Genomic DNA, 144,179 nt, shown 5'->3' on the forward strand with positions numbered 1-144,179 from the left:
CATATAAAAATGTTAATTTTTTTAGGTTTTGGGTGGATTTTTCAATTTTTTGAGGGTGGTCACGAATTAAAGTCCTTTTCGCTCTAGGACGCATATTTCAGGAGATATGAACAAAAGAAGTTTTTCATATAAAAATTTCATTTTTTTTAGGTTTTGGGTGGATTTTTCAATTTTTTGAGGGTGGTCACGGATTAAAGTCCTTTTCACTCTAGGACGCATATTTAAGGAGATATGGGCAAAAGAAGTTTTTCATATAAAAATTTCAATTTTTCTTAGGTTTTGGGTGGATTTTTCAATTTTTTGGGGATGGTCACGAATTAAAGTCCTTTTCGCTCTAGGACGCATATTTAAGGAGATATGGACAAAAGAAGTTTTTCATATAAAAATTTCAATTTTTTTAGGTTTTGGGTGGATTTTTAAATTTTTTGGGGGTGGTCACGAATTAAAGTCCTTTTCGCTCTAGGACGCTTAGTTTAGGAGATATGGGCAAAAGAAGTTTTTCATATAAAAATTTAAATTTTTTTAGGTTTTGGGTGGATTTTTTCAATTTTTTGAGGGTGGTCACGAATTAAAGTCCTTTTCGCTCTAGGACGCATATTTAAGGAGATATGAACAAAAGAAGTTTTTCATATAAACATTTCAATTTTTTTAGGTTTTGGGTGGATTTTTCAATTTTTTTGGGGGTGGTCACGGACTAAAGTCCTTTTCACTCTAGGACGCATATTTAAGGAGATATGGGCAAAAGAAGTTTTTCATATAAAAATTTCAATTTTTTTTAGGTTTTGGGTGGATTTTTCAATTTTTTGGGGGTGGTCACGAATTAAAGTCCTTTTCGCTCTAGGACGCATATTTAAGGAGATATGGACAAAAGAAGTTTTTCATATAAAAATTTAAATTTTTTTTAGGTTTTGGGTGGATTTTTCAATTTTTTGGGGGTGGTCACGAATTAAAGTCCTTTTCGCTCTAGGACGCTTAGTTTAGGAGATATGGGCAAAAGAAGTTTTTCATATAAAAATTTTAATTTTTTTTAGGTTTTGGGTGGATTTTTAATTTTTTGAGGGTGGTCACGAATTTATGTCCTTTTCGCTCTAGGACGCATATTTAAGGAGATATGGACAAAAGAAGTTTTTCATATAAAAATTTCAATTTTTTAGGTTTTGGGTGGATTTTTCAATTTTTTGGGGGTGGTCACGAATTAAAGTCCTTTTCGCTCTAGGACGCTTAGTTTAGGAGATATGGGCAAAAGAAATTTTTCATATAAAAATTTCAATTTTTTTAGGTTTTGGGTGGATTTTTCAATTTTTTGAGGGTGGTCACGAATTAAAGTCCTTTTCGCTCTAGGACGCTTAGTTTAGGAGATATGGGCAAAAGAAGTTTTTCATATAAAAATTTTAATTTTTTTAGGTTTGGGTGGATTTTTCAATTTTTTGGGGTGGTCACGAATTAAAGTCCTTTTCGTTCTAGGACGCATATTTAAGGAGATATGGACAAAAGAAGTTTTTAATATAAAAATTTCATTTTTTTAGGTTTTAGGTGGATTTTTCAATTTTTTGGGGGTGGTCACGAATTAAAGTCCCTTTCGCTCTAGGACGCTTAGCTTAGGAGATATGGGCAAAAGAAGTTTTTCATATAAAAATTTCAATTTTTTTAGGTTTTGGGTGGATTTTTAGGTTTTTGGTGGACGCATATTTAAGGAGATATGGACAAAAGAAGTTTTTCATATAAAAATTTCATTTTTTTTAAATTTTGGGTGGATTTTTCAATTTTTTGGGGGTGGTCACGAATTAAAGTCCTTTTCGCTCTAGGACGCTTAGTTTAGGAGATATGGGCAAAAGAAGTTTTTCATATAAAAATTTAATTTTTTTTAGGTTTTGGGTGGATTTTTCAATTTTTTGGGGGTGGTCACGAATTAAAGTCCTTTTCGCTCTAGGACGCATATTTAAGGAGATATGAACAAAAGAAGTTTTTCATATAAAAATTTCAATTTTTTTTAGGTTTTGGGTGAATTTTTCAATTTTTTGGGGGTGGTCACGAATTAAAGTCCTTTTCGCTCTAGGACGCTTAGTTTAGGAGATATGGGAAAAAGAAGTTTTTCATATAAAAATTTTAATTTTTTTAGGTTTTGGGTGGATTTTTAATTTTTTGAGGGTGGTCACGAATTAAAGTCCTTTTCGCTCTAGGACGCATATTTAAGGAGATATGGACAAAAGAAGTTTTTCATATAAAAATTTCAATTTTTTTAGGTTTTGGGTGGATTTTTCCATTTTTTGGGGGTGGTCACGAATTAAAGTCTTTTTCGCTCTAGGACGCTTAGTTTAGGAGATATGGGCAAAAGAAGATTTTCATATAAAAATTTAAATTTTTTAGGTTTTGGGTGGATTTTTCAATTTTTTGAGGGTGGTCACGAATTAAAGTCCTTTTCGCTCTAGGACGCTTAGTTTAGGAGATATGGGCAAAAGAAGTTTTTCATATAAAAATTTTATTTTTTTTAGGTTTTGGGTGGATTTTTCATTTTTTTTTTGGGGTGGTCACGAATTAAAGTCCTTTTCACTCTAGGACGCTTAGTTTAGGAGATATGGGCAAAAGAAGTTTTTCATATAAAAATTTCAATTTTTTTAGGTTTTGGGTGGATTTTTCAATTTTTTGGGGGTGGTCACGAATTAAAGTCCTTTTCGCTCTAGGACGCTTAGTTTAGGAGATATGGGCAAAAGAAGTTTTTCATATAAAAATTTAAATTTTTTTAGGTTTTGGGTGCATTTTTAAAATTTTTGAGGGTGGCCACGAATTAAAGTCCTTTTCGCTCTAGAACGCATATTTAAGGAGATATGGACAAAAGAAGTTTTCCATATAAAAATTTCAATTTTTTTTAGGTAGATTTTTCAATTTTTTGGGGGGTTGTCACGAATTAAAGTCCTTTTCGCTCTAGGACGCATATTTAAGGAGATATGGGCAAAAGAAGTTTTTCATATAAAAATTTCATTTTTTTAGGTTTTGGGTGGATTTTTCAATTTTTTGGGGTGGTCACGAATTAAAGTCCTTTTCGCTCTAGGACGCATATTTAAGGAGATATGAACAAAAGAAGTTTTTCATATAAAAATTTCAATTTTTTTAGGTATTGGGTGGATTTTTCAATTTTTTGGGGGTGGTCACGAATTAAAGTCCTTTTCGCTCTAGGACGCTTAGTTTAGGAGATATGGGCAAAAGAAGTTTTTCATATAAAAATTTTAATTTTTTTAGGTTTTGGATGGATTTTTAATTTTTTGAGGGTGGTCACGAATTAATGTCCTTTTCGCTCTAGGACGCATATTTAAGGAGATATGGACAAAAGAAGTTTTTCATATAAAAATTTCAATTATTTTAGGTTTTGGGTGGATTTTTCAATTTTTTGGGGGGTGGTCACGAATTAAAGTCCTTTTCGCTCTAGGACGCTTAGTTTAGGAGATATGGGCAAAAGAAGTTTTTCATATAAAAATTTCATTTTTTTTAGGTTTTGGGTGGATTTTTAATTTTTTGAGGGTGGTCACGAATTAAAGTCCTTTTCGCTCTAGGACGCTTAGTTTAGGAGATATGGGCAAAAGAAGTTTTTCATATAAAAATTTCAATTTTTTTAGGTTTTGGGTGGATTTTTCAATTTTTTGGGGGTGGTCACGAATTAAAGTCCTTTTCGCTCTAGGACGCATATTTAAGGAGATTTGGACAAAAGAAGTTTTTCCTATAAAAATTTCAATTTTTTTAGGTTTTGGGTGAATTTTTCAATTTTTTGGGGGTGGTCACGAATTAAAGTCCTTTTGGCTCTAGGACGCTTAGTTTAGGAGATATGGGCAAAATAAGTTTTTCATATAAAAATTTTAATTTTTTTAGGTTTTGGGTGGATTTTTCAATTTTTTGAGGGTGGTCACGAATTAAAGTCCTTTTCGCTCTAGGACGCATATTTCAGGAGATATGAACAAAAGAAGTTTTTCATATAAACATTTCAATTTTTTTAGGTTTTGGGTGGATTTTTCAATTTTTTGGGGGTGGTCACGAATTAAAGTCCTTTTCGCTCTAGGACGCTTAGTTTAGGAGATATGGGCAAAAGAAATTTTTCATATAAAAATTTCAATTTTTTTAGGTTTTGGGTGGATTTTTCAATTTTTTGAGGGTGGTCACGAATTAAAGTCCTTTTCGTTCTAGGACGCATATTTAAGGAGATATGGACAAAAGAAGTTTTTAATACAAAAATTTCATTTTTTTAGGTTTTAGGTGGATTTTTCAATTTTTTGGGGGTGGTCACGAATTAAAGTCCTTTTCGCTCTAGGACGCTTAGTTTAGGAGATATGGGCAAAAGAAGTTTTTCATATAAAAATTTAAATTTTTTTAGGTTTTGGGTGGATTTTTCAATTTTTTGGGGGTGGTCACGAATTAAAGTCCTTTTCGCTCTATGACGCTTAGTTTAGGAGATATGGACAAAAGAAGTTTTTCATATAAAAATTTAAATTTTTTTAGGTTTTGGGTGGATTTTTCAATTTTTTGGGGGTGGTCACGAATTAAAGTCCTTTTCGCTCTAGGACGCTTAGTTTAGGAGATATGGGCAAAAGAAGTTTTTCATATAAAAATTTCAATTTTTTTAGGTTTTGGGTGGATTTTTCAATTTTTTGGGGGTGGTCACGAATTAAAGTCCTTTTCGCTCTAGGACGCATATTTAAAGAGATATGGACAAAAGAAGTTTTTCATATAAAAATTTCAATTTTTTTAAATTTTGGGTGGATTTTTCAATTTTTTGGGGGTGGTCACGAATTAAAGTCCTTTTCGCTCTAGGACGCTTAGTTTAGGAGATATGGGCAAAAGAAGTTTTTCATATAAAAATTTAATTTTTTTTAGGTTTTGGGTGGATTTTTCAATTTTTTGGGGGTGGTCACGAATTAAAGTCCTTTTCGCTCTAGGACGCATATTTAAAGAGATATGGACAAAAGAAGTTTTTCATATAAAAATTTCAATTTTTTTAGGTTTTGGGTGGATTTTTCAATTTTTTGAGGGTGGTCACGGATTAAAGTCCTTTTCACTCTAGGACGCATATTTAAGGAGATATGGGCAAAAGAAGTTTTTCATATAAAAATTTCAATTTTTCTTAGGTTTTGGGTGGATTTTTCAATTTTTTGGGGGTGGTCACGAATTAAAGTCCTTTTCGCTCTAGGACGCATATTTAAGGAGATATGAACAAAAGAAGTTTTTCATATAAACATTTCAATTTTTTTAGGTTTTGGGTGGATTTTTCAATTTTTTTGGGGGTGGTCACGGACTAAAGTCCTTTTCACTCTAGGACGCATATTTAAGGAGATATGGGCAAAAGAAGTTTTTCATATAAAAATTTCAATTTTTTTTAGGTTTTGGGTGGATTTTTCAATTTTTTGGGGGTGGTCACGAATTAAAGTCCTTTTCGCTCTAGGACGCATATTTAAGGAGATATGGACAAAAGAAGTTTTTCATATAAAAATTTAAATTTTTTTAGGTTTTGGGTGGATTTTTCAATTTTTTGGGGGTGGTCACGAATTAAAGTCCTTTTCGCTCTAGGACGCTTAGTTTAGGAGATATGGGCAAAAGAAGTTTTTCATATAAAAATTTTAATTTTTTTTAGGTTTTGGGTGGATTTTTAATTTTTTGAGGGTGGTCACGAATTTATGTCCTTTTCGCTCTAGGACGCATATTTAAGGAGATATGGACAAAAGAAGTTTTTCATATAAAAATTTCAATTTTTTAGGTTTTGGGTGGATTTTTCAATTTTTTGGGGGTGGTCACGAATTAAAGTCCTTTTCGCTCTAGGACGCTTAGTTTAGGAGATATGGGCAAAAGAAATTTTTCATATAAAAATTTCAATTTTTTTAGGTTTTGGGTGGATTTTTCAATTTTTTGAGGGTGGTCACGAATTAAAGTCCTTTTCGCTCTAGGACGCTTAGTTTAGGAGATATGGGCAAAAGAAGTTTTTCATATAAAAATTTTAATTTTTTTAGGTTTGGGTGGATTTTGCAATTTTTTGGGGTGGTCACGAATTAAAGTCCTTTTCGTTCTAGGACGCATATTTAAGGAGATATGGACAAAAGAAGTTTTTAATATAAAAATTTCATTTTTTTAGGTTTTAGGTGGATTTTTCAATTTTTTGGGGGTGGTCACGAATTAAAGTCCCTTTCGCTCTAGGACGCTTAGCTTAGGAGATATGGGCAAAAGAAGTTTTTCATATAAAAATTTCAATTTTTTTAGGTTTTGGGTGGATTTTTAGGTTTTTGGTGGACGCATATTTAAGGAGATATGGACAAAAGAAGTTTTTCATATAAAAATTTCATTTTTTTTAAATTTTGGGTGGATTTTTCAATTTTTTGGGGGTGGTCACGAATTAAAGTCCTTTTCGCTCTAGGACGCTTAGTTTAGGAGATATGGGCAAAAGAAGTTTTTCATATAAAAATTTAATTTTTTTTAGGTTTTGGGTGGATTTTTCAATTTTTTGGGGGTGGTCACGAATTAAAGTCCTTTTCGCTCTAGGACGCATATTTAAGGAGATATGAACAAAAGAAGTTTTTCATATAAAAATTTCAATTTTTTTTAGGTTTTGGGTGAATTTTTCAATTTTTTGGGGGTGGTCACGAATTAAAGTCCTTTTCGCTCTAGGACGCTTAGTTTAGGAGATATGGGAAAAAGAAGTTTTTCATATAAAAATTTTAATTTTTTTAGGTTTTGGGTGGATTTTTAATTTTTTGAGGGTGGTCACGAATTAAAGTCCTTTTCGCTCTAGGACGCATATTTAAGGAGATATGGACAAAAGAAGTTTTTCATATAAAAATTTCAATTTTTTTAGGTTTTGGGTGGATTTTTCCATTTTTTGGGGGTGGTCACGAATTAAAGTCTTTTTCGCTCTAGGACGCTTAGTTTAGGAGATATGGGCAAAAGAAGATTTTCATATAAAAATTTAAATTTTTTAGGTTTTGGGTGGATTTTTCAATTTTTTGAGGGTGGTCACGAATTAAAGTCCTTTTCGCTCTAGGACGCTTAGTTTAGGAGATATGGGCAAAAGAAGTTTTTCATATAAAAATTTTATTTTTTTTAGGTTTTGGGTGGATTTTTCATTTTTTTTTTGGGGTGGTCACGAATTAAAGTCCTTTTCACTCTAGGACGCTTAGTTTAGGAGATATGGGCAAAAGAAGTTTTTCATATAAAAATTTCAATTTTTTTAGGTTTTGGGTGGATTTTTCAATTTTTTGGGGGTGGTCACGAATTAAAGTCCTTTTCGCTCTAGGACGCTTAGTTTAGGAGATATGGGCAAAAGAAGTTTTTCATATAAAAATTTAAATTTTTTTAGGTTTTGGGTGCATTTTTAAAATTTTTGAGGGTGGCCACGAATTAAAGTCCTTTTCGCTCTAGAACGCATATTTAAGGAGATATGGACAAAAGAAGTTTTCCATATAAAAATTTCAATTTTTTTTAGGTAGATTTTTCAATTTTTTGGGGGGTTGTCACGAATTAAAGTCCTTTTCGCTCTAGGACGCATATTTAAGGAGATATGGGCAAAAGAAGTTTTTCATATAAAAATTTCATTTTTTTAGGTTTTGGGTGGATTTTTCAATTTTTTGGGGTGGTCACGAATTAAAGTCCTTTTCGCTCTAGGACGCATATTTAAGGAGATATGAACAAAAGAAGTTTTTCATATAAAAATTTCAATTTTTTTAGGTTTTGGGTGGATTTTTCAATTTTTTGGGGGTGGTCACGAATTAAAGTCCTTTTCGCTCTAGGACGCTTAGTTTAGGAGATATGGGCAAAAGAAGTTTTTCATATAAAAATTTTAATTTTTTTAGGTTTTGGATGGATTTTTAATTTTTTGAGGGTGGTCACGAATTAATGTCCTTTTCGCTCTAGGACGCATATTTAAGGAGATATGGACAAAAGAAGTTTTTCATATAAAAATTTCAATTATTTTAGGTTTTGGGTGGATTTTTCAATTTTTTGGGGGGTGGTCACGAATTAAAGTCCTTTTCGCTCTAGGACGCTTAGTTTAGGAGATATGGGCAAAAGAAGTTTTTCATATAAAAATTTCATTTTTTTTAGGTTTTGGGTGGATTTTTAATTTTTTGAGGGTGGTCACGAATTAAAGTCCTTTTCGCTCTAGGACGCTTAGTTTAGGAGATATGGGCAAAAGAAGTTTTTCATATAAAAATTTCAATTTTTTTAGGTTTTGGGTGGATTTTTCAATTTTTTGGGGGTGGTCACGAATTAAAGTCCTTTTCGCTCTAGGACGCATATTTAAGGAGATTTGGACAAAAGAAGTTTTTCATATAAAAATTTCAATTTTTTTAGGTTTTGGGTGAATTTTTCAATTTTTTGGGGGTGGTCACGAATTAAAGTCCTTTTGGCTCTAGGACGCTTAGTTTAGGAGATATGGGCAAAATAAGTTTTTCATATAAAAATTTTAATTTTTTTAGGTTTTGGGTGGATTTTTCAATTTTTTGAGGGTGGTCACGAATTAAAGTCCTTTTCGCTCTAGGACGCATATTTCAGGAGATATGAACAAAAGAAGTTTTTCATATAAACATTTCAATTTTTTTAGGTTTTGGGTGGATTTTTCAATTTTTTGGGGGTGGTCACGAATTAAAGTCCTTTTCGCTCTAGGACGCTTAGTTTAGGAGATATGGGCAAAAGAAATTTTTCATATAAAAATTTCAATTTTTTTAGGTTTTGGGTGGATTTTTCAATTTTTTGAGGGTGGTCACGAATTAAAGTCCTTTTCGTTCTAGGACGCATATTTAAGGAGATATGGACAAAAGAAGTTTTTAATACAAAAATTTCATTTTTTTAGGTTTTAGGTGGATTTTTCAATTTTTTGGGGGTGGTCACGAATTAAAGTCCTTTTCGCTCTAGGACGCTTAGTTTAGGAGATATGGGCAAAAGAAGTTTTTCATATAAAAATTTAAATTTTTTTAGGTTTTGGGTGGATTTTTCAATTTTTTGGGGGTGGTCACGAATTAAAGTCCTTTTCGCTCTATGACGCTTAGTTTAGGAGATATGGACAAAAGAAGTTTTTCATATAAAAATTTAAATTTTTTTAGGTTTTGGGTGGATTTTTCAATTTTTTGGGGGTGGTCACGAATTAAAGTCCTTTTCGCTCTAGGACGCTTAGTTTAGGAGATATGGGCAAAAGAAGTTTTTCATATAAAAATTTCAATTTTTTTAGGTTTTGGGTGGATTTTTCAATTTTTTGGGGGTGGTCACGAATTAAAGTCCTTTTCGCTCTAGGACGCATATTTAAAGAGATATGGACAAAAGAAGTTTTTCATATAAAAATTTCAATTTTTTTAAATTTTGGGTGGATTTTTCAATTTTTTGGGGGTGGTCACGAATTAAAGTCCTTTTCGCTCTAGGACGCTTAGTTTAGGAGATATGGGCAAAAGAAGTTTTTCATATAAAAATTTAATTTTTTTTAGGTTTTGGGTGGATTTTTCAATTTTTTGGGGGTGGTCACGAATTAAAGTCCTTTTCGCTCTAGGACGCATATTTAAAGAGATATGGACAAAAGAAGTTTTTCATATAAAAATTTCAATTTTTTTAGGTTTTGGGTGGATTTTTCAATTTTTTGGGGGTTGTCACGAATTAAAGTCCTTTTCGCACTAGGACGCTTAGTTTAGGAGATATGGGCAAAAGAAGTTTTTCATATAAAAATTTAATTTTTTTTAGGTTTTGGGTGGATTTTTCAATTTTTTGGGGGTGGTCACGAATTAAAGTCCTTTTCGCTCTATGACGCTTAGTTTAGGAGATATGGGCAAAAGAAGTTTTTCATATAAAAATTTAAATTTTTTTAGGTTTTGGGTGGATTTTTCAATTTTTGGGGGTGTCCACGAATTAAAGTCCTTTTCGCTCTAGGACGCTTAGTTTAGGAGATATGGGCAAAAGAAGTTTTTCATATAAAAATTTTAATTTTTTTAGGTTTTGGGTGGATTTTTAAATTTTTTGGGGGTGGTCACGAATTAAAGTCCTTTTCGCTCTAGGACGCTTAGTTTAGGAGATATGGGCAAAAGAAGTTTTTCATATAAAAATTTCAATTTTTTTAGGTTTTGGGTGGATTTTTCAATTTTTTGGGGGTGGTCACGAATTAAAGTCCTTTTCGCTCTAGGACGCTTAGTTTAGGAGATATGGGCAAAAGAAGTTTTTCATATAAAAATTTAATTTTTTTTAGGTTTTGGGTGGATTTTTCATTTTTTTGGGGGTGGTCACGAATTAAAGTCCTTTTCGCTCTATGACGCTTAGTTTAGGAGATATGGGCAAAAGAAGTTTTTCATATAAAAATTTAAATTTTTTTAGGTTTTGGGTGGATTTTTCAATTTTTTGGGGGTGTCCACGAATTAAAGTCCTTTTCGCTCTAGGACGCTTAGTTTAGGAGATATGGGCAAAAGAAGTTTTTCATATAAAAATTTTAATTTTTTTAGGTTTTGGGTGGATTTTTCAATTTTTTGGGGGTGGTCACGAATTAAAGTCCTTTTCGCTCTGGGACGCTTAGTTTAGGAGATATGGGCAAAAGAAGTTTTTCATATAAAAATTTCAATTTTTTTAGGTTTTGGGTGGATTTTTCAATTTTTTGAGGGTGGTCACGATTTAAAGTCCTTTTCGCTCTAGGACGCTTCGTTTAAGAGATATGGGCAAAAGAAGTTTCGCTCTAGGACGCTTAGTTTAGGAGATATGGGCAAAAGAAGTTTTTCATATAAAAATTTAATTTTTCATATAAAAATTTCAATTTTTTTAGGTTTTAGGTGGATTTTTCAATTTTTTGCGGGTGGTCACGAATTAAAGTCCTTTTCGCTCTAGGACGCTTAGTTTAGGAGATATGGGAAAAACAAGTTTTTCATATAAAAATTTTATTTTTTTTTAGGTTTCGGGTGGATTTTTCAATTTTTTGAGGGTGGTCACGAATTAAAATCCTTTTCGCTCGAGGACGCATATTTAGGAGATATGGACAAAATATGTTTTTCATATAAAAATTTCAATTTTTTTAGGTTTTGGGTGGATTTTTCAATTTTCTAGGACGCATATTTAAGGAGATATGGGCAAAAGAAGTTTTTCATATAAAAATTTCAATTTTTTTAGGTTTTGGGTGGATTTTTCAATTTTTTGGGGGTGGTCACGAATTAAAGTCCTTTTCGCTCTAGGACGCATATTTAAAGAGATATGGACAAAAGAAGTTTTTCATATAAAAATTTCAATTTTTTTAGGTTTTGGGTGGATTTTTCAATTTTTTGGGGGTGGTCACGAATTAAAGTCCTTTTCGCTCTAGGACGCTTAGTTTAGGAGATATGGGCAAAAGAAGTTTTTCATATAAAAATTTAATTTTTTTTAGGTTTTGGGTGGATTTTTCAATTTTTTGGGGGTGGTCACGAATTAAAGTCCTTTTCGCTCTATGACGCTTAGTTTAGGAGATATGGGAAAAAGAAGGTTTTCATATAAAAATTTAAATTTTTTTAGGTTTTGGGTGGATTTTTCATTTTTTTGGGGGTGGTCACGAATTAAAGTCCTTTTCGCTCTATGACGCTTAGTTTAGGAGATATGGGCAAAAGAAGTTTTTCATATAAAAATTTAAATTTTTTTAGGTTTTGGGTGGATTTTTCAATTTTTTGGGGGTGGTCACGAATTAAAGTCCTTTTCGCTCTAGGACCCTTAGTTTAGGAGATATGGGCAAAAGAAGTTTTTCATATAAAAATTTAATTTTTTTTAGGTTTTGGGTGGATTTTTCATTTTTTTGGGGGTGGTCACGAATTAAAGTCCTTTTCGCTCTATGACGCTTAGTTTAGGAGATATGGGCAAAAGAAGTTTTTCATATAAAAATTTTAACTTTTTAGGTTTTGGGTGGATTTTTCAATTTTTTGGGGGTGTCCACGAATTAAAGTCCTTTTCGCTCTAGGACGCTTAGTTGAGGAGATATGGGCAAAAGAAGTTTTTCATATAAAAATTTTAATTTTTTTTAGGTTTTGGGTGGATTTTTCATTTTTTTGGGGGTGGTCACGAATTAAAGTCCTTTTCGCTCTATGACGCTTAGTTTAGGAGATATGGGCAAAAGAAGTTTTTCATATAAAAATTTCAATTTTTTTAGGTTTTGGGTGGATTTTTCAATTTTTTGAGGGTGGTCACGATTTAAAGTCCTTTTCGCTCTAGGACGCTTCGTTTAAGAGATATGGGCAAAAGAAGTTTCGCTCTAGGACGCTTAGTTTAGGAGATATGGGCAAAAGAAGTTTTTCATATAAAAATTTAATTTTTCATATAAAAATTTCAATTTTTTTAGGTTTTGGGTGGATTTTTCAATTTTTTGCGGGTGGTCACGAATTAAAATCCTTTTCGCTCTAGGACGCTTAGTTTAGGAGATATGGGAAAAAGAAGTTTTTCATATAAAAATTTTATTTTTTTTAGGTTTCGGGTGGATTTTTCAATTTTTTGAGGGTGGTCACGAATTAAAATCCTTTTCGCTCGAGGACGCATATTTAGGAGATATGGACAAAATATGTTTTTCATATGAAAATTTCAATTTTTTTAGGTTTTGGGTGGATTTTTCAATATGTTGGGGGTGGTCACGAATTGAAGTCCTTTTCGCTCTAGGACGCATATTTAAGGAGATATGAACAAAAGCAGTTTTTCATATAAAAATTTCAATTTTTTTTAGGTTTTGGGTGGATTTTTCAATTTTTTGGGGGTGGTCACGAATTAAAGTCCTTTTCGCTCTAGGACGCTTAGTTTAGGAGATATGGGCAAAAGAAGTTTTTCATATAAAAATTTTAATTTTTTTAGGTTTGGGTGGATTTTTCAATTTTTTGGGGTGGTCACGAATTAAAGTCCTTTTCGTTCTAGGACGCATATTTAAGGAGATATGGACAAAAGAAGTTTTTAATATAAAAATTTCATTTTTTTAGGTTTTAGGTGGATTTTTCAATTTTTTGGGGGTGGTCACGAATTAAAGTCCCTTTCGCTCTAGGACGCTTAGCTTAGGAGATATGGGCAAAAGAAGTTTTTCATATAAAAATTTCAATTTTTTTAGGTTTTGGGTGGATTTTTAGGTTTTTGGTGGACGCATATTTAAGGAGATATGGACAAAAGAAGTTTTTCATATAAAAATTTCATTTTTTTTAAATTTTGGGTGGATTTTTCAATTTTTTGGGGGTGGTCACGAATTAAAGTCCTTTTCGCTCTAGGACGCTTAGTTTAGGAGATATGGGCAAAAGAAGTTTTTCATATAAAAATTTAATTTTTTTTAGGTTTTGGGTGGATTTTTCAATTTTTTGGGGGTGGTCACGAATTAAAGTCCTTTTCGCTCTAGGACGCATATTTAAGGAGATATGAACAAAAGAAGTTTTTCATATAAAAATTTCAATTTTTTTTAGGTTTTGGGTGAATTTTTCAATTTTTTGGGGGTGGTCACGAATTAAAGTCCTTTTCGCTCTAGGACGCTTAGTTTAGGAGATATGGGAAAAAGAAGTTTTTCATATAAAAATTTTAATTTTTTTAGGTTTTGGGTGGATTTTTAATTTTTTGAGGGTGGTCACGAATTAAAGTCCTTTTCGCTCTAGGACGCATATTTAAGGAGATATGGACAAAAGAAGTTTTTCATATAAAAATTTCAATTTTTTTAGGTTTTGGGTGGATTTTTCCATTTTTTGGGGGTGGTCACGAATTAAAGTCTTTTTCGCTCTAGGACGCTTAGTTTAGGAGATATGGGCAAAAGAAGATTTTCATATAAAAATTTAAATTTTTTAGGTTTTGGGTGGATTTTTCAATTTTTTGAGGGTGGTCACGAATTAAAGTCCTTTTCGCTCTAGGACGCTTAGTTTAGGAGATATGGGCAAAAGAAGTTTTTCATATAAAAATTTTATTTTTTTTAGGTTTTGGGTGGATTTTTCATTTTTTTTTTGGGGTGGTCACGAATTAAAGTCCTTTTCACTCTAGGACGCTTAGTTTAGGAGATATGGGCAAAAGAAGTTTTTCATATAAAAATTTAATTTTTCATATAAAAATTTCAATTTTTTTAGGTTTTGGGTGGATTTTTCAATTTTTTGCGGGTGGTCACGAATTAAAATCCTTTTCGCTCTAGGACGCTTAGTTTAGGAGATATGGGAAAAAGAAGTTTTTCATATAAAAATTTTATTTTTTTTAGGTTTCGGGTGGATTTTTCAATTTTTTGAGGGTGGTCACGAATTAAAATCCTTTTCGCTCGAGGACGCATATTTAGGAGATATGGACAAAATATGTTTTTCATATGAAAATTTCAATTTTTTTAGGTTTTGGGTGGATTTTTCAATATGTTGGGGGTGGTCACGAATTGAAGTCCTTTTCGCTCTAGGACGCATATTTAAGGAGATATGGACAAAAGAAGTTTTTCATATAAAAATTTCAATTTTTTTAGGTTTTGGGTGGATTTTTCAATATTTTAGGGGTGGTCACGAATTAAAGTCCTTTTCGCTTTAGGACGCTTAGTTTAGGAGATATGGGCAAAAGAAGTTTTTCATATAAAAATTTCATTTTTTTAGGTTTTGGGTCGAATTTTCAATTTTTGGGGGTGGTCACGAATTAAAGTCCTTTTCGCTCTAGGACGCATATTTAAGGAGATATGGGCAACAGAAGTTTTTCATATAAAAATTTCATTTTTTTAGGTTGTGGGTGGATTTTTCAATTTTTTGGGGGTGGTCACGAATTAAAGTCCTTTTCGCTCTAGGACGCTTAGTTAGGAGATATGGGCAAAAGAAGTTTTTCAAATAAAAATTTAATTTTTTTAGGTTTTGGGTGGATTTTTAAATTTTTTGGCAGTGGTCACGAATTAACGTCCTTTTCGCTCTAGGACGCTTAGTTTAGGAGATATGGGCAAAAGAAGTTTTTCATATAAAAATTTAAATTTTTTTAGGTTTAGGGTGGATTTTTAAAATTTTTGAGGGTGGTCACGAACTAAAGTCCTCTTCGCTCTAGGACGCATATTTAAGGAGATATGGACGAAAGAAGTTTTTCATATAAAAATTTCAATTTTTTAGGTTTTGGGTGGATTTTTCAATTTTTTGGGGGGTGGTCACGAATTAAAGTCCTTTTCGCTCTAGGACGATTAGTTTGGGAGATATGGGCAAAAGAAGTTTTTCATATAACAATTTCAATTTTTTTAGGTTTTGGGTGGATTTTTCAATCTTTTGGGGGTGGTCACGAATTAAAGTCCTTTTCGCTCTAGGACGCATATTTAAGGAGATATGGGCAAAAGAAGTTTTTCATATAAAAATTTCAATTTTTTTAGGTTTTGGGTGGATTTTTAAATTTTTTGGGGGTGGTCACGAATTAAAGTCCTTTTCGCTCTAAGACGCTTAGTTTAGGAGATATGGGCAAAAGAAGTTTTTCATATAAAAATTTAAATTTTTTTAGGATTTGGGTGGATTTTTCAATTTTTTGGGGGTGGTCACGAATTAAAGTCCTTTTCGCTCTAGGACGCTTAGTTTAGGAGATATGGGCAAAAGAAGTTTTTCATATAAAAATTTAAATTTTTTTAGGGTTTGGGTGGATTTTTCAATTTTTTGGGGGGTGGTCACGAATTAAAGTCCTTTTCGCTCTAGGACGATTAGTTTGGGAGATATGGGCAAAAGAAGTTTTTCATATAACAATTTCAATTTTTTTAGGTTTTGGGTGGATTTTTCAATCTTTTGGGGGTGGTCACGAATTAAAGTCCTTTTCGCTCTAGGACGCATATTTAAGGAGATATGGGCAAAAGAAGTTTTTCATATAAAAATTTCAATTTTTTTAGGTTTTGGGTGGATTTTTCAATTTTTTGGGGGTGGTCACGAATTAAAGTCTTTTCGCTCTAAGACGCTTAGTTTAGGAGATATGGGCAAAAGAAGTTTTTCCTATAAAAATTTCAATTTTTTTAGGTTTTGGGTGGATTTTTCAATTTTTTGGGGGTGGTCACGAATTAAAGTCCTTTTCGCTCTAGGACGCTTAGTTTAGGAGATATGGGCAAAAGAAGTTTTTAATATAAAAACTTAAATTTTTGTAGGTTTTGGGTGGATTTTTCAATCTTTTGCGGGTGGTCACGAATTAAAGTCCTTTTCGCTCTAGGACGCATATTTAAGGAGATATGGGCAAAAGAAGCTTTTCATATAAAAATTTCAATTTTTTTTTAGGTTTTGGGTGCATTTTTCAATTTTTTGAGGGTGGTCACGAATTAAAGTCCTTTTCGCTCTAGGACGCTTAGTTTAGGAGATATGGGCAAAAGAAGTTTTTCATATAAAAATTTCAATTTTTTTAGGTTTTGGGTGGATTTTTCAATTTTTTGGGGGTGGTCACGAATTAAAGTCCTTTTCGCTCTAGGACGTTTAGTTTAGGAGATATGGGCAAAAGAAGTTTTTCATATAAAAATTTAATTTTTTTTAGGTTTTGGGTGGATTTTTCACTTTTTTGGGGGTGGTCACGACTTAAAGTCCTTTTCACTCTAGGACGCATATTTAAGGAGATATGGGCAAAAGAAGTTTTTCATTTAAAAATTTCAATTTTTTTAGGTTTTGGGTGGATTTTTCAGTTTTTTGGGGGTGGTCACGAATTAAAGTCCTTTTCGCTCTAGGACGATTAGTTTAGGAGATATGGGCAAAAGAAGTTTTTCATATAAAAATTTCAATTTTTTTAGGTTTTGGGTGGATTTTTCAATTTTTTGGGGGTGGTCACGAATTAAAGTGCTTTTCGCTCTAGGACGCATATTTAAGGAGATCTGGACAAAAGAAGTTTTTCATATAAAAATTTAATTTTGTTTAGGTTTTGGGTGAATTTTTCAATTTTTTGGGGGTGGTCACGAATTAAAGTCCTTTTGGCTCTAGGACGCTTAGTTTAGGAGATATGGGCAAAAGAAGTTTTTCATATAAAAATTTTAATTTTTTTAGGTTTTGGGTGAATTTTGCAATTTTTTGGGGGTGGTCACGAATTAAAGTCCTTTTCGCTCTAGGACGCTTAGTTTAGGAGATATGGGCAAAAGAAGTTTTTCATATAAAAATTTAAATTTTTTTAGGTTTTGGGTGGATTTTTCAATTTTTTGGGGGTGGTCACGAATTAAAGTCCTTTTCGCTCTAGGACGATTAGTTTGGGAGATAGGGGCAAAAGAAGTTTTTCATATAAAAATTTTAATTTTTTTAGGTTTTGGGTGGATTTTTCACTTTTTTGGGGGTGGTCACGAATTAAAGTCCTTTTCGCTCTAGGACGCATATTTAAGGAGATATGGACAAAAGAAGTTTTTCATATAAAAATTTCAATTTTTTTAGGTTTTGGGTGGATTTTTCAATATTTTGGGGGTGGTCACGAATTAAAGTCCTTTTCACTCTAGGACGCATATTTAAGGAGATATGGGAAAAAAGTTTTTCATATAAAAATTTCAATTTTTTTAGGTTTTGGGTGGATTTTTCAATTTTTTGAGGGTGGTCACGAATTAAAGTCCTTTTCGCTCTAGGACGATTAGTTTGGGAGATAGGGGCAAAAGAAGTTTTTCATATAAAAATTTAAATTTTTTTAGGTTTTGGGTGGATTTTTCAATTTTTTGGGGGTGGTCACGAATTAAAGTCCTTTTCGCTCTAGGACGACTAGTTTGGGAGATAGGGGCAAAAGAAGTTTTTCATATAAAAATTTTAATTTTTTTAGGTTTTGGGTGGATTTTTCACTTTTTTGGGGGTGGTCACGAATTAAAGTCCTTTTCACTCTAGGACGCATATTTAAGGAGATATGGGAAAAAAGTTTTTCATATAAAAATTTCAATTTTTTTAGGTTTTGGGTGGATTTTTCAATTTTTTGGGGGTGGTCACGAATTAAAGTCCTTTTCGCTCTAGGAAGCTTAGTTTAGGAGATATGGGCAAAAGAAGTTTTTCATATAAAAATTTAAATTTTTTTAGGGTTTGGGTGGATTTTTCAATTTTTTGGGGGGTGGTCACGAATTAAAGTCCTTTTCGCTCTAGGACGATTAGTTTGGGAGATATGGGCAAAAGAAGTTTTTCATATAACAATTTCAATTTTTTTAGGTTTTGGGTGGATTTTTCAATCTTTTGGGGGTGGTCACGAATTAAAGTCCTTTTCGCTCTAGGACGCATATTTAAGGAGATATGGGCAAAAGAAGTTTTTCATATAAAAATTTCAATTTTTTAGGTTTTGGGTGGATTTTTCAATTTTTTGGGGGTGGTCACGAATTAAAGTCCTTTTCGCTCTAAGACGCTTAGTTTAGGAGATATGGGCAAAAGAAGTTTTTCCTATAAAAATTTCAATTTTTTTAGCTTTTGGGTGGATTTTTCAATTTTTTGGGGGTGGTCACGAATTAAAGTCCTTTTCGCTCTAGGACGCTTAGTTTAGGAGATATGGGCAAAAGAAGTTTTTAATATAAAAACTTAAATTTTTGTAGGTTTTGGGTGGATTTTTCAATCTTTTGCGGGTGGTCACGAATTAAAGTCCTTTTCGCTCTAGGACGCATAGAAGGGCAAAAGAAGTTTTTCATATAAAAATTTAAATTTTTTTAGGTTTTGGGTGGATTTTCCACTTTTTTAGAGTGGTCACGAATTAAAGTCCTTTTCGCTCTAGGACGCATATTTAAGGAGATATGGGCAAAAGAAGTTTTTCATATAAAAATTTCAATTTTTTTAGGTTTTGGGTGGATTTTTCAATATTTTGGGGGTGGTCACGAATTAAAGTCCTTTTCGCTCTAGGACGCTTAGCTTAGGAGATATGGGCAAAAGAAGTTTTTCATATAAAAATTTTAATTTTTTTAGGTTTTGGGTGCATTTTTAAAATTTTTGAGGGTGGCCACGAATTAAAGTCCTTTTCGCTCTAGGACGCATATTTAAGGAGATATGGACAAAAGAAGTTTCTCATATAAAAATTTCAATTTTTTTAGGTTTTGGGTGGATTTTTCAATATTTTGGGGGTGGTCACGAATTAAAGTCCTTTTCGCTCTAGGACGCTTAGCTTAGGAGATATGGGCAAAAGAAGTTTTTCATATAAAAATTTCATTTTTTTTAGGTTTTGGGTCGATTTTTCAATTTTTGGGGGTGGTCACGAATTAAAGTCCTTTTCGCTCTAGGACGCTTAGTTTAGGAGATATGGGCAAAAGAAGTTTTTCATATAAAAATTTTAATTTTTTTAGGTTATGGGTGGATTTTTCAATTCTTTGGGTGTGGTCACGAATTAAAGTCCTTTTCGCTCTAGGACGCATATTTAAGGAGATATGGGCAAAAGAAGCTTTTCATATAAAAATTTCAATTTTTTTTTAGGTTTTGGGTGCATTTTTCAATTTTTTGGGGATGGTCACGAATTAAAGTCCTTTTCGCTCTAGGACGCTTAGTTCAGGAGATATGGGCAAAAGAAGTTTTTCATATAAAAATTTAATTTTTTTTAGGTTTTGGGTGGATTTTTCAATTTTTTGGAGTGGTCACGAATTAAAGTCCTTTTCGCTCTAGGACGCATATTTAAGGAGATATGGGCAAAAGAAGTTTTTCATATAAAAATTTCTATTTTTTAGGTTTTGGGTGGATTTTTCAATTTTTTGAGGGTGGACACGAATTAAAGTCCTTTTCGCTCTTGGACGCATATTTAAGGAGATATGGACAAAAGAAGTTTTTCATATAAAACTTTCAATTTTTTTAGGTTTTGCGTGGATTTTTCAATTTTTTGGGGGTGGTCACGAATTAAAGTCCTTTTCGCTCTAGGACGATTAGTTTAGGAGATATGGGCAAAAGAAGTTTTTCATATAAAAATTTTAATTTTTTTAGGTTTTGGGTGGATTTTTCACTTTTTTGGGGGTGGTCACGACTTAAAGTCCTTTTCACTCTAGGACGCATATTTAAGGAGATATGAACAAAAGAGGTTTTTCATATAAAAATTTCAATTTTTTTAGGTTTTGGGTGGATTTTTCAATTTTTTGAGGGTGGTCACGGATTAAAGTCCTTTTCACTCTAGGACGCATATTTAAGGAGATATGGGCAAAAGAAGTTTTCCATATAAAAATTTCATTTTTTTTGGGGTGGTCACGAATTAAAGTCCTTTTCGCTCTAGGACGCATATTTAAGGAGATATGGACAAAAGAAGTTTTCCATATAAAAATTTCATTTTTTTAGGTTTTGGGTGGATTTTTCAATTTTTGGGGGTGGTCACGAATTAAAGTCCTTTTCGCTCTAGGACGCATATTTAAGGAGATATGGGCAAAAGAAGTTTTTCATATAAAAATTTCAATTTTTTTAGGTTTTGGGTGGATTTTTCAATTTTTTGGGGGTGGTCACGAATTAAAGTCCTTTTCGCTCTAAGACGCTTAGTTTAGGAGATATGGGCAAAAGAAGTTTTTCATATAAAAATTTAATTTTTTTTAGGTTTTGGGTGGATTTTTCACTTTTTTGGGGGTGGTCACGACTTAAAGTCCTTTTCACTCTAGGACGCATATTTAAGGAGATATGAACAAAAGAAGTTTTTCATATAAAAATTTCAATTTTTTTAGGTTTTGGGTGGATTTTTCAATTTTTTGAGGGTGGTCACGGATTAAAGTCCTTTTCACTCTAGGACGCATATTTAAGGAGATATGGGCAAAAGAAGTTTTCCATATAAAAATTTCATTTTTTTGGGGTGGTCACGAATTAAAGTCCTTTTCGCTCTAGGACGCATATTTAAGGAGATATGGGCAAAAGAAGTTTTTCATATAAAAATTTCAATTTTTTTAGGTTTTGGGTGGATTTTTCAGTTTTTTGGGGGTGGTCACGAATTAAAGTCCTTTTCGCTCTAGGACGATTAGTTTAGGAGATATGGGCAAAAGAAGTTTTTCATATAAAAATTTAAATTTTTTTAGGTTTTGGGTGGATTTTCCACTTTTTTGGGGGTGGTCACGAATTAAAGTTTTTTTTTTTTAGGTTTTGGGTGGATTTTTCAATTTTTGGGGGTGGTCACGAATTAAAGTCCTTTTCGCTCTAGGACGCATATTTAAGGAGATATGGGCAAAAGAAGTTTTTCATATAAAAATTTCAATTTTTTTAGGTTTTGGGTGGATTTTTCAATTTTTTGGGGTGGCCACGAATTAAAGTCCTTTTCGCTCTAGGACGCATATTTAAGGGGATATGGACAAAAGAAGTTTTCATATAAAAATTTAAATTTTTTTAGGTTTTGGGTGGATTTTTCAATTTTTTGGGGGTGGTCACGAATTAAAGTCCTTTTCGCTCTAGGACGATTAGTTTAGGAGATATGGGCAAAAGAAGTTTTCCATATAAAAATTTCATTTTTTTTGGGGTGGTCACGAATTAAAGTCCTTTTCGCTCTAGGACGCATATTTAAGGAGATATGGACAAAAGAAGTTTTCCATATAAAAATTTCATTTTTTTAGGTTTTGGGTGGATTTTTCAATTTTTGGGGGTGGTCACGAATTAAAGTCCTTTTCGCTCTAGGACGCATATTTAAGGAGATATGGGCAAAAGAAGTTTTTCATATAAAAATTTCAATTTTTTTAGGTTTTGGGTGGATTTTTCAATTTTTTGGGGGTGGTCACGAATTAAAGTCCTTTTCGCTCTAAGACGCTTAGTTTAGGAGATATGGGCAAAAGAAGTTTTTCATATAAAAATTTAATTTTTTTTAGGTTTTGGGTGGATTTTTCACTTTTTTGGGGGTGGTCACGACTTAAAGTCCTTTTCACTCTAGGACGCATATTTAAGGAGATATGAACAAAAGAAGTTTTTCATATAAAAATTTCAATTTTTTTAGGTTTTGGGTGGATTTTTCAATTTTTTGAGGGTGGTCACGGATTAAAGTCCTTTTCACTCTAGGACGCATATTTAAGGAGATATGGGCAAAAGAAGTTTTCCATATAAAAATTTCATTTTTTTGGGGTGGTCACGAATTAAAGTCCTTTTCGCTCTAGGACGCATATTTAAGGAGATATGGGCAAAAGAAGTTTTTCATATAAAAATTTCAATTTTTTTAGGTTTTGGGTGGATTTTTCAGTTTTTTGGGGGTGGTCACGAATTAAAGTCCTTTTCGCTCTAGGACGATTAGTTTAGGAGATATGGGCAAAAGAAGTTTTTCATATAAAAATTTAAATTTTTTTAGGTTTTGGGTGGATTTTCCACTTTTTTGGGGGTGGTCACGAATTAAAGTTTTTTTTTTTTAGGTTTTGGGTGGATTTTTCAATTTTTGGGGGTGGTCACGAATTAAAGTCCTTTTCGCTCTAGGACGCATATTTAAGGAGATATGGGCAAAAGAAGTTTTTCATATAAAAATTTCAATTTTTTTAGGTTTTGGGTGGATTTTTCAATTTTTTGGGGTGGCCACGAATTAAAGTCCTTTTCGCTCTAGGACGCATATTTAAGGGGATATGGACAAAAGAAGTTTTCATATAAAAATTTCAATTTTTTTAGGTTTTGGGTGGATTTTTCAATTTTTTGGGGGTGGTCACGAATTAAAGTCCTTTTCGCTCTAGGACGATTAGTTTAGGAGATATGGGCAAAAGAAGTTTTTCATATAAAAATTTAATTTTTTTTAGGTTTTGGGTGGATTTTTCACTTTTTTGGGGGTGGTCACGACTTAAAGTCCTTTTCACTCTAGGACGCATATTTAAGGAGATGTGGGCAAAAGAAGTTTTTCATATAAAAATTTCAATTTTTTTAGGTTTTGGGTGGATTTTTCAGTTTTTTGGGGGTGGTCACGAATTAAAGTCCTTTTCGCTCTAGGACGATTAGTTTAGGAGATATGGGCAAAAGAAGTTTTTCATATAAAAATTTAAATTTTTTTAGGTTTTGGGTGGATTTTCCACTTTTTTGGGGGTGGTCACGAATTAAAGTCCTTTTCACTCTAGGACGCATATTTAAGGAGATATGGGCAAAAGAAGTTTTTCATATAAAAATTTCAATTTTTTTAGGTTTTGGGTGGATTTTGCACTTTTTTGGGGGTAGCCACGAATTAAAGTCCTTTTCGCTCTAGGACGCATATTTAAGGAGATATGGACAAAAGAAGTTTTTCATATAAAAATTTAATTTTTTTTTAGGTTTTAGGTGGATTTTTCAATTGTTTTGGGGGTGGTCACGAATTAAAGTCCTTTTCGCTCTAGGACGCATATTTAAGGAGATATGGGCAAAAGAAGTTTTTCATATAAAAATTTCGATTTTTTTAGGTTTTGGGTGGATTTTTCAATTTTTTGAGGGTGGTCACGAATTAAAGTGCTTTTCGCTCTAGGTCGCATATTTAAGGAGATATGGACAAAAGAAGTTTTTCATATAAAAATTTCAATTTTTTTTTGATTTTGGGTGAATTTTTCAATTTTTTGGGGGTGGTCACGAATTAAAGTCCTTTTCGCTCTAGGACGCATATTTAAGGAGATATGAACAAAAGAAGTTTTTCATATAAAAATTTCAATTTTTTTAGGTTTTGGGTGGATTTTTCAATTTTTTGAGGGTGGTCACGGATTAAAGTCCTTTTCACTCTAGGACGCATATTTAAGGAGATATGGGCAAAAGAAGTTTTCCATATAAAAATTTCATTTTTTTTGGGGTGGTCACGAATTAAAGTCCTTTTCGCTCTAGGACGCATATTTAAGGAGATATGGACAAAAGAAGTTTTTCATATAAAAATTTCAATTTTTTTAGGTTTTGGGTGGATTTTTCAATTTTTTGAGGGTGGTCACGAATTAAAGTCCTTTTCGCTCTAGGACGCATATTTAAGGAGATATGAACAAAAGAAGTTTTTCATATAAAAATTTTATTTTTTTTAGGTTTTGGGTGGATTTTTTAATTTTTTGAGGGTGGTCACGAATTAAAGTCCTTTTCGCTCTAGGACGCATATTTAAGGAGATATGAACAAAAGAAGTTTTTCATATAAAAATTTCAATTTTTTTAGGTTTTGGGTGGATTTTTCAATTTTTTGAGGGTGGTCACGGATTAAAGTCCTTTTCACTCTAGGACGCATATTTAAGGAGATATGGGCAAAAGAAGTTTTCCATATAAAAATTTCATTTTTTTTGGGGTGGTCACGAATTAAAGTCCTTTTCGCTCTAGGACGCATATTTAAGGAGATATGGACAAAAGAAGTTTTCCATATAAAAATTTCATTTTTTTAGGTTTTGGGTGGATTTTTCAATTTTTTGGGGGTGGTCACGAATTAAAGTCCTTTTCGCTCTAGGACGCTTAGTTTAGGAGATATGGGCAAAAGAAGTTTTTCATATAAAAATTTCAATTTTTTTAGGTTTTGGGTGGATTTTTCATTTTTTTGAGGGTGGCCACGAATTAAAGTCCTTTTCGCTCTAGGACGCATATTTAAGGAGATGTGGACAAAAGAAGTTTTTCATATAAAAATTTCAATTTTTTTAGGTTTTGGGTGGATTTTTCAATTTTTTGGGGGTGGTCACGAATTAAAGTCCTTTTCGCTCTAGGACGCATATTTAAGGAGATATGGACAAAAGAAGTTTTTCATATAAAAATTTCAATTTTTTTAGGTTTTGGGTGGATTTTTCAATTTTTTGGGGGTGGTCACGAATTAAAGTCCTTTTCGCTCTAGGACGCTTAGTTTAGGAGATATGGGCAAAAGAAGTTTTTCATATAAAAATTTTAATTTTTTTAGGTTTTGGGTGGATTTTTAATTTTTTGAGGGTGGTCACGAATTAATGTCCTTTTCGGTCTAGGACGCATATTTAAGGAGATATGGACAAAAGAAGTTTTTCATATAAAAATTTCAATTTTTTTAGGTTTTGGGTGGATTTTTCAATTTTTTGGGGGTGGTCACGAATTAAAGTCCTTTTCGCTCTAGGACGCTTAGTTTAGGAGATATGGGCAAAAGAAGTTTTTCATATAAAAATTTCAATTTTTTTAGGTTTTGGGTGGATTTTTCAATTTTTTGAGGGTGGTCACGAATTAAAGTCCTTTTCATTCTAGGACGCATATTTAAGGAGATATGGACAAAACAAGTTTTTCATATAAAAATTTCATTTTTTTTAGGTTTAAGGTGGATTTTTCAATTTTTTGGGGGTGGTCACGAATTAAAGTCCTTTTCGCTCTAGGACGCTTAGTTTAGGAGATATGGGCAAAAGAAGTTTTTCATATAAAAATTTTAATTTTTTTAGGTTTTGAGTGGATTTTTCATTTTTTTGGGGGTGGTCACGAATTAAAGTCCTTTTCGCTCTAGGACGCTTAGTTTAGGAGATATGGGCAAAAGAAGTTTTTCATATAAAAATTTAAATTTTTTTTAGGTTTTGGGTGCATTTTTAAAATTTTTGAGGGTGGCCACGAATTAAAGTCCTTTTCGCTCTAGGACGCATATTTAAGGAGATATGGACAAAAGTAGTTTTTCATATAAAAATTTCAATTTTTTTAGGTTTTAGGTGGATTTTTCAATTTTTTTGGGGGTGGTCACGAATTAAAGTCCTTTTCGCTCTAGGACGCATATTTAAGGAGATATGAACAAAAGAAGTTTTTCATATAAAATTTTCAATTTTTTTAGGTTTTGGGTGGATTTTTCAATTTTTTGGGGGTGGTCACGGATTAAAGTCCTTTTCACTCTAGGACGCATATTTAAGGAGATATGGGCAAAAGAAGTTTTTCATATAAAAATTTCAATTTTTTTTAGGTTTTGGGTGGATTTTTCAATTTTTTGGGGGTGGTCACGAATTAAAGTCCTTTTTTCATATTTAAGGAGATATGGACAAAAGAAGTTTTTCATATAAAAATTTCAAATTTTTTAGGTTTTGGGTGAATTTTTCAATTTTTTGGGGGTGGTCACGAATTAAAGTACTTTTGGCTCTAGGACGCTTAGTTTAGGAGATATCTGCAAAAGAAGTTTTTCATATAAAAATTTTAAATTTTTAAGGTTTTGGGTGGATTTTTCAATTTTTTGAGGGTGGTCACGAATTAAAGTCCTTTTCGCTCTAGGCGCATATTTAAGGAGATATGAACAAAAGAAGTTTTTCATATAAAAATTTCAATTTTTTTAGGTTTTGGGTGGATTTTTCAATATTTTGGGGGTGGTCACGAATTAAAGTCCTTTTCGCTCTAGGACGCTTAGTTTAGGAGATATGGGCAAAAGAAGTTTTTCATATAAACATTTTAATTTTTTTAGGTTATGGGTGGATTTTTCAATTCTTTGGGTGTGGTCACGAATTAAAGTCCTTTTCGCTCTAGGACGCATATTTAAGGAGATATGGGCAACAGAAGTTTTTCATATAAAAATTTCAATTTTTTTAGGTTTTGGGAGGATTTTTCAATTTTTTGGGGGTGGTCACGAATTAAAGTCCTTTTCGCTCTAGGACGCATATTTAAGGAGATATGGACAAAAGAAGTCTTTCATATAAAAATTTCAATTTTTTTTTAGGTTTTAGGTGGATTTTTCAATTTTTTTTTGGGGGTGGTCACAAATTAAAGTCCTTTTCGCTCTAGGACGCATATTTAAGGAGATATGGGCAAAAGAAGTTTTTCATATAAAAATTTCAATTTTTTTAGGTTTTGGGTGGATTTTTCAATATTTTGGGGGTGGTCACGAATTAAAGTCCTTTTCGCTCTAGGACGCTTAGTTTAGGAGATATGGGCAAAAGAATCTTTTCATATAAAAATTTCAATTTTTTTTAGGTTTTGGGTGCATTTTTCAATTTTTTGGGGGTGGTCACGAATTAAAGTCCTTTTCGCTCTAGGACGCTTTGTTTAGGAGATATGGGCAAAAGAAGTTTTTCATATAAAAATTTAAATTTTTTTACGTTTTGGGTGGATTTTTCAATTTTTTGGAGTGGTCACGAATTAAAGTCCTTTTCGCTCTAGGACGCATATTTAAGGAGATATGAACAAAAGAAGTTTTTCATATAAAAATTTTAATTTTTTTAGGTTTGGGTGGATTTTTCAATTTTTTGAGGGTGGTCACGAATTAAAGTCCTTTTCGCTCTAGGACGCATATTTAAGGAGATATGGACAAAAGAAGTTTTTCATATAAAAATTTCAATTTTTTTAGGTTTTGGGTGGATTTTTCAATTTTTTGGGGGTGGTCACGAATTAAAGTCCTTTTCGCTCTAGGACGATTAGTTTAGGAGATATGGGCAAAAGAAGTTTTTCATATAAAAATTTAAATTTTTTTAGGTTTTGGGTGGATTTTTCACTTTTGGGGGTGGTCACGACTTAAAGTCCTTTTCACTCTAGGACGCATATTTAAGGAGATATGGGCAAAAGAAGTTTTTCATATAAAAATTTAAATTTTTTTAGGTTTTGGGTGGATTTTTCAGTTTTTTGGGGGTGGTCACGAATTAAAGTCCTTTTCGCTCTAGGACGATTAGTTTAGGAGATATGGGCAAAAGAAGTTTTTCATATAAAAATTTAAATTTTTTTAGGTTTTGGGTGGATTTTCCACTTTTTTGGGGGTGGTCACGAATTAAAGTCCTTTTCACTCTAGGACGCATATTTAAGGAGATATGGGCAAAAGAAGTTTTTCATATAAAAATTTCAATTTTTTTAGGTTTTGGGTGGATTTTTCACTTTTTTTGGGGTGGCCACGAATTAAAGTCCTTTTCGCTCTAGGACGCATATTTAAGGAGATATGGACAAAAGAAGTTTTTCATATAAAAATTTCAATTTTTTTTAGGTCTTAGGTGGATTTTTCAATTGTTTTGGGGGTGGTCACGAATTAAAGTCCTTTTCGCTCTAGGACGGATATTTAAGGATATATGGGCAAAAGAAGTTTTTCATATAAAAATTTCAATTTTTTTAGGTTTTGGGTGGATTTTTCAATTTTTTGGGGGTGGTCACGAATTAAAGTCCTTTTGGATCTAGGACGCTTAGTTTAGGAGATATGGGCAAAAGAAGTTTTTCATATAAAAATTTTAATTTTTTTATGTTTTGGGTGGATTTTTCAATTTTTTGAGGGTGGTCACGAATAAAAGTCCTTTTCGCTCTAGGTCGCATATTTAAGGAGATATGGACAAAAGAAGTTTTTCATATAAAAATTTCAATTTTTTTTAGGTTTTGGGTGGATTTTTCAATTTTTTGAGGGTGGTCACGGATTAAAGTCCTTTTCACTCTAGGACGCATATTTAAGGAGATATGGGCAAAAGAAGTTTTCCATATAAAAATTTCATTTTTTTTGGGGTGGTCACGAATTAAAGTCCTTTTCGCTCTAGGACTCATATTTAAGGAGATATGGACAAAAGAAGTTTTCCATATAAAAATTTCATTTTTTTAGGTTTTGGGTGGATTTGTCAATTTTTTGTGGGTGGTCACGAATTAAAGTCCTTTTCGCTCTAGGACGCTTAGTTTAGGAGATATGGGCAAAAGAAGTTTTTCATATAAAAATTTTAATTTTTTTAGGTTTTGGGTGGATTTTTCATTTTTTTGAGGGTGGCCACGAATTAAAGTCCTTTTCGCTCTAGGACGCATATTTAAGGAGATATGGACAAAAGAAGTCTTTCATATAAAAATTTCAATTTTTTTTTAGGTTTTGGGTGAATTTTTCAATTTTTTGGGGGTGGTCACGAATTAAAGTCCTTTTGGCTCTAGGACGCTTAGTTTAGGAGATATGGGCAAAAGAAGTTTTTCATATAAAAATTTTAATTTTTTTAGGTTTTGGGTGGATTTTTCAATATTTTGGGGGTGGTCACGAATTAAAGTCCTTTTCGCTCTAGGACGCTTAGTTTAGGAGATATGGGCAAAAGAAGTTTTTCATATAAAAATTTTAATTTTTTTAGGTTTTGGGTGGATTTTTCAATTTTTTGGGGGTGGTCACGAATTAAAGTCCTTTTCGCTCTAGGACGCATATTTAAGGAGATATGGACAAAAGAAGTTTTTCATATAAAAATATCAATTTTTTTAGGTTTTGGGTGGATTTTTAAATTTTTTGGGGGTGGTCACGAATTAAAGTCCTTTTCGCTCTAGGACGCTTAGTTTAGGAGATATGGGCAAAAGAAGTTTTTCATATAAAAATTTTAATTTTTTTAGGTTTTGGGTGGATTTTTAATTTTTTGAGGGTGGTCACGAATTAATGTCCTTTTCGCTCTAGGACGCATATTTAAGGAGATATGGACAAAAGAAGTTTTTCATATAAAAATTTCAATTTTTTTTAGGTTTTGGGTGGATTTTTCAATTTTTTGGGGGTGGTCACGAATTAAAGTCCTTTTCGCTCTAGGACGCTTAGTTTAGGAGATATGGGCAAAAGAAGTTTTTCATATAAAAATTTCAATTTTTTTAGGTTTTGGGTGGATTTTTCAATTTTTTGAGGGTGGTCACGAATTAAAGTCCTTTTCATTCTAGGACGCATATTTAAGGAGATATGGACAAAATAAGTTTTTCATATAAAAATTTCATTTTTTTTAGGTGGATTTTTCAATTTTTTGGGGGTGGTCACGAATTAAAGTCCTTTTCGCTCTAGGACGCTTAGTTTAGGAGATATGGGCAAAAGAAGTTTTTCATATAAAAATTTTAATTTTTTTAGGTTTTGAGTGGATTTTTCATTTTTTTTGGGGTGGTCACGAATTAAAGTCCTTTTCGCTCTAGGACGCTTAGTTTAGGAGATATGGGCAAAAGAAGTTTTTCATATAAAAATTTAAATTTTTTTAGGTTTTGGGTGCATTTTTAAATTTTTTGAGGGTGGCCACGAATTAAAGTCCTTTTCGCTCTAGGACGCATATTTAAGGAGATATGGACAAAAGTAGTTTTTCATATAAAAATTTCAATTTTTTTAGGTTTTGGGTGAATTTTTCAATTTTTTTGGGGGTGGTCACGAATTAAAGTACTTTTGGGTCTAGGACGCTTAGTTTAGGAGATATGGACAAAAGAAGTTTTTCATATAAAAATTTTAAATTTTTAAGGTTTTGGGTGGATTTTTCAATTTTTTGAGGGTGGTCACGAATTAAAGTCCTTTTCGCTCTAGGCGCATATTTAAGGAGATATGAACAAAAGAAGTTTTTCATATAAAAATTTCAATTTTTTTAGGTTTTGGGTGGATTTTTCAATTTTTTGAGGGTGGTCACGCACTAAAGTCCTTTTCACTCTAGGACGCTTAGTTTAGGAGATATGGGCAAAAGAAGTTTTTCATATAAAAATTTCAATTTTTTTTAGGTTTTGGGTGGATTTTTCAATTTTTTGGGGGTGGTCACGAATTAAAGTCCTTTTCGCTCTAGGACGCATATTTAAGGAGATATGGACAAAAGAAGTTTTTCATATAAAAATTTCTATTTTTTTAGGTTTTGGGTGGATTTTTCAATTTTTTGGAGTGGTCACGAATTAAAGTCCTTTTCGCTCTAGGACGCATATTTAAGGAGATATGAACAAAAGAAGTTTTTCATATAAAAATTTCAATTTTTTTAGGTTTTGGGTGGATTTTTCAATATTTTGGGGGTGGTCACGAATTAAAGTCCTTTTCGCTCTAGGACGCATATTTAAGGAGATATGGACAAAAGAAGTTTTTCATATAAAAATTTCTATTTTTTTAGGTTTTGGGTGGATTTTTCGCCCTAGACGCTTAGTTTAGGAGATATGGGCAAAAGAAGTTTTTCATATAAAAATTTAATTTTTTTTATGTTTTGAGTGGATTTTTAAATTTTTTGAGGGTGGTCACGAATTAAAGTCCTTTTCGCTCTAGGACGCATATTTAAGGAGATATGGACAAAAGAAGTTTTTCATATAAAAATTTCAACTTTTTTAGGTTTTGGGTGGATTTTTCAATTTTTTGGGGGTGGTCACGAATTAAAGTCCTTTTCGCTCTAGGACGATTAGTTTAGGAGATATGGGCAAAAGAAGTTTTTCATATAAAAATTTAAATTTTTTTAGGTTTTGGGTGGATTTTTCACTTTTGGGGGTGGTCACGACTTAAAGTCCTTTTCACTCTAGGACGCATATTTAAGGAGATATGGGCAAAAGAAGTTTTTCATATAAAAACTTAAATTTTTTTAGGTTTTGGGTGGATTTTTCAGTTTTTTGGGGGTGGTCACGAATTAAAGTCCTTTTCGCTCTAGGACGATTAGTTTAGGAGATATGGGCAAAAGAAGTTTTTCATATAAAAATTTAAATTTTTTTAGGTTTTGGGTGGATTTTCCACTTTTTTGGGGGTGGTCACGAATTAAAGTCCTTTTCACTCTAGGACGCATATTTAAGGAGATATGGGCAAAAGAAGTTTTTCATATAAAAATTTCAATTTTTTTAGGTTTTGGGTGGATTTTTCACTTTTTTTGGGGTGGCCACGAATTAAAGTCCTTTTCGCTCTAGGACGCATATTTAAGGAGATATGGACAAAAGAAGTTTTTCATATAAAAATTTCAATTTTTTTTAGGTCTTAGGTGGATTTTTCAATTGTTTTGGGGGTGGTCACGAATTAAAGTCCTTTTCGCTCTAGGACGGATATTTAAGGATATATGGGCAAAAGAAGTTTTTCATATAAAAATTTCAATTTTTTTAGGTTTTGGGTGGATTTTTCAATTTTTTGGGGGTGGTCACGAATTAAAGTCCTTTTCGCTCTAGGACGCTTAGTTTAGGAGATATGGGCAAAAGAAGTTTTTCATATAAAAATTTCAATTTTTTTAGGTTTTGGGTGGATTTTTCAATTTTTTGAGGGTGGTCACGAATTAAAGTCCTTTTCATTCTAGGACGCATATTTAAGGAGATATGGACAAAAGAAGTTTTTCATATAAAAATTTCATTTTTTTTTAGGTGGATTTTTCAATTTTTTGGGGGTGGTCACGAATTAAAGTCCTTTTCGCTCTAGGACGCTTAGTTTAGGAGATATGGGCAAACGAAGTTTTTCATATAAATATTTTAATTTTTTTAGGTTTTGAGCGGATTTTTCATTTTTTTTGGGGTGGTCACGAATTAAAGTCCTTTTCGCTCTAGGACGCTTAGTTTAGGAGATATGGGCAAAAGAAGTTTTTCATATAAAAATTTAAATTTTTTAGGTTTTGGGTGCATTTTTAAAATTTTTGAGGGTGGCCACGAATTAAAGTCCTTTTCGCTCTAGGACGCATATTTAAGGAGATATGGACAAAAGTAGTTTTTCATATAAAAATTTCAATTTTTTTAGGTTTTGGGTGAATTTTTCAATTTTTTTGGGGGTGGTCACGAATTAAAGTACTTTTGGGTCTAGGACGCTTAGTTTAGGAGATATGGACAAAAGAAGTTTTTCATATAAAAATTTTAAATTTTTAAGGTTTTGGGTGGATTTTTCAATTTTTTGAGGGTGGTCACGAATTAAAGTCCTTTTCGCTCTAGGCGCATATTTAAGGAGATATGAACAAAAGAAGTTTTTCATATAAAAATTTCAATTTTTTTAGGTTTTGGGTGGATTTTTCAATTTTTTGAGGGTGGTCACGCACTAAAGTCCTTTTCACTCTAGGACGCTTAGTTTAGGAGATATGGGCAAAAGAAGTTTTTCATATAAAAATTTCAATTTTTTTTAGGTTTTGGGTGGATTTTTCAATTTTTTGGGGGTGGTCACGAATTAAAGTCCTTTTCGCTCTAGGACGCATATTTAAGGAGATATGGACAAAAGAAGTTTTTCATATAAAAATTTCTATTTTTTTAGGTTTTCGGTGGATTTTTCAATTTTTTGGAGTGGTCACGAATTAAAGTCCTTTTCGCTCTAGGACGCATATTTAAGGAGATATGAACAAAAGAAGTTTTTCATATAAAAATTTCAATTTTTTTAGGTTTTGGGTGGATTTTTCAATATTTTGGGGGTGGTCACGAATTAAAGTCCTTTTCGCTCTAGGACGCATATTTAAGGAGATATGGACAAAAGAAGTTTTTCATATAAAAATTTCTATTTTTTTAGGTTTTGGGTGGATTTTTCGCCCTAGACGCTTAGTTTAGGAGATATGGGCAAAAGAAGTTTTTCATATAAAAATTTAATTTTTTTTATGTTTTGAGTGGATTTTTCAATTTTTTGAGGGTGGTCACGAATTAAAGTCCTTTTCGCTCTAGGACGCATATTTAAGGAGATATGGACAAAAGAAGTTTTTCATATAAAAATTTCAATTTTTTTAGGTTTTGGGTGGATTTTTCAATTTTTTGGGGGTGGTCACGAATTAAAGTCCTTTTCGCTCTAGGACGATTAGTTTAGGAGATATGGGCAAAAGAAGTTTTTCATATAAAAATTTAAATTTTTTTAGGTTTTGGGTGGATTTTTCACTTTTGGGGGTGGTCACGACTTAAAGTCCTTTTCACTCTAGGACGCATATTTAAGGAGATATGGGCAAAAGAAGTTTTTCATATAAAAACTTAAATTTTTTTAGGTTTTGGGTGGATTTTTCAGTTTTTTGGGGGTGGTCACGAATTAAAGTCCTTTTCGCTCTAGGACGATTAGTTTAGGAGATATGGGCAAAAGAAGTTTTTAAATAAAAATTTAAATTTTTTTAGGTTTTGGGTGGATTTTCCACTTTTTTGGGGGTGGTCACGAATTAAAGTCCTTTTCACTCTAGGACGCATATTTAAGGAGATATGGGCAAAAGAAGTTTTTCATATAAAAATTTCAATTTTTTTAGGTTTTGGGTGGATTTTTCACTTTTTTTGGGGTGGCCACGAATTAAAGTCCTTTTCGCTCTAGGACGCATATTTAAGGAGATATGGACAAAAGAAGTTTTTCATATAAAAATTTCAATTTTTTTAGGTCTTAGGTGGATTTTTCAATTGTTTTGGGGGTGGTCACGAATTAAAGTCCTTTTCGCTCTAGGACGGATATTTAAGGATATATGGGCAAAAGAAGTTTTTCATATAAAAATTTCAATTTTTTTAGGTTTTGGGTGGATTTTTCAATTTTTTGGGGGTGGTCACGAATTAAAGTCCTTTTGGATCTAGGACGCTTAGTTTAGGAGATATGGGCAAAAGAAGTTTTTCATATAAAAATTTTAATTTTTTTATGTTTTGGGTGGATTTTTCAATTTTTTGAGGGTGGTCACGAATAAAAGTCCTTTTCGCTCTAGGTCGCATATTTAAGGAGATATGGACAAAAGAAGTTTTTCATATAAAAATTTCAATTTTTTTTAGGTTTTGGGTGGATTTTTCAATTTTTTGAGGGTGGTCACGGATTAAAGTCCTTTTCACTCTAGGACGCATATTTAAGGAGATATGGGCAAAAGAAGTTTTCCATATAAAAATTTCATTTTTTTTGGGGTGGTCACGAATTAAAGTCCTTTTCGCTCTAGGACGCATATTTAAGGAGATATGGACAAAAGAAGTTTTCCATATAAAAATTTCATTTTTTTAGGTTTTGGGTGGATTTGTCAATTTTTTGTGGCTGGTCAGGAATTAAAGTCCTTTTCGCTCTAGGACGCTTAGTTTAGGAGATATGGGCAAAAGAAGTTTTTCATATAAAAATTTTAATTTTTTTAGGTTTTGGGTGGATTTTTCATTTTTTTGAGGGTGGCCACGAATTAAAGTCCTTTTCGCTCTAGGACGCATATTTAAGGAGATATGGACAAAAGAAGTTTTTCATATAAAAATTTAATTTTTTGTTAGGTTTTAGGTGGATTTTTCAATTTTTTTGGGGGTGGTCACAAATTAAAGTCCTTTTCGCTCTAGGACGCATATTTAAGGAGATATGGGCAAAAGAAGTTTTTCATATAAAAATTTCAATTTTTTTAGGTTTTGGGTGGATTTTTCAATTTTTTGGGGGTGGTCACGAATTAAAGTGCTTTTCGCTCTAGGACGCATATTTAAGGAGATCTGGACAAAAGAAGTTTTTCATATAAAAATTTAATTTTTTTTAGGTTTTGGGTGAATTTTTCAATTTTTTGGGGGTGGTCACGAATTAAAGTCCTTTTGGCTCTAGGACGCTTAGTTTAGGAGATATGGGCAAAAGAAGTTTTTCATATAAAAATTTTAATTTTTTTAGGTTTTGGGTGAATTTTGCAATTTTTTGGGGGTGGTCACGAATTAAAGTCCTTTTCGCTCTAGGACGCTTAGTTTAGGAGATATGGGCAAAAGAAGTTTTTCATATAAAAATTTAAATTTTTTTAGGTTTTGGGTGGATTTTTCAATTTTTTGGGGGTGGTCACGAATTAAAGTCCTTTTCGCTCTAGGACGCATATTTAAGGAGATATGGACAAAAGAAGTTTTTCATATAAAAATATCAATTTTTTTAGGTTTTGGGTGGATTTTTCAATTTTTTGGGGGTGGTCACGAATTAAAGTCCTTTTCGCTCTAGGACGCTTAGTTTAGGAGATATGGGCAAAAGAAGTTTTTCATATAAAAATTTTAATTTTTTTAGGTTTTGGGTGGATTTTTAATTTTTTGAGGGTGGTCACGAATTAATGTCCTTTTCGCTCTAGGACGCATATTTAAGGAGATATGGACAAAAGAAGTTTTTCATATAAAAATTTCAATTTTTTTAGGTTTTGGGTGGATTTTTCAATTTTTTGGGGGTGGTCACGAATTAAAGTCCTTTTCGCTCTAGGACGCTTAGTTTAGGAGATATGGGCAAAAGAAGTTTTTCATATAAAAATTTCAATTTTTTTAGGTTTTGGGTGGATTTTTCAATTTTTTGAGGGTGGTCACGAAGTCCTTTTCATTCTAGGACGCATATTTAAGGAGATATGGACAAAAGAAGTTTTTCATATAAAAATTTCATTTTTTTTAGGTTTTAGGTGGATTTTTCAATTTTTTGGGGGTGGTCACGAATTAAAGTCCTTTTCGCTCTAGGACGCTTAGTTTAGGAGATATGGGCAAAAGAAGTTTTTCATATAAAAATTTTAATTTTTTTAGGTTTTGAGTGGATTTTTCATTTTTTTTGGGGTGGTCACGAATTAAAGTCCTTTTCGCTCTAGGACGCATATTTAAGGAGATATGAACAAAAGAAGTTTTTCATATAAACATTTCAATTTTTTTAGGTTTTGGGTGGATTTTTCAATTTTTTGAGGGTGGTCACGGACTAAAGTCCTTTTCACTCTAGGACGCATATTTAAGGAGATATGGGCAAAAGTAGTTTTTCATATAAAAATTTCAATTTTTTTTAGGTGGTAGGTGGATTTTTCAATTTTTTTGGGGGTGGTCACGAATTAAAGTCCTTTTCGCTCTAGGACGCATATTTAAGGAGATATGGACAAAATAAGTTTTTCATATAAAAATTTCAATTTTTTTTAGGTGGTAGGTGGATTTTTCAATTTTTTTGGGGGTGGTCACGAATTAAAGTCCTTTTCGCTCTAGGACGCATATTTAAGGAGATTTGGACAAAAGAAGTTTTTCATATAAAAATTTCAATTTTTTTAGGTTTTGGGTGAATTTTTCAATTTTTTTGGGGGTGGTCACGAATTAAAGTACTTTTCGCTCTAGGACGCTTAGTTTAGGAGATATGGGCAAAAGAAGTTTTTCATATAAAAATTTAAATTTTTTTAGGTTTTGGGTGCATTTTTAAAATTTTTGAGGGTGGCCACGAATTAAAGTCCTTTTCGCTCTAGGACGCATATTTAAGGAGATATGGACAAAAGTAGTTTTTCATATAAAAATTTCAATTTTTTTTAGGTGGTAGGTGGATTTTTCAATTTTTTTGGGGGTGGTCACGAATTAAAGTCCTTTTCGCTCTAGGACGCATATTTAAGGAGATTTGGACAAAAGAAGTTTTTCATATAAAAATTTCAATTTTTTTAGGTTTTGGGTGAATTTTTCAATATTTTTGGGGGTGGTCACGAATTAAAGTACTTTTGGGTCTAGGACGCTTAGTTTAGGAGATATGGGCAAAAGAAGTTTTTCATATAAAAATTTTAATTTTTAAGGTTTTGGGTGGATTTTTCAATTTTTTGAGGGTGGTCACGAATTAAAGTCCTTTTCGCTCTAGGCGCATATTTAAGGAGATATGAACAAAAGAAGTTTTTCATATAAAAATTTCAATTTTTTTAGGTTTTGGGTGGATTTTTCAATTTTTTGAGGGTGGTCACGCACTAAAGTCCTTTTCACTCTAGGACGCTTAGTTTAGGAGATATGGGCAAAAGAAGTTTTTCATATAAAAATTTCAATTTTTTTTAGGTTTTGGGTGGATTTTTAAATTTTTTGGGGGTGGTCACGAATTAAAGTCCTTTTCGCTCTAGGACGCATATTTAAGGAGATATGGACAAAATAAGTTTTTCATATAAAAATTTTAATTTTTTTAGGTTTTGAGTGGATTTTTCATTTTTTTGGGGGTGGTCACGAATTAAAGTCCTTTTCGCTCTAGGACGCTTAGTTTAGGAGATATGGGCAAAAGAAGTTTTTCATATAAAAATTTCAATTTTTTTAGGTTTTGGGTGAATTTTTCAATTTTTTGGGGGTGGTCACGAATTAAAGTCCTTTTCGCTCTAGGACGCTTAGTTTAGGAGATATGGGCAAAAGAAGTTTTTCATATAAAAATTTCAATTTTTTTAGGTTTTGGGTGGATTTTTAATTTTTTGAGGGTGGTCACGAATTAAAGTCCTTTTGGCTCTAGGACGCTTAGTTTAGGAGATATGGACAAAAGTAGTTTTTCATATAAAAATTTCAATTTTTTTTTTAGGTTTTAGGTGGATTTTTCAATTTTTTTGGGGGTGGTCACGAATTAAAGTCCTTTTCGCTCTAGGACGCATATTTAAGGAGATATGGGCAAAAGAAGTTTTTCATATAAAAATTTCAATTTTTTTAGGTTTTGGGTGGATGTTTCACTTTTTTGGGGGTGGTCACGAATTAAAGTCCTTTTCGCTCTAGGACGCATATTTAAGGAGATTTGGACAAAAGAAGTTTTTCATATAAAAATTTCAATTTTTTTAGGTTTTGGGTGAATTTTTCAATTTTTTGGGGGTGGTCACGAATTAAAGTCATTTTGGCTCTAGGACGCTTAGTTTACGAGATATGGGCAAAAGAAATTTTTCATATAAAAATTTTAATTTTTTTTAGGTTTTGGGTGGATTTTTCAATTTTTTGAGGGTGGTCACGAATTAAAGTCCTTTTCGCTCTAGGACGCATATTTAAGGAGATATGAACAAAAGAAGTTTTTCATATAAAAATTTCAATTTTTTTAGGTTTTGGGTGGATTTTTCAATTTTTTGGGGGTGGTCACGAATTAAAGTCCTTTTTTCATATTTAAGGAGATATGGACAAAAGAAGTTTTTCGTATAAAAATTTCAATTTTTTTAGGTTTTGGGTGAATTTTTCAATTTTTTGGGGGTGGTCACGAATTGAAGTACTTTTGGCTCTAGGACGCTTAGTTTAGGAGATATGGGCAAAAGAAGTTTTTCATATAAAAATTTCTATTTTTTAGGTTTTGGGTGGATTTTTCGCAATAGACGCTTAGTTTAGGAGATATGGGCAAAAGAAGTTTTTCATATAAAAATTTAAATTTTTTTAGGTTTTGGGTGGATTTTTCAATTTTTTGGGGGTGGTCACGAATTAAAGTCTTTTTCGCTCTAGGACGCATATTTAAGGAGATATGGGCATAAGAAGTTTTTTATATAAAAATTTCAATTTTTTTAGGTTTTGGGTGGATTTTTCAATTTTTTGAGGGTGGTCACGAATTAAAGTCCTTTTCGCTCTAGGACGCTTAGTTTACGAGATATGGGCAAAAGAAGTTTTTCATATAAAAATTTTAATTTTTTTAGGTTTTGGGTGGACTTTTCAATTTTTTGGGGGTGGTCACGAATTAAAGTCCTTTTCGCTCTAGGACGATTAGTTTAGGAGACATGGGCAAAAGACGTTTTTCATATAAAAATTTAAATTTTTTTAGGTTTTAGGTGGATTTTTCACTTTTTTGGAGGTGGTCACGAATTAAAGTCCTTTTCACTCTAGGACGCATTTTTAAGGAGATATGGGCAAAAAAAGTTTTTCATATAAAAATTTCAATTTTTTTAGGTTTTAGGTGGATTTTTCAATTTTTTGGGGGTGGTCACGAATTAAAGTCCTTTTCGCTCTAGGACGCATATTTAAGGAGATATGGACAAAAGAAGTTTTTCATATAAAAATTTCAATTTTTTTAGGTTTTGGGTGGATTTTTCAATTTTTTGGGGGTGGTCACGAATTAAAGTCCTTTTCGCTCTAGGACGATTAGTTTAGGAGATATGGGCAAAAGAAGTTTTTCATATAAAAATTTAAATTTTTTTAGGTTTTGGGTGGATTTTTCACTTTTGGGGGTGGTCACGACTTAAAGTCCTTTTCACTCTAGGACGCATATTTAAGGAGATATGGGCAAAAGAAGTTTTTCATATAAAAACTTAAATTTTTTTAGGTTTTGGGTGGATTTTTCAGTTTTTTGGGGGTGGTCACGAATTAAAGTCCTTTTCGCTCTAGGACGATTAGTTTAGGAGATATGGGCAAAAGAAGTTTTTAAATAAAAATTTAAATTTTTTTAGGTTTTGGGTGGATTTTCCACTTTTTTGGGGGTGGTCACGAATTAAAGTCCTTTTCACTCTAGGACGCATATTTAAGGAGATATGGGCAAAAGAAGTTTTTCATATAAAAATTTCAATTTTTTTAGGTTTTGGGTGGATTTTTCACTTTTTTTGGGGTGGCCACGAATTAAAGTCCTTTTCGCTCTAGGACGCATATTTAAGGAGATATGGACAAAAGAAGTTTTTCATATAAAAATTTCAATTTTTTTAGGTCTTAGGTGGATTTTTCAATTGTTTTGGGGGTGGTCACGAATTAAAGTCCTTTTCGCTCTAGGACGGATATTTAAGGATATATGGGCAAAAGAAGTTTTTCATATAAAAATTTCAATTTTTTTAGGTTTTGGGTGGATTTTTCAATTTTTTGGGGGTGGTCACGAATTAAAGTCCTTTTGGATCTAGGACGCTTAGTTTAGGAGATATGGGCAAAAGAAGTTTTTCATATAAAAATTTTAATTTTTTTATGTTTTGGGTGGATTTTTCAATTTTTTGAGGGTGGTCACGAATAAAAGTCCTTTTCGCTCTAGGTCGCATATTTAAGGAGATATGGACAAAAGAAGTTTTTCATATAAAAATTTCAATTTTTTTTAGGTTTTGGGTGGATTTTTCAATTTTTTGAGGGTGGTCACGGATTAAAGTCCTTTTCACTCTAGGACGCATATTTAAGGAGATATGGGCAAAAGAAGTTTTCCATATAAAAATTTCATTTTTTTTGGGGTGGTCACGAATTAAAGTCCTTTTCGCTCTAGGACGCATATTTAAGGAGATATGGACAAAAGAAGTTTTCCATATAAAAATTTCATTTTTTTAGGTTTTGGGTGGATTTGTCAATTTTTTGTGGCTGGTCAGGAATTAAAGTCCTTTTCGCTCTAGGACGCTTAGTTTAGGAGATATGGGCAAAAGAAGTTTTTCATATAAAAATTTTAATTTTTTTAGGTTTTGGGTGAATTTTTCATTTTTTTGAGGGTGGCCACGAATTAAAGTCCTTTTCGCTCTAGGACGCATATTTAAGGAGATATGGACAAAAGAAGTCTTTCATATAAAAATTTCAATTTTTTGTTAGGTTTTAGGTGGATTTTTCAATTTTTTTGGGGGTGGTCACAAATTAAAGTCCTTTTCGCTCTAGGACGCATATTTAAGGAGATATGGGCAAAAGAAGTTTTTCATATAAAAATTTCAATTTTTTTAGGTTTTGGGTGGATTTTTCAATTTTTTGGGGGTGGTCACGAATTAAAGTGCTTTTCGCTCTAGGACGCATATTTAAGGAGATCTGGACAAAAGAAGTTTTTCATATAAAAATTTAATTTTTTTTAGGTTTTGGGTGAATTTTTCAATTTTTTGGGGGTGGTCACGAATTAAAGTCCTTTTGGCTCTAGGACGCTTAGTTTAGGAGATATGGGCAAAAGAAGTTTTTCATATAAAAATTTTAATTTTTTTAGGTTTTGGGTGAATTTTGCAATTTTTTGGGGGTGGTCACGAATTAAAGTCCTTTTCGCTCTAGGACGCTTAGTTTAGGAGATATGGGCAAAAGAAGTTTTTCATATAAAAATTTAAATTTTTTTAGGTTTTGGGTGGATTTTTCAATTTTTTGGGGGTGGTCACGAATTAAAGTCCTTTTCGCTCTAGGACGCATATTTAAGGAGATATGGACAAAAGAAGTTTTTCATATAAAAATATCAATTTTTTTAGGTTTTGGGTGGATTTTTCAATTTTTTGGGGGTGGTCACGAATTAAAGTCCTTTTCGCTCTAGGACGCTTAGTTTAGGAGATATGGGCAAAAGAAGTTTTTCATATAAAAATTTTAATTTTTTTAGGTTTTGGGTGGATTTTTAATTTTTTGAGGGTGGTCACGAATTAATGTCCTTTTCGCTCTAGGACGCATATTTAAGGAGATATGGACAAAAGAAGTTTTTCATATAAAAATTTCAATTTTTTTAGGTTTTGGGTGGATTTTTCAATTTTTTGGGGGTGGTCACGAATTAAAGTCCTTTTCGCTCTAGGACGCTTAGTTTAGGAGATATGGGCAAAAGAAGTTTTTCATATAAAAATTTCAATTTTTTTAGGTTTTGGGTGGATTTTTCAATTTTTTGAGGGTGGTCACGAATTAAAGTCCTTTTCATTCTAGGACGCATATTTAAGGAGATATGGACAAAAGAAGTTTTTCATATAAAAATTTCATTTTTTTTAGGTTTTAGGTGGATTTTTCAATTTTTTGGGGGTGGTCACGAATTAAAGTCCTTTTCGCTCTAGGACGCTTAGTTTAGGAGATATGGGCAAAAGAAGTTTTTCATATAAAAATTTTAATTTTTTTAGGTTTTGAGTGGATTTTTCATTTTTTTTGGGGTGGTCACGAATTAAAGTCCTTTTCGCTCTAGGACGCATATTTAAGGAGATATGAACAAAAGAAGTTTTTCATATAAACATTTCAATTTTTTTAGGTTTTGGGTGGATTTTTCAATTTTTTGAGGGTGGTCACGGACTAAAGTCCTTTTCACTCTAGGACGCATATTTAAGGAGATATGGGCAAAAGTAGTTTTTCATATAAAAATTTCAATTTTTTTTAGGTGGTAGGTGGATTTTTCAATTTTTTTGGGGGTGGTCACGAATTAAAGTCCTTTTCGCTCTAGGACGCATATTTAAGGAGATATGGACAAAATAAGTTTTTCATATAAAAATTTCAATTTTTTTTAGGTGGTAGGTGGATTTTTCAATTTTTTTGGGGGTGGTCACGAATTAAAGTCCTTTTCGCTCTAGGACGCATATTTAAGGAGATTTGGACAAAAGAAGTTTTTCATATAAAAATTTCAATTTTTTTAGGTTTTGGGTGAATTTTTCAATTTTTTTGGGGGTGGTCACGAATTAAAGTACTTTTCGCTCTAGGACGCTTAGTTTAGGAGATATGGGCAAAAGAAGTTTTTCATATAAAAATTTAAATTTTTTTAGGTTTTGGGTGCATTTTTAAAATTTTTGAGGGTGGCCACGAATTAAAGTCCTTTTCGCTCTAGGACGCATATTTAAGGAGATATGGACAAAAGTAGTTTTTCATATAAAAATTTCAATTTTTTTTAGGTGGTAGGTGGATTTTTCAATTTTTTTGGGGGTGGTCACGAATTAAAGTCCTTTTCGCTCTAGGACGCATATTTAAGGAGATTTGGACAAAAGAAGTTTTTCATATAAAAATTTCAATTTTTTTAGGTTTTGGGTGAATTTTTCAATATTTTTGGGGGTGGTCACGAATTAAAGTACTTTTGGGTCTAGGACGCTTAGTTTAGGAGATATGGGCAAAAGAAGTTTTTCATATAAAAATTTTAAATTTTTAAGGTTTTGGGTGGATTTTTCAATTTTTTGAGGGTGGTCACGAATTAAAGTCCTTTTCGCTCTAGGCGCATATTTAAGGAGATATGAACAAAAGAAGTTTTTCATATAAAAATTTCAATTTTTTTAGGTTTTGGGTGGATTTTTCAATTTTTTGGGGGTGGTCACGAATTAAAGTCCTTTTCACTCTAGGACGCTTAGTTTAGGAGATATGGGCAAAAGAAGTTTTTCATATAAAAATTTCAATTTTTTTTAGGTTTTGGGTGGATTTTTCAATTTTTTGGGGGTGGTCACGAATTAAAGTCCTTTTCGCTCTAGGACGCATATTTAAGGAGATATGGACAAAATAAGTTTTTCATATAAAAATTTTAATTTTTTTAGGTTTTGAGTGGATTTTTCATTTTTTTGGGGGTGGTCACGAATTAAAGTCCTTTTCGCTCTAGGACGCTTAGTTTAGGAGATATGGGCAAAAGAAGTTTTTCATATAAAAATTTCAATTTTTTTAGGTTTTGGGTGAATTTTTCAATTTTTTGGGGGTGGTCACGAATTAAAGTCCTTTTCGCTCTAGGACGCTTAGTTTAGGAGATATGGGCAAAAGAAGTTTTTCATATAAAAATTTAAATTTTTTTAGGTTTTGGGTGCATTTTTTAAATTTTTGAGGGTGGCCACGAATTAAAGTCCTTTTCGCTCTAGGACGCATATTTAAGGAGATATGGACAAAAGTAGTTTTTCATATAAAAATTTCAATTTTTTTTTTAGGTTTTAGGTGGATTTTTCAATTTTTTTGGGGGTGGTCACGAATTAAAGTCCTTTTCGCTCTAGGACGCATATTTAAGGAGATATGGGCAAAAGAAGTTTTTCATATAAAAATTTCAATTTTTTTAGGTTTTGGGTGGATGTTTCACTTTTTTGGGGGTGGTCACGAATTAAAGTCCTTTTCGCTCTAGGACGCATATTTAAGGAGATTTGGACAAAAGAAGTTTTTCATATAAAAATTTCAATTTTTTTAGGTTTTGGGTGAATTTTTCAATTTTTTGGGGGTGGTCACGAATTAAAGTCATTTTGGCTCTAGGACGCTTAGTTTACGAGATATGGGCAAAAGAAATTTTTCATATAAAAATTTTAATTTTTTTTAGGTTTTGGGTGGATTTTTCAATTTTTTGAGGGTGGTCACGAATTAAAGTCCTTTTCGCTCTAGGACGCATATTTAAGGAGATATGAACAAAAGAAGTTTTTCATATAAAAATTTCAATTTTTTTTAGGTTTTGGGTGGATTTTTCAATTTTTTGGGGGTGGTCACGAATTAAAGTCCTTTTTTCATATTTAAGGAGATATGGACAAAAGAAGTTTTTCGTATAAAAATTTCAATTTTTTTAGGTTTTGGGTGAATTTTTCAATTTTTTGGGGGTGGTCACGAATTGAAGTACTTTTGGCTCTAGGACGCTTAGTTTAGGAGATATGGGCAAAAGAAGTTTTTCATATAAAAATTTCTATTTTTTAGGTTTTGGGTGGATTTTTCGCAATAGACGCTTAGTTTAGGAGATATGGGCAAAAGAAGTTTTTCATATAAAAATTTAAATTTTTTTAGGTTTTGGGTGGATTTTTCAATTTTTTGGGGGTGGTCACGAATTAAAGTCTTTTTCGCTCTAGGACGCATATTTAAGGAGATATGGGCATAAGAAGTTTTTTATATAAAAATTTCAATTTTTTTAGGTTTTGGGTGGATTTTTCAATTTTTTGAGGGTGGTCACGAATTAAAGTCCTTTTCGCTCTAGGACGCTTAGTTTACGAGATATGGGCAAAAGAAGTTTTTCATATAAAAATTTTAATTTTTTTAGGTTTTGGGTGGACTTTTCAATTTTTTGGGGGTGGTCACGAATTAAAGTCCTTTTCGCTCTAGGACGATTAGTTTAGGAGACATGGGCAAAAGAAGTTTTTCATATAAAAATTTAAATTTTTTTAGGTTTTGGGTGGATTTTTCACTTTTTTGGAGGTGGTCACGAATTAAAGTCCTTTTCACTCTAGGACGCATTTTTAAGGAGATATGGGCAAAAAAAGTTTTTCATATAAAAATTTCAATTTTTTTAGGTTTTAGGTGGATTTTTCAATTTTTTGGGGGTGGTCACGAATTAAAGTCCTTTTCGCTCTAGGACGCTTAGTTTAGGAGATATGGGCAAAAGAAGTTTTTCATATAAAAATTTAAATTTTTTTAGGTTTTGGGTGCATTTTTAAAATTTTTGAGGGTGGCCACGAATTAAAGTCCTTTTCGCTCTAGGACGCATATTTAAGGAGATATGGACAAAAGAAGTTTTTCATATAAAAATTTCAATTTTTTTAGGTTTTAGGTGGATTTTTCAATTTTTTTGGGGGTGGTCACGAATTAAAGTCCTTTTCGCTCTAGGACGCATATTTAAGGAGATATGGGTAAAAGAAGTTTTTCATATAAAAATTTCAATTTTTTTAGGTTTTGGGTGGATTTTTAAATTTTTTGAGGGTGGTCACGAATTAAAGTGCTTTTCGCTCTAGGACGCATATTTAAGGAGATATGGACAAAAGAAGTTTTTTATATAAAAATTTCAATTTTTTTAGGTTTTGGGTGAATTTTTCAATTTTTTTGAGGGTGGTCACGAATTAAAGTCCTTTTGGCTCTAGGACGCTTAGTTTAGGAGATATGGGCAAAAGAAGTTTTTCATATAAAAATTTCAATTTTTTTAGGTTTTGGGTGAATTTTTAAAATTTTTGAGGGTGGCCACGAATTAAAGTCCTTTTCGCTCTAGGACGCATATTTAAGGAGATATGGACAAAAGAAGTTTTTCATATAAAAATTTCAATTTTTTTAGGTTTTAGGTGGATTTGTCAATTTTTTTGGGGGTGGTCACGAATTAAAGTCCTTTTCGCTCTAGGACGCATATTTAAGGAGATATGGGCAAAAGAAGTTTTTCATATAAAAATTTAATTTTTTTTAGGTTTTGGGTGGATTTTTAAATTTTTTGAGGGTGGTCACGAATTAAAGTGCTTTTCGCTCTAGGACGCATATTTAAGGAGATATGGACAAAAGAAGTTTTTCATATAAAAATTTCAATTTTTTTAGGTTTTGGGTGAATTTTTCAATTTTTTGGGGGTGGTCACGAATTAAAGTCCTTTTGGCTCTAGGACGCTTAGTTTAGGAGATATGGGCAAAAGAAGTTTTTCATATAAAAATTTTAATTTTTTTAGGTTTTGGGTGGATTTTTCAATTTTTTGAGGGTGGTCACGAATTAAAGTCCTTTTCGCTCTAGGACGCATATTTAAGGAGATATGAACAAAAGAAGTTTTTCATACAAAAAATTCAATTTTTTTAGGTTTTAGGTGGATTTTTCAATTTTTTGGGGGTGGTCACGAATTAAAGTCCTTTTCGCTCTAGGACGCTTAGTTTAGGAGATATGGGCAAAAGAAGTTTTTCATATAAAAATTTTAATTTTTTTAGGTTTTGGGTGAATTTTTCAATTTTTTGGGGGTGGTCACGAATTAAAGTGCTTTTCGCTCTAGGACGCTTAGGTTAGGAGATATGGGCAAAAGAAGTTTTTCATATAAAAATTTTAATTTTTTTAGGTTTTGAGTGGATTTTTCAATTTTTTGGGGGTGGTCACGAATTAAAGTCCTTTTCGGTCTAGGACGCATATTTAAGGAGATATGGACAAAAGAAGTTTTTCATATAAAAATTTCATTTTTTTTAGGTTTTAGGTGGATTTTTCAATTTTTTGGGGGTGGTCACGAATTAAAGTCCTTTTCGCTCTAGGACGCTTAGTTTAGGAGATATGGGCAAAAGAAGTTTTTCATATAAAAATTATAATTTTTTTTAGGTTTTGGGTGGATTTTTCATTTTTTTGGGGGTGGTCACGAATTAAAGTCCTTTTCGCTCTAGGACGCTTAGTTTAGGAGATATGGGCAAAAGAAGTTTTTCATATAAAAATTTCAATTTTTTTAGGTTTTGGGTGGATTTTTCAATTTTTTGAGGGTGGTCACGAATTAAAGTCCTTTTCGCTCTAGGACGCTTAGTTTAGGAGATATGGGCAAAAGAAGTTTTTCATATAAAAATTTAAATTTTTTTAGGTTTTGGGTGCATTTTTTAAATTTTTGAGGGTGGCCACGAATTAAAGTCCTTTTCGCTCTAGGACGCATATTTAAGGAGATATGGGCAAAAGAAGTTTTTCATATAAAAATTTCAATTTTTTTAGGTTTTGGGTGGATTTTTAAATTTTTTGGGGGTGGTCACGAATTAAAGTCCCTTTCGCTCTAGGACGCATATTTAAGGAGATATGGGCAAAAGAAGTTTTTCATATAAAAATTTCAATTTTTTTAGGTTTTGGGTGGATTTTGCAAGTTTTTGGGGGTGGTCACGAATTAAAGTCCTTTTCGCTCTAGGACGCATATTTAAGGAGATATGGGCAAAAGAAGTTTTTCATATAAAAATTTTAATTTTTTTAGGTTTTGGGTGGATATTTAATTTTTTGAGGGTGGTCACGAATTAATGTCCTTTTCGCTCTAGGACGCATATTTAAGGAGATATGGACAAAGGAAGTTTTTCATATAAAAATTTCAATTTTTTTTAGGTTTTGGGTGGATATTTAATTTTTTGAGGGTGGTCACGAATTAATGTCCTTTTCGCTCTAGGACGCTTAGTTTAGGAGATATGGGCAAAAGAAGTTTTTCATATAAAAATTTTAATTTTTTTAGGTTTTGGGTGGATTTTTAATTTTTTGAGGGTGGTCACGAATTAATGTCCTTTTCGCTCTAGGACGCATATTTAAGGAGATATGGACAAAAGAAGTTTTTCATATAAAAATTTCAATTTTTTTAGGTTTTTGGTGAATTTTTCAATTTTTTGGGGGTGGTCACGAATGAAAGTCCTTTTCGCTCTAGGACGCTTAGTTTAGGAGATATGGGCAAAAGAAGTTTTTCATATAAAAATTTCACTTTTTAGGTTTTGGGTGGATTTTTCAATTTTTTGAGGGTGGTCACGAATTAAAGTCCTTTTCGCTCTAGGACGCTTAGTTTAGGAGATATGGGCAAAAGAAGTTTTTCATATAAAAATTTTAATTTTTTTTAGGTTTTGGGTGGATTTTTCAATTTTTTGAGGGTGGTCACGAATTAAAGTCCTTTTCGTTCTAGGACGCTTAGTTTAGGAGATATGGGCAAAAGAAGTTTTTCATATAAAAATTTTAATTTTTTTAGGTTTTGGGTGGATTTTTCAATTTTTGGGGGTGGTCACGAATTAAAGTCTTTTTCGCTCTAGGACACTTAGTTTAGGAGATATGGGCAAAAGAAGTTTTTCATATAAAAATTTCAATTTTTTTTAGGTTTTAGGTGGATTTTTCAATTTTTTGGGGGTGGTCACGAATTAAAGTCCTTTTCGCTATAGGACGCTTAGTTGATGAGATATGGGCAAAAGAAGTTTTTCATATAAAAATTTTAATTTTTTTAGGTTTTGGGTGGATTTTTAATTTGTTGAGGGTGGTCACGAATTAATGTCCTTTTCGCTCTAGGACGCATATTTAAGGAGATATGGACAAAAGAAGTTTTTCATATAAAAATTTCAATTTTTTTAGGTTTTTGGTGAATTTTTCAATTTTTTGGGGGTGGTCACGAATTAAAGTCCTTTTCGCTCTAGGACGCTTAGTTTAGGAGATATGGGCAAAAGAAGTTTTTCATATAAAAATTTCACTTTTTAGGTTTTGGGTGGATTTTTCAATTTTTTGAGGGTGGTCACGAATTAAAGTCCTTTTCGCTCTAGGACGCTTAGTTTAGGAGATATGGGCAAAAGAAGTTTTTCATATAAAAATTTTAATTTTTTTTGGTTTTGAGTGGATTTTTCATTTTTTTGGGGGTGGTCACGAATTAAAGTCCTTTTCGCTCTAGGACGCTTAGTTTAGGAGATATGGACAAAAGAAGTTTTTCATATAAAAATTTCAATTTTTTTAGGTTTTGGGTGGATTTTTCAATTTTTTGGGGGTGGTCACGAATTAAAGTCCTTTTCGCTCTAGGACGCTTAGTTTAGGAGATATGGGCAAAAGAAGTTTTTCATATAAAAATTTCAATTTTTTTAGGTTTTGGGTGAATTTTTCAATTTTTTAGGAGTGGTCACGAATTAAAGTCCTTTTGGCTCTAGGACGCTTAGTTTAGGAGATATGGGAAAAAGAAGTTTTTCATATAAAAATTTTAATTTTTTTAGGGTTTGGGTGGATTTTTCAATTTTTTGAGGGTGGTCACGAATTAAAGTCCTTTTCGCTCTAGGACGCATATTTAAGGAGATATGGACAAAAGAAGTTTTTCATATAAAAATTTAAATTTTTTTAGGTTTTGGGTGGATTTTTCAATTTTTTGGGGGTGGTCACGAATTAAAGTCCTTTTCGCTCTAGGACGCTTAGTTTAGGAGATATGGGCAAAAGATGTTTTTCATATAAAAATTTTAATTTTTTTTTGGTTTTGGGTGGATTTTTCATTTTTTTGGGGGTGGTCACGAATTAAAGTCCTTTTCGCTCTAGGACGCTTAGTTTAGGAGATATGGACAAAAGAAGTTTTTCATATAAAAATTTCAATTTTTTTAGGTTTTGGGTGGATTTTTCAATTTTTTGGGGGTGGTCACGAATTAAAGTCCTTTTCGCTCTAGGACGCTTAGTTTAGGAGATATGGGCAAAAGAAGTTTTTCATATAAAAATTTTAATTTTTTTAGGTTTTGGGTGGATTTTTAATTTTTTGAGGGTGGTCACGAATTAATGTCCTTTTCGCTCTAGGACGCATATTTAAGGAGATATGGACAAAAGAAGTTTTTCATATAAAAATTTCAATTTTTTTAAGGTTTTGGTGAATTTTTCAATTTTTTGGGGGTGGTCACGAATTAAAGTCCTTTTCGCTCTAGGACGCATATTTAAGGAGATATGCGCAAAAGAAGTTTTTCATATAAAAATTTCTATTTTTTTAGGTTTTGGGTGGATTTTTCAATTTTTTGGGGGTGGTCACGAATTAATGTCCTTTTCGCTCTAGGACGCATATTTAAGGAGATATGGACAAAAGAAGATTTTCATATAAAAATTTTATTTTTTTTAGGTTTTGGGTGGATTTTTCATTTTTTTTTGGGGGTGGTCACGAATTAAAGTCCTTTTCGCTCTAGGACGCATAGTTTAGGAGATATGGGCAAAAGAAGTTTTTCATATAAAAATTTCAATTTTTTTAGGTTTTGGGTGGATTTTTCAATTTTTTGGGGGTGGTCACGAATTAAAGTCCTTTTCGCTCTAGGACGCTTAGTTTAGGAGATATGGGCAAAAGAAGTTTTTCATATAAAAATTTAATTTTTTTTAGGTTTTGGGTGCATTTTTAAAATTTTTGAGGGTGGCCACGAATTAAAGTCCTTTTCGCTCTAGGACGCATATTTAAGGAGATATGGACAAAAGAAGTTTTTCATATAAAAATTTCAATTTTTTTTAGGTGGATTTTTCAATTTTTTGGGGGGTTGTCATGAATTAAAGTCCTTTTCGCTCTAGGACGCATATTTAAGGAGATATGGGCAAAAGAAGTTTTTCATATAAAAATTTCATTTTTTTTAGGTTTTGGGTGGATTTTTCAATTTTTTGGGGGTGGTCACGAATTAAAGTCTTTTTCGCTCTAGGACGCATATTTAAGGAGATATGAACAAAAGAAGTTTTTCATATAAAAATTTCAATTTTTTTTAGGTTTTAGGTGGATTTTTCAATTTTTTGGGGGTGGTCACGAATTAAAGTCCTTTTCGCTCTAGGACGCTTAGTGTAGGAGATATGGGCAAAAGAAGTTTTTCATATAAAAATTTTAATTTTTTTAGGTTTTGGGTGGATTTTTAATTTTTTGAGGGTGGTCACGAATTAATGTCCTTTTCGCTCTAGGACGCATATTTAAGGAGATATGGACAAAAGAAGTTTTTCATATAAAAATTTCAATTTTTTTAGGTTTTTGGTGAATTTTGCAATTTTTTGGGGGTGGTCACGAATTAAAGTCCTTTTCGCTCTAGGACGCTTAGTTTAGGAGATATGGGCAAAAGAAGTTTTTCATATAAAAATTTCACTTTTTAGGTTTTGGGTGGATTTTTCAATTTTTTGAGGGTGGTCACGAATTAAAGTCCTTTTCGCTCTAGGACGCTTAGTTTAGGAGATATGGGCAAAAGAAGTTTTTCATATAAAAATTTTAATTTTTTTTGGTTTTGAGTGGATTTTTCATTTTTTTTGGGGGTGGTCACGAATTAAAGTCCTTTTCGCTCTAGGACGCTTAGTTTAGGAGATATGGACAAAAGAAGTTTTTCATATAAAAATTTCAATTTTTTTAGGTTTTGGGTGGATTTTTCAATTTTTTGGGGGTGGTCACGAATTAAAGTCCTTTTCGCTCTAGGACGCTTAGTTTAGGAGATATGGGCAAAAGAAGTTTTTCATATAAAAATTTCAATTTTTTTTACGATCTGGGTGGATTTTTCGATTTTTTGGGGGTGGTCACGAATTAAAGTCCTTTTGGCTCTAGGACGCTTAGTTTAGGAGATATGGGAAAAAGAAGTTTGTCATATAAAAATTTTAATTTTTTTAGGGTTTGGGTGGATTTTTCAATTTTTTGAGGGTGGTCACGAATTAAAGTCCTTTTCGCTCTAGGACGCATATTTAAGGAGATATGGACAAAAGAAGTTTTTCATATAAAAATTTAAATTTTTTTAGGTTTTGGGTGGATTTTTCAATTTTTTGGGGGTGGTCACGAATTAAAGTCCTTTTCGCTCTAGGACGCTTAGTTTAGGAGATATGGGCAAAAGAAGTTTTTCATATAAAAATTTTAATTTTTTTTGGTTTTGGGTGGATTTTTCATTTTTTTGGGGGTGGTCACGAATTAAAGTCCTTTTCGCTCTAGGACGCTTAGTTTAGGAGATATGGACAAAAGAAGTTTTTCATATAAAAATTTCAATTTTTTTAGGTTTTGGGTGGATTTTTCAATTTTTTGGGGGTGGTCACGAATTTAAGTCCTTTTCGCTCTAGGACGCTTAGTTTAGGAGATATGGGCAAAAGAAGTTTTTCATATAAAAATTTTAATTTTTTTAGGTTTTGGGTGGATTTTTAATTTTTTGAGGGTGGTCACGAATTAATGTCCTTTTCGCTCTAGGACGCATATTTAAGGAGATATGGACAAAAGAAGTTTTTCATATAACAATTTTAATTTTTTTAGGTTTTTGGTGAATTTTTCAATTTTTTGGGGGTGGTCACGAATTAATGTCCTTTTCGCTCTAGGACGCATATTTAAGGAGATATGGGCAAAAGAAGTTTTTCATATAAAAATTTTAATTTTTTTAGGTTTTGGGTGGATTTTTCAATTTTTTGGGGGTGGTCACGAATTAAAGTCCTTTTCGCTCTAGGACGCATATTTAAGGAGATATGAACAAAAGAAGTTTTTCATATAAAAATTTCAATTTTTTTTAGGTTTTGGGTGAATTTTTCAATTTTTTGGGGGTGGTCACGAATTAAAGTCCTTTTCGCTCTAGGACGCTTAGTTTAGGAGATATGGGCAAAAGAAGTTTTTCATATAAAAATTTTAATTTTTTTTAGGTTTTGGGTGGATTTTTAATTTTTTGAGGGTGGTCACGAATTAATGTCCTTTTCGCTCTAGGACGCATATTTAAGGAGATATGGACAAAAGAAGTTTTTCATATAAAAATTTCAATTTTTTTAGGTTTTGGGTGGATTTTTCAATTTTTTGGGGGTGGTCACGAATTAAAGTCTTTTTCGCTCTAGGACGCTTAGTTTAGGAGATATGGGCAAAAGAAGATTTTCATATAAAAATTTAAATTTTTTTAGGTTTTGGGTGGATTTTTCAATTTTTTGAGGGTGGTCACGAATTAAATTCCTTTTCGCTCTAGGACGCATATTTAAGGAGATATGGACAAAAGAAGTTTTTCATATAAAAATTTAAATTTTTTTAGGTTTTGGGTGGATTTTTCAATTTTTTGGGGGTGGTCACGAATTAAAGTCCTTTTCGCTCTAGGACGCTTAGTTTAGGAGATATGGGCAAAAGAAGTTTTTCATATAAAAATTTTAATTTTTTTTGGTTTTGGGTGGATTTTTCATTTTTTTGGGGGTGGTCACGAATTAAAGTCCTTTTCGCTCTAGGACGCTTAGTTTAGGAGATATGGACAAAAGAAGTTTTTCATATAAAAATTTCAATTTTTTTAGGTTTTGGGTGGATTTTTCAATTTTTTGGGGGTGGTCACGAATTTAAGTCCTTTTCGCTCTAGGACGCTTAGTTTAGGAGATATGGGCAAAAGAAGTTTTTCATATAAAAATTTTAATTTTTTTAGGTTTTGGGTGGATTTTTAATTTTTTGAGGGTGGTCACGAATTAATGTCCTTTTCGCTCTAGGACGCATATTTAAGGAGATATGGACAAAAGAAGTTTTTCATATAACAATTTTAATTTTTTTAGGTTTTTGGTGAATTTTTCAATTTTTTGGGGGTGGTCACGAATTAATGTCCTTTTCGCTCTAGGACGCATATTTAAGGAGATATGGGCAAAAGAAGTATTTCATATAAAAATTTTAATTTTTTTAGGTTTTGGGTGGATTTTTCAATTTTTTGGGGGTGGTCACGAATTAAAGTCCTTTTCGCTCTAGGACGCATATTTAAGGAGATATGAACAAAAGAAGTTTTTCATATAAAAATTTCAATTTTTTTTAGGTTTTGGGTGAATTTTTCAATTTTTTGGGGGTGGTCACGAATTAAAGTCCTTTTCGCTCTAGGACGCTTAGTTTAGGAGATATGGGCAAAAGAAGTTTTTCATATAAAAATTTTAATTTTTTTTAGGTTTTGGGTGGATTTTTAATTTTTTGAGGGTGGTCACGAATTAATGTCCTTTTCGCTCTAGGACGCATATTTAAGGAGATATGGACAAAAGAAGTTTTTCATATAAAAATTTCAATTTTTTTAGGTTTTGGGTGGATTTTTCAATTTTTTGGGGGTGGTCACGAATTAAAGTCTTTTTCGCTCTAGGACGCTTAGTTTAGGAGATATGGGCAAAAGAAGTTTTTCATATAAAAATTTTATTTTTTTTAGGTTTTGGGTGGATTTTTCATTTTTTTTGGGGGTGGTCACGAATTAAAGTCCTTTTCGCTCTAGGACGCTTAGTTTAGGAGATATGGGCAAAAGAAGTTTTTCATATAAAAATTTAAATTTTTTTAGGTTTTGGGTGGATTTTTCAATTTTTTGGGGGTGGTCACGAATTAAAGTCCTTTTCGCTCTAGGACGCTTAGTTTAGGAGATATTGGCAAAAGAAGTTTTTCATATAAAAATTTAATTTTTTTTAGGTTTTGGGTGCATTTTTAAAATTTTTGAGGGTGGCCACGAATTAAATTCCTTTTCGCTCTAGAACGCATATTTAAGGAGATATGGACAAAAGAAGTTTTTCATATAAAAATTTCAATTTTTTTTAGGTGGATTTTTCAATTTTTTGGGGGGTTGTCACGAATTAAAGTCCTTTTCGCTCTAGGACGCATATTTAAGGAGATATGGGCAAAAGAAGTTTTTCATATAAAAATTTCATTTTTTTTAGGTTTTGGGTGGATTTTTCAATTTTTTTGGGGTGGTCACGAATTAAAGTCCTTTTCGCTCTAGGACGCTTAGTTTAGGAGATATGGGCAAAAGAAGTTTTTCATATAAAAATTTTAATTTTTTTAGGTTTTGGATGGATTTTTAATTTTTTGAGGGTGGTCACGAATTAATGTCCTTTTCGCTCTAGGACGCATATTTAAGGAGATATGGACAAAAGAAGTTTTTCATATAAAAATTTCAATTTTTTTTAGGTTTTGGGTGGATTTTTCAATTTTTTGGGGGGTGGTCACGAATTAAAGTCCTTTTCGCTCTAGGACGCTTAGTTTAGGAGATATGGGCAAAAGAAGTTTTTCATATAAAAATTTCAATTTTTTTAGGTTTTGGGTGGATTTTTAATTTTTTGAGGGTGGTCACGAATTAAAGTCCTTTTGGCTCTAGGACGCTTAGTTTAGGAGATATGGGCAAAAGAAGTTTTTCATATAAAAATTTCAATTTTTTTAGGTTTTGGGTGGATTTTTCAATTTTTTGGGGGTGGTCACGAATTAAAGTCCTTTTCGCTCTAGGACGCATATTTAAGGAGATTTGGACAAAAGAAGTTTTTCATATAAAAATTTCAATTTTTTTAGGTTTTGGGTGAATTTTTCAATTTTTTGGGGGTGGTCACGAATTAAAGTCCTTTTGGCTCTAGGACGCTTAGTTTAGGAGATATGGGCAAAATAAGTTTTTCATATAAAAATTTTAATTTTTTTAGGTTTTGGGTGGATTTTTCAATTTTTTGAGGGTGGTCACGAATTAAAGTCCTTTTCGCTCTAGGACGCATATTTCAGGAGATATGAACAAAATAAGTTTTTCATATAAAAATTTCATTTTTTTTAGGTTTTGGGTGGATTTTTCAATTTTTTGAGGGTGGTCACGGATTAAAGTCCTTTTCACTCTAGGACGCATATTTAAGGAGATATGGGCAAAAGAAGTTTTTCATATAAAAATTTCAATTTTTCTTAGGTTTTGGGTGGATTTTTCAATTTTTTGGGGGTGGTCACGAATTAAAGTCCTTTTCGCTCTAGGACGCATATTTAAGGAGATATGGACAAAAGAAGTTTTTCATATAAAAATTTCAATTTTTTTAGGTTTTGGGTGGATTTTTAAATTTTTTGGGGGTGGTCACGAATTAAAGTCCTTTCGCTCTAGGACGCTTAGTTTAGGAGATATGGGCAAAAGAAGTTTTTCATATAAAAATTTAAATTTTTTTAGGTTTTGGGTGGATTTTTTCAATTATTTGAGGGTGGTCACGAATTAAAGTCCTTTTCGCTCTAGGACGCATATTTAAGGAGATATGAACAAAAGAAGTTTTTCATATAAACATTTCAATTTTTTTAGGTTTTGGGTGGATTTTTCAATTTTTTGAGGGTGGTCACGGACTAAAGTCCTTTTCACTCTAGGACGCATATTTAAGGAGATATGGGCAAAAGAAGTTTTTCATATAAAAATTTCAATTTTTTTTAGGTTTTGGGTGGATTTTTCAATTTTTTGGGGGTGGTCACGAATTAAAGTCCTTTTCGCTCTAGGACGCATATTTAAGGAGATATGGACAAAAGAAGTTTTTCATATAAAAATTTAAATTTTTTTAGGTTTTGGGTGGATTTTTCAATTTTTTGGGGGTGGTCACGAATTAAAGTCCTTTTCGCTCTAGGACGCTTAGTTTAGGAGATATGGGCAAAAGAAGTTTTTCATATAAAAATTTTAATTTTTTTTAGGTTTTGGGTGGATTTTTACTTTTTTGGGGGTGGTTACGAATTAATGTCCTTTTCGCTCTAGGACGCATATTTAAGGAGATATGGACAAAAGAAGTTTTTCATATAAAAATTTCAATTTTTTAGGTTTTGGGTGGATTTTTCAATTTTTTGGGGGTGGTCACGAATTAAAGTCCTTTTCGCTCTAGGACGCTTAGCTTAGGAGATATGGGCAAAAGAAATTTTTCATATAAAAATTTCAATTTTTTTAGGTTTTGGGTGGATTTTTCAATTTTTTGAGGGTGGTCACGAATTAAAGTCCTTTTCGCTCTAGGACGCTTAGTTTAGGAGATATGGGCAAAAGAAGTTTTTCATATAAAAATTTTAATTTTTTTAGGTTTGGGTGGATTTTTCAATTTTTTGAGGGTGGTCACGAATTAAAGTCCTTTTCGTTCTAGGACGCATATTTAAGGAGATATGGACAAAAGAAGTTTTTAATATAAAAATTTCATTTTTTTAGGTTTTAGGTGGATTTTTCAATTTTTTGGGGGTGGTCACGAATTAAAGTCCTTTTCGCTCTAGGACACTTAGCTTAGGAGATATGGGCAAAAGAAGTTTTTCATATAAAAATTTCAATTTTTTTAGGTTTTGGGTGGATTTTTAGGTTTTTGGTGGACACATATTTAAGGAGATATGGACAAAAGAAGTTTTTCATATAAAAATTTCAATTTTTTTTAAATTTTGGGTGGATTTTTCAATTTTTTGGGGGTGGTCACGAATTAAAGTCCTTTTCGCTCTAGGACGCTTAGTTTAGGAGATATGGGCAAAAGAAGTTTTTCATATAAAAATTTAAATTTTTTTAGGTTTTGGGTGGATTTTTCAATTTTTTGGGGGTGGTCACGAATTAAAGTCCTTTTCGCTCTAGGACGCATATTTAAAGAGATATGGACAAAAGAAGTTTTTCATATAAAAATTTCAATTTTTTTAGGTTTTGGGTGAATTTTTCAATTTTTTGGGGGTTGTCACGAATTAAAGTCCTTTTCGCTCTAGGACGCTTAGTTTAGGAGATATGGGCAAATGAAGTTTTTCATATAAAAATTTAAATTTTTTTAGGTTTTGGGTGGATTTTTCAATTTTTTGGGGGTGGTAACGAATTAAAGTCCTTTTCGCTCTAGGACGCTTAGTTTAGGAGATATGGGCAAAAGAAGTTTTTCATATAAAAATTTTAATTTTTTTTGGTTTTGGGTGGATTTTTCATTTTTTTGGGGGTGGTCACGAATTAAAGTCCTTTTCGCTCTAGGACGCTTAGTTTAGGAGATATGGGCAAAAGAAGTTTTTCATATAAAAATTTTAATTTTTTTTAGGTTTTGGGTGGATTTTTAATTTTTTGAGGGTGGTCACGAATTAATGTCCTTTTCGCTCTAGGACGCATATTTAAGGAGATATGGACAAAAGAAGTTTTTCATATAAAAATTTCAATTTTTTTAGGTTTTTGGTGAATTTTTCAATTTTTTGGGGGTGGTCACGAATTAAAGTCCTTTTCGCTCTAGGACGCATATTTAAGGAGATATGGACAAAAGAAGTTTTTCATATAAAAATTTCAATTTTTTTAGGTTTTGGGTGGATTTTTAAATTTTTTGGGGGTGGTCACGAATTAAAGTCCTTTTCGCTCTAGGACGCTTAGTTTAGGAGATATGGGCAAAAGAAGTTTTTCATATAAAAATTTAAATTTTTTTAGGTTTTGGGTGGATTTTTTCAATTTTTTGAGGGTGGTCACGAATTAAAGTCCTTTTCGCTCTAGGACGCATATTTAAGGAGATATGAACAAAATAAGTTTTTCATATAAACATTTAAATTTTTTTAGGTTTTGGGTGGATTTTTCAATTTTTTGAGGGTGGTCACGGACTAAAGTCCTTTTCACTCTAGGACGCATATTTAAGGAGATATGGGCAAAAGAAGTTTTTCATATAAAAATTTCAATTTTTTTTAGGTTTTGGGTGGATTTTTCAATTTTTTGGGGGTGGTCACGAATTAAAGTCCTTTTCGCTCTAGGACGCATATTTAAGGAGATATGGACAAAAGAAGTTTTTCATATAAAAATTTAAATTTTTTTAGGTTTTGGGTGGATTTTTCAATTTTTTGGGGGTGGTCACGAATTAAAGTCCTTTTCGCTCTAGGACGCTTAGTTTAGGAGATATGGGCAAAAGAAGTTTTTCATATAAAAATTTTAATTTTTTTTAGGTTTTGGGTGGATTTTTACTTTTTTGGGGGTGGTTACGAATTAATGTCCTTTTCGCTCTAGGACGCATATTTAAGGAGATATGGACAAAAGAAGTTTTTCATATAAAAATTTCAATTTTTTAGGTTTTGGGTGGATTTTTCAATTTTTTGGGGGTGGTCACGAATTAAAGTCCTTTTCGCTCTAGGACGCTTAACTTAGGAGATATGGGCAAAAGAAATTTTTCATATAAAAATTTCAATTTTTTTAGGTTTTGGGTGGATTTTTCAATTTTTTGAGGGTGGTCACGAATTAAAGTCCTTTTCGCTCTAGGACGCTTAGTTTAGGAGATATGGGCAAAAGAAGTTTTTCATATAAAAATTTTAATTTTTTTAGGTTTGGGTGGATTTTTCAATTTTTTGAGGGTGGTCACGAATTAAAGTCCTTTTCGTTCTAGGACGCATATTTAAGGAGATATGGACAAAAGGAGTTTTTAATATAAAAATTTCATTTTTTTAGGTTTTAGGTGGATTTTTCAATTTTTTGGGGGTGGTCACGAATTAAAGTCCTTTTCGCTCTAGGACGCTTAGCTTAGGAGATATGGGCAAAAGAAGTTTTTCATATAAAAATTTCAATTTTTTTAGGTTTTGGGTGGATTTTTAGGTTTTTGGTGGACACATATTTAAGGAGATATGGGCAAAAGAAATTTTTCATATAAAAATTTCAATTTTTTTAGGTTTTGGGTGGATTTTTCAATTTTTTGAGGGTGGTCACGAATTAAAGTCCTTTTCGCTCTAGGACGCTTAGTTTAGGAGATATGGGCAAAAGAAGTTTTTCATATAAAAATTTTAATTTTTTTAGGTTTGGGTGGATTTTTCAATTTTTTGAGGGTGGTCACGAATTAAAGTCCTTTTCGTTCTAGGACGCATATTTAAGGAGATATGGACAAAAGAAGTTTTTAATATAAAAATTTCATTTTTTTAGGTTTTAGGTGGATTTTTCAATTTTTTGGGGGTGGTCACGAATTAAAGTCCTTTTCGCTCTAGGACGCTTAGCTTAGGAGATATGGGCAAAAGAAGTTTTTCATATAAAAATTTCAATTTTTTTAGGTTTTGGGTGGATTTTTAGGTTTTTGGTGGACACATATTTAAGGAGATATGGACAAAAGAAGATTTTCATATAAAAATTTCAATTTTTTTAAATTGTGGGTGGATTTTTCAATTTTTTGGGGGTGGTCACGAATTAAAGTCCTTTTCGCTCTAGGACGCTTAGTTTAGGAGATATGGGCAAAAGAAGTTTTTCATATAAAAATTTAATTTTTTTTAGGTTTTGGGTGGATTTTTCAATTTTTTGGGGGTGGTCACGAATTAAAGTCCTTTTCGCTCTAGGACGCATATTTAAAGAGATATGGACAAAAGAAGTTTTTCATATAAAAATTTCAATTTTTTTAGGTTTTGGGTGAATTTTTCAATTTTTTGGGGGTTGTCACGAATTAAAGTCCTTTTCGCTCTAGGACGCTTAGTTTAGGAGATATGGGCAAAAGAAGTTTTTCATATAAAAATTTAAATTTTTTTAGGTTTTGGGTGGATTTTTCAATTTTTTGGGGGTGGTCACGAATTAAAGTCCTTTTCGCTCTAGGACGCTTAGTTTAGGAGATATGGGCAAAAGAAGTTTTTCATATAAAAATTTTAATTTTTTTTGGTTTTGGGTGGATTTTTCATTTTTTTGGGGGTGGTCACGAATTAAAGTCCTTTTCGCTCTAGGACGCTTAGTTTAGGAGATATGGACAAAAGAAGTTTTTCATATAAAAATTTCAATTTTTTTAGGTTTTGGGTGGATTTTTCAATTTTTTGGGGGTGGTCACGAATTAAAGTCCTTTTCGCTCTAGGACACTTAGTTTAGGAGATATGGGCAAAAGAAGTTTTTCATATAAAAATTTTAATTTTTTTAGGTTTTGGGTGGATTTTTAATTTTTTGAGGGTGGTCACGAATTAATGTCCTTTTCGCTCTAGGACGCATATTTAAGGAGATATGGACAAAAGAAGTTTTTCATATAAAAATTTCAATTTTTTTAGGTTTTTGGTGAATTTTTCAATTTTTTGGGGGTGGTCACGAATTAAAGTCCTTTTCGCTCTAGGACGCATATTTAAGGAGATATGGGCAAAAGAAGTTTTTCATATAAAAATTTCTATTTTTTTAGGTTTTGGGTGGATTTTTCAATTTTTTGGGGGTGGTCACGAATTAAAGTCCTTTTCGCTCTAGGACGCATATTTAAGGAGATATGAACAAAAGAAGTTTTTCATATAAAAATTTCAATTTTTTTTAGGTTTTGGGTGAATTTTTCAATTTTTTGGGGGTGGTCACGAATTAAAGTCCTTTTCGCTCTAGGACGCTTAGTTTAGGAGATATGGGCAAAAGAAGTTTTTCATATAAAAATTTTAATTTTTTTTAGGTTTTGGGTGGATTTTTAATTTTTTGAGGGTGGTCACGAATTAAAGTCCTTTTCGCTCTAGGACGCATATTTAAGGAGATATGGACAAAAGAAGTTTTTCATATAAAAATTTCAAATTTTTTAGGTTTTGGGTGGATTTTTCAATTTTTTGGGGGTGGTCACGAATTAAAGTCCTTTTCGCTCTAGGACGCTTAGTTTAGGAGATATGGGCAAAAGAAGTTTTTCATATAAAAATTTAAATTTTTTTAGGTTTTGGGTGGATTTTTCAATTTTTTGAGGGTGGTCACGAATTAAAGTCCTTTTCGCTCTAGGACGCTTAGTTTAGGAGATATGGGCAAAAGAAGTTTTTCATATAAAAATTTAAATTTTTTTAGGTTTTGGGTGCATTTTTAAAATTTTTGAGGGTGGCCACGAATTAAAGTCCTTTTCGCTCTAGAACGCATATTTAAGGAGATATGGACAAAAGAAGTTTTTCATATAAAAATTTCAATTTTTTTAGGTGGATTTTTCAATTTTTTGTGGGGTTGTCACGAATTAAAGTCCTTTTCGCTCTAGGACGCATATTTAAGGAGATATGGGCAAAAGAAGTTTTTCATATAAAAATTTCATTTTTTTTAGGTTTTGGGTGGATTTTTCAATTTTTTGGGGGTGGTCACGAATTAAAGTCCTTTTCGCTCTAGGACGCATATTTAAGGAGATATGAACAAAAGAAGCTTTTCATATAAAAATTTCAATTTTTTTAGGTTTTGGGTGGATTTTTCAATTTTTTGGGGGTGGTCACGAATTAAAGTCCTTTTCGCTCTAGGACGCTTAGTTTAGGAGATATGGGCAAAAGAAGTTTTTCATATAAAAATTTCAATTTTTTTAGGTTTTTGGTGGATTTTTAATTTTTTGAGGGTGGTCACGAATTAAAGTCCTTTTCGCTCTAGGACGCTTAGTTTAGGAGATATGGGCAAAAGAAGTTTTTCATATAAAAATTTCAATTTTTTTAGGTTTTGGGTGGATTTTTCAATTTTTTGGGGGTGGTCACGAATTAAAGTCCTTTTCGCTCTAGGACGCATATTTAAGGAGATATGGACAAAAGAAGTTTTTCATATAAAAATTTCAATTTTTTTAGGTTTTGGGTGAATTTTTCAATTTTTTGGGGGTGGTCACGAATTAAAGTCCTTTTGGCACTAGGACGCCTATTTAGGGAGATATGGACAAAAGAAGTTTTTCATATAAAAATTTCAATTTTTTTTAGGTTTTGGGTGGATTTTTCAATTTTTTGAGGGTGGTCACGAATTAAAGTCCTTTTCGCTCTAGGACGCATATTTCAGGAGATATGAACAAAAGAAGTTTTTCATATAAAAATTTCATTTTTTTTAGGTTTTGGGTGGATTTTTCAATTTTTTGAGGGTGGTCACGGATTAAAGTCCTTTTCACTCTAGGACGCATATTTAAGGAGATATGGGCAAAAGAAGTTTTTCATATAAAAATTTCAATTTTTCTTAGGTTTTGGGTGGATTTTTCAATTTTTTGGGTTTGGTCACGAATTAAAGTCCTTTTCGCTCTAGGACGCATATTTAAGGAGATATGGACAAAAGAAGTTTTTCATATAAAAATTTCAATTTTTTTAGGTTTTGGGTGGATTTTTAAATTTTTTGGGGGTGGTCACGAATTAAAGTCCTTTTCGCTCTAGGACGCTTAGTTTAGGAGATATGGGCAAAAGAAGTTTTTCATATAAAAATTTCAATTTTTTTAAATTTTGGGTGGATTTTTCAATTTTTTGGGGGTGGTCACGAATTAAAGTCCTTTTCGCTCTAGGACGCATATTTAAGGAGATATGAACAAAAGAAGTTTTTCATATAAACATTTCAATTTTTTTAGGTTTTGGGTGGATTTTTCAATTTTTTGAGGGTGGTCACGGACTAAAGTCCTTTTCACTCTAGGACGCATATTTAAGGAGATATGGGCAAAAGAAGTTTTTCATATAAAAATTTCAATTTTTTTTAGGTTTTGGGTGGATTTTTCAATTTTTTGGGGGTGGTCACGAATTAAAGTCCTTTTCGCTCTAGGACGCATATTTAAGGAGATATGGACAAAAGAAGTTTTTCATATAAAAATTTAAATTTTTTTAGGTTTTGGGTGGATTTTTCAATTTTTTGGGGGTGGTCACGAATTAAAGTCCTTTTCGCTCTAGGACGCTTAGTTTAGGAGATATGGGCAAAAGAAGTTTTTCATATAAAAATTTTAATTTTTTTTAGGTTTTGGGTGGATTTTTAATTTCTTTTCGCTCTAGGACGCTTAGTTTAGGAGATATGGGCAAAAGAAGTTTTTCATATAAAAATTTTAATTTTTTTAGGTTTGGGTGGATTTTTCAATTTTTTGAGGGTGGTCACGAATTAAAGTCCTTTTCGTTCTAGGACGCATATTTAAGGAGATATGGACAAAAGAAGTTTTTAATATAAAAATTTCATTTTTTTAGGTTTTGGGTGGATTTTTAATTTTTTGAGGGTGGTCACGAATTAAAGTCCTTTTCGCTCTAGGACGCTTAGTTTAGGAGATATGGGCAAAAGAAGTTTTTCATATAAAAATTTCAATTTGTTTAGGTTTTGGGTGGATTTTTCAATTTTTTGGGGGTGGTCACGAATTAAAGTCCTTTTCGCTCTAGGACGCATATTTAAGGAGATTTGGACAAAAGAAGTTTTTCATATAAAAATTTCAATTTGTTTAGGTTTTGGGTGAATTTTTCAATTTTTTGGGGGTGGTCACGAATTAAAGTCCTTTTGGCTCTAGGACGCATAGTTTAGGAGATATGGGCAAAAGAAGTTTTTCATATAAAAATTTAAATTTTTTTAGGTTTTGGGTGGATTTTTTCAATTTTTTGAGGGTGGTCACGAATTAAAGTCCTTTTCGCTCTAGGACGCATATTTAAGGAGATATGAACAAAAGAAGTTTTTCATATAAACATTTCAATTTTTTTAGGTTTTGGGTGGATTTTTCAATTTTTTGAGGGTGGTCACGGACTAAAGTCCTTTTCACTCTAGGACGCATATTTAAGGAGATATGGGCAAAAGAAGTTTTTCATATAAAAATTTCAATTTTTTTTAGGTTTTGGGTGGATTTTTCAATTTTTTGGGGGTGGTCACGAATTAAAGTCCTTTTCGCTCTAGGACGCATATTTAAGGAGATATGGACAAAAGAAGTTTTTCATATAAAAATTTAAATTTTTTTAGGTTCTGGGTGGATTTTTCAATTTTTTGGGGGTGGTCACGAATTAAAGTCCTTTTCGCTCTAGGACGCTTAGTTTAGGAGATATGGGCAAAAGAAGTTTTTCATATAAAAATTTTAATTTTTTTAGGTTTTGGATGGATTTTTAATTTTTTGAGGGTGGTCACGAATTAATGTCCTATTCGCTCTAGGACGCATATTTAAGGAGATATGGACAAAAGAAGTTTTTCATATAAAAATTTCAATTTTTTTAGGTTTTGGGTGGATTTTTCAATTTTTTGGGGGGTGGTCACGAATTAAAGTCCTTTTCGCTCTAGGACGCATATTTAAGGAGATATGGACAAAAGAAGTTTTTCATATAAAAATTTCAATTTTTTTAGGTTTTGGGTGGATTTTTAAATTTTTTGGGGGTGGTCACGAATTAAAGTCCTTTTCGCTCTAGGACGCTTAGTTTAGGAGATATGGGCAAAAGAAGTTTTTCATATAAAAATTTAAATTTTTTTAGGTTTTGGGTGGATTTTTTCAATTTTTTGAGGGTGGTCACGAATTAAAGTCCTTTTCGCTCTAGGACGCATATTTAAGGAGATATGGACAAAAGAAGTTTTTCATATAAAAATTTCAATTTTTTTTAGGTTTTGGGTGGATTTTTCAATTTTTTGAGGGTGGTCACGAATTAAAGTCCTTTTCGCTCTAGGACGCATATTTCAGGAGATATGAACAAAAGAAGTTTTTCATATAAAAATTTCATTTTTTTTAGGTTTTGGGTGGATTTTTCAATTTTTTGAGGGTGGTCACGGATTAAAGTCCTTTTCACTCTAGGACGCATATTTAAGGAGATATGGGCAAAAGAAGTTTTTCATATAAAAATTTCAATTTTTCTTAGGTTTTGGGTGGATTTTTCAATTTTTTGGGTTTGGTCACGAATTAAAGTCCTTTTCGCTCTAGGACGCATATTTAAGGAGATATGGACAAAAGAAGTTTTTCATATAAAAATTTCAATTTTTTTAGGTTTTGGGTGGATTTTTCAATTTTTTGAGGGTGGTCACGGACTAAAGTCCTTTTCACTCTAGGACGCATATTTAAGGAGATATGGGCAAAAGAAGTTTTTCATATAAAAATTTCAATTTTTTTTAGGTTTTGGGTGGATTTTTCAATTTTTTGGGGGTGGTCACGAATTAAAGTCCTTTTCGCTCTAGGACGCATATTTAAGGAGATATGGACAAAAGAAGTTTTTCATATAAAAATTTAAATTTTTTTAGGTTTTGGGTGGATTTTTCAATTTTTTGGGGGTGGTCACGAATTAAAGTCCTTTTCGCTCTAGGACGCTTAGTTTAGGAGATATGGGCAAAAGAAGTTTTTCATATAAAAATTTTAATTTTTTTAGGTTTGGGTGGATTTTTCAATTTTTTGAGGGTGGTCACGAATTAAAGTCCTTTTCGCTCTAGGACGCATATTTAAGGAGATATGAACAAAAGAAGTTTTTCATATAAAAATTTCAATTTCTTTTAGGTTTTGGGTGAATTTTTCAATTTTTTGGGGGTGGTCACGAATTAAAGTCCTTTTCGCTCTAGGACGCTTAGTTTAGGAGATATGGGCAAAAGAAGTTTTTCATATAAAAATTTTAATTTTTTTTAGGTTTTGGGTGGATTTTTAATTTTTTGAGGGTGGTCACGAATTAAAGTCCTTTTCGCTCTAGGACGCATATTTAAGGAGATATGGACAAAAGAATTTTTTCATATAAAAATTTCAATTTTTTTAGGTTTTGGGTGGATTTTTCAATTTTTTGGGGGTGGTCACGAATTAAAGTCTTTTTCGCTCTAGGACGCTTAGTTTAGGAGATATGGGCAAAAGAAGATTTTCATATAAAAATTTAAATTTTTTTAGGTTTTGGGTGGATTTTTCAATTTTTTGAGGGTGGTCACGAATTAAAGTCCTTTTCGCTCTAGGACGCTTAGTTTAGGAGATATGGGCAAAAGAAGTTTTTCATATAAAAATTTTATTTTTTTTAGGTTTTGGGTGGATTTTTCATTTTTTTTGGGGGTGGTCACGAATTAAAGTCCTTTTCGCTCTAGGACGCTTAGTTTAGGAGATATGGGCAAAAGAAGTTTTTCATATAAAAATTTCAATTTTTTTAGGTTTTGGGTGGATTTTTCAATTTTTTGGGGGTGGTCACGAATTAAAGTCCTTTTCGCTCTAGGACGCATATTTAAGGAGATATGAACAAAAGAAGTTTTTCATATAAAAATTTCAATTTTTTTAGGTTTTGGGTGGATTTTTCAATTTTTTGGGGGTGGTCACGAATTAAAGTCCTTTTCGCTCTAGGACGCTTAGTTTAGGAGATATGGGCAAAAGAAGTTTTTCATATAAAAATTTTAATTTTTTTAGGTTTTGGATGGATTTTTAATTTTTTGAGGGTGGTCACGAATTAATGTCCTTTTCGCTCTAGGACGCATATTTAAGGAGATATGGACAAAAGAAGTTTTTCATATAAAAATTTCAATTTTTTTTAGGTGGATTTTTCAATTTTTTGGGGGGTTGTCACGAATTAAAGTCCTTTTCGCTCTAGGACGCATATTTAAGGAGATATGGGCAAAAGAAGTTTTTCATATAAAAATTTCATTTTTTTTAGGTTTTGGGTGGATTTTTCAATTTTTTGGGGGTGGTCACGAATTAAAGTCCTTTTCGCTCTAGAACGCATATTTAAGGAGATATGGACAAAAGAAGTTTTTCATATAAAAATTTCAATTTTTTTTAGGTGGATTTTTCAATTTTTTGGGGGGTTGTCACGAATTAAAGTCCTTTTCGCTCTAGGACGCATATTTAAGGAGATATGGGCAAAAGAAGTTTTTCATATAAAAATTTCATTTTTTTTAGGTTTTGGGTGGATTTTTCAATTTTTTGGGGGTGGTCACGAATTAAAGTCCTTTTCGCTCTAGGACGCATATTTAAGGAGATATGAACAAAAGAAGTTTTTCATATAAAAATTTCAATTTTTGTAGGTTTTGGGTGGATTTTTCAATTTTTTGGGGGTGGTCACGAATTAAAGTCCTTTTCGCTCTAGGACGCTTAGTTTAGGAGATATGGGCAAAAGAAGTTTTTCATATAAAAATTTTAATTTTTTTAGGTTTTGGATGGATTTTTAATTTTTTGAGGGTGGTCACGAATTAATGTCCTTTTCGCTCTAGGACGCATATTTAAGGAGATATGGACAAAAGAAGTTTTTCATATAAAAATTTCAATTTTTTTAGGTTTTGGGTGGATTTTTCAATTTTTTGGGGGGTGGTCACGAATTAAAGTCCTTTTCGCTCTAGGACGCTTAGTTTAGGAGATATGGGCAAAAGAAGTTTTTCATATAAAAATTTCAATTTTTTTAGGTTTTGGGTGGATTTTTAATTTTTTGAGGGTGGTCACGAATTAAAGTCCTTTTCGCTCTAGGACGCTTAGTTTAGGAGATATGGGCAAAAGAAGTTTTTCATATAAAAATTTCAATTTTTTTAGGTTTTGGGTGGATTTTTCAATTTTTTGGGGGTGGTCACGAATTAAAGTCCTTTTCGCTCTAGGACGCATATTTAAGGAGATTTGGACAAAAGAAGTTTTTCATATAAAAATTTCAATTTTTTTAGGTTTTGGGTGAATTTTTCAATTTTTTGGGGGTGGTCACGAATTAAAGTCCTTTTGGCTCTAGGACGCTTAGTTTAGGAGATATGGGCAAAAGAAGTTTTTCATATAAAAATTTAAATTTTTTTAGGTTTTGGGTGGATTTTTTCAATTTTTTGAGGGTGGTCACGAATTAAAGTCCTGTTCGCTCTAGGACGCATATTTAAGGAGATATGAACAAAAGAAGTTTTTCATATAAACATTTCAATTTTTTTAGGTTTTGGGTGGATTTTTAAATTTTTTGAGGGTGGTCACGGACTAAAGTCCTTTTCACTCTAGGACGCATATTTAAGGAGATATGGGCAAAAGAAGTTTTTCATATAAAAATTTCAATTTTTTTTAGGTTTTGGGTGGATTTTTCAATTTTTTGGGGGTGGTCACGAATTAAAGTCCTTTTCGCTCTAGGACGCATATTTAAGGAGATATGGACAAAAGAAGTTTTTCATATAAAAATTTAAATTTTTTTAGGTTTTGGGTGGATTTTTCAATTTTTTGGGGGTGGTCACGAATTAAAGTCCTTTTCGCTCTAGGACGCTTAGTTTAGGAGATATGGGCAAAAGAAGTTTTTCATATAAAAATTTCAATTTTTTTAGGTTTTGGGTGGATTTTTCAATTTTTTGGGGGTGGTCACGAATTAAAGTCCTTTTCGCTCTAGGACGCATATTTAAGGAGATTTGGACAAAAGAAGTTTTTCATATAAAAATTTCAATTTTTTTAGGTTTTGGGTGAATTTTTCAATTTTTTGGGGGGTGGTCACGAATTAAAGTCCTTTTCGCTCTAGGACGCTTAGTTTAGGAGATATGGGCAAAAGAAGTTTTTCATATAAAAATTTCAATTTTTTTAGGTTTTGGGTGGATTTTTAATTTTTTGAGGGTGGTCACGAATTAAAGTCCTTTTCGCTCTAGGACGCTTAGTTTAGGAGATATGGGCAAACGAAGTTTTTCATATAAAAATTTCAATTTTTTTAGGTTTTGGGTGGATTTTTCAATTTTTTGGGGGTGGTCACGAATTAAAGTCCTTTTCGCTCTAGGACGCATATTTAAGGAGATTTGGACAAAAGAAGTTTTTCATATAAAAATTTCAATTTTTTTAGGTTTTGGGTGAATTTTTCAATTTTTTGGGGGTGGTCACGAATTAAAGTCCTTTTGGCTCTAGGACGCTTAGTTTAGGAGATATGGGCAAAATAAGTTTTTCATACAAAATTTTAATTTTTTTAGGTTTTGGGTGGATTTTTCAATTTTTTGAGGGTGGTCACGAATTAAAGTCCTTTTCGCTCTAGGACGCATATTTCAGGAGATATGAACAAAAGAAGTTTTTCATATAAAAATTTCATTTTTTTTAGGTTTTGGGTGGATTTTTCAATTTTTTGAGGGTGGTCACGGATTAAAGTCCTTTTCACTCTAGGACGCATATTTAAGGAGATATGGGCAAAAGAAGTTTTTCATATAAACATTTCAATTTTTTTAGGTTTTGGGTGGATTTTTCAATTTTTTGAGGGTGGTCACGGACTAAAGTCCTTTTCACTCTAGGACGCATATTTAAGGAGATATGGGCAAAAGAAGTTTTTCATATAAAAATTTCAATTTTTTTTAGGTTTTGGGTGGATTTTTCAATTTTTTGGGGGTGGTCACGAATTAAAGTCCTTTTCGCTCTAGGACGCATATTTAAGGAGATATGGACAAAAGAAGTTTTTCATATAAAAATTTAAATTTTTTTAGGTTTTGGGTGGATTTTTCAATTTTTTGGGGGTGGTCACGAATTAAAGTCCTTTTCGCTCTAGGACGCTTAGTTTAGGAGATATGGGCAAAAGAAGTTTTTCATATAAAAATTTTAATTTTTTTAGGTTTGGGTGGATTTTTCAATTTTTTGAGGGTGGTCACGAATTAATGTCCTTTTCGCTCTAGGACGCATATTTAAGGAGATATGGACAAAAGAAGTTTTTCATATAAAAATTTCAATTTTTTAGGTTTTGGGTGGATTTTTCAATTTTTTGGGGGTGGTCACGAATTAAAGTCCTTTTCGCTCTAGGACGCTTAGTTTAGGAGATATGGGCAAAATAAGTTTTTCATACAAAATTTTAATTTTTTTAGGTTTTGGGTGGTCACGAATTAAAGTCCTTTTCGCTCTAGGACGCATATTTAAGGAGATATGGACAAAAGAAGTTTTTCATATAAAAATTTCAATTTTTTTAGGTTTTGGGTGGATTTTTAAATTTTTTGGGGGTGGTCACTAATTAAAGTCCTTTTCGCTCTAGGACGCTTAGTTTAGGAGATATGGGCAAAAGAAGTTTTTCATATAAAAATTTAAATTTTTTTAGGTTTTGGGTGGATTTTTTCAATTTTTTGAGGGTGGTCACGAATTAAAGTCCTTTTCGCTCTAGGACGCATATTTAAGGAGATATGAACAAAAGAAGTTTTTCATATAAACATTTCAATTTTTTTAGGTTTTGGGTGGATTTTTCAATTTTTTGAGGGTGGTCACGGACTAAAGTCCTTTTCACTCTAGGACGCATATTTAAGGAGATATGGGCAAAAGAAGTTTTTCATATAAAAATTTCAATTTTTTTTAGGTTTTGGGTGGATTTTTCAATTTTTTGGGGGTGGTCACGAATTAAAGTCCTTTTCGCTCTAGGACGCATATTTAAGGAGATATGGACAAAAGAAGTTTTTCATATAAAAATTTAAATTTTTTTAGGTTTTGGGTGGATTTTTCAATTTTTTGGGGGTGGTCACGAATTAAAGTCCTTTTCGCTCTAGGACGCTTAGTTTAGGAGATATGGGCAAAAGAAGTTTTTCATATAAAAATTTTAATTTTTTTAGGTTTGGGTGGATTTTTCAATTTTTTGAGGGTGGTCACGAATTAATGTCCTTTTCGCTCTAGGACGCATATTTAAGGAGATATGGACAAAAGAAGTTTTTCATATAAAAATTTCAATTTTTTAGGTTTTGGGTGGATTTTTCAATTTTTTGGGGGTGGTCACGAATTAAAGTCCTTTTCGCTCTAGGACGCTTAGTTTAGGAGATATGGGCAAAAGAAATTTTTCATATAAAAATTTCAATTTTTTTAGGTTTTGGGTGGATTTTTCAATTTTTTGAGGGTGGTCACGAATTAAAGTCCTTTTCGCTCTAGGACGCTTAGTTTAGGAGATATGGGCAAAAGAAGTTTTTCATATAAAAATTTTAATTTTTTTAGGTTTGGGTGGATTTTTCAATTTTTTGAGGGTGGTCACGAATTACAGTCCTTTTCGTTCTAGGACGCATATTTAAGGAGATATGGACAAAAGAAGTTTTTAATATAAAAATTTCATTTTTTTAGGTTTTAGGTGGATTTTTCAATTTTTTGGGGGTGGTCACGAATTAAAGTCCCTTTCGCTCTAGGACGCTTAGCTTAGGAGATATGGGCAAAAGAAGTTTTTCATATAAAAATTTCAATTTTTTTAGGTTTTGGGTGGATTTTTAGGTTTTTGGTGGACGCATATTTAAGGAGATATGGACAAAAGAAGTTTTTCATATAAAAATTTCAATTTTTTTAAATTTTGGGTGGATTTTTCAATTTTTTGGGGGTGGTCACGAATTAAAGTCCTTTTCGCTCTAGGACGCTTAGTTTAGGAGATATGGGCAAAAGAAGTTTTTCATATAAAAATTTCAATTTTTTTAAATTTTGGGTGGATTTTTCAATTTTTTGGGGGTGGTCACGAATTAAAGTCCTTTTCGCTCTAGGACGCATATTTAAGGAGATATGGGCAAAAGAAGTTTTTCATATAAAAATTTTAATTTTTTTTAGGTTTTGGGTGGATTTTTAATTTTTTGAGGGTGGTCACGAATTAAAGTCCTTTTCGCTCTAGGACGCATATTTAAGGAGATATGGACAAAAGAAGTTTTTCATATAAAAATTTCAATTATTTTAGGTTTTGGGTGGATTTTTCAATTTTTTGGGGGTGGTCACGAATTAAAGTCTTTTTCGCTCTAGGACGCTTAGTTTAGGAGATATGGGCAAAAGAAGATTTTCATATAAAAATTTAAATTTTTTAGGTTTTGGGTGGATTTTTCAATTTTTTGAGGGTGGTCACGAATTAAAGTCCTTTTCGCTCTAGGACGCTTAGTTTAGGAGATATGGGCAAAAGAAGTTTTTCATATAAAAATTTTATTTTTTTTAGGTTTTGGGTGAATTTTTCATTTTTTTTGGGGGTTGTCACGAATTAAAGTCCTTTTCGCTCTAGGACGCTTAGTTTAGGAGATATGGGCAAAAGAAGTTTTTCATATAAAAATTTCAATTTTTTTAGGTTTTGGGTGGATTTTTCAATTTTTTGGGGGTGGTCACGAATTAAAGTCCTTTTCGCTCTAGGACGCTTAGTTTAGGAGATATGGGCAAAAGAAGTTTTTCATATAAAAATTTCAATTTTTTTAGGTTTTGGGTGGATTTTTCAATTTTTTGGGGGTGGTCACGAATTAAAGTCCTTTTCGCTCTAGAACGCATATTTAAGGAGATATGGACAAAAGAAGTTTTTCATATAAAAATTTCAATTTTTTTTAGGTGGGTTTTTCAATTTTTTGGGGGGTTGTCACGAATTAAAGTCCTTTTCGCTCTAGGACGCATATTTAAGGAGATATGGGCAAAAGAAGTTTTTCATATAAAAATTTCATTTTTTTTAGGTTTTGGGTGGATTTTTCAATTTTTTGGGGTGGTCACGAATTAAAGTCCTTTTCGCTCTAGGACGCATATTTAAGGAGATATGAACAAAAGAAGTTTTTCATATAAAAATTTCAATTTTTTTAGGTTTTGGGTGGATTTTTCAATTTTTTGGGGGTGGTCACGAATTAAAGTCCATTTCGCTCTAGGACGCTTAGTTTAGGAGATATGGGCAAAAGAAGTTTTTCATATAAAAATTTTAATTTTATTAGGTTTTGGATGAATTTTTAATTTTTTGAGGGTGGTCACGAATTAATGTCCTTTTCGCTCTAGGACGCATATTTAAGGAGATATGGACAAAAGAAGTTTTTCATATAAAAATTTCAATTTTTTTAGGTTTTGGGTGGATTTTTCAATTTTTTGGGGGGTGGTCACGAATTAAAGTCCTTTTCGCTCTAGGACGCTTAGTTTAGGAGATATGGGCAAAAGAAGTTTTTCATATAAAAATTTCAATTTTTTTAGGTTTTGGGTGGATTTTTAATTTTTTGAGGGTGGTCACGATTTAAAGTCCTTTTCGCTCTAGGACGCTTAGTTTAGGAGATATGGGCAAAAGAAGTTTTTCATATAAAAATTTCAATTTTTTTAGGTTTTGGGTGGATTTTTCAATTTTTTGGGGGTGGTCACGAATTAAAGTCCTTTTCGCTCTAGGACTCTTAGTTTAGGAGATATGGGCAAAAGAAGTTTTTCATATAAAAATTTAAATTTTTTTAGGTTTTGGGTGGATTTTTTCAATTTTTTGAGGGTGGTCACGAATTAAAGTCCTTTTCGCTCTAGGACGCATATTTAAGGAGATATGAACAAAAGAAGTTTTTCATATAAACATTTCAATTTTTTTAGGTTTTGGGTGGATTTTTCAATTTTTTGATGGTGGTCACGGACTAAAGTCCTTTTCACTCTAGGACGCATATTTAAGGAGATATGGGCAAAAGAAGTTTTTCATATAAAAATTAAATTTTTTGTAGGTTTTGGGTGGATTTTTCAATTTTTTGGGGGTGGTCACGAATTAAAGTCCATTTCGCTCTATGACGCTTAGTTTAGGAGATATGGGCAAAAGAAGTTTTTCATATAAAAATTTAAATTTTTTTAGGTTTTGGGTGGATTTTTCAATTTTTTGGGGGTGGTCACGAATTAAAGTCCTTTTCGCTCTAGGACGCTTAGTTTAGGAGATATGGGCAAAAGAAGTTTTTCATATAAAAATTTCAATTTTTTTAGGTTTTGGGTGGATTTTTCAATTTTTTGGGGGTGGTCACGAATTAAAGTCCTTTTCGCTCTAGGACGCATATTTAAAGAGATATGGACAAAAGAAGTTTTTCATATAAAAATTTCAATTTTTTTAAATTTTGGGTGGATTTTTCAATTTTTTGGGGGTGGTCACGAATTAAAGTCCTTTTCGCTCTAGGACGCTTAGTTTAGGAGATATGGGCAAAAGAAGTTTTTCCTATAAAAATTTAATTTTTTTTAGGTTTTGGGTGGATTTTTCAATTTTTTGGGGGTGGTCACGAATTAAAGTCCTTTTCGCTCTAGGACGCATATTTAAAGAGATATGGACAAAAGAAATTTTTCATATAAAAATTTCAATTTTTTTAGGTTTTGGGTGGATTTTTAAAATTTTTGAGGGTGGTCACGAACTAAAGTCCTCTTCGCTCTAGGCCTCATATTTAAGGAGATATGGGCAAAAGAAGTTTTTCATATAAAAATTTCAATTTTTTTAGGTTTTGGGTGGATTTTTCAATTTTTTGGGGGTGGTCACGAATTAAAGTCCTTTTCGCTCTAGGACGATTAGTTTAGGAGATATGGGCAAAAGAAGTTTTTCCTATAAAAATTTCAATTTTTTTAGGTTTTGGGTGGATTTTTCAATTTTTTGGGGGTGGTCACGAATTAAAGTCCTTTTCGCTCTAGGACGCTTAGTTTAGGAGATATGGACAAAAGAAGTTTTTCATATAAAAATTTAATTTTTTTAGGTTTTGGGTGCATTTTTCAATTTTTTGGGGGTGGTCACGAATTAAAGTCCTTTTCACTCTAGGACGCATATTTAAGGAGATATGGGAAAAAAAGTTTTTCATATAAAAATTTCAATTTTTTTAGGTTTTGGGTGCATTTTTAAAATTTTTGAGGGTGGCCACGAATTAAAGTCCTTTTCGCTCTAGGGCGCATATTTAAGGAGATATGGACAAAAGAAGTTTTTCATATAAAAATTTCAATTTTTTTAGGTTTTGGGTGGATTTTTCAATATTTTAGGGGTGGTCACGAATTAAAGTCCTTTTCGCTTTAGGACGCTTAGTTTAGGAGATATGGGCAAAAGAAGTTTTTCATATAAAAATTTCATTTTTTTAGGTTTTGGGTCGATTTTTCAATTTTTGGGGGTGGTCACGAATTAAAGTCCTTTTCGCTCTAGGACGCATATTTAAGGAGATATGGGCAACAGAAGTTTTTCATATAAAAATTTCATTTTTTTAGGTTTTGGGTGGATTTTTCAATTTTTTGGGGGTGGTCACGAATTAAAGTCCTTTTCGCTCTAGGACGCTTAGTTAGGAGATATGGGCAAAAGAAGTTTTTCAAATAAAAATTTAATTTTTTTAGGTTTTGGGTGGATTTTTAAATTTTTTGGCAGTGGTCACGAATTAACGTCCTTTTCGCTCTAGGACGCTTAGTTTAGGAGATATGGGCAAAAGAAGTTTTTCATATAAAAATTTAAATTTTTTTAGGTTTAGGGTGGATTTTTAAAATTTTTGAGGGTGGTCACGAACTAAAGTCCTCTTCGCTCTAGGACGCATATTTAAGGAGATATGGACGAAAGAAGTTTTTCATATAAAAATTTCAATTTTTTAGGTTTTGGGTGGATTTTTCAATTTTTTGGGGGTGGTCACGAATTAAAGTCCTTTTCGCTCTAAGACGCTTAGTTTAGGAGATATGGGCAAAAGAAGTTTTTCCTATAAAAATTTAAATTTTTTTAGGTTTTGGGTGGATTTTTCAATTTTTTGGGGGTGGTCACGAATTAAAGTCCTTTTCGCTCTAGGACGCTTAGTTTAGGAGATATGGGCAAAAGAAGTTTTTCATATAAAAATTTAAATTTTTTTAGGGTTTGGGTGGATTTTTCAAATTTTTGGGGGGTGGTCACGAATTAAAGTCCTTTTCGCTCTAGGACGATTAGTTTGGGAGATATGGGCAAAAGAAGTTTTTCATATAACAATTTCAATTTTTTTAGGTTTTGGGTGGATTTTTTCAATCTTTTGGGGGTGGTCACGAATTAAAGTCCTTTTCGCTCTAGGACGCATATTTAAGGAGATATGGGCAAAAGAAGTTTTTCATATAAAAATTTCAATTTTTTTAGGTTTTGGGTGGATTTTTCAATTTTTTGGGGGTGGTCACGAATTAAAGTCCTTTTCGCTCTAAGACGCTTAGTTTAGGAGATATGGGCAAAAGAAGTTTTTCCTATAAAAATTTCAATTTTTTTAGGTTTTGGGTGGATTTTTCAATTTTTTGGGGGTGGTCACGAATTAAAGTCCTTTTCGCTCTAGGACGCTTAGTTTAGGAGATATGGGCAAAAGAAGTTTTTAATATAAAAACTTAAATTTTTGTAGGTTTTGGGTGGATTCTTCAATCTTTTGCGGGTGGCCACGAATTAAAGTCCTTTTCGCTCTAGGACGCATATTTAAGGAGATATGGGCAAAAGAAGCTTTTCATATAAAATTTTCAATTTTTTTTAGGTTTTGGGTGCATTTTTCAATTTTTTGGGGGTGGTCACGAATTAAAGTCCTTTTCGCTCTAGGACGCTTAGTTTAGGAGATATGGGCAAAAGAAGTTTTTCATATAAAAATTTCAATTTTTTTTAGGTTTTGGGTGGATTTTTCAATATTTTGGGGGTGGTCACGAATTAAAGTCCTTTTCGCTCTAGGACGCATATTTAAGGAGATATGGACAAAAGAAGTTTTTCATATAAAAATTTCTATTTTTTTAGGTTTTGGGTGGATTTTTCGCCCTAGACGCTTAGTTTAGGAGATATGGGCAAAAGAAGTTTTTCATATAAAAATTTATTTTTTTTATGTTTTGAGTGGATTTTTCAATTTTTTGAGAATGGTCACGAATTAATGTCCTTTTCGCTCTAGGACGCATATTTAAGGAGATATGGACAAAAGAAGTTTTTCATATAAAAATTTCAATTTTTTTAGGTTTTGGGTGGATTTTTCAATTTTTTGGGGGTGGTCACGAATTAAAGTCCTTTTCGCTCTAGGACGATTAGTTTAGGAGATATGGGCAAAAGAAGTTTTTCATATAAAAATTTAATTTTTTTTAGGTTTTGGGTGGATTTTTCACTTTTTTGGGGGTGGTCACGACTTAAAGTCCTTTTCACTCTAGGACGCATATTTAAGGAGATATGGGCAAAAGAAGTTTTTCATTTAAAAATTTCAATTTTTTTAGGTTTTGGGTGGATTTTTCAGTTTTTTGGGGGTGGTCACGAATTAAAGTTCTTTTCGCTCTAGGACGATTAGTTTAGGAGATATGGGCAAAAGAAGTTTTTCATATAAAAATTTAAATTTTTTTAGGTTTTGGGTGGATTTTCCACTTTTTTAGAGTGGTCACGAATTAAAGTCCTTTTCGCTCTAGGACGCATATTTAAGGAGATATGGGCAAAAGAAGTTTTTCATATAAAAATTTCAATTTTTTTTAGGTTTTGGGTGGATTTTTCAATATTTTGGGGGTGGTCACGAATTAAAGTCCTTTTCGCTCTAGGACGCATATTTAAGGAGATATGGACAAAAGAAGTTTTTCATATAAAAATTTCTATTTTTTTAGGTTTTGGGTGGATTTTTCGCCCTAGACGCTTAGTTTAGGAGATATGGGCAAAAGAAGTTTTTCATATAAAAATTTATTTTTTTTTATGTTTTGAGTGGATTTTTCAATTTTTTGAGAATGGTCACGAATTAATGTCCTTTTCGCTCTAGGACGCATATTTAAGGAGATATGGACAAAAGAAGTTTTTCATATAAAAATTTCAATTTTTTTAGGTTTTGGGTGGATTTTTCAATTTTTTGGGGGTGGTCACGAATTAAAGTCCTTTTCGCTCTAGGACGATTAGTTTAGGAGATATGGGCAAAAGAAGTTTTTCATATAAAAATTTAATTTTTTTTAGGTTTTGGGTGGATTTTTCACTTTTTTGGGGGTGGTCACGACTTAAAGTCCTTTTCACTCTAGGACGCATATTTAAGGAGATATGGGCAAAAGAAGTTTTTCATTTAAAAATTTAAATTTTTTTAGGTTTTGGGTGGATTTTTCAATTTTTTGGGAGTGGTCACGAATTAACGTCCTTTTCGCTCTAGGACGCTTAGTTTAGGAGATATGGGCAAAAGAAGTTTTTCATATAAAAATTTAAATTTTTTTAGGTTTAGGGTGGATTTTTAAAATTTTTGAGGGTGGTCACGAACTAAAGTCCTCTTCGCTCTAGGACGCATATTTAAGGAGATATGGACGAAAGAAGTTTTTCATATAAAAATTTCAATTTTTTAGGTTTTGGGTGGATTTTTCAATTTTTTGGGGGTGGTCACGAATTAAAGTCCTTTTCGCTCTAAGACGCTTAGTTTAGGAGATATGGGCAAAAGAAGTTTTTCCTATAAAAATTTAATTTTTTTTAGGTTTTGGGTGGATTTTTCAATTTTTTGGGGGTGGTCACGAATTAAAGTCCTTTTCGCTCTAGGACGCTTAGTTTAGGAGATATGGGCAAAAGAAATTTTTCATATAAAAATTTAAATTTTTTTAGGGTTTGGGTGGATTTTTCAATTTTTTGGGGGGTGGTCACGAATTAAAGTCCTTTTCGCTCTAGGACGATTAGTTTGGGAGATATGGGCAAAAGAAGTTTTTCATATAACAATTTCAATTTTTTTAGGTTTTGGGTGGATTTTTCAATCTTTTGGGGGTGGTCACGAATTAAAGTCCTTTTCGCTCTAGGACGCATATTTAAGGAGATATGGGCAAAAGAAGTTTTTCATATAAAAATTTCAATTTTTTAGGTTTTGGGTGGATTTTTCAATTTTTTGGGGGTGGTCACGAATTAAAGTCCTTTTCGCTCTAAGACGCTTAGTTTAGGAGATATGGGCAAAAGAAGTTTTTCCTATAAAAATTTCAATTTTTTTAGGTTTTGGGTGGATTTTTCAATTTTTTGGGGGTGGTCACGAATTAAAGTCCTTTTCGCTCTAGGACGCTTAGTTTAGGAGATATGGGCAAAAGAAGTTTTTAATATAAAAACTTAAATTTTTGTAAGTTTTGGGTGGATTTTTCAATCTTTTGCGGGTGGTCACGAATTAAAGTCCTTTTCGCTTTAGGACGCATATTTAAGGAGATATGGGCAAAAGAAGCTTTTCATATAAAAATTTCAATTTTTTTTTAGGTTTTGGGTGCATTTTTCAATTTTTTGGGGGTGGTCACGAATTAAAGTCCTTTTCGCTCTAGGACGCTTAGTTTAGGAGATATGGGCAAAAAAAGTTTTTCATATAAAAATTTTATTTTTTTTAGGTTTTGGGTGGATTTTTCAATTTTTTGAGGGTGGTCACGAATTAAAGTCCTTTTCGCTCTAGGACGCATATTTAAGGAGATATGGGCAAAAGAAGTTTTTCATATAAAAATTTCAATTTTTTTAGGTTTTGGGTGAATTTGTCACTTTTTGGGGGTGGTCACGAATTCAAGTCCTTTTCGCTCGTTTAGGAGATATGGGCAAAAGAAGTTTTTCATATAAAAATTTTATTTTTTTTAGGTTTTGGGTGGATTTTTCAATTTTTTGAGGGTGGTCACGAATTAAAGTCCTTTTCGCTCTAGGACGCATATTTAAGGAGATATGGGCAAAAGAAGTTTTTCATTTAAAAATTTCAATTTTTTTAGGTTTTGGGTGGATTTTTCAGTTTTTTGGGGGTGGTCACGAATTAAAGTCCTTTTCGCTCTAGGACGATTAGTTTAGGAGATATGGGCAAAAGAAGTTTTTCATATAAAAATTTAAATTTTTTTAGGTTTTGGGTGGATTTTCCACTTTTTTAGAGTGGTCACGAATTAAAGTCCTTTTCGCTCTAGGACGCATATTTAAGGAGATATGGGCAAAAGAAGTTTTTCATATAAAAATTTCAATTTTTTTAGGTTTTGGGTGGATTTTTCAATTTTTTGGGGGTGGTCACGAATTAAAGTCCTTTTCGCTCTAGGACGATTAGTTTAGGAGATATGGGCAAAAGAAGTTTTTCATATAAAAATTTAATTTTTTTTAGGTTTTGGGTGGATTTTTCACTTTTTTGGGGGTGGTCACGAACTAAAGTCCTTTTCACTCTAGGACGCATATTTAAGGAGATATGGGAAAAAAGTTTTTCATATAAAAATTTCAATTTTTTTAGGTTTTGGGTGGATTTTTCAATTTTTTGGGGGTGGTCACGAATTAAAGTCCTTTTCGCTCTAGGACGCTTAGTTTAGGAGATATGGGCAAAAGAAGTTTTTCATATAAAAATTTAAATTTTTTTAGGGTTTGGGTGGATTTTTCAATTTTTTGGGGGGTGGTCACGAATTAAAGTCCTTTTCGCTCTAGGACGATTAGTTTGGGAGATATGGGCAAAAGAAGTTTTTCATATAACAATTTCAATTTTTTTAGGTTTTGGGTGGATTTTTCAATCTTTTGGGGGTGGTCACGAATTAAAGTCCTTTTCGCTCTAGGACGCATATTTAAGGAGATATGGGCAAAAGAAGTTTTTCATATAAAAATTTCAATTTTTTTAGGTTTTGGGTGGATTTTTCAATTTTTTGGGGGTGGTCACGAATTAAAGTCCTTTTCGCTCTAAGACGCTTAGTTTAGGAGATATGGGCAAAAGAAGTTTTTCCTATAAAAATTTCAATTTTTTTAGGTTTTGGGTGGATTTTTCAATTTTTTGGGGGTGGTCACGAATTAAAGTCCTTTTCGCTCTGGGACGCTTAGTTTAGGAGATATGGGCAAAAGAAGTTTTTAATATAAAAACTTAAATTTTTGTAGGTTTTGGGTGGATTTTTCAATCTTTTGCGGGTGGTCACGAATTAAAGTCCTTTTCGCTCTAGGACGCATATTTAAGGAGATATGGACAAAAGAAGTTTTTCATATAAAAATTTCTATTTTTTTAGGTTTTGGGTGGATTTTTCGCCCTAGACGCTTAGTTTAGGAGATATGGGCAAAAGAAGTTTTTCATATAAAAATTTATTTTTTTTATGTTTTGAGTGGATTTTTCAATTTTTTGAGAATGGTCACGAATTAATGTCCTTTTCGCTCTAGGACGCATATTTAAGGAGATATGGACAAAAGAAGTTTTTCATATAAAAATTTCAATTTTTTTAGGTTTTGGGTGGATTTTTCAATTTTTTGGGGGTGGTCACGAATTAAAGTCCTTTTCGCTCTAGGACGATTAGTTTAGGAGATATGGGCAAAAGAAGTTTTTCATATAAAAATTTAATTTTTTTTAGGTTTTGGGTGGATTTTTCACTTTTTTGGGGGTGGTCACGACTTAAAGTCCTTTTCACTCTAGGACGCATATTTAAGGAGATATGGGCAAAAGAAGTTTTTCATTTAAAAATTTCAATTTTTTTAGGTTTTGGGTGGATTTTTCAGTTTTTTGGGGGTGGTCACGAATTAAAGTCCTTTTCGCTCTAGGACGATTAGTTTAGGAGATATGGGCAAAAGAAATTTTTCATATAAAAATTTAAATTTTTTTAGGTTTTGGGTGGATTTTCCACTTTTTTAGAGTGGTCACGAATTAAAGTCCTTTTCGCTCTAGGACGCATATTTAAGGAGATATGGGCAAAAGAAGTTTTTCATATAAAAATTTCAATTTTTTTAGGTTTTGGGTGGATTTTTCAATTTTTTGGGGGTGGTCACGAATTAAAGTCCTTTTCGCTCTAGGACGATTAGTTTGGGAGATAGGGGCAAAAGAAGTTTTTCATATAAAAATTTTAATTTTTTTAGGTTTTGGGTGGATTTTTCACTTTTTTGGGGGTGGTCACGAACTAAAGTCCTTTTCACTCTAGGACGCATATTTAAGGAGATATGGGAAAAAAGTTTTTCATATAAAAATTTCAATTTTTTTAGGTTTTGGGTGGATTTTTCAATTTTTTGGGGGTGGTCACGAATTAAAGTCCTTTTCGCTCTAGGACGCTTAGTTTAGGAGATATGGGCAAAAGAAGTTTTTCATATAAAAATTTTAATTTTTTTAGGTTTTGGGTGCATTTTTAAAATTTTTGAGGGTGGCCACGAATTAAAGTCCTTTTCGCTCTAGGACGCATATTTAAGGAGATATGGACAAAAGAAGTTTGTCATATAAAAATTTCATTTTTTTTAGGTTTTGGGTGGATTTTTCAATATTTTGGGGGTGGTCACGAATTAAAGTCCTTTTCGCTCTAGGACGCTTAGCTTAGGAGATATGGGCAAAAGAAGTTTTTCATATAAAAATTTCATTTTTTTTAGGTTTTGGGTCGATTTTTCAATTTTTGGGGGTGGTCACGAATTAAAGTCCTTTTCGCTCTAGGACGCTTAGTTTAGGAGATATGGGCAAAAGAAGTTTTTCATATAAAAATTTTAATTTTTTTAGGTTATGGGTGGATTTTTCAATTCTTTGGGTATGGTCACGAATTAAAGTCCTTTTCGCTCTAGGACGCATATTTAAGGAGATATGGGCAAAAGAAGCTTTTCATATAAAAATTTCAATTTTTTTTTAGGTTTTGGGTGCATTTTTCAATTTTTTGGGGGTGGTCACGAATTAAAGTCCTTTTCGCTCTAGGACGCTTAGTTTAGGAGATATGGGCAAAAGAAGTTTTTCATATAAAAATTTAATTTTTTTTAGGTTTTGGGTGGATTTTTCAATTTTTTGGAGTGGTCACGAATTAAAGTCCTTTTCGCTCTAGGACGCATAGTTAAGGAGATATGGGCAAAAGAAGTTTTTCATATAAAAATTTCAATTTTTTAGGTTTTGGGTGGATTTTTCAATATTTTGGGGGTGGTCACGAATTAAAGTCCTTTTCGCTCTAGGACGCATATTTAAGGAGATATGGACAAAAGAAGTTTTTCATATAAAAATTTCTATTTTTTAGGTTTTGGGTGGATTTTTCAATTTTTTGAGGGTGGACACGAATTAAAGTCCTTTTCGCTCTAGGACGCATATTTAAGGAGATATGGAAAAAAGAAGTTTTTCATAGAAAACTTTCAATTTTTTTAGGTTTTGCGTGGATTTTTCAATTTTTTGGGGGTGGTCACGAATTAAAGTCCTTTTCGCTCTAAGACGATTAGTTTAGGAGATATGGGCAAAAGAAGTTTTTCATATAAAAATTTTAATTTTTTTAGGTTTTGGGTGGATTTTTCACTTTTTTGGGGGTGGTCACGACTTAAAGTCCTTTTCACTCTAGGACGCATATTTAAGGAGATATGAACAAAAGAAGTTTTTCATATAAAAATTTCAATTTTTTTAGGTTTTGGGTGGATTTTTCAATTTTTTGAGGGTGGTCACGGATTAAAGTCCTTTTCACTCTAGGACGCATATTTAAGGAGATATGGGCAAAAGAAGTTTTCCATATAAAAATTTCATTTTTTTTGGGGTGGTCACGAATTAAAGTCCTTTTCGCTCTAGGACGCATATTTAAGGAGATATGGACAAAAGAAGTTTTCCATATAAAAATTTCATTTTTTTAGGTTTTGGGTGGATTTTTCAAATTTTGGGGGTGGTCACGAATTAAAGTCCTTTTCGCTCTAGGACGCATATTTAAGGAGATATGGGCAAAAGAAGTTTTTCATATAAAAATTTAAATTTTTTTAGGTTTTGGGTGGATTTTTCAATTTTTTGGGGGTGGTCACGAATTAAAGTCCTTTTCGCTCTAAGACGCTTAGTTTAGGAGATATGGGCAAAAGAAGTTTTTCATATAAAAATTTCAATTTTTTTAGGTTTTGGGTGGATTTTTCAATTTTTTGGGGGTGGTCACGAATTAAAGTCCTTTTCGCTCTAGGACGATTAGTTTAGGAGATATGGGCAAAAGAAGTTTTTCATATAAAAATTTAATTTTTTTTAGGTTTTGGGTGGATTTTTCACTTTTTTGGGGGTGGTCACGACTTAAAGTCCTTTTCACTCTAGGACGCATATTTAAGGAGATATGAACAAAAGAAGTTTTTCATATAAAAATTTCAATTTTTTTAGGTTTTGGGTGGATTTTTCAATTTTTTGAGGGTGGTCACGGATTAAAGTCCTTTTCACTCTAGGACGCATATTTAAGGAGATATGGGCAAAAGAAGTTTTCCATATAAAAATTTCATTTTTTTTGGGGTGGTCACGAATTAAAGTCCTTTTCGCTCTAGGACGCATATTTAAGGAGATATGAACAAAATAAGTTTTCCATATAAAAATTTCATTTTTTTAGGTTTTGGGTGGATTTTTCAATTTTTGGGGGTGGTCACGAATTAAAGTCCTTTTCGCTCTAGGACGCATATTTAAGGAGATATGGGCAAAAGAAGTTTTTCATATAAAAATTTCAATTTTTTTAGGTTTTGGGTGGATTTTTCAATTTTTTGGGGTGGCCACGAATTAAAGTCCTTTTCGCTCTAGGACGCATATTTAAGGAGATATGGACAAAAGAAGTTTTTCATATAAAAATTTCAATTTTTTTAGGTTTTGGGTGGATTTTTCAATTTTTTGGGGGTGGTCACGAATTAAAGTCCTTTTCGCTCTAGGACGATTAGTTTAGGAGATATGGGCAAAAGAAGTTTTTCATATAAAAATTTAATTTTTTTTAGGTTTTGGGTGGATTTTTCACTTTTTTGGGGGTGGTCACGACTTAAAGTCCTTTTCACTCTAGGACGCATATATAAGGAGATATGGGCAAAAGAAGTTTTTCATATAAAAATTTCAATTTTTTTAGGTTTTGGGTGGATTTTTCTGTTTTTTGGGGGTGTTCACGAATTAAAGTCCTTTTCGCTCTAGGACGATTAGTTTAGGAGATATGGCAAAAGAAGTTTTTCATATAAAAATTTAAATTTTTTTAGGTTTTGGGTGGATTTTCCACTTTTTTGGGGGTGGTCACGAATTAAAGTCCTTTTCACTCTAGGACGCATATTTAAGGAGATATGGGCAAAAGAAGTTTTTCATATAAAAATTTCAATTTTTTTAGGTTTTGGGTGGATTTTTCACTTTTTTGGGGGTAGCCACGAATTAAAGTCCTTTTCGCTCTAGGACGCATATTTAAGGAGATATGGACAAAAGAAGTTTTTCATATAAAAATTTAATTGTTTTTAGGTTTTAGGTGGATTTTTCAATTGTTTTGGGGGTGGTCACGAATTAAAGTCCTTTTCGCTCTAGGACGCATATTTAAGGAGATATGCGCAAAAGAAGTTTTTCATATAAAAATTTCATTTTTTTTAGGTTTTGGGTGGATTTTTCAATTTTTTGAGGGTGGTCACGAATTAAAGTGCTTTTCGCTCTAGGTCGCATATTTAAGGAGATATGGACAAAAGAAGTTTTTCATATAAAAATTTCAATTTTTTTTGATTTTGGGCGAATTTTTCAATTTTTTGGGGGTGGTCACGAATTAAAGTCCTTTTGGATCTAGGACGCTTAGTTTAGGAGATATGGGCAAAAGAAGTTTTTCATATAAAAATTTTAATATTTTTAGGTTTTGGGTGGATTTTTCAATTTTTTGAGGGTGGTCACGAATTAAAGTCCTTTTCGCTCTAGGACGCATATTTAAGGAGATATGAACAAAAGAAGTTTTTCATATAAAAATTTCAATTTTTTTAGGTTTTGGGTGGATTTTTCAATTTTTTGAGGGTGGTCACGGATTAAAGTCCTTTTCACTCTAGGACGCATATTTAAGGAGATATGGGCAAAAGAAGTTTTCCATATAAAAATTTCATTTTTTTTGGGGTGGTCACGAATTAAAGTCCTTTTCGCTCTAGGACGCATATTTAAGGAGATATGGACAAAAGAAGTTTTCCATATAAAAATTTCATTTTTTTAGGTTTTGGGTGGATTTTTCAATTTTTTGGGGGTGGTCACGAATTAAAGTCCTTTTCGCTCTAGGACGCTTAGTTTAGGAGATATGGGCAAAAGAAGTTTTTCATATAAAAATTTTAATTTTTTTAGGTTTTGGGTGGATTTTTCATTTTTTTGAGGGTGGCCACGAATTAAAGTCCTTTTCGCTCTAGCACGCATATTTAAGGAGATGTGGACAAAAGAAGTTTTTCATATAAAAATTTCAATTTTTTTTAGGTTTTAGGTGGATTTTTCAATTTTTTTGGGGGTGGTCACAAATTAAAGTCCTTTTCGCTCTAGGACGCATATTTAAGGAGATATGGACAAAAAAAGTTTTTCATATAAAAATTTCAATTTTTTTAGGTTTTGGGTGGATTTTTCAATTTTTTGGGGGTGGTCACGAATTAAAGTCCTTTTCGCTCTAGAACGCATATTTAAGGAGATATGGACAAAAGAAGTTTTTCATATAAAAATTTCAATTTTTTTAGGTTTTGGGTGGATTTTTCAATTTTTTGGGGGTGGTCACGAATTAAAGTCCTTTTCGCTCTAGGACGCTTAGTTTAGGAGATATGGGCAAAAGAAGTTTTTCATATAAAAATTTAAATTTTTTTAGGTTTTGGGTGGATTTTTCAATTTTTTGAGGGTGGTCACGAATTAAAGTCCTTTTCATTCTAGGACGCATATTTAAGGAGATATGGACAAAAGAAGTTTTTCATATAAAAATTTCATTTTTTTTAGGTTTAAGGTGGATTTTTCAATTTTTTGGGGGTGGTCACGAATTAAAGTCCTTTTCGCTCTAGGACGCTTAGTTTAGGAGATATGGGCAAAAGAAGTTTTTCATATAAAAATTTTAATTTTTTTAGGTTTTGAGTGGATTTTTCATTTTTTTGGGGGTGGTCACGAATTAAAGTCCTTTTCGCTCTAGGACGCTTAGTTTAGGAGATATGGGCAAAAGAAGTTTTTCATATAAAAATTTAAATTTTTTTTAGGTTTTGGGTGCATTTTTAAAATTTTTGAGGGTGGCCACGAATTAAAGTCCTTTTCGCTCTAGGACGCATATTTAAGGAGATATGGACAAAAGTAGTTTTTCATATAAAAATTTCAATTTTTTTAGGTTTTAGGTGGATTTTTCAATTTTTTTGGGGGTGGTCACGAATTAAAGTCCTTTTCGCTCTAGGACGCATATTTAAGGAGATATGAACAAAAGAAGTTTTTCATATAAAATTTTCAATTTTTTTAGGTTTTGGGTGGATTTTTCAATTTTTTGGGGGTGGTCACGGATTAAAGTCCTTTTCACTCTAGGACGCATATTTAAGGAGATATGGGCAAAAGAAGTTTTTCATATAAAAATTTCAATTTTTTTTAGGTTTTGGGTGGATTTTTCAATTTTTTGGGGGTGGTCACGAATTAAAGTCCTTTTTTCATATTTAAGGAGATATGGACAAAAGAAGTTTTTCATATAAAAATTTCAAATTTTTTAGGTTTTGGGTGAATTTTTCAATTTTTTGGGGGTGGTCACGAATTAAAGTACTTTTGGCTCTAGGACGCTTAGTTTAGGAGATATCTGCAAAAGAAGTTTTTCATATAAAAATTTTAAATTTTTAAGGTTTTGGGTGGATTTTTCAATTTTTTGAGGGTGGTCACGAATTAAAGTCCTTTTCGCTCTAGGCGCATATTTAAGGAGATATGAACAAAAGAAGTTTTTCATATAAAAATTTCTATTTTTTTAGGTTTTGGGTGGATTTTTCAATATTTTGGGGGTGGTCACGAATTAAAGTCCTTTTCGCTCTAGGACGCTTAGTTTAGGAGATATGGGCAAAAGAAGTTTTTCATATAAACATTTTAATTTTTTTAGGTTATGGGTGGATTTTTCAATTCTTTGGGTGTGGTCACGAATTAAAGTCCTTTTCGCTCTAGGACGATTAGTTTAGGAGATATGGGCAAAAGAAGTTTTTCATATAAAAATTTAATTTTTTTTAGGTTTTGGGTGGATTTTTCACTTTTTTGGGGGTGGTCACGACTTAAAGTCCTTTTCACTCTAGGACGCATATATAAGGAGATATGGGCAAAAGAAGTTTTTCATATAAAAATTTAATTTTTTTTAGGTTTTGGGTGGATTTTTAAATTTTTTGGCAGTTGTCACGAATTAAAGTCCTTTTCGCTCTAGGACGCTTAGGTTAGGAGATATGGGCAAAAGAAGTTTTTCATATAACAATTTCAATTTTTTTAGGTTTTGGGTGGATTTTTCAATCTTTTGGGGGTGGTCACGAATTAAAGCCCTTTTCGCTCTAGGACGCATATTTAAGGAGATATGGGCAAAAGAAGCTTTTCATATAAAAATTTCAATTTTTTTTAGGTTTTGGGTGCATTTTTCAATTTTTTGGGGGTGGTCACGAATTAAAGTCCTTTTCGCTCTAGGACGCTTTGTTTAGGAGATATGGGCAAAAGAAGTTTTTCATATAAAAATTTAAATTTTTTTAGGTTTTGGGTGGATTTTTCAATTTTTTGGAGTGGTCACGAATTAAAGTCCTTTTCGCTCTAGGACGCATATTTAAGGAGATATGAACAAAAGAAGTTTTTCATATAAAAATTTCAATTTTTTTAGGTTTTGGGTGGATTTTTCAATATTTTGGGGGTGGTCACGAATTAAAGTCCTTTTCGCTCTAGGACGCATATTTAAGGAGATATGGACAAAAGAAGTTTTTCATATAAAAATTTCTATTTTTTTAGGTTTTGGGTGGATTTTTCGCCCTAGACGCTTAGTTTAGGAGATATGGGCAAAAGAAGTTTTTCATATAAAAATTTAATTTTTTTTATGTTTTGAGTGGATTTTTCAATTTTTTGAGGGTGGTCACGAATTAAAGTCCTTTTCGCTCTAGGACGCATATTTAAGGAGATATGGACAAAAGAAGTTTTTCATATAAAAATTTCAATTTTTTTAGGTTTTGGGTGGATTTTTCAGTTTTTTGGGGGTGGTCACGAATTAAAGTCCTTTTCGCTCTAGGACGATTAGTTTAGGAGATATGGGCAAAAGAAGTTTTTCATATAAAAATTTAAATTTTTTTAGGTTTTGGGTGGATTTTCCACTTTTTTGGGGGTGGTCACGAATTAAAGTCCTTTTCACTCTAGGACGCATATTTAAGGAGATATTGGCAAAAGAAGTTTTTCATATAAAAATTTCAATTTTTTTAGGTTTTGGGTGGATTTTTCACTTTTTTTGGGGTGGCCACGAATTAAAGTCCTTTTCGCTCTAGGACGCATATTTAAGGAGATATGGACAAAAGAAGTTTTTCATATAAAAATTTCAATTTTTTTTAGGTCTTAGGTGGATTTTTCAATTGTTTTGGGGGTGGTCACGAATTAAAGTCCTTTTCGCTCTAGGACGGATATTTAAGGATATATGGGCAAAAGAAGTTTTTCATATAAAAATTTCAATTTTTTTAGGTTTTGGGTGGATTTTTCAATTTTTTGGGGGTGGTCACGAATTAAAGTCCTTTTGGATCTAGGACGCTTAGTTTAGGAGATATGGGCAAAAGAAGTTTTTCATATAAAAATTTTAATTTTTTTATGTTTTGGGTGGATTTTTCAATTTTTTGAGGGTGGTCGCGAATAAAAGTCCTTTTCGCTCTAGGTCGCATATTTAAGGAGATATGGACAAAAGAAGTTTTTCAAATAAAAATTTAAATTTTTTTTGATTTTGGGTGAATTTTTCAATTTTTTGGGGGTGGTCACGAATTAAAGTCCTTTTGGATCTAGGACGCTTAGTTTAGGAGATATGGGCAAAAGAAGTTTTTCATATAAAAATTTTAATTTTTTTATGTTTTGGGCAGGGATCCGGAGCGGTCCATTTTTTTCGCTCCGCTCCGCTCCCGCTCCGGAGAAAAAAAAACCGCTCCGCTCCTCGCTCCGCTCCGAGAAAAAAAAAATCGCTCCGCTCCGCTCCACGCTCCGCTCCGCTCCTCTTCGAGAAAATTATAGTACAAACATTGTATTCAATTGAGTTTTATTTTATTTAGAAAAATCGGGCGGTACATATATGGGAGCTATAGCTAAATCTGAACCGATTTCGATGATTTTTTGCACATATAGTCAGTGCTATAAAAGATTACATTTCGCCAACTTTGAGTAAGATCGCTTGATAAATAAGGGTTTTATGACCTAATTTGACAAAATCGGGCGATACATATATATGGGACCTATATCTAAATCTGAACCGATTTCGATGAAATTTTCAGACTTAAAGGGTGATACAGAAGATTATTTTGTGCTAAATTTGACGACGATCGGTTAGTAAAAAAAGTGCAACGTGACCCCATTTGTCGAAATCGGGCAATACATATGGGAGCTATATCTAAATTTGATCCGATTTCTTCCAAATTCAATAACGTTCGTCCTTGTGCCCAAAAAAACTCCCTGTACCAAATTTCATCAAAATCGGTTAATATTTGCGACCGAAATTCTGTGAACAACAAATACATGGACAGACGGACGGATGGACGGACGGACGTCAAGCGCTAGATCGACTCAGGAGGTGATTCTGAGTCGATCGGTATATATTTTATGGGGTCTAAAATCAAAATTTCTTGTAGGCACATTTTTTGGCAGATCAAACTTGTTATACCCTAACCACTATGTGGTTTAGGGTATAATAACTTTAAAACAATGTGTTGAAATATTTTATTAATTTTGAAGATTTTTTCAGAAATATTAAATCCATTTTGACTTCATTAAAGGAAGCATTCTAGGAAGCATATGTTAATTTTTCATTTTTTTAGATTTTTTTCGTCAGTTGTTATCAAAATCCTTTAAAAACGAGTTAACGAGTTATTTTTTTTTTCCATATCAAGACTTGACTTCCAGTAGAAATTATGCTATGTTTCAAGTAAAAAGCGTCTTTAAAATAAAGTGTTGAAAAACATGTCTTATTTTTTAACGATTTTTTGCTTTGTAGGCAAGATGCAAAAAGGAAACAAATTTAAAGACAATTTTATTAATTTTAAAGAATTTTTCTTAATTATTAAAGTCACGTTGACCTTACCTCAAAAATTTTATCTTTCATGTTATGATACACATTTTTAAGTAAAATCACTTAATTATAAGGACATTACAGCTTTATTCAAAAGTTTATTGCCTTTTGGACAAGAAAACAAGTATATACAGCACTAAGTTCGGCCGGGCCGAACCTTAAATACCCACCACCATGAACCAAATATTAGGGTTTCCTTTGAAATTTTAGGAGGGCTTGAGGACTTGAGGACACTTCCCGAAGATAAATTTAAAGATTTCACCTATGAGGACTATATCAGATTCTGGATTTATAAGAACCATTTTTGTTTGAGTTTTAGAGGAATCATTAACATCTCTTGTAAGTGTGCAAGATAAAAACTTCGGATTCTAGAAGCCCAAGAAGTAAAATCGGGAAATCGGTCTATATGGGGGCTATACCAAAATATGGACCGATGCTCACCATTTTCAGCACACCTCTTTATGGTCCAAAAATACCCCTAGATTTCCAATTTCAGACAAATTGGATAAAAAATACGCTTTCTATAAGCCCAAGACCCCAAATCGGGAGGTCGTTTTATATGGGGACCATACCAAAACATGGACCGATACTCACAATTTTTGGCACACGTATTTGTAGTCCTACAATACCTCTAGATTTCCAATTTCAGGAAAATAGGATAAAAACTTCGGATTCTAGAAGCCCAAGAAGTAAAATCGGGAAATCGGTCTATATGGGGGCTATACCAAAATATGGACCGATACTCACCATTTTCGGCACACCTCTTTATGGTCCTAAAATACCTCTAGATTTCCAATTTCAGGTAAATTGAATAAAAACTGCGGTTTCTATAAGCCCAAGAAGTAAAATCGGGAGATCGGTCTATATGGGGGCTATACCAAAATATGGACCGATACTCAAAATTTTTAGCACACGTATTTGTGGTCCTACAATACCTCTAGATTTCCAATTTCAGGTAAATTGAATAAAAACTGCGGTTTCTATAAGCCCAAGAAGTAAAATCGGGAGATCGGTCTATATGGGGGCTATACCAAAACATGGACCGATACTCACCATTTTTGGCACACCTCTTTATGGTCATAAAATACCTCCAGATTTCAAATTTCAGGCAAATTGGATAAAAAATACGATTTCTATAAGCCCAAGACCCCAAATCGGGAGGTCGGTTTATATGGGGACTATATCAAAACCTGGACCGATATAACCCATCTTCGAACTTGACCTGCCTGCAGACAAAAGACGAGGTTGTGCAAAATTTCAGCACGATTGCTTCATTATTGAATACTGTAGCGTAGACAGACAGACGGACATCGTTATATCGTCTTAGAATTTCTCCCTGATCAAGAATATATATACTTTATATAGTCGGAAATCGATATTTCGATGTGTTACAAACGGGATGACAAACTTATTATACCCCCATCACCATTCTATGGTGATGGGTATAAAAAACTTTATTTTAGAGAAATGCGTCTTCCATGTTAAGCAAAATTTGCATTCTTATTCTAAGGACATGGAATCTTTGACTTCACGACAATATTTTTTCAGTGTAGAAAACTAAAAAATTAAATATAAATAAGATCGTTTAATTGCATTTATTTGACGTTCATTACAAACATCTTTGTAGTAATACGGGATGAAATTGATCGAAAGTACTGTTGTTACTTTTACAACACATACTAGATATATATTTTGACATTTGCCGTTTTTGAAAACAATTACTAAAAAACACGTTGTGTTTTCCCCAATGTACGTACGTACAAAAATACATATCGTACATTTTAAACGTTTACTCACACTACGCTAAGTACTAGCTAAATTTGAAATTACCTACACAGTGTAATTTCAAAGTTACACATTTCATTCAAGTAATATTTTATTCGGAGCGGAGCGGTTTTTCATTTGGAAACCGCTCCGCTCCCGCTCCGCTCCGGATTTTAGAAATGCCGCTCCCGCTCCGCTCCCGCTCCGGCAAAAAAAGGGCTTGCTCCGCTCCGGATCCCTGGTTTTGGGTGGATTTTTCAATTTTTTGAGGGTGGTCACGAATTAAAGTCCTTTTCGCTCTAGCACGCATATTTAAGGAGATATGAACAAAAGAAGTTTTTCATATAAAAATTTCAATTTTTTTTAGGTTTTGGGTGGATTTTTCAATTTTTTGAGGGTGGTCACGGATTAAAGTCCTTTTCGCTCTAGGACGCTTAGTTTAGGAGATATGGGCAAAAGAAGTTTTTCATATAAAAATTTAAATTTTTTTAGGTTTTGGGTGCATTTTTTAAATTTTTGAGGGTGGCCACGAATTAAAGTCCTTTTCGCTCTAGGACGCATATTTAAGGAGATATGGACAAAAGTAGTTTTTCATATAAAAATTTCAATTTTTTTTTTAGGTTTTAGGTGGATTTTTCAATTTTTTTGGGGGTGGTCACGAATTAAAGTCCTTTTCGCTCTAGGACGCATATTTAAGGAGATATGGGCAAAAGAAGTTTTTCATATAAAAATTTCAATTTTTTTAGGTTTTGGGTGGATTTTTCACTTTTTTGGGGGTGGTCACGAATTAAAGTCCTTTTCGCTCTAGGACGCATATTTAAGGAGATTTGGACAAAAGAAGTTTTTCATATAAAAATTTCAATTTTTTTAGGTTTTGGGTGTATTTTTCAATTTTTTTGGGGGTGGTCACGAATTAAAGTCATTTTGGCTCTAGGACGCTTAGTTTACGAGATATGGGCAAAAGAAATTTTTCATATAAAAATTTTAATTTTTTTTAGGTTTTGGGTGGATTTTTCAATTTTTTGAGGGTGGTCACGAATTAAAGTCCTTTTCGCTCTAGGACGCATATTTAAGGAGATATGAACAAAAGAAGTTTTTCATATAAAAATTTCAATTTTTTTTAGGTTTTGGGTGGATTTTTCAATTTTTTGGGGGTGGTCACGAATTAAAGTCCTTTTTTCATATTTAAGGAGATATGGACAAAAGAAGTTTTTCGTATAAAAATTTCAATTTTTTTAGGTTTTGGGTGAATTTTTCAATTTTTTGGGGGTGGTCACGAATTAAAGTACTTTTGGCTCTAGGACGCTTAGTTTAGGAGATATGGGCAAAAGAAGTTTTTCATATAAAAATTTCTATTTTTTAGGTTTTGGGTGGATTTTTCGCAATAGACGCTTAGTTTAGGAGATATGGGCAAAAGAAGTTTTTCATATAAAAATTTAATTTTTTTTATGTTTTGAGTGGATTTTTCAATTTTTTGAGGGTGGTCACGAATTAAAGTCCTTTTCGCTCTAGGACGCATATTTAAGGAGATATGGACGAAAGAAGTTTCTCATATAAAAATTTCAATTTTTTTAGGTTTTGGGTGGATTTTTCAATTTTTTGGGGGTGGTCACGAATTAAAGTCCTTTTCGCTCTAGGACGATTAGTTTAGGAGATATGGGCACAAGAAGTTTTTCATATAAAAATTTAAATTTGTTTAGGTTTTGGGTGGATTTTTCACTTTTTTGGAGGTGGTCACGAATTAAAGTCCTTTTCACTCTAGGACGCATTTTTAAGGAGATATGGGCAAAAAAAGTTTTTCATATAAAAATTTAAATTTTTTTAGGTTTTAGGTGGATTTTTCAATTTTTTGGGGGTGGTCACGAATTAAAGTCCTTTTCGCTCTAGGACGCTTAGTTTAGGAGATATGGGCAAAAGAAGTTTTTCATATAAAAATTTAAATTTTTTTAGGTTTTGGGTGCATTTTTAAAATTTTTGAGGGTGGCCACGAATTAAAGTCCTTTTCGCTCTAGGACGCATATTTAAGGAGATATGGACAAAAGAAGTTTTTCATATAAAAATTTCAATTTTTTTAGGTTTTAGGTGGATTTTTCAATTTTTTTGGGGGTGGTCACGAATTAAAGTCCTTTTCGCTCTAGGACGCATATTTAAGGAGATATGGGTAAAAGAAGTTTTTCATATAAAAATTTCAATTTTTTTAGGTTTTGGGTGGATTTTTAAATTTTTTGAGGGTGGTCACGAATTAAAGTGCTTTTCGCTCTAGGACGCATATTTAAGGAGATATGGACAAAAGAAGTTTTTTATATAAAAATTTCAATTTTTTTTAGGTTTTGGGTGAATTTTTCAATTTTTTTGAGGGTGGTCACGAATTAAAGTCCTTTTGGCTCTAGGACGCTTAGTTTAGGAGATATGGGCAAAAGAAGATTTTCATATAAAAATTTCAATTTTTTTAGGTTTTGGGTGCATTTTTAAAATTTTTGAGGGTGGCCACGAATTAAAGTCCTTTTCGCTCTAGGACGCATATTTAAGGAGATATGGACAAAAGAAGTTTTTCATATAAAAATTTCAATTTTTTTAGGTTTTAGGTGGATTTTTCAATTTTTTTGGGGGTGGTCACGAATTAAAGTCCTTTTCGCTCTAGGACGCATATTTAAGGAGATATGGGCAAAAGAAGTTTTTCATATAAAAATTTAATTTTTTTTAGGTTTTGGGTGGATTTTTAAATTTTTTGAGGGTGGTCACGAATTAAAGTGCTTTTCGCTCTAGGACGCATATTTAAGGAGATATGGACAAAAGAAGTTTTTCATATAAAAATTTAAATTTTTTTAGGTTTTGGGTGAATTTTTCAATTTTTTGGGGGTGGTCACGAATTAAAGTCCTTTTGGCTCTAGGACGCTTAGTTTAGGAGATATGGGCAAAAGAAGTTTTTCATATAAAAATTTTAATTTTTTTAGGTTTTGGGTGGATTTTTCAATTTTTTGAGGGTGGTCACGAATTAAAGTCCTTTTCGCTCTAGGACGCTTAGTTTAGGAGATATGGGCAAAAGAAGTTTTTCATATAAAAATTTCAATTTTTTTAGCTTTTGGGTGGATTTTTCAATTTTTTGGGGGTGGTCACGAATTAAAGTCCTTTTCGCTCTAGGACGCTTAGTTTAGGAGATATGGGCAAAAGAAGTTTTTCATATAAAAATTTAAATTTTTTTAGGTTTTGGGTGCATTTTTAAAATTTTTGAGGGTGGCCACGAATTAAAGTCCTTTTCGCTCTAGGACGCATATTTAAGGAGATATGGACAAAAGAAGTTTTTCATATAAAAATTTTAATTTTTTTAGGTTTTGGGTGGATTTTTAATTTTTTGAGGGTGGTCACGAATTAATGTCCTTTTCGCTCTAGGACGCATATTTAAGGAGATATGGACAAAGGAAGTTTTTCATATAAAAATTTCAATTTTTTTTAGGTTTTGGGTGGATTTTTCAATTTTTTGGGGGTGGTCACGAATTAAAGTCCTTTTCGCTCTAGGACGCTTAGTTTAGGAGATATGGGCAAAAGAAGTTTTTCATATAAAAATTTCACTTTTTAGGTTTTGGGTGGATTTTTCAATTTTTTGAGGGTGGTCACGAATTAAAGTCCTTTTCGCTGTAGGACGCTTAGTTTAGGAGATATGGGCAAAAGAAGTTTTTCATATAAAAATTTTAATTTTTTTTAGGTTTTGGGTGGATTTTTCAATTTTTTGAGGGTGGTCACGAATTAAAGTCCTTTTCGTTCTAGGACGCTTAGTTTAGGAGATATGGGCAAAAGAAGTTTTTCATATAAAAATTTTAATTTTTTTAGGTTTTGGGTGGATTTTTCAATTTTTGGGGGTGGTCACGAATTAAAGTCTTTTTCGCTCTAGGACGCATATTTAAGGAGATATGAACAAAAGAAGTTTTTCATATAAAAATTTCAATTTTTTTTAGGTTTTAGGTGGATTTTTCAATTTTTTGGGGGTGGTCACGAATTAAAGTCCTTTTCGCTCTAGGACGCTTAGTTTAGGAGATATGGGCAAAAGAAGTTTTTCATATAAAAATTTTAATTTTTTTAGGTTTTGGGTGGATTTTTAATTTTTTTAAGGGTGGTCACGAATTAATGTCCTTTTCGCTCTAGGACGCATATTTAAGGAGATATGGACAAAAGAAGTTTTTCATATAAAAATTTAAATTTTTTTAGGTTTTTGGTGAATTTTTCAATTTTTTGGGGGTGGTCACGAATTAAAGTCCTTTTCGCTCTAGGACGCTTAGTTTAGGAGATATGGGCAAAAGAAGTTTTTCATATAAAAATTTCACTTTTTAGGTTTTGGGTGGATTTTTCAATTTTTTGAGGGTGGTCACGAATTAAAGTCCTTTTCGCTCTAGGACGCTTAGTTTAGGAGATATGGGCAAAAGAAGTTTTTCATATAAAAATTTTAATTTTTTTTGGTTTTGAGTGGATTTTTCATTTTTTTGGGGGTGGTCACGAATTAAAGTCCTTTTCGCTCTAGGACGCTTAGTTTAGGAGATATGGACAAAAGAAGATTTTCATATAAAAATTTCAATTTTTTTAGGTTTTGGGTGGATTTTTCAATCTTTTGGGGGTGGTCACGAATTAAAGTCCTTTTCGCTCTAGGACGCTTAGTTTAGGAGATATGGGCAAAAGAAGTTTTTCATATAAAAATTTCAATTTTTTTAGGTTTTGGGTGAATTTTTCAATTTTTTGGGGGTGGTCACGAATTAAAGTCCTTTTGGCTCTAGAACGCTTAGTTTAGGAGATATGGGAAAAAGAAGTTTTTCATATAAAAATTTTAATTTTTTTAGGGTTTGGGTGGATTTTTCAATTTTTTGAGGGTGGTCACGAATTAAAGTCCTTTTCGCTCTTGGACGCATATTTAAGGAGATATGGACAAAAGAAGTTTTTCATATAAAAATTTAAATTTTTTTAGGTTTTGGGTGGATTTTTCAATTTTTTGGGGGTGGTCACGAATTAAAGTCCTTTTCGCTCTAGGACGCTTAGTTTAGGAGATATGGGCAAAAGATGTTTTTCATATAAAAATTTTATTTTTTTTGGTTTTGGGTGGATTTTTCATTTTTTTGGGGGTGGTCACGAATTAAAGTCCTTTTCGCTCTAGGACGCTTAGTTTAGGAGATATGGACAAAAGAAGTTTTTCATATAAAAATTTCAATTTTTTTAGGTTTTGGGTGGATTTTTTATTTTTTTTGGGGGTGGTCACGAATTAAAGTCCTTTTCGCTCTAGGACGCTTAGTTTAGGAGATATGGGCAAAAGAAGTTTTTCATATAAAAATTTTAATTTTTTTAGGTTTTGGGTGGATTTTTAATTTTTTGAGGGTGGTCACGAATTAATGTCCTTTTCGCTCTAGGACGCATATTTAAGGAGATATGGACAAAAGAAGTTTTTCATATAAAAATTTCAATTTTTTTAGGTTTTTGGTGAATTTTTCAATTTTTTGGGGGTGGTCACGAATTAAAGTCCTTTTCGCTCTAGGACGCATATTTAAGGAGATATGGGCAAAAGAAATTTTTCATATAAAAATTTCTATTTTTTTAGGTTTTGGGTGGATTTTTAAATTTTTTGGGGGTGGTCACGAATTAAAGTCCTTTTCGCTCTAGGACGCATATTTAAGGAGATATGGGCAAAAGAAGTTTTTCATATAAAAATTTTAATTTTTTTTAGGTTTTGGGTGGATTTTTAATTTTTTGAGGGTGGTCACGAATTAATGTCCTTTTCGCTCTAGGACGCATATTTAAGGAGATATGGACAAAAGAAGTTTTTCATATAAAAATTTCAATTTTTTTAGGTTTTGGGTGGATTTTTCAATTTTTTGGGGGTGGTCACGAATTAAAGTCTTTTTCGCTCTAGGACGCTTAGTTTAGGAGATATGGGCAAAAGAAGATTTTCATATAAAAATTTAAATTTTTTTAGGTTTTGGGTGGATTTTTCAATTTTTTGAGGGTGGCCACGAATTAAAGTCCTTTTCGCTCTAGGACGCATATTTAAGGAGATATGGACAAAAGAAGTTTTTCATATAAAAATTTCAATTTTTTTTAGGTGGATTTTTCATTTTTTTGGGGGGTTGTCATGAATTAAAGTCCTTTTCGCTCTAGGACGCATTTTTAAGGAGATATGGGCAAAAGAAGTTTTTCATATAAAAATTTCAATTTTTTTAGGTTTTGGGTGAATTTTTCAATTTTTTGGGGGTGGTCACGAATTAAAGTCCTTTTGGCTCTAGGACGCTTAGTTTAGGAGATATGGGAAAAAGAAATTTTTCATATAAAAATTTTAATTTTTTAGGGTTTGGGTGGATTTTTCAATTTTTTGAGGGTGGTCACGAATTAAAGTCCTTTTCGCTCTAGGACGCATATTTAAGGAGATATGGACAAAAGAAGTTTTTCATATAAAAATTTAAATTTTTTTAGGTTTTGGGTGGATTTTTCAATTTTTTGGGGGTGGTCACGAATTAAAGTCCTTTTCGCTCTAGGACGCTTAGTTTAGGAGATATGGGCAAAAGATGTTTTTCATATAAAAATTTGATTTTTTTTGGTTTTGGGTGGATTTTTCATTTTTTTGGGGGTGGTCACGAATTAAAGTCCTTTTCGCTCTAGGACGCTTAGTTTAGGAGATATGGACAAAAGAAGTTTTTCATATAAAAATTTCAATTTTTTTAGGTTTTGGGTGGATTTTTCAATTTTTTGGGGGTGGTCACGAATTAAAGTCCTTTTCGCTCTAGGACGCTTAGTTTAGGAGATATGGGCAAAAGAAGTTTTTCATATAAAAATTTTAATTTTTTTAGGTTTTGGGTGGATTTTTAATTTTTTGAGGGTGGTCACGAATTAATGTCCTTTTCGCTCTAGGACGCATATTTAAGGAGATATGGACAAAAGAAGTTTTTCATATAAAAATTTCAATTTTTTTAGGTTTTTGGTGAATTTTTCAATTTTTTGGGGGTGGTCACGAATTAAAGTCCTTTTCGCTCTAGGACGCATATTTAAGGAGATATGGGCAAAAGAAGTTTTTCATATAAAAATTTCTATTTTTTTAGGTTTTGGGTGGATTTTTCAATTTTTTGGGGGTGGTCACGAATTAAAGTCCTTTTCGCTCTAGGACGCATATTTAAGGAGATATGAACAAAAGAAGTTTTTCATATAAAAATTTCAATTTTTTTCAGGTTTTGGGTGAATTTTTCAATTTTTTGGGGGTGGTCACGAATTAAAGTCCTTTTCGCTCTAGGACGCTTAGTTTAGGAGATATGGGCAAAAGAAGTTTTTCATATAAAAATTTTAATTTTTTTTAGGTTTTGGGTGGATTTTTAATTTTTTGAGGGTGGTCACGAATTAATGTCCTTTTCGCTCTAGGACGCATATTTAAGTAGATATGGACAAAAGAAGTTTTTCATATAAAAATTTCAATTTTTTTAGGTTTTGGGTGGATTTTTCAATTTTTTGGGGGTGGTCACGAATTAAAGTCTTTTTCGCTCTAGGACGCTTAGTTTAGGAGATATGGGCAAAAGAAGATTTTCATATAAAAATTTAAATTTTTTTAGGTTTTGGGTGGATTTTTCAATTTTTTGAGGGTGGTCACGAATTAAAGTCCTTTTCGCTCTAGGACGCTTAGTTTAGGAGATATGGGCAAAAGAAGTTTTTCATATAAAAATTTTATTTTTTTTAGGTTTTGGGTGGATTTTTCATTTTTTTTTGGGGGTGGTCACGAATTAAAGTCCTTTTCGCTCTAGGACGCTTAGTTTAGGAGATATGGGCAAAAGAAGTTTTTCATATAAAAATTTCAATTTTTTTAGGTTTTGGGTGGATTTTTCAATTTTTTGGGGGTGGTCACGAATTAAAGTCCTTTTCGCTCTAGGACGCTTAGTTTAGGAGATATGGGCAAAAGAAGTTTTTCATATAAAAATTTAAATTTTTTTAGGTTTTGGGTGCATTTTTAAAATTTTTGAGGGTGGCCACGAATTAAAGTCCTTTTCGCTCTAGGACGCATATTTAAGGAGATATGGACAAAAGAAGTTTTTCATATAAAAATTTCAATTTTTTTTAGGTGGATTTTTCAATTTTTTGGGGGGTTGTCATGAATTAAAGTCCTTTTCGCTCTAGGACGCTTAGTTTAGGAGATATGGGCAAAAGAAGTTTTTCATATAAAAATTTAAATTTTTTTAGGTTTTGGGTGCATTTTTAAAATTTTTGAGGGTGGCCACGAATTAAAGTCCTTTTCGCTCTAGGACGCATATTTAAGGAGATATGGACAAAAGAAGTTTTTCATATAAAAATTTCAATTTTTTTTAGGTGGATTTTTCAATTTTTTGGGGGGTTGTCATGAATTAAAGTCCTTTTCGCTCTAGGACGCATATTTAAGGAGATATGGGCAAAAGAAGTTTTTCATATAAAAATTTCATTTTTTTTAGGTTTTTGGTGGATTTTTCAATTTTTTGGGGGTGGTCACGAATTAAAGTCTTTTTCGCTCTAGGAAGCATATTTAAGGAGATATGGACAAAAGAAGTTTTTCATATAAAAATTTCAATTTTTTTAGGTTTTGGGTGGATTTTTCAATTTTTTGGGGGTGGTCACGAATTAAAGTCTTTTTCGCTCTAGGACGCTTAGTTTAGGAGATATGGGCAAAAGAAGATTTTCATATAAAAATTTTAATTTTTTTTGGTTTTGAGTGGATTTTTCATTTTTTTTGGGGGTGGTCACGAATTAAAGTCCTTTTCGCTCTAGGACGCTTAGTTTAGGAGATATGGGAAAAAGAAGTTTTTCATATAAAAATTTTAATTTTTTTAGGGTTTGGGTGGATTTTTCAATTTTTTGAGGGTGGTCACGAATTAAAGTCCTTTTCGCTCTAGGACGCATATTTAAGGAGATATGGACAAAAGAAGTTTTTCATATAAAAATTTAAATTTGTTTAGGTTTTGGGTGGATTTTTCAATTTTTTGGGGGTGGTCACGAATTAAAGTCCTTTTCGCTCTAGGACGCTTAGTTTAGGAGATATGGGCAAAAGAAGTTTTTCATATAAAAATTTTAATTTTTTTTGGTTTTGGGTGGATTTTTCATTTTTTTGGGGGTGGTCACGAATTAAAGTCCTTTTCGCTCTAGGACGCTTAGTTTAGGAGATATGGACAAAAGAAGTTTTTCATATAAAAATTTCAATTTTTTTAGGTTTTGGGTGGATTTTTCAATTTTTTGGGGGTGGTCACGAATTAAAGTCCTTTTCGCTCTAGGACGCTTAGTTTAGGAGATATGGGCAAAAGAAGTTTTTCATATAAAAATTTTAATTTTTTTAGGTTTTGGGTGGATTTTTAATTTTTTGAGGGTGGTCACGAATTAATGTCCTTTTCGCTCTAGGACGCATATTTAAGGAGATATGGACAAAAGAAGTTTTTCATATAAAAATTTCAATTTTTTTAGGTTTTTGGTGAATTTTTCAATTTTTTGGGGGTGGTCACGAATTAAAGTCCTTTTCGCTCTAGGACGCATATTTAAGGAGATATGGGCAAAAGAAGTTTTTCATATAAAAATTTCTATTTTTTTAGGTTTTGGGTGGATTTTTCAATTTTTTGGGGGTGGTCACGAATTAAAGTCCTTTTCGCTCTAGGACGCATATTTAAGGAGATATGAACAAAAGAAGTTTTTCATATAAAAATTTCAATTTTTTTTTAGGTTTTGGGTGAATTTTTCAATTTTTTGGGGGTGGTCACGAATCAAAGTCCTTTTCGCTCTAGGACGCTTAGTTTAGGAGATATGAACAAAAGAAGTTTTTCATATAAAAATTTTAATTTTTTTAGGTTTTGGGTGGATTTTTAATTTTTTGAGGGTGGTCACGAATTAATGTCCTTTTCGCTCTAGGACGCATATTTAAGGAGATATGGACAAAAGAAGTTTTTCATATAAAAATTTCAATTTTTTTAGGTTTTGGGTGGATTTTTCAATTTTTTGGGGGTGGTCACGAATTAAAGTCTTTTTCGCTCTAGGACGCTTAGTTTAGGAGATATGGGCAAAAGAAGATTTTCATATAAAAATTTAAATTTTTTTAGGTTTTGGGTGGATTTTTCAATTTTTTGAGGGTGGTCACGAATTAAAGTCCTTTTCGCTCTAGGACGCTTAGTTTAGGAGATATGGGCAAAAGAAGTTTTTCATATAAAAATTTTATTTTTTTTAGGTTTTGGGTGGATTTTTCATTTTTTTTGGGGGTGGTCACGAATTAAAGTCCTTTTCGCTCTAGGACGCTTAGTTTAGGAGATATGGGCAAAAGAAGTTTTTCATATAAAAATTTCAATTTTTTTAGGTTTTGGGTGGATTTTTCAATTTTTTGGGGGTGGTCACGAATTAAAGTCCTTTTCGCTCTAGGACGCTTAGTTTAGGAGATATTGGCAAAAGAAGTTTTTCATATAAAAATTTAAATTTTTTTAGGTTTTGGGTGCATTTTTAAAATTTTTGAGGGTGGCCACGAATTAAAGTCCTTTTCGCTCTAGAACGCATATTTAAGGAGATATGGACAAAAGAAGTTTTTCATATAAAAATTTCAATTTTTTTTAGGTGGATTTTTCAATTTTTTGGGGGGTTGTCACGAATTAAAGTCCTTTTCGCTCTAGGACGCATATTTAAGGAGATATGGGCAAAAGAAGTTTTTCATATAAAAATTTCATTTTTTTTAGGTTTTGGGTGGATTTTTCAATTTTTTGGGGGTGGTCACGAATTAAAGTCCTTTTCGCTCTAGGACGCATATTTAAGGAGATATGAACAAAAGAAGTTTTTCATATAAAAATTTCAATTTTTTTAGGTTTTGGGTGGATTTTTCAATTTTTTGGGGGTGGTCACGAATTAAAGTCCTTTTCGCTCTAGGACGCTTAGTTTAGGAGATATGGGCAAAAGAAGTTTTTCATATAAAAATTTTAATTTTTTTAGGTTTTGGATGGATTTTTAATTTTTTGAGGGTGGTCACGAATTAATGTCCTTTTCGCTCTAGGACGCATATTTAAGGAGATATGGACAAAAGAAGTTTTTCATATAAAAATTTCAATTTTTTTAGGTTTTGGGTGGATTTTTCAATTTTTTGGGGGGTGGTCACGAATTAAAGTCCTTTTCGCTCTAGGACGCTTAGTTTAGGAGATATGGGCAAAAGAAGTTTTTCATATAAAAATTTCAATTTTTTTAGGTTTTGGGTGGATTTTTAATTTTTTGAGGGTGGTCACGAATTAAAGTCCTTTTCGCTCTAGGACGCTTAGTTTAGGAGATATGGGCAAAAGAAGTTTTTCATATAAAAATTTCAATTTTTTTAGGTTTTGGGTGGATTTTTCAATTTTTTGGGGGTGGTCACGAATTAAAGTCCTTTTCGCTCTAGGACGCATATTTAAGGAGATTTGGACAAAAGAAGTGTTTCATATAAAAATTTCAATTTTTTTAGGTTTTGGGTGAATTTTTCAATTTTTTGGGGGTGGTCACGAATTAAAGTCCTTTTGGCTCTAGGACGCTTAGTTTAGGAGATATGGGCAAAATAAGTTTTTCATATAAAAATTTTAATTTTTTTAGGTTTTGGGTGGATTTTTCAATTTTTTGAGGGTGGTCACGAATTAAAGTCCTTTTCGCTCTAGGACGCATATTTCAGGAGATATGAACAAAAGAAGTTTTTCATATAAAAATTTCATTTTTTTTAGGTTTTGGGTGGATTTTTCAATTTTTTGAGGGTGGTCACGGATTAAAGTCCTTTTCACTCTAGGACGCATATTTAAGGAGATATGGGCAAAAGAAGTTTTTCATATAAAAATTTCAATTTTTCTTAGGTTTTGGGTGGATTTTTCAATTTTTTGGGGGTGGTCACGAATTAAAGTCCTTTTCGCTCTAGGACGCATATTTAAGGAGATATGGACAAAAGAAGTTTTTCATATAAAAATTTCAATTTTTTTAGGTTTTGGGTGGATTTTTAAATTTTTTGGGGGTGGTCACGAATTAAAGTCCTTTTCGCTCTAGGACGCTTAGTTTAGGAGATATGGGCAAAAGAAGTTTTTCATATAAAAATTTAAATTTTTTTAGGTTTTGGGTGGATTTTTTCAATTTTTTGAGGGTGGTCACGAATTAAAGTCCTTTTCGCTCTAGGACGCATATTTAAGGAGATATGAACAAAAGAAGTTTTTCATATAAACATTTCAATTTTTTTAGGTTTTGGGTGGATTTTTCAATTTTTTGAGGGTGGTCACGGACTAAAGTCCTTTTCACTCTAGGACGCATATTTAAGGAGATATGGGCAAAAGAAGTTTTTCATATAAAAATTTCAATTTTTTTTAGGTTTTGGGTGGATTTTTCAATTTTTTGGGGGTGGTCACGAATTAAAGTCCTTTTCGCTCTAGGACGCATATTTAAGGAGATATGGACAAAAGAAGTTTTTCATATAAAAATTTAAATTTTTTTAGGTTTTGGGTGGATTTTTCAATTTTTTGGGGGTGGTCACGAATTAAAGTCCTTTTCGCTCTAGGACGCTTAGTTTAGGAGATATGGGCAAAAGAAGTTTTTCATATAAAAATTTTAATTTTTTTTAGGTTTTGGGTGGATTTTTACTTTTTTGGGGGTGGTCACGAATTAATGTCCTTTTCGCTCTAGGACGCATATTTAAGGAGATATGGACAAAAGAAGTTTTTCATATAAAAATTTCAATTTTTTAGGTTTTGGGTGGATTTTTCAATTTTTTGGGGGTGGTCACGAATTAAAGTCCTTTTCGCTCTAGGACGCTTAGTTTAGGAGATATGGGCAAAAGAAATTTTTCATATAAAAATTTCAATTTTTTTAGGTTTTGGGTGGATTTTTCAATTTTTTGAGGGTGGTCACGAATTAAAGTCCTTTTCGCTCTAGGACGCTTAGTTTAGGAGATATGGGCAAAAGAAGTTTTTCATATAAAAATTTTAATTTTTTTAGGTTTGGGTGGATTTTTCAATTTTTTGAGGGTGGTCACGAATTAAAGTCCTTTTCGTTCTAGGACGCATATTTAAGGAGATATGGACAAAAGAAGTTTTTAATATAAAAATTTCATTTTTTTAGGTTTTAGGTGGATTTTTCAATTTTTTGGGGGTGGTCACGAATTAAAGTCCTTTTCGCTCTAGGACGCTTAGCTTAGGAGATATGGGCAAAAGAAGTTTTTCATATAAAAATTTCAATTTTTTTAGGTTTTGGGTGGATTTTTAGGTTTTTGGTGGACACATATTTAAGGAGATATGGACAAAAGAAGTTTTTCATATAAAAATTTCAATTTTTTTAAATTTTGGGTGGATTTTTCAATTTTTTGGGGGTGGTCACGAATTAAAGTCCTTTTCGCTCTAGGACGCTTAGTTTAGGAGATATGGGCAAAAGAAGTTTTTCATATAAAAATTTAATTTTTTTTAGGTTTTGGGTGGATTTTTCAATTTTTTGGGGGTGGTCACGAATTAAAGTCCTTTTCGCTCTAGGACGCATATTTAAAGAGATATGGACAAAAGAAGTTTTTCATATAAAAATTTCAATTTTTTTAGGTTTTGGGTGGATTTTTCAATTTTTTGGGGGTTGTCACGAATTAAAGTCCTTTTCGCTCTAGGACGCTTAGTTTAGGAGATATGGGCAAAAGAAGTTTTTCATATAAAAATTTAAATTTTTTTAGGTTTTGGGTGGATTTTTCAATTTTTTGGGGGGTGGTCACGAATTAAAGTCCTTTTCGCTCTAGGACGCTTAGTTTAGGAGATATGGGCAAAAGAAGTTTTTCATATAAAAATTTTAATTTTTTTTGGTTTTGGGTGGATTTTTCATTTTTTTGGGGGTGGTCACGAATTAAAGTCCTTTTCGCTCTAGGACGCTTAGTTTAGGAGATATGGACAAAAGAAGTTTTTCATATAAAAATTTCAATTTTTTTAGGTTTTGGGTGGATTTTTCAATTTTTTGGGGGTGGTCACGAATTAAAGTCCTTTTCGCTCTAGGACGCTTAGTTTAGGAGATATGGGCAAAAGAAGTTTTTCATATAAAAATTTCAATTTTTTTAGGTTTTGGGTGGATTTTTAATTTTTTGAGGGTGGTCACGAATTAATGTCCTTTTCGCTCTAGGACGCATATTTAAGGAGATATGGACAAAAGAAGTTTTTCATATAAAAATTTCAATTTTTTTAGGTTTTTGGTGAATTTTTCAATTTTTTGGGGGTGGTCACGAATTAAAGTCCTTTTCGCTCTAGGACGCATATTTAAGGAGATATGGGCAAAAGAAGTTTTTCATATAAAAATTTCTATTTTTTTAGGTTTTGGGTGGATTTTTCAATTTTTTGGGGGTGGTCACGAATTAAAGTCCTTTTCGCTCTAGGACGCATATTTAAGGAGATATGAACAAAAGAAGTTTTTCATATAAAAATTTCAATTTTTTTTAGGTTTTGGGTGAATTTTTCAATTTTTTGGGGGTGGTCACGAATTAAAGTCCTTTTCGCTCTAGGACGCTTAGTTTAGGAGATATGGGCAAAAGAAGTTTTTCATATAAAAATTTCAATTTTTTTAGGTTTTGGGTGGATTTTTCAATTTTTTGGGGGTGGTCACGAATTAAAGTCTTTTTCGCTCTAGGACGCTTAGTTTAGGAGATATGGGCAAAAGAAGATTTTCATATAAAAATTTAAATTTTTTTAGGTTTTGGGTGGATTTTTCAATTTTTTGAGGGTGGTCACGAATTAAAGTCCTTTTCGCTCTAGGACGCTTAGTTTAGGAGATATGGGCAAAAGAAGTTTTTCATATAAAAATTTTATTTTTTTTAGGTTTTGGGTGGATTTTTCATTTTTTTTGGGGGTGGTCACGAATTAAAGTCCTTTTCGCTCTAGGACGCTTAGTTTAGGAGATATGGGCAAAAGAAGTTTTTCATATAAAAATTTCAATTTTTTTAGGTTTTGGGTGGATTTTTCAATTTTTTGGGGGTGGTCACGAATTAAAGTCCTTTTCGCTCTAGGACGCTTAGTTTAGGAGATATGGGCAAAAGAAGTTTTTCATATAAAAATTTTAATTTTTTTAGGTTTTGGATGGATTTTTAATTTTTTGAGGGTGGTCACGAATTAATGTCCTTTTCGCTCTAGGACGCATATTTAAGGAGATATGGACAAAAGAAGTTTTTCATATAAATATTTCAATTTTTTTAGGTTTTGGGTGGATTTTTAAATTTTTTGGGGGGTGGTCACGAATTAAAGTCCTTTTCGCTCTAGGACGCTTAGTTTAGGAGATATGGGCAAAAGAAGTTTTTCATATAAAAATTTCAATTTTTTTAGGTTTTTGGTGGATTTTTAATTTTTTGAGGGTGGTCACGAATTAAAGTCCTTTTCGCTCTAGGACGCTTAGTTTAGGAGATATGGGCAAAAGAAGTTTTTCATATAAAAATTTCAATTTTTTTAGGTTTTGGGTGAATTTTTCAATTTTTTGGGGGTGGTCACGAATTAAAGTCCTTTTGGCTCTAGGACGCTTAGTTTAGGAGATATGGGCAAAATAAGTTTTTCATATAAAAATTTTAATTTTTTTAGGTTTTGGGTGGATTTTTCAATTTTTTGAGGGTGGTCACGAATTAAAGTCCTTTTCGCTCTAGGACGCATATTTCAGGAGATATGAACAAAAGAAGTTTTTCATATAAAAATTTCATTTTTTTTTAGGTTTTGGGTGGATTTTTCAATTTTTTGAGGGTGGTCACGGATTAAAGTCCTTTTCACTCTAGGACGCATATTTAAGGAGATATGGGCAAAAGAAGTTTTTCATATAAAAATTTCAATTTTTCTTAGGTTTTGGGTGGATTTTTCAATTTTTTGGGGGTGGTCACGAATTAAAGTCCTTTTCGCTCTAGGACGCTTAGTTTAGGAAATATGGGCAAAAGAAGTTTTTCATATAAAAATTTAAATTTTTTTAGGTTTTGGGTGGATTTTTTCAATTTTTTGAGGGTGGTCACGAATTAAAGTCCTTTTCGCTCTAGGACGCATATTTAAGAACAAAAGAAGTTTTTCATATAAACATTTCAATTTTTTTAGGTTTTGGGTGGATTTTTAAATTTTTTGGGGGTGGTCACGAATTAAAGTCCTTTTCGCTCTAGGACGCTTAGTTTAGGAAATATGGGCAAAAGAAGTTTTTCATATAAAAATTTCAATTTTTTTTAGGTTTTGGGTGAATTTTTCAATTTTTTGGGGGTGGTCACGAATTAAAGTCCTTTTCGCTCTAGGACGCTTAGTTTAGGAGATATGGGCAAAAGAAGTTTTTCATATAAAAATTTTAATTTTTTTTAGGTTTTGGGTGGATTTTTAATTTTTTGAGGGTGGTCACGAATTAAAGTCATTTTCGCTCTAGGACGCATATTTAAGGAGATATGGACAAAAGAAGTTTTTCATATAAAAATTTCAATTTTTTTAGGTTTTGGGTGGATTTTTCAATTTTTTGGGGGTGGTCACGAATTAAAGTCTTTTTCGCTCTAGGACGCTTAGTTTAGGAGATATGGGCAAAAGAAGATTTTCATATAAAAATTTAAATTTTTTTAGGTTTTGGGTGGATTTTTCAATTTTTTGAGGGTGGTCACGAATTAAAGTCCTTTTCGCTCTAGGACGCTTAGTTTAGGAGATATGGGCAAAAGAAGTTTTTCATATAAAAATTTTATTTTTTTTAGGTTTTGGGTGGATTTTTCATTTTTTTTGGGGGTGGTCACGAATTAAAGTCCTTTTCGCTCTAGGACGCTTAGTTTAGGAGATATGGGCAAAAGAAGTTTTTCATATAAAATTTTAATTTTTTTAGGTTTTGGGTGGATTTTTCAATTTTTTGGGGGTGGTCACGAATTAAAGTCCTTTTCGCTCTAGGACGCTTAGTTTAGGAGATATGGGCAAAAGAAGTTTTTCATATAAAAATTTTAATTTTTTTAGGTTTTGGATGGATTTTTAATTTTTTGAGGGTGGTCACGAATTAATGTCCTTTTCGCTCTAGGACGCATATTTAAGGAGATATGGACAAAAGAAGTTTTTCATATAAATATTTCAATTTTTTTAGGTTTTGGGTGGATTTTTAAATTTTTTGGGGGGTGGTCACGAATTAAAGTCCTTTTCGCTCTAGGACGCTTAGTTTAGGAGATATGGGCAAAAGAAGTTTTTCATATAAAAATTTCAATTTTTTTAGGTTTTTGGTGGATTTTTAATTTTTTGAGGGTGGTCACGAATTAAAGTCCTTTTCGCTCTAGGACGCTTAGTTTAGGAGATATGGGCAAAAGAAGTTTTTCATATAAAAATTTCAATTTTTTTAGGTTTTGGGTGAATTTTTCAATTTTTTGGGGGTGGTCACGAATTAAAGTCCTTTTGGCTCTAGGACGCTTAGTTTAGGAGATATGGGCAAAATAAGTTTTTCATATAAAAATTTTAATTTTTTTAGGTTTTGGGTGGATTTTTCAATTTTTTGAGGGTGGTCACGAATTAAAGTCCTTTTCGCTCTAGGACGCATATTTCAGGAGATATGAACAAAAGAAGTTTTTCATATAAAAATTTCATTTTTTTTAGGTTTTGGGTGGATTTTTCAATTTTTTGAGGGTGGTCACGGATTAAAGTCCTTTTCACTCTAGGACGCATATTTAAGGAGATATGGGCAAAAGAAGTTTTTCATATAAAAACTTAAATTTTTCTTAGGTTTTGGGTGGATTTTTCAATTTTTTGGGGGTGGTCACGAATTAAAGTCCTTTTCGCTCTAGGACGCATATTTAAGGAGATATGGACAAAAGAAGTTTTTCATATAAAAATTTCAATTTTTTTAGGTTTTGGGTGGATTTTTAAATTTTTTGGGGGTGGTCACGAATTAAAGTCCTTTTCGCTCTAGGACGCTTAGTTTAGGAAATATGGGCAAAAGAAGTTTTTCATATAAAAATTTAAATTTTTTTAGGTTTTGGGTGGATTTTTTCAATTTTTTGAGGGTGGTCACGAATTAAAGTCCTTTTCGCTCTAGGACGCATATTTAAGGAGATATGAACAAAAGAAGTTTTTCATATAAACATTTCAATTTTTTTAGGTTTTGGGTGGATTTTTCAATTTTTTGAGGGTGGTCACGGACTAAAGTCCTTTTCACTCTAGGACGCATATTTAAGGAGATATGGGCAAAAGAAGTTTTTCATATAAAAATTTCAATTTTTTTTAGGTTTTGGGTGGATTTTTCAATTTTTTGGGGGTGGTCACGAATTAAAGTCCTTTTCGCTCTAGGACGCATATTTAAGGAGATATGGACAAAAGAAGTTTTTCATATAAAAATTTAAATTTTTTTAGGTTTTGGGTGGATTTTTCAATTTTTTGGGGGTGGTCACGAATTAAAGTCCTTTTCGCTCTAGGACGCTTAGTTTAGGAGATATGGGCAAAAGAAGTTTTTCATATAAAAATTTTAATTTTTTTTTAGGTTTTGGGTGGATTTTTAATTTCTTTTCGCTCTAGGACGCTTAGTTTAGGAGATATGGGCAAAAGAAGTTTTTCATATAAAAATTTTAATTTTTTTAGGTTTGGGTGGATTTTTCAATTTTTTGAGGGTGGTCACGAATTAAAGTCCTTTTCGTTCTAGGACGCATATTTAAGGAGATATGGACAAAAGAAGTTTTTAATATAAAAATTTCATTTTTTTAGGTTTTAGGTGGATTTTTCAATTTTTTGGGGGTGGTCACGAATTAAAGTCCTTTTCGCTCTAGGACGCTTAGCTTAGGAGATATGGGCAAAAGAAGTTTTTCATATAAAAATTTCAATTTTTTTAGGTTTTGGGTGGATTTTTAGGTTTTTGGTGGACACATATTTAAGGAGATATGGACAAAAGAAGTTTTTCATATAAAAATTTCAATTTTTTTAAATTTTGGGTGGATTTTTCAATTTTTTGGGGGTGGTCACGAATTAAAGTCCTTTTCGCTCTAGGACGCTTAGTTTAGGAGATATGGGCAAAAGAAGTTTTTCATATAAAAATTTAATTTTTTTTAGGTATTGGGTGGATTTTTCAATTTTTTGGGGGTGGTCACGAATTAAAGTCCTTTTCGCTCTAGGACGCATATTTAAAGAGATATGGACAAAAGAAGTTTTTCATATAAAAATTTCAATTTTTTTAGGTTTTGGGTGGATTTTTCAATTTTTTGGGGGTTGTCACGAATTAAAGTCCTTTTCGCTCTAGGACGCTTAGTTTAGGAGATATGGGCAAAAGAAGTTTTTCATATAAAAATTTAAATTTTTTTAGGTTTTGGGTGGATTTTTCAATTTTTTGGGGGGTGGTCACGAATTAAAGTCCTTTTCGCTCTAGGACGCTTAGTTTAGGAGATATGGGCAAAAGAAGTTTTTCATATAAAAATTTTAATTTTTTTTGGTTTTGGGTGGATTTTTCATTTTTTTGGGGGTGGTCACGAATTAAAGTCCTTTTCGCTCTAGGACGCTTAGTTTAGGAGATATGGGCAAAAGAAGTTTTTCATATAAAAATTTCACTTTTTAGGTTTTGGGTGGATTTTTCAATTTTTTGAGGGTGGTCACGAATTAAAGTCCTTTTCGCTCTAGGACGCTTAGTTTAGGAGATATGGGCAAAAGAAGTTTTTCATATAAAAATTTTAATTTTTTTTGGTTTTGAGTGGATTTTTCATTTTTTTGGGGGTGGTCACGAATTAAAGTCCTTTTCGCTCTAGGACGCTTAGTTTAGGAGATATGGACAAAAGAAGATTTTCATATAAAAATTTCAATTTTTTTAGGTTTTGGGTGGATTTTTCAATCTTTTGGGGGTGGTCACGAATTAAAGTCCTTTTCGCTCTAGGACGCTTAGTTTAGGAGATATGGGCAAAAGAAGTTTTTCATATAAAAATTTCAATTTTTTTAGGTTTTGGGTGAATTTTTCAATTTTTTGGGGGTGGTCACGAATTAAAGTCCTTTTGGCTCTAGAACGCTTAGTTTAGGAGATATGGGAAAAAGAAGTTTTTCATATAAAAATTTTAATTTTTTTAGGGTTTGGGTGGATTTTTCAATTTTTTGAGGGTGGTCACGAATTAAAGTCCTTTTCGCTCTTGGACGCATATTTAAGGAGATATGGACAAAAGAAGTTTTTCATATAAAAATTTAAATTTTTTTAGGTTTTGGGTGGATTTTTCAATTTTTTGGGGGTGGTCACGAATTAAAGTCCTTTTCGCTCTAGGACGCTTAGTTTAGGAGATATGGGCAAAAGATGTTTTTCATATAAAAATTTTATTTTTTTTGGTTTTGGGTGGATTTTTCATTTTTTTGGGGGTGGTCACGAATTAAAGTCCTTTTCGCTCTAGGACGCTTAGTTTAGGAGATATGGACAAAAGAAGTTTTTCATATAAAAATTTCAATTTTTTTAGGTTTTGGGTGGATTTTTTATTTTTTTTGGGGGTGGTCACGAATTAAAGTCCTTTTCGCTCTAGGACGCTTAGTTTAGGAGATATGGGCAAAAGAAGTTTTTCATATAAAAATTTTAATTTTTTTAGGTTTTGGGTGGATTTTTAATTTTTTGAGGGTGGTCACGAATTAATGTCCTTTTCGCTCTAGGACGCATATTTAAGGAGATATGGACAAAAGAAGTTTTTCATATAAAAATTTCAATTTTTTTAGGTTTTTGGTGAATTTTTCAATTTTTTGGGGGTGGTCACGAATTAAAGTCCTTTTCGCTCTAGGACGCATATTTAAGGAGATATGGGCAAAAGAAATTTTTCATATAAAAATTTCTATTTTTTTAGGTTTTGGGTGGATTTTTAAATTTTTTGGGGGTGGTCACGAATTAAAGTCCTTTTCGCTCTAGGACGCATATTTAAGGAGATATGGGCAAAAGAAGTTTTTCATATAAAAATTTTAATTTTTTTTAGGTTTTGGGTGGATTTTTAATTTTTTGAGGGTGGTCACGAATTAATGTCCTTTTCGCTCTAGGACGCATATTTAAGGAGATATGGACAAAAGAAGTTTTTCATATAAAAATTTCAATTTTTTTAGGTTTTGGGTGGATTTTTCAATTTTTTGGGGGTGGTCACGAATTAAAGTCTTTTTCGCTCTAGGACGCTTAGTTTAGGAGATATGGGCAAAAGAAGATTTTCATATAAAAATTTAAATTTTTTTAGGTTTTGGGTGGATTTTTCAATTTTTTGAGGGTGGCCACGAATTAAAGTCCTTTTCGCTCTAGGACGCATATTTAAGGAGATATGGACAAAAGAAGTTTTTCATATAAAAATTTCAATTTTTTTTAGGTGGATTTTTCATTTTTTTGGGGGGTTGTCATGAATTAAAGTCCTTTTCGCTCTAGGACGCATTTTTAAGGAGATATGGGCAAAAGAAGTTTTTCATATAAAAATTTCAATTTTTTTAGGTTTTGGGTGAATTTTTCAATTTTTTGGGGGTGGTCACGAATTAAAGTCCTTTTGGCTCTAGGACGCTTAGTTTAGGAGATATGGGAAAAAGAAATTTTTCATATAAAAATTTTAATTTTTTAGGGTTTGGGTGGATTTTTCAATTTTTTGAGGGTGGTCACGAATTAAAGTCCTTTTCGCTCTAGGACGCATATTTAAGGAGATATGGACAAAAGAAGTTTTTCATATAAAAATTTAAATTTTTTTAGGTTTTGGGTGGATTTTTCAATTTTTTGGGGGTGGTCACGAATTAAAGTCCTTTTCGCTCTAGGACGCTTAGTTTAGGAGATATGGGCAAAAGATGTTTTTCATATAAAAATTTGATTTTTTTTGGTTTTGGGTGGATTTTTCATTTTTTTGGGGGTGGTCACGAATTAAAGTCCTTTTCGCTCTAGGACGCTTAGTTTAGGAGATATGGACAAAAGAAGTTTTTCATATAAAAATTTCAATTTTTTTAGGTTTTGGGTGGATTTTTCAATTTTTTGGGGGTGGTCACGAATTAAAGTCCTTTTCGCTCTAGGACGCTTAGTTTAGGAGATATGGGCAAAAGAAGTTTTTCATATAAAAATTTTAATTTTTTTAGGTTTTGGGTGGATTTTTAATTTTTTGAGGGTGGTCACGAATTAATGTCCTTTTCGCTCTAGGACGCATATTTAAGGAGATATGGACAAAAGAAGTTTTTCATATAAAAATTTCAATTTTTTTAGGTTTTTGGTGAATTTTTCAATTTTTTGGGGGTGGTCACGAATTAAAGTCCTTTTCGCTCTAGGACGCATATTTAAGGAGATATGGGCAAAAGAAGTTTTTCATATAAAAATTTCTATTTTTTTAGGTTTTGGGTGGATTTTTCAATTTTTTGGGGGTGGTCACGAATTAAAGTCCTTTTCGCTCTAGGACGCATATTTAAGGAGATATGAACAAAAGAAGTTTTTCATATAAAAATTTCAATTTTTTTCAGGTTTTGGGTGAATTTTTCAATTTTTTGGGGGTGGTCACGAATTAAAGTCCTTTTCGCTCTAGGACGCTTAGTTTAGGAGATATGGGCAAAAGAAGTTTTTCATATAAAAATTTTAATTTTTTTTAGGTTTTGGGTGGATTTTTAATTTTTTGAGGGTGGTCACGAATTAATGTCCTTTTCGCTCTAGGACGCATATTTAAGTAGATATGGACAAAAGAAGTTTTTCATATAAAAATTTCAATTTTTTTAGGTTTTGGGTGGATTTTTCAATTTTTTGGGGGTGGTCACGAATTAAAGTCTTTTTCGCTCTAGGACGCTTAGTTTAGGAGATATGGGCAAAAGAAGATTTTCATATAAAAATTTAAATTTTTTTAGGTTTTGGGTGGATTTTTCAATTTTTTGAGGGTGGTCACGAATTAAAGTCCTTTTCGCTCTAGGACGCTTAGTTTAGGAGATATGGGCAAAAGAAGTTTTTCATATAAAAATTTTATTTTTTTTAGGTTTTGGGTGGATTTTTCATTTTTTTTTGGGGGTGGTCACGAATTAAAGTCCTTTTCGCTCTAGGACGCTTAGTTTAGGAGATATGGGCAAAAGAAGTTTTTCATATAAAAATTTCAATTTTTTTAGGTTTTGGGTGGATTTTTCAATTTTTTGGGGGTGGTCACGAATTAAAGTCCTTTTCGCTCTAGGACGCTTAGTTTAGGAGATATGGGCAAAAGAAGTTTTTCATATAAAAATTTAAATTTTTTTAGGTTTTGGGTGCATTTTTAAAATTTTTGAGGGTGGCCACGAATTAAAGTCCTTTTCGCTCTAGGACGCATATTTAAGGAGATATGGACAAAAGAAGTTTTTCATATAAAAATTTCAATTTTTTTTAGGTGGATTTTTCAATTTTTTGGGGGGTTGTCATGAATTAAAGTCCTTTTCGCTCTAGGACGCTTAGTTTAGGAGATATGGGCAAAAGAAGTTTTTCATATAAAAATTTAAATTTTTTTAGGTTTTGGGTGCATTTTTAAAATTTTTGAGGGTGGCCACGAATTAAAGTCCTTTTCGCTCTAGGACGCATATTTAAGGAGATATGGACAAAAGAAGTTTTTCATATAAAAATTTCAATTTTTTTTAGGTGGATTTTTCAATTTTTTGGGGGGTTGTCATGAATTAAAGTCCTTTTCGCTCTAGGACGCATATTTAAGGAGATATGGGCAAAAGAAGTTTTTCATATAAAAATTTCATTTTTTTTAGGTTTTTGGTGGATTTTTCAATTTTTTGGGGGTGGTCACGAATTAAAGTCTTTTTCGCTCTAGGAAGCATATTTAAGGAGATATGGACAAAAGAAGTTTTTCATATAAAAATTTCAATTTTTTTAGGTTTTGGGTGGATTTTTCAATTTTTTGGGGGTGGTCACGAATTAAAGTCTTTTTCGCTCTAGGACGCTTAGTTTAGGAGATATGGGCAAAAGAAGATTTTCATATAAAAATTTTAATTTTTTTTGGTTTTGAGTGGATTTTTCATTTTTTTTGGGGGTGGTCACGAATTAAAGTCCTTTTCGCTCTAGGACGCTTAGTTTAGGAGATATGGGAAAAAGAAGTTTTTCATATAAAAATTTTAATTTTTTTAGGGTTTGGGTGGATTTTTCAATTTTTTGAGGGTGGTCACGAATTAAAGTCCTTTTCGCTCTAGGACGCATATTTAAGGAGATATGGACAAAAGAAGTTTTTCATATAAAAATTTAAATTTGTTTAGGTTTTGGGTGGATTTTTCAATTTTTTGGGGGTGGTCACGAATTAAAGTCCTTTTCGCTCTAGGACGCTTAGTTTAGGAGATATGGGCAAAAGAAGTTTTTCATATAAAAATTTTAATTTTTTTTGGTTTTGGGTGGATTTTTCATTTTTTTGGGGGTGGTCACGAATTAAAGTCCTTTTCGCTCTAGGACGCTTAGTTTAGGAGATATGGACAAAAGAAGTTTTTCATATAAAAATTTCAATTTTTTTAGGTTTTGGGTGGATTTTTCAATTTTTTGGGGGTGGTCACGAATTAAAGTCCTTTTCGCTCTAGGACGCTTAGTTTAGGAGATATGGGCAAAAGAAGTTTTTCATATAAAAATTTTAATTTTTTTAGGTTTTGGGTGGATTTTTAATTTTTTGAGGGTGGTCACGAATTAATGTCCTTTTCGCTCTAGGACGCATATTTAAGGAGATATGGACAAAAGAAGTTTTTCATATAAAAATTTCAATTTTTTTAGGTTTTTGGTGAATTTTTCAATTTTTTGGGGGTGGTCACGAATTAAAGTCCTTTTCGCTCTAGGACGCATATTTAAGGAGATATGGGCAAAAGAAGTTTTTCATATAAAAATTTCTATTTTTTTAGGTTTTGGGTGGATTTTTAAATTTTTTGGGGGTGGTCACGAATTAAAGTCCTTTTCGCTCTAGGACGCATATTTAAGGAGATATGAACAAAAGAAGTTTTTCATATAAAAATTTCAATTTTTTTTAGGTTTTGGGTGAATTTTTCAATTTTTTGGGGGTGGTCACGAATTAAAGTCCTTTTCGCTCTAGGACGCTTAGTTTAGGAGATATGGGCAAAAGAAGTTTTTCATATAAAAATTTCAATTTTTTTAGGTTTTGGGTGGATTTTTCAATTTTTTGGGGGTGGTCACGAATTAAAGTCTTTTTCGCTCTAGGACGCTTAGTTTAGGAGATATGGGCAAAAGAAGATTTTCATATAAAAATTTAAATTTTTTTAGGTTTTGGGTGGATTTTTCAATTTTTTGAGGGTGGTCACGAATTAAAGTCCTTTTCGCTCTAGGACGCTTAGTTTAGGAGATATGGGCAAAAGAAGTTTTTCATATAAAAATTTTATTTTTTTTAGGTTTTGGGTGGATTTTTCATTTTTTTTGGGGGTGGTCACGAATTAAAGTCCTTTTCGCTCTAGGACGCTTAGTTTAGGAGATATGGGCAAAAGAAGTTTTTCATATAAAAATTTCAATTTTTTTAGGTTTTGGGTGGATTTTTCAATTTTTTGGGGGTGGTCACGAATTAAAGTCCTTTTCGCTCTAGGACGCTTAGTTTAGGAGATATTGGCAAAAGAAGTTTTTCATATAAAAATTTAAATTGTTTTAGGTTTTGGGTGCATTTTTAAAATTTTTGAGGGTGGCCACGAATTAAAGTCCTTTTCGCTCTAGAACGCATATTTAAGGAGATATGGACAAAAGAAGTTTTTCATATAAAAATTTCAATTTTTTTTAGGTGGATTTTTCAATTTTTTGGGGGGTTGTCACGAATTAAAGTCCTTTTCGCTCTAGGACGCATATTTAAGGAGATATGGGCAAAAGAAGTTTTTCATATAAAAATTTCATTTTTTTTAGGTTTTGGGTGGATTTTTCAATTTTTTGGGGGTGGTCACGAATTAAAGTCCTTTTCGCTCTAGGACGCATATTTAAGGAGATATGAACAAAAGAAGTTTTTCATATAAAAATTTCAATTTTTTTAGGTTTTGGGTGGATTTTTCAATTTTTTGGGGGTGGTCACGAATTAAAGTCCTTTTCGCTCTAGGACGCTTAGTTTAGGAGATATGGGCAAAAGAAGTTTTTCATATAAAAATTTTAATTTTTTTAGGTTTTGGATGGATTTTTAATTTTTTGAGGGTGGTCACGAATTAATGTCCTTTTCGCTCTAGGACGCATATTTAAGGAGATATGGACAAAAGAAGTTTTTCATATAAAAATTTCAATTTTTTTAGGTTTTGGGTGGATTTTTCAATTTTTTGGGGGGTGGTCACGAATTAAAGTCCTTTTCGCTCTAGGACGCTTAGTTTAGGAGATATGGGCAAAAGAAGTTTTTCATATAAAAATTTCAATTTTTTTAGGTTTTGGGTGGATTTTTAATTTTTTGAGGGTGGTCACGAATTAAAGTCCTTTTCGCTCTAGGACGCTTAGTTTAGGAGATATGGGCAAAAGAAGTTTTTCATATAAAAATTTCAATTTTTTTAGGTTTTGGGTGGATTTTTCAATTTTTTGGGGGTGGTCACGAATTAAAGTCCTTTTCGCTCTAGGACGCATATTTAAGGAGATTTGGACAAAAGAAGTGTTTCATATAAAAATTTCAATTTTTTTAGGTTTTGGGTGAATTTTTCAATTTTTTGGGGGTGGTCACGAATTAAAGTCCTTTTGGCTCTAGGACGCTTAGTTTAGGAGATATGGGCAAAATAAGTTTTTCATATAAAAATTTTAATTTTTTTAGGTTTTGGGTGGATTTTTCAATTTTTTGAGGGTGGTCACGAATTAAAGTCCTTTTCGCTCTAGGACGCATATTTCAGGAGATATGAACAAAAGAAGTTTTTCATATAAAAATTTCATTTTTTTTAGGTTTTGGGTGGATTTTTCAATTTTTTGAGGGTGGTCACGGATTAAAGTCCTTTTCACTCTAGGACGCATATTTAAGGAGATATGGGCAAAAGAAGTTTTTCATATAAAAATTTCAATTTTTCTTAGGTTTTGGGTGGATTTTTCAATTTTTTGGGGGTGGTCACGAATTAAAGTCCTTTTCGCTCTAGGACGCATATTTAAGGAGATATGGACAAAAGAAGTTTTTCATATAAAAATTTCAATTTTTTTAGGTTTTGGGTGGATTTTTAAATTTTTTGGGGGTGGTCACGAATTAAAGTCCTTTTCGCTCTAGGACGCTTAGTTTAGGAGATATGGGCAAAAGAAGTTTTTCATATAAAAATTTAAATTTTTTTAGGTTTTGGGTGGATTTTTTCAATTTTTTGAGGGTGGTCACGAATTAAAGTCCTTTTCGCTCTAGGACGCATATTTAAGGAGATATGAACAAAAGAAGTTTTTCATATAAACATTTCAATTTTTTTAGGTTTTGGGTGGATTTTTCAATTTTTTGAGGGTGGTCACGGACTAAAGTCCTTTTCACTCTAGGACGCATATTTAAGGAGATATGGGCAAAAGAAGTTTTTCATATAAAAATTTCAATTTTTTTTAGGTTTTGGGTGGATTTTTCAATTTTTTGGGGGTGGTCACGAATTAAAGTCCTTTTCGCTCTAGGACGCATATTTAAGGAGATATGGACAAAAGAAGTTTTTCATATAAAAATTTAAATTTTTTTAGGTTTTGGGTGGATTTTTCAATTTTTTGGGGGTGGTCACGAATTAAAGTCCTTTTCGCTCTAGGACGCTTAGTTTAGGAGATATGGGCAAAAGAAGTTTTTCATATAAAAATTTTAATTTTTTTTAGGTTTTGGGTGGATTTTTACTTTTTTGGGGGTGGTCACGAATTAATGTCCTTTTCGCTCTAGGACGCATATTTAAGGAGATATGGACAAAAGAAGTTTTTCATATAAAAATTTCAATTTTTTAGGTTTTGGGTGGATTTTTCAATTTTTTGGGGGTGGTCACGAATTAAAGTCCTTTTCGCTCTAGGACGCTTAGTTTAGGAGATATGGGCAAAAGAAATTTTTCATATAAAAATTTCAATTTTTTTAGGTTTTGGGTGGATTTTTCAATTTTTTGAGGGTGGTCACGAATTAAAGTCCTTTTCGCTCTAGGACGCTTAGTTTAGGAGATATGGGCAAAAGAAGTTTTTCATATAAAAATTTTAATTTTTTTAGGTTTGGGTGGATTTTTCAATTTTTTGAGGGTGGTCACGAATTAAAGTCCTTTTCGTTCTAGGACGCATATTTAAGGAGATATGGACAAAAGAAGTTTTTAATATAAAAATTTCATTTTTTTAGGTTTTAGGTGGATTTTTCAATTTTTTGGGGGTGGTCACGAATTAAAGTCCTTTTCGCTCTAGGACGCTTAGCTTAGGAGATATGGGCAAAAGAAGTTTTTCATATAAAAATTTCAATTTTTTTAGGTTTTGGGTGGATTTTTAGGTTTTTGGTGGACACATATTTAAGGAGATATGGACAAAAGAAGTTTTTCATATAAAAATTTCAATTTTTTTAAATTTTGGGTGGATTTTTCAATTTTTTGGGGGTGGTCACGAATTAAAGTCCTTTTCGCTCTAGGACGCTTAGTTTAGGAGATATGGGCAAAAGAAGTTTTTCATATAAAAATTTAATTTTTTTTAGGTTTTGGGTGGATTTTTCAATTTTTTGGGGGTGGTCACGAATTAAAGTCCTTTTCGCTCTAGGACGCATATTTAAAGAGATATGGACAAAAGAAGTTTTTCATATAAAAATTTCAATTTTTTTAGGTTTTGGGTGGATTTTTCAATTTTTTGGGGGTTGTCACGAATTAAAGTCCTTTTCGCTCTAGGACGCTTAGTTTAGGAGATATGGGCAAAAGAAGTTTTTCATATAAAAATTTAAATTTTTTTAGGTTATGGGTGGATTTTTCAATTTTTTGGGGGGTGGTCACGAATTAAAGTCCTTTTCGCTCTAGGACGCTTAGTTTAGGAGATATGGGCAAAAGAAGTTTTTCATATAAAAATTTTAATTTTTTTTGGTTTTGGGTGGATTTTTCATTTTTTTGGGGGTGGTCACGAATTAAAGTCCTTTTCGCTCTAGGACGCTTAGTTTAGGAGATATGGACAAAAGAAGTTTTTCATATAAAAATTTCAATTTTTTTAGGTTTTGGGTGGATTTTTCAATTTTTTGGGGGTGGTCACGAATTAAAGTCCTTTTCGCTCTAGGACGCTTAGTTTAGGAGATATGGGCAAAAGAAGTTTTTCATATAAAAATTTCAATTTTTTTAGGTTTTGGGTGGATTTTTAATTTTTTGAGGGTGGTCACGAATTAATGTCCTTTTCGCTCTAGGACGCATATTTAAGGAGATATGGACAAAAGAAGTTTTTCATATAAAAATTTCAATTTTTTTAGGTTTTTGGTGAATTTTTCAATTTTTTGGGGGTGGTCACGAATTAAAGTCCTTTTCGCTCTAGGACGCATATTTAAGGAGATATGGGCAAAAGAAGTTTTTCATATAAAAATTTCTATTTTTTTAGGTTTTGGGTGGATTTTTCAATTTTTTGGGGGTGGTCACGAATTAAAGTCCTTTTCGCTCTAGGACGCATATTTAAGGAGATATGAACAAAAGAAGTTTTTCATATAAAAATTTCAATTTTTTTTAGGTTTTGGGTGAATTTTTCAATTTTTTGGGGGTGGTCACGAATTAAAGTCCTTTTCGCTCTAGGACGCTTAGTTTAGGAGATATGGGCAAAAGAAGTTTTTCATATAAAAATTTCAATTTTTTTAGGTTTTGGGTGGATTTTTCAATTTTTTGGGGGTGGTCACGAATTAAAGTCTTTTTCGCTCTAGGACGCTTAGTTTAGGAGATATGGGCAAAAGAAGATTTTCATATAAAAATTTAAATTTTTTTAGGTTTTGGGTGGATTTTTCAATTTTTTGAGGGTGGTCACGAATTAAAGTCCTTTTCGCTCTAGGACGCTTAGTTTAGGAGATATGGGCAAAAGAAGTTTTTCATATAAAAATTTTATTTTTTTTAGGTTTTGGGTGGATTTTTCATTTTTTTTGGGGGTGGTCACGAATTAAAGTCCTTTTCGCTCTAGGACGCTTAGTTTAGGAGATATGGGCAAAAGAAGTTTTTCATATAAAAATTTCAATTTTTTTAGGTTTTGGGTGGATTTTTCAATTTTTTGGGGGTGGTCACGAATTAAAGTCCTTTTCGCTCTAGGACGCTTAGTTTAGGAGATATGGGCAAAAGAAGTTTTTCATATAAAAATTTTAATTTTTTTAGGTTTTGGATGGATTTTTAATTTTTTGAGGGTGGTCACGAATTAATGTCCTTTTCGCTCTAGGACGCATATTTAAGGAGATATGGACAAAAGAAGTTTTTCATATAAATATTTCAATTTTTTTAGGTTTTGGGTGGATTTTTAAATTTTTTGGGGGGTGGTCACGAATTAAAGTCCTTTTCGCTCTAGGACGCTTAGTTTAGGAGATATGGGCAAAAGAAGTTTTTCATATAAAAATTTCAATTTTTTTAGGTTTTTGGTGGATTTTTAATTTTTTGAGGGTGGTCACGAATTAAAGTCCTTTTCGCTCTAGGACGCTTAGTTTAGGAGATATGGGCAAAAGAAGTTTTTCATATAAAAATTTCAATTTTTTTAGGTTTTGGGTGAATTTTTCAATTTTTTGGGGGTGGTCACGAATTAAAGTCCTTTTGGCTCTAGGACGCTTAGTTTAGGAGATATGGGCAAAATAAGTTTTTCATATAAAAATTTTAATTTTTTTAGGTTTTGGGTGGATTTTTCAATTTTTTGAGGGTGGTCACGAATTAAAGTCCTTTTCGCTCTAGGACGCATATTTCAGGAGATATGAACAAAAGAAGTTTTTCATATAAAAATTTCATTTTTTTTAGGTTTTGGGTGGATTTTTCAATTTTTTGAGGGTGGTCACGGATTAAAGTCCTTTTCACTCTAGGACGCATATTTAAGGAGATATGGGCAAAAGAAGTTTTTCATATAAAAATTTCAATTTTTCTTAGGTTTTGGGTGGATTTTTCAATTTTTTGGGGGTGGTCACGAATTAAAGTCCTTTTCGCTCTAGGACGCTTAGTTTAGGAAATATGGGCAAAAGAAGTTTTTCATATAAAAATTTAAATTTTTTTAGGTTTTGGGTGGATTTTTTCAATTTTTTGAGGGTGGTCACGAATTAAAGTCCTTTTCGCTCTAGGACGCATATTTAAGAACAAAAGAAGTTTTTCATATAAACATTTCAATTTTTTTAGGTTTTGGGTGGATTTTTAAATTTTTTGGGGGTGGTCACGAATTAAAGTCCTTTTCGCTCTAGGACGCTTAGTTTAGGAAATATGGGCAAAAGAAGTTTTTCATATAAAAATTTCAATTTTTTTTAGGTTTTGGGTGAATTTTTCAATTTTTTGGGGGTGGTCACGAATTAAAGTCCTTTTCGCTCTAGGACGCTTAGTTTAGGAGATATGGGCAAAAGAAGTTTTTCATATAAAAATTTTAATTTTTTTTAGGTTTTGGGTGGATTTTTAATTTTTTGAGGGTGGTCACGAATTAAAGTCATTTTCGCTCTAGGACGCATATTTAAGGAGATATGGACAAAAGAAGTTTTTCATATAAAAATTTCAATTTTTTTAGGTTTTGGGTGGATTTTTCAATTTTTTGGGGGTGGTCACGAATTAAAGTCTTTTTCGCTCTAGGACGCTTAGTTTAGGAGATATGGGCAAAAGAAGATTTTCATATAAAAATTTAAATTTTTTTAGGTTTTGGGTGGATTTTTCAATTTTTTGAGGGTGGTCACGAATTAAAGTCCTTTTCGCTCTAGGACGCTTAGTTTAGGAGATATGGGCAAAAGAAGTTTTTCATATAAAAATTTTATTTTTTTTAGGTTTTGGGTGGATTTTTCATTTTTTTTGGGGGTGGTCACGAATTAAAGTCCTTTTCGCTCTAGGACGCTTAGTTTAGGAGATATGGGCAAAAGAAGTTTTTCATATAAAATTTTAATTTTTTTAGGTTTTGGGTGGATTTTTCAATTTTTTGGGGGTGGTCACGAATTAAAGTCCTTTTCGCTCTAGGACGCTTAGTTTAGGAGATATGGGCAAAAGAAGTTTTTCATATAAAAATTTTAATTTTTTTAGGTTTTGGATGGATTTTTAATTTTTTGAGGGTGGTCACGAATTAATGTCCTTTTCGCTCTAGGACGCATATTTAAGGAGATATGGACAAAAGAAGTTTTTCATATAAATATTTCAATTTTTTTAGGTTTTGGGTGGATTTTTAAATTTTTTGGGGGGTGGTCACGAATTAAAGTCCTTTTCGCTCTAGGACGCTTAGTTTAGGAGATATGGGCAAAAGAAGTTTTTCATATAAAAATTTCAATTTTTTTAGGTTTTTGGTGGATTTTTAATTTTTTGAGGGTGGTCACGAATTAAAGTCCTTTTCGCTCTAGGACGCTTAGTTTAGGAGATATGGGCAAAAGAAGTTTTTCATATAAAAATTTCAATTTTTTTAGGTTTTGGGTGAATTTTTCAATTTTTTGGGGGTGGTCACGAATTAAAGTCCTTTTGGCTCTAGGACGCTTAGTTTAGGAGATATGGGCAAAATAAGTTTTTCATATAAAAATTTTAATTTTTTTAGGTTTTGGGTGGATTTTTCAATTTTTTGAGGGTGGTCACGAATTAAAGTCCTTTTCGCTCTAGGACGCATATTTCAGGAGATATGAACAAAAGAAGTTTTTCATATAAAAATTTCATTTTTTTTAGGTTTTGGGTGGATTTTTCAATTTTTTGAGGGTGGTCACGGATTAAAGTCCTTTTCACTCTAGGACGCATATTTAAGGAGATATGGGCAAAAGAAGTTTTTCATATAAAAACTTAAATTTTTCTTAGGTTTTGGGTGGATTTTTCAATTTTTTGGGGGTGGTCACGAATTAAAGTCCTTTTCGCTCTAGGACGCATATTTAAGGAGATATGGACAAAAGAAGTTTTTCATATAAAAATTTCAATTTTTTTAGGTTTTGGGTGGATTTTTAAATTTTTTGGGGGTGGTCACGAATTAAAGTCCTTTTCGCTCTAGGACGCTTAGTTTAGGAAATATGGGCAAAAGAAGTTTTTCATATAAAAATTTAAATTTTTTTAGGTTTTGGGTGGATTTTTTCAATTTTTTGAGGGTGGTCACGAATTAAAGTCCTTTTCGCTCTAGGACGCATATTTAAGGAGATATGAACAAAAGAAGTTTTTCATATAAACATTTCAATTTTTTTAGGTTTTGGGTGGATTTTTCAATTTTTTGAGGGTGGTCACGGACTAAAGTCCTTTTCACTCTAGGACGCATATTTAAGGAGATATGGGCAAAAGAAGTTTTTCATATAAAAATTTCAATTTTTTTTAGGTTTTGGGTGGATTTTTCAATTTTTTGGGGGTGGTCACGAATTAAAGTCCTTTTCGCTCTAGGACGCATATTTAAGGAGATATGGACAAAAGAAGTTTTTCATATAAAAATTTAAATTTTTTTAGGTTTTGGGTGGATTTTTCAATTTTTTGGGGGTGGTCACGAATTAAAGTCCTTTTCGCTCTAGGACGCTTAGTTTAGGAGATATGGGCAAAAGAAGTTTTTCATATAAAAATTTTAATTTTTTTTTAGGTTTTGGGTGGATTTTTAATTTCTTTTCGCTCTAGGACGCTTAGTTTAGGAGATATGGGCAAAAGAAGTTTTTCATATAAAAATTTTAATTTTTTTAGGTTTGGGTGGATTTTTCAATTTTTTGAGGGTGGTCACGAATTAAAGTCCTTTTCGTTCTAGGACGCATATTTAAGGAGATATGGACAAAAGAAGTTTTTAATATAAAAATTTCATTTTTTTAGGTTTTAGGTGGATTTTTCAATTTTTTGGGGGTGGTCACGAATTAAAGTCCTTTTCGCTCTAGGACGCTTAGCTTAGGAGATATGGGCAAAAGAAGTTTTTCATATAAAAATTTCAATTTTTTTAGGTTTTGGGTGGATTTTTAGGTTTTTGGTGGACACATATTTAAGGAGATATGGACAAAAGAAGTTTTTCATATAAAAATTTCAATTTTTTTAAATTTTGGGTGGATTTTTCAATTTTTTGGGGGTGGTCACGAATTAAAGTCCTTTTCGCTCTAGGACGCTTAGTTTAGGAGATATGGGCAAAAGAAGTTTTTCATATAAAAATTTAATTTTTTTTAGGTATTGGGTGGATTTTTCAATTTTTTGGGGGTGGTCACGAATTAAAGTCCTTTTCGCTCTAGGACGCATATTTAAAGAGATATGGACAAAAGAAGTTTTTCATATAAAAATTTCAATTTTTTTAGGTTTTGGGTGGATTTTTCAATTTTTTGGGGGTTGTCACGAATTAAAGTCCTTTTCGCTCTAGGACGCTTAGTTTAGGAGATATGGGCAAAAGAAGTTTTTCATATAAAAATTTAAATTTTTTTAGGTTTTGGGTGGATTTTTCAATTTTTTGGGGGGTGGTCACGAATTAAAGTCCTTTTCGCTCTAGGACGCTTAGTTTAGGAGATATGGGCAAAAGAAGTTTTTCATATAAAAATTTTAATTTTTTTTGGTTTTGGGTGGATTTTTCATTTTTTTGGGGGTGGTCACGAATTAAAGTCCTTTTCGCTCTAGGACGCTTAGTTTAGGAGATATGGACAAAAGAAGTTTTTCATATAAAAATTTCAATTTTTTTAGGTTTTGGGTGGATTTTTCAATTTTTTGGGGGTGGTCACGAATTAAAGTCCTTTTCGCTCTAGGACGCTTAGTTTAGGAGATATGGGCAAAAGAAGTTTTTCATATAAAAATTTTAATTTTTTTAGGTTTTGGGTGGATTTTTAATTTTTTGAGGGTGGTCACGAATTAATGTCCTTTTCGCTCTAGGACGCATATTTAAGGAGATATGGACAAAAGAAGTTTTTCATATAAAAATTTCAATTTTTTTAGGTTTTTGGTGAATTTTTCAATTTTTTGGGGGTGGTCACGAATTAAAGTCCTTTTCGCTCTAGGACGCATATTTAAGGAGATATGGGCAAAAGAAGTTTTTCATATAAAAATTTCTATTTTTTTAGGTTTTGAGTGGATTTTTCAATTTTTTGGGGGTGGTCACGAATTAAAGTCCTTTTCGCTATAGGACGCATATTTAAGGAGATATGGGCAAAAGAAGTTTTTCATATAAAAATTTCAATTTTTTTTAGGTTTTGGGTGAATTTTTCAATTTTTTGGGGGTGGTCACGAATTAAAGTCCTTTTCGCTCTAGGACGCTTAGTTTAGGAGATATGGGCAAAAGAAGTTTTTCATATAAAAATTTTAATTTTTTTAGGTTTTGGATGGATTTTTAATTTTTTGAGGGTGGTCACGAATTAATGTCCTTTTCGCTCTAGGACGCATATTTAAGGAGATATGGACAAAAGAAGTTTTTCATATAAATATTTCAATTTTTTTAGGTTTTGGGTGGATTTTTAAATTTTTTGGGGGGTGGTCACGAATTAAAGTCCTTTTCGCTCTAGGACGCTTAGTTTAGGAGATATGGGCAAAAGAAGTTTTTCATATAAAAATTTCAATTTTTTTAGGTTTTTGGTGGATTTTTAATTTTTTGAGGGTGGTCACGAATTAAAGTCCTTTTCGCTCTAGGACGCTTAGTTTAGGAGATATGGGCAAAAGAAGTTTTTCATATAAAAATTTCAATTTTTTTAGGTTTTGGGTGAATTTTTCAATTTTTTGGGGGTGGTCACGAATTAAAGTCCTTTTGGCTCTAGGACGCTTAGTTTAGGAGATATGGGCAAAATAAGTTTTTCATATAAAAATTTTAATTTTTTTAGGTTTTGGGTGGATTTTTCAATTTTTTGAGGGTGGTCACGAATTAAAGTCCTTTTCGCTCTAGGACGCATATTTCAGGAGATATGAACAAAAGAAGTTTTTCATATAAAAATTTCATTTTTTTTAGGTTTTGGGTGGATTTTTCAATTTTTTGAGGGTGGTCACGGATTAAAGTCCTTTTCACTCTAGGACGCATATTTAAGGAGATATGGGCAAAAGAAGTTTTTCATATAAAAATTTCAATTTTTCTTAGGTTTTGGGTGGATTTTTCAATTTTTTGGGGGTGGTCACGAATTAAAGTCCTTTTCGCTCTAGGACGCATATTTAAGGAGATATGGACAAAAGAAGTTTTTCATATAAAAATTTCAATTTTTTTAGGTTTTGGGTGGATTTTTAAATTTTTTGGGGGTGGTCACGAATTAAAGTCCTTTTCGCTCTAGGACGCTTAGTTTAGGAAATATGGGCAAAAGAAGTTTTTCATATAAAAATTTAAATTTTTTTAGGTTTTGGGTGGATTTTTTCAATTTTTTGAGGGTGGTCACGAATTAAAGTCCTTTTCGCTCTAGGACGCATATTTAAGGAGATATGAACAAAAGAAGTTTTTCATATAAACATTTCAATTTTTTTAGGTTTTGGGTGGATTTTTCAATTTTTTGAGGGTGGTCACGGACTAAAGTCCTTTTCACTCTAGGACGCATATTTAAGGAGATATGGGCAAAAGAAGTTTTTCATATAAAAATTTCAATTTTTTTTAGGTTTTGGGTGGATTTTTCAATTTTTTGGGGGTGGTCACGAATTAAAGTCCTTTTCGCTCTAGGACGCATATTTAAGGAGATATGGACAAAAGAAGTTTTTCATATAAAAATTTAAATTTTTTTAGGTTTTGGGTGGATTTTTCAATTTTTTGGGGGTGGTCACGAATTAAAGTCCTTTTCGCTCTAGGACGCTTAGTTTAGGAGATATGGGCAAAAGAAGTTTTTCATATAAATATTTTAATTTTTTTTTAGGTTTTGGGTGGATTTTTAATTTCTTTTCGCTCTAGGACGCTTAGTTTAGGAGATATGGGCAAAAGAAGTTTTTCATATAAAAATTTTAATTTTTTTAGGTTTGGGTGGATTTTTCAATTTTTTGAGGGTGGTCACGAATTAAAGTCCTTTTCGTTCTAGGACGCATATTTAAGGAGATATGGACAAAAGAAGTTTTTAATATAAAAATTTCATTTTTTTAGGTTTTAGGTGGATTTTTCAATTTTTTGGGGGTGGTCACGAATTAAAGTCCTTTTCGCTCTAGGACGCTTAGCTTAGGAGATATGGGCAAAAGAAGTTTTTCATATAAAAATTTCAATTTTTTTAGGTTTTGGGTGGATTTTTAGGTTCTTGGTGGACGCATATTTAAGGAGATATGGACAAAAGAAGTTTTTCATATAAAAATTTCAATTTTTTTAAATTTTGGGTGGATTTTTCAATTTTTTGGGGGTGGTCACGAATTAAAGTCCTTTTCGCTCTAGGACGCTTAGTTTAGGAGATATGGGCAAAATAAGTTTTTCATATAAAAATTTAATTTTTTTTAGGTTTTGGGTGGATTTTTCAATTTTTTGGGGGTGGTCACGAATTAAAGTCCTTTTCGCTCTAGAACGCATATTTAAGGAGATATGAACAAAAGAAGTTTTTCATATAAAAATTTCAATTTTTTTTAGGTTTTGGGTGAATTTTTCAATTTTTTGGGGGTGGTCACGAATTAAAGTCCTTTTCGCTCTAGGACGCTTAGTTTAGGAGATATGGGCAAAAGAAGTTTTTCATATAAAAATTTTAATTTTTTTTAGGTTTTGGGTGGATTTTTAATTTTTTGAGGGTGGTCACGAATTAAAGTCCTTTTCGCTCTAGGACGCATATTTAAGGAGATATGGACAAAAGAAGTTTTTCATATAAAAATTTCAATTTTTTTAGGTTTTGGGTGGATTTTTCAATTTTGTGGGGGTGGTCACGAATTAAAGTCTTTTTCGCTCTAGGACGCTTAGTTTAGGAGATATGGGCAAAAGAAGATTTTCATATAAAAATTTAAATTTTTTAGGTTTTGGGTGGATTTTTCAATTTTTTGAGGGTGGTCACGAATTAAAGTCCTTTTCGCTCTAGGACGCTTAGTTTAGGAGATATGGGCAAAAGAAGTTTTTCATATAAAAATTTCAATTTTTTTAGGTTTTGGGTGGATTTTTCAATTTTTTGGGGGTGGTCACGAATTAAAGTCCTTTTCGCTCTAGGACGCTTAGTTTAGGAGATATGGGCAAAAGAAGTTTTTCATATAAAAATTTAAATTTTTTTAGGTTTGGGTGCATTTTTAAAATTTTTGAGGGTGGCCACGAATTAAAGTCCTTTTCGCTCTAGAACGCATATTTAAGGAGATATGGACAAAAGAAGTTTTTCATATAAAAATTTCAATTTTTTTTAGGTGGATTTTTCAATTTTTTGGGGGGTTGTCACGAATTAAAGTCCTTTTCGCTCTAGGACGCATATTTAAGGAGATATGGGCAAAAGAAGTTTTTCATATAAAAATTTCATTTTTTTTAGGTTTTGGGTGGATTTTTCAATTTTTTGGGGGTGGTCACGAATTAAAGTCCTTTTCGCTCTAGGACGCATATTTAAGGAGATATGAACAAAAGAAGTTTTTCATATAAAAATTTCAATTTTTTTAGGTTTTGGGTGGATTTTTCAATTTTTTGGGGGTGGTCACGAATTAAAGTCCTTTTCGCTCTAGGACGCTTAGTTTAGGAGATATGGGCAAAAGAAGTTTTTCATATAAAAATTTTAATTTTTTTAGGTTTTGGATGGATTTTTAATTTTTTGAGGGTGGTCACGAATTAATGTCCTTTTCGCTCTAGGACGCATATTTAAGGAGATATGGACAAAAGAAGTTTTTCATATAAAAATTTCAATTTTTTTAGGTTTTGGGTGGATTTTTCAATTTTTTGGGGGGTGGTCACGAATTAAAGTCCTTTTCGCTCTAGGACGCTTAGTTTAGGAGATATGGGCAAAAGAAGTTTTTCATATAAAAATTTCAATTTTTTTAGGTTTTGGGTGGATTTTTAATTTTTTGAGGGTGGTCACGAATTAAAGTCCTTTTCGCTCTAGGACGCTTAGTTTAGGAGATATGGGCAAAAGAAGTTTTTCATATAAAAATTTCAATTTTTTTAGGTTTTGGGTGGATTTTTCAATTTTTTGGGGGTGGTCACGAATTAAAGTCCTTTTCGCTCTAGGACGCATATTTAAGGAGATTTGGACAAAAGAAGTTTTTCATATAAAAATTTCAATTTTTTTAGGTTTTGGGTGAATTTTTCAATTTTTTGGGGGTGGTCACGAATTAAAGTCCTTTTGGCTCTAGGACGCTTAGTTTAGGAGATATGGGCAAAAGAAGTTTTTCATATAAAAATTTAAATTTTTTTAGGTTTTGGGTGGATTTTTTCAATTTTTTGAGGGTGGTCACGAATTAAAGTCCTTTTCGCTCTAGGACGCATATTTAAGGAGATATGAACAAAAGAAGTTTTTCATATAAACATTTCAATTTTTTTAGGTTTTGGGTGGATTTTTCAATTTTTTGAGGGTGGTCACGGACTAAAGTCCTTTTCACTCTAGGACGCATATTTAAGGAGATATGGGCAAAAGAAGTTTTTCATATAAAAATTTCAATTTTTTTTAGGTTTTGGGTGGATTTTTCAATTTTTTGGGGGTGGTCACGAATTAAAGTCCTTTTCGCTCTAGGACGCATATTTAAGGAGATATGGACAAAAGAAGTTTTTCATATAAAAATTTAAATTTTTTTTAGGTTTTGGGTGGATTTTTCAATTTTTTGGGGGTGGTCACGAATTAAAGTCCTTTTCGCTCTAGGACGCTTAGTTTAGGAGATATGGGCAAAAGAAGTTTTTCATATAAAAATTTAAATTTTTTTAGGTTTTGGGTGGATTTTTAATTTTTTTGAGGGTGGTCACGAATTAAAGTCCTTTTCGCTCTAGGACGCTTAGTTTAGGAGATATGGGCAAAAGAAGTTTTTCATATAAAAATTTTATTTTTTTTAGGTTTTGGGTGGATTTTTCATTTTTTTTGGGGGTGGTCACGAATTAAAGTCCTTTTCGCTCTAGGACGCTTAGTTTAGGAGATATGGGCAAAAGAAGTTTTTCATATAAAAATTTCAATTTTTTTAGGTTTTGGGTGGATTTTTCAATTTTTTGGGGGTGGTCACGAATTAAAGTCCTTTTCGCTCTAGGACGCTTAGTTTAGGAGATATGGGCAAAAGAAGTTTTTCATATAAAAATTTAAATTTTTTTAGGTTTTGGGTGCATTTTTAAAATTTTTGAGGGTGGCCACGAATTAAAGTCCTTTTCGCTCTAGAACGCATATTTAAGGAGATATGGACAAAAGAAGTTTTTCATATAAAAATTTCAATTTTTTTTAGGTGGATTTTTCAATTTTTTGGGGGGTTGTCACGAATTAAAGTCCTTTTCGCTCTAGGACGCATATTTAAGGAGATATGGGCAAAAGAAGTTTTTCATATAAAAATTTCATTTTTTTTAGGTTTTGGGTGGATTTTTCAATTTTTTGGGGATGGTCACGAATTAAAGTCCTTTTCGCTCTAGGACGCATATTTAAGGAGATATGAACAAAAGAAGTTTTTCATATAAAAATTTCAATTTTTTTAGGTTTTGGGTGGATTTTTCAATTTTTTGGGGGTGGTCACGAATTAAAGTCCTTTTCGCTCTAGGACGCTTAGTTTAGGAGATATGGGCAAAAGAAGTTTTTCATATAAAAATTTCAATTTTTTTAGGTTTTGGGTGGATTTTTAATTTTTTGAGGGTGGTCACGAATTAAAGTCCTTTTCGCTCTAGGACGCTTAGTTTAGGAGATATGGGCAAAAGAAGTTTTTCATATAAAAATTTCAATTTTTTTAGGTTTTGGGTGGATTTTTCAATTTTTTGGGGGTGGTCACGAATTAAAGTCCTTTTCGCTCTAGGACGCATATTTAAGGAGATTTGGACAAAAGAAGTTTTTCATATAAAAATTTCAATTTTTTTAGGTTTTGGGTGAATTTTTCAATTTTTTGGGGGTGGTCACGAATTAAAGTCCTTTTGGCTCTAGGACGCTTAGTTTAGGAGATATGGGCAAAAGAAGTTTTTCATATAAAAATTTAAATTTTTTTAGGTTTTGGGTGGATTTTTTCAATTTTTTGAGGGTGGTCACGAATTAAAGTCCTTTTCGCTCTAGGACGCATATTTAAGGAGATATGAACAAAAGAAGTTTTTCATATAAACATTTCAATTTTTTTAGGTTTTGGGTGGATTTTTCAATTTTTTGAGGGTGGTCACGGACTAAAGTCCTTTTCACTCTAGGACGCATATTTAAGGAGATATGGGCAAAAGAAGTTTTTCATATAAAAATTTCAATTTTTTTTAGGTTTTGGGTGGATTTTTCAATTTTTTGGGGGTGGTCACGAATTAAAGTCCTTTTCGCTCTAGGACGCATATTTAAGGAGATATGGACAAAAGAAGTTTTTCATATAAAAATTTAAATTTTTTTAGGTTTTGGGTGGATTTTTCAATTTTTTGGGGGTGGTCACGAATTAAAGTCCTTTTCGCTCTAGGACGCTTAGTTTAGGAGATATGGGCAAAAGAAGTTTTTCATATAAAAATTTTAATTTTTTTAGGTTTTGGATGGATTTTTAATTTTTTGAGGGTGGTCACGAATTAATGTCCTTTTCGCTCTAGGACGCATATTTAAGGAGATATGGACAAAAGAAGTTTTTCATATAAAAATTTCAATTTTTTTAGGTTTTGGGTGGATTTTTCAATTTTTTACGAATTAAAGTCCTTTTCGCTCTAGGACGCTTAGATTAGGAGATATGGGCAAAAGAAGTTTTTCATATAAAAATTTCAATTTTTTTAGGTTTTGGGTGGATTTTTAATTTTTTGAGGGTGGTCACGAATTAAAGTCCTTTTCGCTCTAGGACGCTTAGTTTAGGAGATATGGGCAAAAGAAGTTTTTCATATAAAAATTTCAATTTTTTTAGGTTTTGGGTGGATTTTTCAATTTTTTGGGGGTGGTCACGAATTAAAGTCCTTTTCGCTCTAGGACGCATATTTAAGGAGATTTGGACAAAAGAAGTTTTTCATATAAAAATTTCAATTTTTTTAGGTTTTGGGTGAATTTTTCAATTTTTTGGGGGTGGTCACGAATTAAAGTCCTTTTGGCTCTAGGACGCTTAGTTTAGGAGATATGGGCAAAATAAGTTTTTCATATAAAAATGTTAATTTTTTTAGGTTTTGGGTGGATTTTTCAATTTTTTGAGGGTGGTCACGAATTAAAGTCCTTTTCGCTCTAGGACGCATATTTCAGGAGATATGAACAAAAGAAGTTTTTCATATAAAAATTTCATTTTTTTTAGGTTTTGGGTGGATTTTTCAATTTTTTGAGGGTGGTCACGGATTAAAGTCCTTTTCACTCTAGGACGCATATTTAAGGAGATATGGGCAAAAGAAGTTTTTCATATAAAAATTTCAATTTTTCTTAGGTTTTGGGTGGATTTTTCAATTTTTTGGGGGTGGTCACGAATTAAAGTCCTTTTCGCTCTAGGACGCATATTTAAGGAGATATGGACAAAAGAAGTTTTTCATATAAAAATTTAAATTTTTTTAGGTTTTGGGTGGATTTTTCAATTTTTTGGGGGTGGTCACGAATTAAAGTCCTTTTCGCTCTAGGACGCTTAGTTTAGGAGATATGGGCAAAAGAAGTTTTTCATATAAAAATTTAAATTTTTTTAGGTTTTGGGTGGATTTTTTCAATTTTTTGAGGGTGGTCACGAATTAAAGTCCTTTTCGCTCTAGGACGCATATTTAAGGAGATATGAACAAAAGAAGTTTTTCATATAAACATTTCAATTTTTTTAGGTTTTGGGTGGATTTTTCAATTTTTTTGGGGGTGGTCACGGACTAAAGTCCTTTTCACTCTAGGACGCATATTTAAGGAGATATGGGCAAAAGAAGTTTTTCATATAAAAATTTCAATTTTTTTTAGGTTTTGGGTGGATTTTTCAATTTTTTGGGGGTGGTCACGAATTAAAGTCCTTTTCGCTCTAGGACGCATATTTAAGGAGATATGGACAAAAGAAGTTTTTCATATAAAAATTTAATTTTTTTTAGGTTTTGGGTGGATTTTTCAATTTTTTGGGGGTGGTCACGAATTAAAGTCCTTTTCGCTCTAGGACGCTTAGTTTAGGAGATATGGGCAAAAGAAGTTTTTCATATAAAAATTTTAATTTTTTTTAGGTTTTGGGTGGATTTTTAATTTTTTGAGGGTGGTCACGAATTTATGTCCTTTTCGCTCTAGGACGCATATTTAAGGAGATATGGACAAAAGAAGTTTTTCATATAAAAATTTCAATTTTTTAGGTTTTGGGTGGATTTTTCAATTTTTTGGGGGTGGTCACGAATTAAAGTCCTTTTCGCTCTAGGACGCTTAGTTTAGGAGATATGGGCAAAAGAAATTTTTCATATAAAAATTTCAATTTTTTTAGGTTTTGGGTGGATTTTTCAATTTTTTGAGGGTGGTCACGAATTAAAGTCCTTTTCGCTCTAGGACGCTTAGTTTAGGAGATATGGGCAAAAGAAGTTTTTCATATAAAAATTTTAATTTTTTTAGGTTTGGGTGGATTTTTCAATTTTTTGGGGTGGTCACGAATTAAAGTCCTTTTCGTTCTAGGACGCATATTTAAGGAGATATGGACAAAAGAAGTTTTTAATATAAAAATTTCATTTTTTTAGGTTTTAGGTGGATTTTTCAATTTTTTGGGGGTGGTCACGAATTAAAGTCCCTTTCGCTCTAGGACGCTTAGCTTAGGAGATATGGGCAAAAGAAGTTTTTCATATAAAAATTTCAATTTTTTTAGGTTTTGGGTGGATTTTTAGGTTTTTGGTGGACGCATATTTAAGGAGATATGGACAAAAGAAGTTTTTCATATAAAAATTTCATTTTTTTTAAATTTTGGGTGGATTTTTCAATTTTTTGGGGGTGGTCACGAATTAAAGTCCTTTTCGCTCTAGGACGCTTAGTTTAGGAGATATGGGCAAAAGAAGTTTTTCATATAAAAATTTAATTTTTTTTAGGTTTTGGGTGGATTTTTCAATTTTTTGGGGGTGGTCACGAATTAAAGTCCTTTTCGCTCTAGGACGCATATTTAAGGAGATATGAACAAAAGAAGTTTTTCATATAAAAATTTCAATTTTTTTTAGGTTTTGGGTGAATTTTTCAATTTTTTGGGGGTGGTCACGAATTAAAGTCCTTTTCGCTCTAGGACGCTTAGTTTAGGAGATATGGGAAAAAGAAGTTTTTCATATAAAAATTTTAATTTTTTTAGGTTTTGGGTGGATTTTTAATTTTTTGAGGGTGGTCACGAATTAAAGTCCTTTTCGCTCTAGGACGCATATTTAAGGAGATATGGACAAAAGAAGTTTTTCATATAAAAATTTCAATTTTTTTAGGTTTTGGGTGGATTTTTCCATTTTTTGGGGGTGGTCACGAATTAAAGTCTCTTTCGCTCTAGGACGCTTAGTTTAGGAGATATGGGCAAAAGAAGATTTTCATATAAAAATTTAAATTTTTTAGGTTTTGGGTGGATTTTTCAATTTTTTGAGGGTGGTCACGAATTAAAGTCCTTTTCGCTCTAGGACGCTTAGTTTAGGAGATATGGGCAAAAGAAGTTTTTCATATAAAAATTTTATTTTTTTTAGGTTTTGGGTGGATTTTTCATTTTTTTTTTTGGGGTGGTCACGAATTAAAGTCCTTTTCACTCTAGGACGCTTAGTTTAGGAGATATGGGCAAAAGAAGTTTTTCATATAAAAATTTCAATTTTTTTATGTTTTGGGTGGATTTTTCAATTTTTTGGGGGTGGTCACGAATTAAAGTCCTTTTCGCTCTAGGACGCTTAGTTTAGGAGATATGGGCAAAAGAAGTTTTTCATATAAAAATTTAAATTTTTTTAGGTTTTGGGTGCATTTTTAAAATTTTTGAGGGTGGCCACGAATTAAAGTCCTTTTCGCTCTAGAACGCATATTTAAGGAGATATGGACAAAAGAAGTTTTCCATATAAAAATTTCAATTTTTTTTAGGTAGATTTTTCAATTTTTTGGGGGGTTGTCACGAATTAAAGTCCTTTTCGCTCTAGGACGCATATTTAAGGAGATATGGGCAAAAGAAGTTTTTCATATAAAAATTTCATTTTTTTAGGTTTTGGGTGGATTTTTCAATTTTTTGGGGTGGTCACGAATTAAAGTCCTTTTCGCTCTAGGACGCATATTTAAGGAGATATGAACAAAAGAAGTTTTTCATATAAAAATTTCAATTTTTTTAGGTTTTGGGTGGATTTTTCAATTTTTTGGGGGTGGTCACGAATTAAAGTCCTTTTCGCTCTAGGACGCTTAGTTTAGGAGATATGGGCAAAAGAAGTTTTTCATATAAAAATTTTAATTTTTTTAGGTTTTGGATGGATTTTTAATTTTTTGAGGGTGGTCACGAATTAATGTCCTTTTCGCTCTAGGACGCATATTTAAGGAGATATGGACAAAAGAAGTTTTTCATATAAAAATTTCAATTATTTTAGGTTTTGGGTGGATTTTTCAATTTTTTGGGGGGTGGTCACGAATTAAAGTCCTTTTCGCTCTAGGACGCTTAGTTTAGGAGATATGGGCAAAAGAAGTTTTTCATATAAAAATTTCATTTTTTTTAGGTTTTGGGTGGATTTTTAATTTTTTGAGGGTGGTCACGAATTAAAGTCCTTTTCGCTCTAGGACGCTTAGTTTAGGAGATATGGGCAAAAGAAGTTTTTCATATAAAAATTTCAATTTTTTTAGGTTTTGGGTGGATTTTTCAATTTTTTGGGGGTGGTCACGAATTAAAGTCCTTTTCGCTCTAGGACGCATATTTAAGGAGATTTGGACAAAAGAAGTTTTTCATGTAAATATTTCAATTTTTTTAGGTTTTGGGTGAATTTTTCAATTTTTTGGGGGTGGTCACGAATTAAAGTCCTTTTGGCTCTAGGACGCTTAGTTTAGGAGATATGGGCAAAATAAGTTTTTCATATAAAAATTTTAATTTTTTTAGGTTTTGGGTGGATTTTTCAATTTTTTGAGGGTGGTCACGAATTAAAGTCCTTTTCGCTCTAGGACGCATATTTCAGGAGATATGAACAAAAGAAGTTTTTCATATAAACATTTCAATTTTTTTAGGTTTTGGGTGGATTTTTCAATTTTTTGGGGGTGGTCACGAATTAAAGTCCTTTTCGCTCTAGGACGCTTAGTTTAGGAGATATGGGCAAAAGAAATTTTTCATATAAAAATTTCAATTTTTTTAGGTTTTGGGTGGATTTTTCAATTTTTTGAGGGTGGTCACGAATTAAAGTCCTTTTCGTTCAAGGACGCATATTTAAGGAGATATGGACAAAAGAAGTTTTTAATACAAAAATTTCATTTTTTTAGGTTTTAGGTGGATTTTTCAATTTTTTGGGGGTGGTCACGAATTAAAGTCCTTTTCGCTCTAGGACGCTTAGTTTAGGAGATATGGGCAAAAGAAGTTTTTCATATAAAAATTTAAATTTTTTTAGGTTTTGGGTGGATTTTTCAATTTTTTGGGGGTGGTCACGAATTAAAGTCCTTTTCGCTCTATGACGCTTAGTTTAGGAGATATGGACAAAAGAAGTTTTTCATATAAAAATTTAAATTTTTTTAGGTTTTGGGTGGATTTTTCAATTTTTTGAGGGTGGTCACGAATTAAAGTCCTTTTCGCTCTAGGACGCATATTTCAGGAGATATGAACAAAAGAAGTTTTTCATATAAACATTTCAATTTTTTTAGGTTTTGGGTGGATTTTTCAATTTTTTGGGGGTGGTCACGAATTAAAGTCCTTTTCGCTCTAGGACGCTTAGTTTAGGAGATATGGGCAAAAGAAATTTTTCATATAAAAATTTCAATTTTTTTAGGTTTTGGGTGGATTTTTCAATTTTTTGAGGGTGGTCACGAATTAAAGTCCTTTTCGTTCAAGGACGCATATTTAAGGAGATATGGACAAAAGAAGTTTTTAATACAAAAATTTCATTTTTTTAGGTTTTAGGTGGATTTTTCAATTTTTTGGGGGTGGTCACGAATTAAAGTCCTTTTCGCTCTAGGACGCTTAGTTTAGGAGATATGGGCAAAAGAAGTTTTTCATATAAAAATTTAAATTTTTTTAGGTTTTGGGTGGATTTTTCAATTTTTTGGGGGTGGTCACGAATTAAAGTCCTTTTCGCTCTATGACGCTTAGTTTAGGAGATATGGACAAAAGAAGTTTTTCATATAAAAATTTAAATTTTTTTAGGTTTTGGGTGGATTTTTCAATTTTTTGGGGGTGGTCACGAATTAAAGTCCTTTTCGCTCTAGGACGCTTAGTTTAGGAGATATGGGCAAAAGAAGTTTTTCATATAAAAATTTCAATTTTTTTAGGTTTTGGGTGGATTTGTCAATTTTTTGGGGGTGGTCACGAATTAAAGTCCTTTTCGCTCTAGGACGCATATTTAAAGAGATATGGACAAAAGAAGTTTTTCATATAAAAATTTCAATTTTTTTAAATTTTGGGTGGATTTTTCAATTTTTTGGGGGTGGTCACGAATTAAAGTCCTTTTCGCTCTAGGACGCTTAGTTTAGGAGATATGGGCAAAAGAAGTTTTTCATATAAAAATTTAATTTTTTTTAGGTTTTGGGTGGATTTTTCAATTTTTTGGGGGTGGTCACGAATTAAAGTCCTTTTCGCTCTAGGACGCATATTTAAAGAGATATGGACAAAAGAAGTTTTTCATATAAAAATTTCAATTTTTTTAGGTTTTGGGTGGATTTTTCAATTTTTTGAGGGTGGTCACGGATCAAAGTCCTTTTCACTCTAGGACGCATATTTAAGGAGATATGGGCAAAAGAAGTTTTTCATATAAAAATTTCAATTTTTCTTAGGTTTTGGGTGGATTTTTCAATTTTTTGGGGGTGGTCACGAATTAAAGTCCTTTTCGCTCTAGGACGCATATTTAAGGAGATATGGACAAAAGAAGTTTTTCATATAAAAATTTCAATTTTTTTAGGTTTTGGGTGGATTTTTAAATTTTTTGGGGGTGGTCACGAATTAAAGTCCTTTTCGCTCTAGGACGCTTAGTTTAGGAGATATGGGCAAAAGAAGTTTTTCATATAAAAATTTAAATTTTTTTAGGTTTTGGGTGGATTTTTTCAATTTTTTGAGGGTGGTCACGAATTAAAGTCCTTTTCGCTCTAGGACGCATATTTAAGGAGATATGAACAAAAGAAGTTTTTCATATAAACATTTCAATTTTTTTAGGTTTTGGGTGGATTTTTCAATTTTTTTGGGGGTGGTCACGGACTAAAGTCCTTTTCACTCTAGGACGCATATTTAAGGAGATATGGGCAAAAGAAGTTTTTCATATAAAAATTTCAATTTTTTTTAGGTTTTGGGTGGATTTTTCAATTTTTTGGGGGTGGTCACGAATTAAAGTCCTTTTCGCTCTAGGACGCATATTTAAGGAGATATGGACAAAAGAAGTTTTTCATATAAAAATTTAAATTTTTTTAGGTTTTGGGTGGATTTTTCAATTTTTTGGGGGTGGTCACGAATTAAAGTCCTTTTCGCTCTAGGACGCTTAGTTTAGGAGATATGGGCAAAAGAAGTTTTTCATATAAAAATTTTAATTTTTTTTAGGTTTTGGGTGGATTTTTAATTTTTTGAGGGTGGTCACGAATTTATGTCCTTTTCGCTCTAGGACGCATATTTAAGGAGATATGGACAAAAGAAGTTTTTCATATAAAAATTTCAATTTTTTAGGTTTTGGGTGGATTTTTCAATTTTTTGGGGGTGGTCACGAATTAAAGTCCTTTTCGCTCTAGGACGCTTAGTTTAGGAGATATGGGCAAAAGAAATTTTTCATATAAAAATTTCAATTTTTTTAGGTTTTGGGTGGATTTTTCAATTTTTTGAGGGTGGTCACGAATTAAAGTCCTTTTCGCTCTAGGACGCTTAGTTTAGGAGATATGGGCAAAAGAAGTTTTTCATATAAAAATTTTAATTTTTTTAGGTTTGGGTGGATTTTTCAATTTTTTGGGGTGGTCACGAATTAAAGTCCTTTTCGTTCTAGGACGCATATTTAAGGAGATATGGACAAAAGAAGTTTTTAATATAAAAATTTCATTTTTTTAGGTTTTAGGTGGATTTTTCAATTTTTTGGGGGTGGTCACGAATTAAAGTCCCTTTCGCTCTAGGACGCTTAGCTTAGGAGATATGGGCAAAAGAAGTTTTTCATATAAAAATTTCAATTTTTTTAGGTTTTGGGTGGATTTTTAGGTTTTTGGTGGACGCATATTTAAGGAGATATGGACAAAAGAAGTTTTTCATATAAAAATTTCATTTTTTTTAAATTTTGGGTGGATTTTTAAATTTTTTGGGGGTGGTCACGAATTAAAGTCCTTTTCGCTCTAGGACGCTTAGTTTAGGAGATATGGGCAAAAGAAGTTTTTCATATAAAAATTTAATTTTTTTTAGGTTTTGGGTGGATTTTTCAATTTTTTGGGGGTGGTCACGAATTAAAGTCCTTTTCGCTCTAGGACGCATATTTAAGGAGATATGAACAAAAGAAGTTTTTCATATAAAAATTTCAATTTTTTTTAGGTTTTGGGTGAATTTTTCAATTTTTTGGGGGTGGTCACGAATTAAAGTCCTTTTCGCTCTAGGACGCTTAGTTTAGGAGATATGGGAAAAAGAAGTTTTTCATATAAAAATTTTAATTTTTTTAGGTTTTGGGTGGATTTTTAATTTTTTGAGGGTGGTCACGAATTAAAGTCCTTTTCGCTCTAGGACGCATATTTAAGGAGATATGGACAAAAGAAGTTTTTCATATAAAAATTTCAATTTTTTTAGGTTTTGGGTGGATTTTTCCATTTTTTGGGGGTGGTCACGAATTAAAGTCTTTTTCGCTCTAGGACGCTTAGTTTAGGAGATATGGGCAAAAGAAGATTTTCATATAAAAATTTAAATTTTTTAGGTTTTGGGTGGATTTTTCAATTTTTTGAGGGTGGTCACGAATTAAAGTCCTTTTCGCTCTAGGACGCTTAGTTTAGGAGATATGGGCAAAAGAAGTTTTTCATATAAAAATTTTATTTTTTTTAGGTTTTGGGTGGATTTTTCATTTTTTTTTTTGGGTGGTCACGAATTAAAGTCCTTTTCACTCTAGGACGCTTAGTTTAGGAGATATGGGCAAAAGAAGTTTTTCATATAAAAATTTCAATTTTTTTAGGTTTTGGGTGGATTTTTCAATTTTTTGGGGGTGGTCACGAATTAAAGTCCTTTTCGCTCTAGGACGCTTAGTTTAGGAGATATGGGCAAAAGAAGTTTTTCATATAAAAATTTAAATTTTTTTAGGTTTTGGGTGCATTTTTAAAATTTTTGAGGGTGGCCACGAATTAAAGTCCTTTTCGCTCTAGGACGCTTAGCTTAGGAGATATGGGCAAAAGAAGTTTTTCATATAAAAATTTCAATTTTTTTAGGTTTTGGGTGGATTTTTAGGTTTTTGGTGGACGCATATTTAAGGAGATATGGACAAAAGAAGTTTTTCATATAAAAATTTCATTTTTTTTAAATTTTGGGTGGATTTTTAAATTTTTTGGGGGTGGTCACGAATTAAAGTCCTTTTCGCTCTAGGACGCTTAGTTTAGGAGATATGGGCAAAAGAAGTTTTTCATATAAAAATTTAATTTTTTTTAGGTTTTGGGTGGATTTTTCAATTTTTTGGGGGTGGTCACGAATTAAAGTCCTTTTCGCTCTAGGACGCATATTTAAGGAGATATGAACAAAAGAAGTTTTTCATATAAAAATTTCAATTTTTTTTAGGTTTTGGGTGAATTTTTCAATTTTTTGGGGGTGGTCACGAATTAAAGTCCTTTTCGCTCTAGGACGCTTAGTTTAGGAGATATGGGAAAAAGAAGTTTTTCATATAAAAATTTTAATTTTTTTAGGTTTTGGGTGGATTTTTAATTTTTTGAGGGTGGTCACGAATTAAAGTCCTTTTCGCTCTAGGACGCATATTTAAGGAGATATGGACAAAAGAAGTTTTTCATATAAAAATTTCAATTTTTTTTAGGTTTTGGGTGGATTTTTCCATTTTTTGGGGGTGGTCACGAATTAAAGTCTTTTTCGCTCTAGGACGCTTAGTTTAGGAGATATGGGCAAAAGAAGATTTTCATATAAAAATTTAAATTTTTTAGGTTTTGGGTGGATTTTTCAATTTTTTGAGGGTGGTCACGAATTAAAGTCCTTTTCGCTCTAGGACGCTTAGTTTAGGAGATATGGGCAAAAGAAGTTTTTCATATAAAAATTTTATTTTTTTTAGGTTTTGGGTGGATTTTTCATTTTTTTTTTGGGGTGGTCACGAATTAAAGTCCTTTTCACTCTAGGACGCTTAGTTTAGGAGATATGGGCAAAAGAAGTTTTTCATATAAAAATTTCAATTTTTTTAGGTTTTGGGTGGATTTTTCAATTTTTTGGGGGTGGTCACGAATTAAAGTCCTTTTCGCTCTAGGACGCTTAGTTTAGGAGATATGGGCAAAAGAAGTTTTTCATATAAAAATTTAAATTTTTTTAGGTTTTGGGTGCATTTTTAAAATTTTTGAGGGTGGCCACGAATTAAAGTCCTTTTCGCTCTAGAACGCATATTTAAGGAGATATGGACAAAAGAAGTTTTCCATATAAAAATTTCAATTTTTTTTAGGTAGATTTTTCAATTTTTTGGGGGGTTGTCACGAATTAAAGTCCTTTTCGCTCTAGGACGCATATTTAAGGAGATATGGGCAAAAGAAGTTTTTCATATAAAAATTTTAATTTTTTTAGGTTTTGGATGGATTTTTAATTTTTTGAGGGTGGTCACGAATTAATGTCCTTTTCGCTCTAGGACGCATATTTAAGGAGATATGGACAAAAGAAGTTTTTCATATAAAAATTTCAATTATTTTAGGTTTTGGGTGGATTTTTCAATTTTTTGGGGGGTGGTCACGAATTAAAGTCCTTTTCGCTCTAGGACGCTTAGTTTAGGAGATATGGGCAAAAGAAGTTTTTCATATAAAAATTTCATTTTTTTTAGGTTTTGGGTGGATTTTTAATTTTTTGAGGGTGGTCACGAATTAAAGTCCTTTTCGCTCTAGGACGCATATTTCAGGAGATATGAACAAAAGAAGTTTTTCATATAAACATTTCAATTTTTTTAGGTTTTGGGTGGATTTTTCAATTTTTTGGGGGTGGTCACGAATTAAAGTCCTTTTCGCTCTAGGACGCTTAGTTTAGGAGATATGGGCAAAAGAAATTTTTCATATAAAAATTTCAATTCTTTTAGGTTTTGGGTGGATTTTTCAATTTTTTGAGGGTGGTCACGAATTAAAGTCCTTTTCGCTCTAGGACGCATATTTCAGGAGATATGAACAAAAGAAGTTTTTCATATAAACATTTCAATTTTTTTAGGTTTTGGGTGGATTTTTCAATTTTTTGGGGGTGGTCACGAATTAAAGTCCTTTTCGCTCTAGGACGCTTAGTTTAGGAGATATGGGCAAAAGAAATTTTTCATAT

Source organism: Haematobia irritans, chromosome 4 (assembly GCF_050003625.1).
Source record: "Haematobia irritans isolate KBUSLIRL chromosome 4, ASM5000362v1, whole genome shotgun sequence".
Lineage (NCBI taxonomy): Eukaryota > Metazoa > Arthropoda > Insecta > Diptera > Muscidae > Haematobia > Haematobia irritans.